Here is a 138,460-nt window from a genome sequence, read left to right as displayed (position 1 = left end):
CCACCCCACCCCACTCCCCCTCGGGCTACTAACCCTCACACAGGACAATCTCTCTCTCTCTCTGAATAACAAAGACAGCTAGGGAGAGAGGAGAGCTGCGTCGCTCGGTGGGAGCTGCGTCGATCACACCTGATCTCTGTTATCACCCTGCCTGCTCCCCTTCATGATGTCTGGAGGCTGGTAACTCATCCCTGTCATGGCAGACTAGAGCGGGGGGGGGGGGGTTTACAGACTGTTTGGGTCTGCAACTTCATCAGGGGACCCCTCCCCCCCTCCCCCCTCAAAATCACAACGCAATTTGGACTTTAGACTGCGATTGTCACATTCTGACCAGTATGAGGGTTATTTTGTTAGTGTAGGCTGGTCAGGACGTGGCAGAGGGTATTTGGTTTATGTGGTTCGGGGTGTGTGTATTATGTAGAGGGTAGTTGATTTATGTAGTCCGGGGTTTTTGGTCACTGCTCTGTTAGTCTACGTTCTTTCTAGTTGGTTTGTTTCTATGTTTAGTTAATTGGGGTGTGGACTCTCAATTGAAGGCAGGTGTTGCCTTTGATTGAGAGTCCTATATATTAGGGTGTTTTTGTGTTTGTAATTTGTGGGAGGTTGTCACTTGAATTGCTGTCTTTTGCCGTCAAGTCTGTATTCGTCATCCATCGTTTTGTTTTGTTTGGAGAAGTGTTTTCATTAAAAAGGTAATTATGAGCACTCAACCCGCTGCGCCTTGGTCCATTCCTGACGACCGTCGTTACAGCGATTAAATATTGCATACAAGGAGTTTTACTATGACTACTGCAGTGCATGTACCTCTGTAATTGTCACGCCCTGATCTGAGAGAGCCGTTTTTCTCTGTTTAGTTAGGTCAGGGTGTGATAGGTGGGTGGGCATTCTATGGTTTCTATTTCTATGTTTTGGCCAGGTATGGTTTCCAATCAGAGGCAGCTGTCCATCGTTGTCTCTGATTGGGAACCATACTTAGGCAGCCCTTTTCACTCCTCCTCCTAGAGTTGTGGATCTTGTTTTTGTGTAGCTGCCTTTGACCAGCCCCCAGAACGTCACGTTTCTTTCTGTTTATCCTGTTTATTGTTTTTGTTCGGTTTCACTTCCAAATAGAGGATGTGGAATTACCGGCACGCTGCGCCTTGTCTTATTTATGACAGGGAAGTTCGAGGACAGTGATCGTGACAGTAACTCTATGTTGCCTGTTATAAACCTTAAATTATAGTACGTCTATGTTCAAATCAAAATTTTTAGGGAATACAAGAAGTAACGAGTTGAAAACTGGATAATTTATGGAGTGTTGTGGATCCCTGTGAGCCTCTCAGGCCCTGTCGTACATCTGAGGATAGACATTATTGGAGATGAATTATATCTCACTGTATCGTATTGCACCATCTGAACTTCTTCCACAGACCCCAAATTTATTCAATCTGTCGTTGCTAACAACATTTTGTATATTAAAAAAATATATATATAATAACAAATAAAAAATGTTTCTCGCCGCGGAACCCCAGGGACACCCAGAGACCCCCAGGATCCAGGGACAACCAGGGACACCCAGGATCCAGGGACACCCAGGGACCCCCAGGATCCAGGGACAACCAGGGACACCCAGGGACACCCAGGATCCAGGGACAACCAGGGACACCCAGGATCCAGGGACAACCAGGGACACCCAGGGACACCCAGGATCCAGGGACAACCAGGGACCCCCAGGATCCAGGGACAAACCAGGACACCCAGGGACCCCCAGGATCCAGGGACAACCAGGGACCCCCAGGGACACCCAGGATCCAGGGACAACCAGGGACCCCCAGGATCCAGGGACAACCAGGGACACCCAGGGACCCCCAGGGATCCAGGGACAACCAGGGACACACCAGGATCCAGGGACAACCAGGGACACCCAGGGACAACCAGGGACACCCAGGATCCAGGGACACCCAGGGACCCCCAGGATCCAGGGACAACCAGGGACACCCAGGATCCAGGGACACCCAGGGACCCCCAGGGACACCCAGGATCCAGGGACAACCAGGGACACCCAGGATCCAGGGACAACCAGGGACACCCAGGGGCTGCCAGGGACCCCCAGGGACACCCAGGGAATCGTAGCAGGAAGTCAGCTGACTACGACTATGTTGTTGGTGGGGTTCAAGTTGTGTGTCTGTGGGTGTCTCACTCGTTAGCCTACAGAAGAGCAAGCAGCTAAGGATAGTCTTCCTCTCCCTCCCCTCCATGGGGCCTGACGATCAAACGGCAGACTGCAGGACTGGCACAGAGGCATCTTCATGTCCCTTCAATTATTTAGAGACGAAGGACTGAGGAAGAAGAGGAAGTGTTGCTGTTGGAAGATCTTAGAGAAGCTCACCATCTGTCACTCTGACGCCGCATGACTGCCAGGCATCTCCTGAAACAGAGACTGAAGGAAGGAGAGCATTAGTTTCCTCAGCCTGCGATGGTTCCAGATGTGGGGGGGGGGACTAAACAGGAAGGAGAGCATTAGTTTCCTCAGCCTGCGATGGTTCCAGATGTGGGGGGGGAGACTAAACAGGAAGGAGAGCATTAGCTTCCTCAGCCTGCGATGGTTCCAGATGTGGGGGGGGGAACTAAACAGGAAGGAGAGCATTAGTTTCCTCAGCCTGCGATGGTTCCAGATGTGGGGGGGGGGGGAGACTAAACAGGAAGGAGAGCATTAGTTTCCTCAGCCTGCGATGGTTCCAGATGTGGGGGGGGGTGGGAGACTAAACAGGAAGGAGAGCATTAGTTTCCTCAGCCTGCGATGGTTCCAGATGTGGGGGGGGAGACGAAACAGGAAGGAGAGCATTAGTTTCCTCAGCCTGCGATGGTTCCAGATGTGGGGGGGGGGGGGACTAAACAGGAAGGAGAGCATTAGTTTCCTCAGCCTGCGATGGTTCCAGATGTGGGGGGGGGGGGACTAAACAGGAAGGAGAGCATTAGTTTCCTCAGCCTGCGATGGTTCCAGATGTGGGGGGGGGGGGGGGGACTAAACAGGAAGGAGAGCATTAGTTTCCTCAGCCTGCGATGGTTCCAGATGTGGGGGGGGGAGACTAAACAGGAAGGAGAGCATTAGTTTCCTCAGCCTGCGATGGTTCCAGATGTGGGGGGGGGGGACTAAACAGGAAGGAGAGCATTAGTTTCCTCAGCCTGCGATGGTTCCAGATGTGGGGGGGGGGGGGGGGGGAGACTAAACAGGAAGGAGAGCATTAGTTTCCTCAGCCTGCGATGGTTCCAGATGTGGGGGGGGGGGGGGAGACTAAACAGGAAGGAGAGCATTAGTTTCCTCAGCCTGCGATGGTTCCAGATGTGGGGGGGGGGGGGACTAAACAGGAAGGAGAGCATTAGTTTCCTCAGCCTGCGATGGTTCCAGATGTGGGGGGGGGGGGGGGGGACTAAACAGGAAGGAGAGCATTAGTTTCCTCAGCCTGCGATGGTTCCAGATGTGGGGGGGAGACACTAAACAGGAAGGAGAGCATTAGTTTCCTCAGCCTGCGATGGTTCCAGATGTGGGGGGGGAGACTAAACAGGAAGGAGAGCATTAGTTTCCTCAGCCTGCGATGGTTCCAGATGTGGGGGGGGGGGACTAAACAGGAAGGAGAGCATTAGTTTCCTCAGCCTGCGATGGTTCCAGATGTGGGGGGGGGGGGACTAAACAGGAAGGAGAGCATTAGTTTCCTCAGCCTGCGATGGTTCCAGATGTGGGGGGGGGACACTAAACAGGAAGGAGAGCATTAGTTTCCTCAGCCTGCGATGGTTCCAGATGTGGGGGGGGAGACTAAACAGGAAGGAGAGCATTAGTTTCCTCAGCCTGCGATGGTTCCAGATGTGGGGGGGGAGACTAAACAGGAAGGAGAGCATTAGTTTCCTCAGCCTGCGATGGTTCCAGATGTGGGGGGGGGGGGGACTAAACAGGAAGGAGAGCATTAGTTTCCTCAGCCTGCGATGGTTCCAGATGTGGGGGGGGAGACTAAACAGGAAGGAGAGCATTAGTTTCCTCAGCCTGCGATGGTTCCAGATGTGGGGGGGGGGGACTAAACAGGAAGGAGAGCATTAGTTTCCTCAGCCTGCGATGGTTCCAGATGTGGGGGGGAGACTAAACAGGAAGGAGAGCATTAGTTTCCTCAGCCTGCGATGGTTCCAGATGTGTGGGGGGGGGGGGGACTAAACAGGAAGGAGAGCATTAGTTTCCTCAGCCTGCGATGGTTCCAGATGTGGGGGGGGGGGGACTAAACAGGAAGGAGAGCATTAGTTTCCTCAGCATGCGATGGTTCCAGATGTGGGGGGGGGAACTAAACAGGAAGGAGAGCATTAGTTTCCTCAGCCTGCGATGGTTCCAGATGTGGGGGGGGGGAGACTAAACAGGAAGGAGAGCATTAGTTTCCTCAGCCTGCGATGGTTCCAGATGTGGGGGGGGGGGGGACTAAACAGGAAGGAGAGCATTAGTTTCCTCAGCCTGCGATGGTTCCAGATGTGGGGGGGGAGACTAAACAGGAAGGAGAGCATTAGTTTCCTCAGCCTGCGATGGTTCCAGATGTGTGGGGGGGGGACTAAACAGGAAGGAGAGCATTAGTTTCCTCAGCCTGCGATGGTTCCAGATGTGGGGGGGGGGGGGGGACTAAACAGGAAGGAGAGCATTAGTTTCCTCAGCCTGCGATGGTTCCAGATGTGGGGGGGGGGGGGGACTAAACAGGAAGGAGGGCATTAGTTTCCTCAGCCTGCGATGGTTCCAGATGTGGGGGGGGGAGACTAAACAGGAAGGAGGGCATTAGTTTCCTCAGCCTGCGATGGTTCCAGATGTGGGGGGGGGGACTAAACAGGAAGGAGAGCATTAGTTTCCTCAGCCTGCGATGGTTCCAGATGTGGGGGGGGGGGGGACTAAACAGGAAGGAGAGCATTAGTTTCCTCAGCCTGCGATGGTTCCAGATGTGGGGGGGAGACTAAACAGGAAGGAGAGCATTAGTTTCCTCAGCCTGCGATGGTTCCAGATGTGGGGGGGGGGGACTAAACAGGAAGGAGAGCATTAGTTTCCTCAGCCTGCGATGGTTCCAGATGTGGGGGGGAGACTAAACAGGAAGGAGAGCATTAGTTTCCTCAGCCTGCGATGGTTCCAGATGTGGGGGGGGGGGACTAAACAGGAAGGAGAGCATTAGTTTCCTCAGCCTGCGATGGTTCCAGATGTGGGGGGGGGGGGGGGGGGAGACTAAACAGGAAGGAGAGCATTAGTTTCCTCAGCCTGCGATGGTTCCAGATGTGGGGGGGGGGGGGGAGACTAAACAGGAAGGAGAGCATTAGTTTCCTCAGCCTGCGATGGTTCCAGATGTGGGGGGGGGGAGACTAAACAGGAAGGAGAGCATTAGTTTCCTCAGCCTGCGATGGTTCCAGATGTGGGGGGGGGGGGGGGGACTAAACAGGAAGGAGAGCATTAGTTTCCTCAGCCTGCGATGGTTCCAGATGTGGGGGGGGGGGGGGACTAAACAGGAAGGAGAGCATTAGTTTCCTCAGCCTGCGATGGTTCCAGATGTGGGGGGGGGACTAAACAGGAAGGAGAGCATTAGTTTCCTCAGCCTGCGATGGTTCCAGATGTGGGGGGGGGGGGGGGGAGACTAAACAGGAAGGAGAGCATTAGTTTCCTCAGCCTGCGATGGTTCCAGATGTGGGGGGGGGGGGACTAAACAGGAAGGAGGGCATTAGTTTCCTCAGCCTGCGATGGTTCCAGATGTGGGGGGGGGGGACTAAACAGGAAGGAGAGCATTAGTTTCCTCAGCCTGCGATGGTTCCAGATGTGGGGGGGGGGGGGAGACTAAACAGGAAGGAGAGCATTAGTTTCCTCAGCCTGCGATGGTTCCAGATGTGGGGGGGAGACTAAACAGGAAGGAGAGCATTAGTTTCCTCAGCCTGCGATGGTTCCAGATGTGGGGGGGGGGGGGGGAGACTAAACAGGAAGGAGAGCATTAGTTTCCTCAGCCTGCGATGGTTCCAGATGTGGGGGGGGGGGGACTAAACAGGAAGGAGAGCATTAGTTTCCTCAGCCTGCGATGGTTCCAGATGTGGGGGGGGGGGGACTAAACAGGAAGGAGAGCATTAGTTTCCTCAGCCTGCGATGGTTCCAGATGTGGGGGGGGGGACTAAACAGGAAGGAGAGCATTAGTTTCCTCAGCCTGCGATGGTTCCAGATGTGGGGGGGGGGACTAAACAGGAAGGAGAGCATTAGTTTCCTCAGCCTGCGATGGTTCCAGATGTGGGGGGGGGGGAGACTAAACAGGAAGGAGAGCATTAGTTTCCTCAGCCTGCGATGGTTCCAGATGTGGGGGGGGGGGAGGGGACTAAACAGGAAGGAGAGCATTAGTTTCCTCAGCCTGCGATGGTTCCAGATGTGGGGGGGGGGGGGGGACTAAACAGGAAGGAGAGCATTAGTTTCCTCAGCCTGCGATGGTTCCAGATGTGTGGGGGGGGGGGGGAGGGGGGGGGACTAAACAGGAAGGAGAGCATTAGTTTCCTCAGCCTGCGATGGTTCCAGATGTGGGGGGGGGGGGGGGGGAGACTAAACAGGAAGGAGAGCATTAGTTTCCTCAGCCTGCGATGGTTCCAGATGTGGGGGGGGGGGGACTAAACAGGAAGGAGAGCATTAGTTTCCTCAGCCTGCGATGGTTCCAGATGTGGGGGGGGGGGGAGGGGACTAAACAGGAAGGAGAGCATTAGTTTCCTCAGCCTGCGATGGTTCCAGATGTGGGGGGGGGGGGGAGGGGACTAAACAGGAAGGAGAGCATTAGTTTCCTCAGCCTGCGATGGTTCCAGATGTGGGGGGGGGGGGAGGGGACTAAACAGGAAGGAGAGCATTAGTTTCCTCAGCCTGCGATGGTTCCAGATGTGGGGGGGGGAGACTAAACAGGAAGGAGAGCATTAGTTTCCTCAGCCTGCGATGGTTCCAGATGTGGGGGGGGGGGAGGGGACTAAACAGGAAGGAGAGCATTAGTTTCCTCAGCCTGCGATGGTTCCAGATGTGGGGGGGGGGGGGAGGGGACTAAACAGGAAGGAGAGCATTAGTTTCCTCAGCCTGCGATGGTTCCAGATGTGGGAGGGGACTAAACAGGAAGGAGAGCATTAGTTTCCTCAGCCTGCGATGGTTCCAGATGTGGGGGGGGGGGGAGGGGACTAAACAGGAAGGAGAGCATTAGTTTCCTCAGCCTGCGATGGTTCCAGATGTGGGGGGAGACTAAACAGGAAGGAGAGCATTAGTTTCCTCAGCCTGCGATGGTTCCAGATGTGGGGGGGGGGGGGGGGGACTAAACAGGAAGGAGAGCATTAGTTTCCTCAGCCTGCGATGGTTCCAGATGTGGGGGGGAGACACTAAACAGGAAGGAGAGCATTAGTTTCCTCAGCCTGCGATGGTTCCAGATGTGGGGGGGAGACTAAACAGGAAGGAGAGCATTAGTTTCCTCAGCCTGCGATGGTTCCAGATGTGGGGGGAGACTAAACAGGAAGGAGAGCATTAGTTTCCTCAGCCTGACAGCCCATGGAGATATGGTAATTAGATGCTGACACACACGCAAAAAGAAAGAGAGAGAGAGGACAGAGAGAGAGAGGACAGAGAGAGGAGAGCGAGAGAGAGAGAGAGAGGACAGAGAGAGAGAGGAGAGAGAGAGAGAGAGGACAGAGAGAGAGGACAGAGAGAGGAGAGCGAGAGGAGAGCGAGAGAGAGAGAGAGAGGACAGAGAGAGAGGACAGAGAGAGAGAGGACAGAGAGAGAGGACACAGAGAGAGAGGACAGAGAGAGAGGACAGAGAGAGGAGAGCGAGAGGAGAGCGAGAGAGAGAGAGAGAGAGAGAGAGCCATTTGGGGTGCAACTCCTCTCTCAGCTGACTGATGGGGTATTATTGACTGATGGGGTATTATTGACTGACGGGGTATTGACTGATGGGGTATTATTGACTGACGGGGTATTATTGACTGACGGGGTATTATTGACTGACGGGGTATTATTGACTGATGGGGTATTATTGACTGATGGGGTATTATTGACTGATGGGGTATTATTGACTGACGGGGTATTATTGACTGACGGGGTATTATTGACTGATGGGGTATTATTGACTGACGGGGTATTGACTGACGGGGTATTATTGACTGATGGGGTATTATTGACTGACGGGGTATTGACTGACGGGGTATTATTGACTGATGGGGTATTATTGACTGACAGGGTATTGACTGATGGGGTATTTTTGACTGATGGGGTATTATTGACTGATGGGGTATTATTGACTGATGGGGTATTATTGACTGATGGGGTATTATTGACTGATGGGGTATTATTGACTGACGGGGTATTATTGACTGACGGGGTATTGACTGACGGGGTATTATTGACTGACGGGGTATTATTGACTGATGGGGTATTGACTGACGGGGTATTGACTGATGGGGTATTATTGACTGATGGGGTATTATTGACTGACGGGGTATTATTGACTGACGGGGTATTATTGACTGACGGGGTATTATTGACTGACAGGGTATTGACTGACGGGGTATTGACTGACGGGGTATTATTGACTGATGGGGTATTATTGACTGACGGGGTATTATTGACTGACGGGGTATTGACTGACGGGGTATTGACTGACGGGGTATTATTGACTGACGGGGTATTATTGACTGACGGGGTATTATTGACTGACGGGGTATTATTGACTGACGGGGTATTTTTGACTGACGGGGTATTTTTGACTGACGGGGTATTATTGACTGACGGGGTATTATTGACTGACGGGGTATTATTGACTGACGGGGTATTATTGACTGACGGGGTATTATTGACTGACGGGGTATTATTGACTGACGGGGTATTATTGACTGACGGGGTATTATTGACTGACGGGGTATTATTGACTGACGGGGTATTATTGACTGACGGGGTATTATTGACTGACGGGGTATTGACTGACGGGGTATTATTGACTGACGGGGTATTATTGACTGACGGGGTATTATTGACTGACAGGGTATTGACTGACGGGGTATTATTGACTGATGGGGTATTATTGACTGATGGGGTATTATTGACTGACGGGGTATTATTGACTGACAGGGTATTGACTGACGGGGTATTATTGACTGATGGGGTATTATTGACTGATGGGGTATTATTGACTGACGGGGTATTATTGACTGACGGGGTATTATTGACTGACGGGGTATTATTGACTGACGGGGTATTATTGACTGACGGGGTATTGACTGACGGGGTATTATTGACTGACGGGGTATTATTGACTGACGGGGTATTGACTGACGGGGTATTATTGACTGACGGGGTATTATTGACTGACGGGGTATTATTGACTGACGGGGTATTGACTGACGGGGTATTATTGACTGACGGGGTATTATTGACTGAGGGGGTATTATTGACTGACGGGGTATTATTGACTGACGGGGTATTATTGACTGACGGGGTATTATTGACTGACGGGGTATTATTGACTGACGGGGTATTATTGACTGACGGGGTATTATTGACTGATGGGGTATTATTGACTGACGGGGTATTATTGACTGACGGGGTATTATTGACTGATGGGGTATTATTGACTGACGGGGTATTGACTGACGGGGTATTATTGACTGACGGGGTATTATTGACTGACGGGGTATTATTGACTGACGGGGTATTGACTGACGGGGTATTATTGACTGACAGGGTATTGACTGACGGGGTATTATTGACTGATGGGGTATTATTGACTGATGGGGTATTATTGACTGATGGGGTATTATTGACTGACGGGGTATTATTGACTGACGGGGTATTGACTGACGGGGTATTGACTGACGGGGTATTGACTGATGGGGTATTATTGACTGACGGGGTATTATTGACTGACAGGGTATTGACTGATGGGGTATTATTGACTGATGGGGTATTATTGACTGATGGGGTATTATTGACTGACGGGGTATTATTGACTGACGGGGTATTATTGACTGACGGGGTATTATTGACTGACAGGGTATTGACTGACGGGGTATTGACTGACGGGGTATTGACTGATGGGGTATTATTGACTGATGGGGTATTATTGACTGACGGGGTATTATTGACTGATGGGGTATTATTGACTGATGGGGTATTATTGACTGACGGGGTATTATTGACTGACGGGGTATTGACTGACGGGGTATTGACTGATGGGGTATTATTGACTGACGGGGTATTATTGACTGACAGGGTATTGACTGATGGGGTATTATTGACTGATGGGGTATTATTGACTGATGGGGTATTATTGACTGACGGGGTATTATTGACTGACGGGGTATTATTGACTGACGGGGTATTATTGACTGACAGGGTATTGACTGACGGGGTATTGACTGACGGGGTATTGACTGATGGGGTATTATTGACTGATGGGGTATTATTGACTGACGGGGTATTATTGACTGAGAGGGTATTGACTGACGGGGTATTGACTGATGGGGTATTATTGACTGACGGGGTATTATTGACTGACAGGGTATTGACTGATGGGGTATTATTGACTGATGGGGTATTATTGACTGATGGGGTATTATTGACTGACGGGGTATTATTGACTGACGGGGTATTATTGACTGACGGGGTATTATTGACTGACAGGGTATTGACTGACGGGGTATTGACTGACGGGGTATTGACTGATGGGGTATTATTGACTGATGGGGTATTATTGACTGACGGGGTATTATTGACTGACAGGGTATTGACTGACGGGGTATTGACTGATGGGGTATTATTGACTGATGGGGTATTATTGACTGATGGGGTATTATTGACTGATGGGGTATTATTGACTGATGGCGTATTATTGACTGACGGGGTATTATTGACTGATGGGGTATTATTGACTGACGGGGTATTATTGACTGACAGGGTATTGACTGACGGGGTATTGACTGACGGGGTATTGACTGACGGGGTATTATTGACTGATGGGGTATTATTGACTGATGGGGTATTATTGACTGATGGGGTATTGACTGATGGGGTATTATTGACTGACAGGGTATTGACTGACGGGTTATTGACTGACGGGGTATTGACTGATGGGGTATTATTGACTGACAGGGTATTGACTGACGGGGTATTGACTGATGGGGTATTGACTGACTGAGGTCGATGAGATTTTTGGGGATGTCACCGATCTACTCTGGATAACTGAGGGGAGATGGATGAGGGGGGGGTAGGTTCTGGAGAGGCAAATGGATGGGGGGGGTAGCAAGAGGATTGACTGATGGGGTAGAGTACTGACTGGAGACAGGTACTGGAGAGGGGGGCTGGAAACGTGGGGGGGAGGGTTGGGATTGGAGAGAGCCTGAGGACTATTCCCCCTCCTTCTCTATCACAAGACAAATAACCTGTGAAATAATATGGCTTGAGAGACAACTGTGTCCGGCGGAGAGGAAATCCCATGACGGATTTCATTCAGAGGGAGGAAGAGATTTAGAATGGAAGCCAGAGGAGCACAATACTGTTGGGGGGTGTCCTCAATGACGCCCTACACCCTTGATGTGTGTCCTATATACAGCCCTACACTCTTGATGTGTCCTATATACAGCCCTACACCCTTGATGTGTCCTATATACAGCCCTACACCCTTGAAGTGTGTCCTATATACAGCCCTACACCCTTGAAGTGTGTCCTATATACAGCCCTACACCCTTGAAGTGTGTCCTATATACAGCCCTACACCCTTGATGTATGAGAAGAAACACCAAAGATAACCCAGATAGCACATTTGGTTCCTTGGACGTTGTGCAAATGTGTGTTTTTAACGCTTCACATTGGTTGTGGGAACAAAGCCGTATGTTTCCTGACCGGTGAAACTGAACATTTCTCCTGTTCTGGGAACGTACATTTATTTTGGTTCCAGGGAGGTTCTGAGAAGGTTTTAATCTGGTTGAATGTTTTCCAGGGAGGTTCTGAGAAGGTTTTAATCTGGTTGAATGTTTTCCAGGGAGGTTCTGAGAAGGTTTTAATCTGGTTGAAGGTTTTCCAGGGAGGTTCTGAGAAGGTTTTAATCTGGTTGAATGTTTTCCAGGGAGGTTCTGAGAAGGTTTTAATCTGGTTGAATGTTTTCCAGGGAGGTTCTGAGAAGGTTTTAATCTGGTTGAATGTTTTCCAGGGAGGTTCTGAGAAGGTTTTAATCTGGTTGAATGTTTTCCAGGGAGGTTCTGAGAAGGTTTTAATCTGGTTGAATGTTTTCCAGGGAGGTTCTGAGAAGGTTTTAATCTGGTTGAATGTTTTCCAGGGAGGTTCTGAGAAGGTTTTAATCTGGTTGAATGTTTTCCAGGGAGGTTCTGAGAAGGTTTTAATCTGGTTTAATGTTTTCCAGGGAGGTTCTGAGAAGGTTTTAATCTGGTTGAATGTTTTCCAGGGAGGTTCTGAGAAGGTTTTAATCTGGTTGAATGTTTTCCAGGGAGGTTCTGAGAAGGTTTTAATCTGGTTGAAGGTTTTCCAGGGAGGTTCTGAGAAGGTTTTAATCTGGTTGAATGTTTTCCAGGGAGGTTCTGAGAAGGTTTTAATCTGGTTAAATGTTTTCCAGGGAGGTTCTGAGAAGGTTTCAATAAGGCATTTAACAACCCTGCTATCTTATTTTGAGTCAACTGTTTTTTAACTCCAATCACAGATAGGAAATTAATTTCCATGTGTCCTTCGGCATTAAATCATTCAAACACATTTTTATTTTATTTATTTAACCAGGCAAGTCAGTTAAGAATACATTCTTATTTACAATGACGGCCTAGGAACAGTGGGTTAACTGCCTTGTTGAGGGGCAGAACGACAGATTTTTACCTTGTCAGCTCAGGGGATTCGATCCAGCAACCTTTCGGTTACTGACCCAACGCTCTAACCACTAGAATTCCCACCTATGATATTCTGTTCTCTATCTATTGAATGAGCCCACCGCGCCTCGGGTTTGGAGCAAGCATGCCCTGTTCTTTCACACATACAACGCTGTTCATGCGAGTCTGTTCAATCAGAAGCCCATTTCAAAGGAAACAAAAACACTCATTAAGATCAGGTGTGGCCAATTAGTGGGCGTGGGCAACACACCTGAACACGCTTAACCAGGTAGAGGATAGAGAGAGTTTTGTTGTTGACACTGAGAATGTGTATGTTTTTAAATAACTCTTTTAGAACGTTGTCTGAACATCACTCAAGTTTTCTTGTGTTTTTTTTATTTTTATGGAACGTTTTTTTTAACGTTCTCGGAACAATTTGAGAACATGATTTAAATAGAACCACGTAGGAAACGTTACGCTGAAGGACTGAAATTCTCACAGAAGAACGTTGTTTCTTAACGTTCTCGGAACAATTTGAGAACATGACTTAAATAGAACCACGTAGGAAACGTTACGCTGAAGGACTGAAATTCTCACAGAAGAACGTTGTTTTTTAACGTTCTCTGAACTATTTGAAAAACATTCCCAAAAAATGTGCTGAGGCATGTTCCAAACCCAAGTAACTATCCTGGGCCATTCCTAGAAAGTTGTAGAAAGGTTGTATACAACAACAACAACAACAACAAAAACTAAGGACAACCACGCTCTCACCAACATATGGTTCTCAGAACGTTACGTGCTAGCTGGGAATACAGTGAGACAGCCCTGGTTGGTGGCGGGGGAGAATACAGCGAGAGAGAGAGAGAGAGAGAGAGAGAGAGAGAGAGTGCATTCTGTGGACAACAAGCAATTGGTAACTAAAGGAAAATACCTTGACAGAGGCTTCAAACCTCCACAACTGTCAAACGCCAAGCGTCTGTGACACCACTTTCAATTACCCATGATCCACCACCAGAGAGGCGGCCGTCTCCTCCTAAGTCCCTCACTCTCACCCTGGAGACTGACGAAGAGAAACGAACAGAGAAATAGAGAATAGGATGAGTGAAAATCTGTCTCTGTCCCAAATGGAACCCCTTCTATGTAGTGCACTGCCTTTGACCAGAGCCCTTATGGTCTCAGCTCTAAAGTAGTGCACTATATAGGGTGCCATTTGGAATGAATGCTTCGTTTCTGCCTGCTCTCTTTTGAGTATTCAAAGCTGTATGGGCATAGAGGGCCCAATTCAGACTAAGGAAAAGTATACCTTTCCTACGTATTTTTTTTTATTTAAGCACTTCTCAGTATTTGGTATTCAGACTTACCTTGCGCAGGTGCTCAACGAGCTCTGAATACAGCACTGAATACATTTCATTCAACCGCTGAAAACCCTCCCACTTGCTAGCCAACACATTTCCTCTTGGAGTTTTTTTCTCATTCAAAATGGGGTTTTAAAGTACATTTATCTAAAGCCATCCCTTTAAATATGAGATACCTTTAATTATTATTTACTCCAGACTCAATAGGATACACTTGAGTATTTAAACATTAAGGACATCAGCTCTTTCCATGACATAGACTGACCAGGTGAATCATTACATCAGCTCTTTCCAATGACATAGACCGACCAGGTGAATCATTACATCAGGTCTTTCCTTGACATAGACTGATCAGGTGAATCATTTCATCAGCTCTTTCCAATGACATAGACTGACCAGGTGAATCATTACATCAGCTCTTTCCATGACATAGACTGACCAGGTGAATCATTACATCAGGTCTTTCCTTGACATAGACTGATCAGGTGAATCATTTCATCAGCTCTTTCCTTGACATAGACTGATCAGGTGAATCATTTCATCAGCTCTTTCCTTGACATAGACTGACCAGGTGATTCATTACATCAGGTCTTTCCTTGACATAGACCGACCAGGTGAATCATTACATCAGGTCTTTCCTTGACATAGACTGACCAGGTGACATAGACCAGACCGAAACGGAGTAAAATCCAATGTGTCCCTTTGCCCGAAGGCAGCTGTCTGTGCTGAGACATTCAGACGACGCTGTCTGAGGTCTGGTGTCCTTCAGGGACGAGAGACACGCTGAGAGCAAACTGACGGATATGAACATAGACAGGGTCGCTGTCCCAAATGGCATCCTATTCCCTGTTTAGGGCACTACTTTCAACCAGAGTACTAGGGAATAGAGGGCCATTCACTTCAGCCATTAGGACATTCCGCCCGCCCGCCCGCCCGCCCGTCCGCCCGTCCGTCCGCCCGTCTGTCTGTCTGCTTGTCTGTCTGCCAAGGACTCCTCCCAATTCCTCAGATGGGCTGGATCTGGCCTCTCTTACTGCTGATCCAACCCTACTGCTGATCCAATCCTACAGCTGATCCAATCCTACTGCTGATCCAACCCTACTGCTGATCCAACCCTACTGCTGATCCAACCTTACTGCTGATCCAATCCTACAGCTGATCCGCTCCAACTGCTAATCCAACCCTACTGCTGATCCAACCCTACTGCTGATCCAACCCTACTGCTGATCCAACCCTACTGCTGATCCAACCTTACTGCTAATCCAATCCTACAGCTGATCCGCTCCAACTGCTAATCCAACCCTACTGCTGATCCAACCCTACTGCTGATCCAACCTTACTGCTGATCCAATCCTACAGCTGATCCGCTCCAACTGCTAATCCAACCCTACTGCTGATCCAACCTTACTGCTGATCCAATCCTACAGCTGATCCGCTCCAACTGCTAATCCAACCCTACTGCTGATCCAACCCTACTGCTGATCCAACCCTACTGCTGATCCAACCCTACTGCTGATCCAACCTTACTGCTGATCCAATCCTACAGCTGATCCGCTCCAACTACTAATCCGCTCCAACTGCTAATCCAACCCTACTGCTGATCCAACCCTACTGCTGATCCAACCCTACTGCTGATCCAACCTTACTGCTGATCCAATCCTACTGCTGATCCAACCCTACTGCTGATCCAGCTCTACTGCTGGTCCAATCCTTTATTAAATGAGTTTTGACAGGTGAGTTTAAGGATGGACTCTCTCTCTCTTCCTGTTTAAACATTGTAACCATCCTGTCACCTCTCTGTAAGGATGGACTCTCTCTCACTTCCTGTTTAAACATTGTAACCATCCTGCCACCTCTCTGCCCGACTCCCTCATGTTTCTCCGTTAATCTTCAGCATCACCTTCAAGACGCTGTTAACGATGCAGCACCATTGTGGCGGACATTGCAACAGGCCGGGGTTTTGCAATCAATATTCGCTTGACTCCGTGCTGATCACATTGGGATACAGAACATGGAATTTTATGAAAAACGCTGAAAATGATGTGGCTAAAATGTGAAACATGGTTTCTACTCCCCTCGGAAACGTAAAGAGGTAAATATCTAAACATACATCCCGAGGCCGAGGAGAGACTACATGATGTCACTAATTATGATGTCAGTAATCATGATGTCACTAATTATGATGTCAGTAATCATGATGTCACTAATTATGATGATGTCACTAATTATGATGTCACTAATTATGTCAGTAATTATGTCACTAATTATGATGTCGATAATATTGATGTCAGTAATTATGTCAGTAATTATATTAGTAATATCGCTGTCACTAATTATGATGTCCGTAATTATGATGTCAGTAATCATGTCAGTAATTATGTCAGTAATATTGATGTCACTAATTATGTCAGTAATTATGTCGATAATATTGATGTCAGTAATTATATCAGTAATATTGATGTCAGTAATTATGTTGATAATAATGTAATTACGTCAGTAATTATGATGTCAGTAATCATTGTCAGTAATTATGATGTTGATAATTATGTCAGTAATTACGTCAGTAATTATGTCGGTAATTATGTCAGTAATTATGATGTCAGTAATCATGATGTTGATAATTATGTCAGTAATTACGTCAGTAATTATGTCGGTAATTATGTCAGTAATTATGATGTCAGTAATCATGATGTTGATAATTATGTCAGTAATTACGTCAGTAATTATGTCGGTAATTACGTCGGTAATGATGTCGGTAATTACGTCGGTAATGATGTCGGTAATTACGTCGGTAATTACGTCGGTAATTATGTCGGTAACTGTGTGATTACTGTGCCAAGGTGATGCAGCTACTGCCAGATGATTCTGTCAGGAAGTCGTCCGTGTGTCAGAGCGGTGCGAGCTAGATCTCTCTGGGTCTAGTGAAGGTCATTAGCGAAACAGCCCTGGACGATCCTCTGAGTTGTGTTCAGGAGAGAAACTCATTTCTCTCTCCACTAAAGGTTAGGTCACAGACCAGATACCGTTATAAAAATAACTTTAAGGAAGCTGCTCATTAATCAGGTAGGATACGTGCCAAATGGCATCCTATTCCCTATATAGTGCACTACTTTAGACCAAATGGAACACTATTCCCTATATAGTGCACTACTTTAGACCAAATGGAACCCTATTCCCTACATAGAGCACTACTTTAGACCAAATGGAACCCTATTCCCTACATAGAGCACTACTTTAGACCAAATGGAACCCTATTCCCTACATAGAGCACTACTTTAGACCAAATGGAACACTATTCCCTATATAGTGCACTACTTTAGACCAAATGGAACCCTATTCCCTACATAGTGCACTACTTTAGACCAAATGGAACCCTATTCCCTATATCGTGCACTACTTTAGACCAAATGGAACACTATTCCCTACATAGAGCACTACTTTAGACCAAATGGAACACTATTCCCTATATAGTGCACTACTTTAGACCAAATGGAACCGTATTCCCTATATAGTGCACTACTTTAGACCAAATGGAACCCTATTCCCTATATAGTGCACTACTTTAGACCAGGGCCCTATAGAACCCTATTCCCTATATAGTGCACTACTTTAGACCAAATGGAACCCTATTCCCTATATAGTGCTGTTAATAAGGCCACCCTGTCCTGGTTTAAATTAATACAGGAAGTATCCTCCTGACATTCCCTCAATGATTGGATGATCTCTGGTCTCCAAAGAGCAGATCCCCATTCGTTCTCTAAGTTAACCGACCTCACAAACACCTTGACCCAGTTACCTCTATACTCCATTTATCTAAGTTAACCAACCTCACAAACAGCTAGCTAGCCCCAGTTAGATAATGCTCTGTGACATTACGTTAGCTAGCTATCCCCAGTTAGATAATGCTCTGTGACATTACGTTAGCTAGCTATCCCCAGTTAGATAATGCTCTGTGACATTACGTTAGCTAGCTAGCCCCAGTTAGATAATGCTCTGTGACATTACGTTAGCTAGCTATCCCCAGTTAGATAATGCTCTGTGACATTACGTTAGCTAGCTATCCCCAGTTAGATAATGCTCTGTGACATTACGTTAGCTAGCTATCCCCAGTTAGATAATGCTTTGTGACATTACGTTAGCTAGCTATCCCCAGTTAGATAATGCTCTGTGACATTACGTTAGCTAGCTATCCCCAGTTAGATAATGCTCTGTGACATTACGTTAGCTAGCTATCCCCAGTTAGATAATGCTCTGTGACATTACGTTAGCTAGCTATCCCCAGTTAGATAATGCTCTGTGACATTACGTTAGCTAGCTATCCCCAGTTAGATAATGCTCTGTGACATTACGTTAGCTAGCTATCCCCAGTTAGATAATGCTCTGTGACATTACGTTAGCTAGCTGTCCCCAGTTAGATAATGTGTTTTCAGTTTATTGTATCTACATGCTTGTTGCTCAAGACAGCGGCAGCGTGTGCAGCTGTGGTCATTCGGTTTTTGACGTGCAAAAGTGAAATAGGATCGTGCAAAGATCGCTTTATATATATATATATTGTAATGAAACAGGGAGCAGGTCTCGAACCCTCGACCTTCAAGCCCGAAGTCCGGCGCGCTATCGACTGTGCCGCAAAAGCATGATCGTCCGGCAGAGTCGATTTACGCGCTTATAAATATATATATATATTTTAACGACCCTGGGTTTATAAGCGCGTAAATATATATATATATATATTCTCAAAAGAAACTACAGGTAGTGGAAACTTGGCATTATATTTCTGTTGTGCTGCTTTGTTGACAACTCAAACCACCACAAGTCTTGTTGTGGGTATGCAGCCAATCAGCAGCCGCCACGGCTTCTTCCTATCATAACTGCTATGGGTATTCAGCCAATCAGCACCCGCCACGGCTTCTTCCAATCATAACTGCTGTGGGTATTCAGCCAATCAGCAGCCGCCACTCCTTCTTCCTATCATAACTGCTGTGGGTATTCAGCCAATCAGCAGCCGCCACTCCTTCTTCCTATCATAACTGCTGTGGGTATTCAGCCAATCAGCAGCCGCCACTCCTTCTTCCTATCATAACTGCTGTGGGTATTCAGCCAATCAGCAGCCGCCACTCCTTCTTCCCATCATAACTGCTGTGGGTATTCAGCCAATCAGCAGCTGCCCCTCCTTCTTCCTATCATAACTGCTGTGGGTATTCAGAGATCATTGTGATTATTTGTTATTTTATTTCACCTTTATTTAAGAGTTCAGTGAGTCTTATTGATGCCAGATAGGAACATGGGATAAGAGCATGTGAAACAAAGTGTGCATCCTAAATAGCACCCTATTCCCTATATATAGTGCACTACTTTAGACCAGGGCCCTATAGAACCCTATTCCCTATATATAGTGCACTACTTTAGACCAGGGCCCTATAGAACCCTATTCCCTATATAGTGCACTACTTGTGTGTGCTATATAGAGTGCCATTTGGAACACAGCCCTAGAGAGTTAGCTCGTTAGCAGTAGCCGTCATATGAAAACATGTTGCATTGTGGAATCCTTGAAGACCAGCCTCTGTGTCTGACATGCTCAGTCAGTGAGTCCTCTTGACGCATGACAGGAAGTCAGCGAGTCAATCAACCAGTCAGTGAGTCCTCTTGACGCATGACAGGAAGTCAGCGAGTCAATCAACCAGTCAGTGAGTCCTCTTGACGCATGACAGGAAGTCAGCGAGTCAATCAACCAGTCAGTGAGTCCTCTTGACGCATGACAGGAAGTCAGCGAGTCAATCAACCAGTCAGTGAGTCCTCTTGACGCATGACAGGAAGTCAGCGAGTCAATCAACCAGTCAGTGAGTCCTCTTGACGCATGACAGGAAGTCAGCGAGTCAATCAACCAGTCAGTGAGTCCTCCTGACGCATGACAGGAAGTCAGCGAGTCAATCAACCAGTCAGTGAGTCCTCTTGACGCATGACAGGAAGTCAGCGAGTCAATCAACCAGTCAGTGAATCCTCTTGATGCGCGACAGGAAGTCAGCGAGTCAATCAACCAGTCAGTGAATCCTCTTGATGCGCGACAGGAAGTCAGCGAGTCAATCAACCAACCAACCAATCAGTGAATCCTCTTGATGCGCGACAGGAACATGGGTCCCCAGGTCCGACCCTGCTGTGGAACCACAAGGAGGCCTAACGAGGGGGTGTGGCCTAACGGGGTGAAGGTAAAGTGTTCCTGAAGTGGGAGGGCTAGCTCCTCCTCCAGGTCTTGAAGCTCCACCCCTGGACAGGTGTTTAGGACCGCCTCCACCACTTCCTGGTTCTCAGAGCGGGACAGCGTGCAGGTGGAGTAGACGACCACGCCCCCTGGACGCACCGCAGCCAGCGCAGACCTGGGGAACAGACAGGATGTGATGAGACAGGATGTGATGAGACAGGATGTGATGAGACAGATCAGTAGCAGCTGGAGGAGAGGGCTGTGGATTGATTTTTCAGGTGAAAGGTCAACATAAGCCTGGCCCAGGACTTATTTACACCTCCGGCCTCAGAAGTAGGAACACAAAACTCTGGTGTAAAACCCCACAGTGGAAAAGGGACAATGTAGGCCAGGTGTGTCTGTACGTTAGGCCAGGTGTGTCTGTGCGTTAGGCCAGGTGTGTCTGTACGTTAGGCCAGGTGTGTCTGTGCGTTAGGCCAGGTGTGTCTGTGCGTGGGCCAGGTGTGTCTGTACGTTAGGCCAGGTGTATCTGTACGTTAGGCCAGGTGTGTCTGTACGTTAGGCCAGGTGTGTCTGTACGTTAGGCCAGGTGTGTCTGTACGTTAGGCCAGGTGTATCTGTACGTTAGGCCAGGTGTGTCTGTGCGTTAGGCCAGGTGTGTCTGTACGTTAGGCCAGGTGTGTCTGTACGTTAGGCCAGGTGTGTCTGTGCGTTAGGCCAGGTGTGTCTGTGCGTTAGGCCAGGTGTGTCTGTGCATTAGGCCAGGTGTGTCTGTGCGTTAGGCCAGGTGTGTCTGTGCGTTAGGCCAGGTGTGTCTGTGCGTTAGGCCAGGTGTGTCTGTACGTTAGGCCAGGTGTGTCTGTGCGTGGGCCAGGTGTATCTGTACGTGGGCCAGGTGTCTCTGTGCGTTAGGCCAGGTGTGTCTGTGCGTTAGGCCAGGTGTGTCTGTGCGTTAGGCCAGGTGTGTCTGTGCGTTAGGCCAGGTATGTCTGTGAGTTAGGCCAGGTGTGTCTGTGAGTTAGGCCAGGTGTGTCTGTGCGTTAGGCCAGGTGTGTCTGTGCGTTAGGCCAGGTGTGTCTGTGCGTTAGGCCAGGTATGTCTGTGCGTTAGGCCAGGTATGTCTGTGCGTTAGGCCAGGTATGTCTGTGCGTTAGGCCAGGTATGTCTGTACGTTAGGCCAGGTGTGTCTGTGCGTTAGGCCAGGTGTGTCTGTGCGTTAGGCCAGGTGTGTCTGTGCGTTAGGCCAGGTGTGTCTGTGCGTTAGGCCAGGTATGTCTGTGCGTTAGGCCAGGTATGTCTGTGCGTTAGGCCAGGTGTGTCTGTGCGTTAGGCCAGGTGTGTCTGTACGTTAGGCCAGGTGTGTCTGTGCGTTAGGCCAGGTGTGTCTGTGCGTTAGGCCAGGTGTGTCTGTGCGTTAGGCCAGGTGTGTCTGTGCGTTAGGCCAGGTGTGTCTGTGCGTTAGGCCAGGTATGTCTGTGCGTTAGGCCAGGTATGTCTGTACGTTAGGCCAGGTGTGTCTGTACGTTAGGCCAGGTGTGTCTGTACGTTAGGCCAGGTGTGTCTGTGCGTTAGGCCAGGTGTGTCTGTGCGTTAGGCCAGGTATGTCTGTGCGTTAGGCCAGGTATGTCTGTACGTTAGGCCAGGTGTGTCTGTGCGTTAGGCCAGGTATGTCTGTACGTTAGGCCAGGTGTGTCTGTGCGTTAGGCCAGGTATGTCTGTACGTTAGGCCAGGTGTGTCTGTGCGTTAGGCCAGGTATGTCTGTACGTTAGGCCAGGTGTGTCTGTGCGTTAGGCCAGGTGTGTCTGTGCGTTAGGCCAGGTGTGTCTGTGCGTTAGGCCAGGTGTGTCTGTGCGTTAGGCCAGGTGTGTCTGTGCGTTAGGCCAGGTGTGTCTGTGCGTTAGGCCAGGTGTGTCTGTACGTTAGGCCAGGTGTGTCTGTGCGTTAGGCCAGGTGTGTCTGTACGTTAGGCCAGGTGTGTCTGTGCGTTAGGCCAGGTGTGTCTGTGCGTTAGGCCAGGTGTGTCTGTGCGTTAGGCCAGGTGTCTCTGTGCGTTAGGCCAGGTGTATCTGTACGTGGGCCAGGTGTGTCTGTACGTGGGCCAGGTGTGTCTGTGCGTTAGGCCAGGTGTGTCTGTGCGTTAGGCCAGGTGTGTCTGTGCGTTAGGCCAGGTGTCTCTGTGCGTTAGGCCAGGTGTCTCTGTGCGTTAGGCCAGGTGTATCTGTACGTGGGCCAGGTGTGTCTGTACGTGGGCCAGGTGTGTCTGTACGTGGGCCAGGTGTATCTGTGCGTTAGGCCAGGTGTGTCTGTGCGTTAGGCCAGGTGTCTCTGTGCGTTAGGCCAGGTGTATCTGTACGTGGGCCAGGTGTGTCTGTACGTGGGCCAGGTGTATCTGTACGTGGGCCAGGTGTGTCTGTACGTGGGCCAGGTGTGTCTGTACGTGGGCCAGGTGTGTCTGTATATTGCCGAGCTGGTTTGGTAATGGAATATTACAGCATGAATTCATACCTGAGCAGCTGTGTCTGTAGTGTGGGCAGCCTGGCCCTGTCCCTCAGCCTCACAGCTCCTTCCTGATCCCCTCCTGTTCCACAGGAGAACAGCCAGCTGCGATCATTAGAACAAGGAGCATCCAGCAGCACCTGGGAGGGAGGGAGGAGGAGAGAGAGGAGAGGGAGAGAGGGGGAGAGGGAGGAGGAGAGAGAGAGAGACAGAGAGAAGATGGAGGAGGAGAGAGAGAGAGAGAAGAGGGACAGAGATAAATGGTGAGAGAACTATTCAAATGACTAGTATTCTAATTCAATGAAGAACACTAATGACACAACACAGGAAAGATCCCCAGTCTCATGGTCTCTAGTCCCTCCATCCATCCAGCCCTTTCCTGTTTCAAGAGCAGAGAGGAGAGGAGAGGACAGAGAGGAGAGGACAGAGAGGAGAGGACAGAGAGGAGAGGACAGAGAGGAGAGGACAGAGAGGAGAGGACAGAGAGGAGAGGAGAGGACAGAGAGGAGACGACAGAGAGGAGACGACAGAGAGGAGACGACAGAGAGGAGACGACAAAGAGGAGACGACAAAGAGGAGACGACAGAGAGGAGACGACAGAGAGGAGAGAACAGAGGAGAGGAGAGAACAGAGGAGAGGAGAGAACAGAGGAGAGGACAGAGAGGAGAGGACAGAGAGGAGAGAACAGAGAGGAGAGGACAGAGAGGAGAATAGAGAGGAGAGGACAGAGAGGAGAGGACAGAGAGGAGAGGACAGAGAGGAGAGGACAAGAGGAGAGGACAGAGAGGAGAATAGAGAGGAGAAGACAGAGAGGAGAATAGAGAGGAGAGAGGAGAACAGAGAGGAGAGAGGAGAACAGAGAGGAGACAACAGAGAAGAGACAACAGAGAGGAGACAACAGAGAAGAGGAGAGAACAGAGGAGAGGAGAGAACAGAGGAGAGGAGAGAACAGAGGAGAGGAGAGAGGAGAACAGAGGAGAGGAGAGAGGAGAACAGAGGAGAGAACAGAGGAGAGAACAGAGAGGAGAGGAGAGAACAGAGGAGAGGAGAGAACAGAGAGGAGAGGAGAGAACAGAGAGGAGAGGAGAGAACAGAGAGGAGAGGAGAGAACAGAGAGGAGAGGAGAGAACAGAGCAGAGAGGAGAGAACAGAGAGGAGAGAACAGAGCAGAGAGGAGAGAACAGAGAGGAGAGGAGAGAACAGAGAGGAGAGGAGAGAACAGAGGAGAGGAGAGAACAGAGAGGAGAATAGAGAGGAGACAACAGAGAGGAGAGGAGAGAGGAGAACAGAGGAGAGAACAGAGAGAACAGAGGAGAGAACAGAGCAGAGAGGAGAGGAGAGAGGACAGAGAGGAGAATAGAGAGGAGACAACAGAGAGGAGAGGAGAGAGGAGAACAGAGGAGAGAGAGGATGAGTGTAATTTAGAGTCTCTGTGTGATGCTAAGTGACGTGTGAAGCTAGCTGCTGAGGGGGGATGAGATAGGATGGGTTTTCCTCCGGCGGGTAGAGACGTGGGCTCCTCTCCTTCACGGGGCCTCTCCAGTCAGGGAGACGGCGCTAATGAGTGCCACAGAGGAGAACAAGAGCTAATCCTATAGCCCTCTGTGGGAGAGGAGATTAGAGAGAGAGGCAGGGCGGGGCGAGAGGAAGAGGCAGGGGGAGAGAGGAAGAGAGGCAGGGGGAGAGAGGAAGAGAAGCAGGAGAGAGAGGAAGAGAAGCAGGGGGAGAGAGGAAGAGAAGCAGGGGGAGAGAGGAAGAGAAGCAGGGGGAGAGAGGAAGAGAAGCAGGGGGAGAGAGGAAGAGAAGCAGGGGGAGAGAGGAAGAGAAGCAGGGGGAGAGAGGAAGAGAAGCAGGGGGTGAGAGGAAGAGAGGCGGGGAGAGAGGAAGAGAAGCAGGGGGAGAGGAAGAGGCAGGGGGAGAGAGGAAGAGAAGCAGGGGGAGAGGAAGAGAAGCAGGGGGAGAGAGGAAGAGAGGCGGGGAGAGAGGAAGAGAAGCAGGGGGAGAGAGGAAGAGAAGCAGGGGGAGAGAGGAAGAGAAGCAGGACGAGAGAGGAAGAGAGGCAGGGGGAGAGAGGAAGAGAAGCAGGGGGAGAGGAAGAGAAGCAGGGGAGAGAGGAAGAGAAGCAGGGGGAGAGAGGAGGAGAAGCAGGGGGAGAGAGGAAGAGAGGCAGGGGGAGAGAGGAGGAGAAGCAGGGGGAGAGGAAGAGAAGCAGGGGAGAGAGGAAGAGGCAGGGGGAGAGAGGAAGAGAAGCAGGGGGAGAGAGGAAGAGAAGCAGGGGGAGAGAGGAAGAGAAGCAGGGGGAGAGAGGAAGAGAAGCAGGGGGAGGGAGGAAGAGAGGCAGGGGGAGAGGAAGAGAAGCAGGGGGAGAGAGGAAGAGAAGCAGGGGGAGAGGAAGAGAAGCAGGAGAGAGAGGAAGAGAAGCAGGGGGAGAGAGGAAGAGAAGCAGGGTGAGAGGAAGAGAGGCGGGGGGAGAGAGGAAGAGAAGCAGGGGGAGAGAGGAAGAGAAGCAGGGGGAGAGGAAGAGAAGCAGGGGGAGAGAGGAAGAGAAGCAGGGGAGAGAGGAAGAGAAGCAGGAGAGAGAGGAAGAGAAGCAGGGGGAGAGAGGAAGAGAAGCAGGGTGAGAGGAAGAGAAGCAGGGGGAGAGAGGAAGAGAAGCAGGGGGAGAGAGAGGAAGAGAAGCAGGGGGAGAGAGGAAGAGAAGCAGGGGGAGAGAGGAAGAGAAGCAGGGGGAGAGAGGAAGAGAAGCAGGGGGAGAGAGGAAGAGAAGCAGGGGGAGAGAGGAAGAGAAGCAGGGGGAGAGAGGAAGAGAAGCAGGGGGAGAGAGGAAGAGAAGCAGGGGGAGAGAGGAAGAGAAGCAGGGGGAGAGGAAGAGCACACAAAGAATTATACCTCGACATAAACATCAACCAGGAAGCTTCCACAAGGGGGAGGCAGGTAGCCTAGTGGTTAGAGTGTAGAGGGGGTAGGTAGCCTAGTGGTTAGAGTGTAGAGGAGGCAGGTAGCCTAGTGGTTAGAGTGTAGAGGCGGTAGGTAGCCTAGTGGTTAGAGTGTAGAGGCGGCAGGTAGCCTAGTGGTTAGAGTGTAGAGGCAGGTAGCCTAGTGGTTAGAGTGTAGAGGGGGTAGGTAGCCTAGTGGTTAGAGTGTAGAGGGGGTAGGTAGCCTAGTGGTTAGAGTGTAGAGGCAGGTAGCCTAGTGGTTAGAGTGTAGAGGCAGGTAGCCTAGTGGTTAGAGTGGAGAGGAGGCAGGTAGCCTAGTGGTTAGAGTGTAGAGGAGGCAGGTAGCCTAGTGGTTAGAGTGTAGAGGAGGCAGGTAGCCTAGTGGTTAGAGGGTAGAGGAGGCAGGTAGCCTAGTGGTTAGAGTGTAGAGGAGGCAGGTAGCCTAGTGGTTAGAGTGTAGAGGAGGCAGGTAGCCTAGTGGTTAGAGTGTAGAGGAGGCAGGTAGTCTAGTGGTTAGAGTGTAGAGGGGGTAGGTAGCCTAGTGGTTAGAGTGTAGAGGAGGCAGGTAGCCTAGTGGTTAGAGTGTAGAGGCGGTAGGTAGCCTAGTGGTTAGAGTGTAGAGGCGGCAGGTAGCCTAGTGGTTAGAGTGTAGAGGAGGCAGGTAGCCTAGTGGTTAGAGTGTAGAGGAGGCAGGTAGCCTAGTGGTTAGAGTGTAGAGGCAGGTAGCCTAGTGGTTAGAGTGTAGAGGAGGCAGGTATCCTAGTGGTTAGAGTGTAGAGGAGGCAGGTAGCCTAGTGGTTAGAGTGTAGAGGAGGCAGGTAGCCTAGTGGTTAGAGTGTAGAGGCGGCAGGTAGCCTAGTGGTTAGAGTGTAGAGGAGGCAGGTAGCCTAGTGGTTAGAGTGTAGAGGAGGCAGGTAGCCTAGTGGTTAGAGTGTAGAGGCAGGTAGCCTAGTGGTTAGAGTGTAGAGGAGGCAGGTAGCCTAGTGGTTAGAGTGTAGAGGAGGCAGGTAGCCTAGTGGTTAGAGTGTAGAGGAGGCAGGTAGCCTAGTGGTTAGAGTGTAGAGGCAGGTAGCCTAGTGGTTAGAGTGTAGAGGCAGGTAGCCTAGTGGTTAGAGTGTAGAGGAGGCAGGTAGCCTAGTGGTTAGAGTGTAGAGGCAGGTAGCCTAGTGGTTAGAGTGTAGAGGAGGCAGGTAGCCTAGTGGTTAGAGTGTAGAGGAGGCAGGTAGCCTAGTGGTTAGAGTGTAGAGGAGGCAGGTAGCCTAGTGGTTAGAGTGTAGAGGAGGCAGGTAGCCTAGTGGTTAGAGTGTAGAGGAGGCAGGTAGCCTAGTGGTTAGAGTGTAGAGGAGGCAGGTAGCCTAGTGGTTAGAGTGTAGAGGTGGCAGGTAGCCTAGTGGTTAGAGTGTAGAGGAGGCAGGTAGCCTAGTGGTTAGAGTGTTGAGGAGGCAGGTAGCCTAGTGGTTAGAGTGTAGAGGAGGCAGGTAGCCTAGTGGTTAGAGTGTAGAGGAGGCAGGTAGCCTAGTGGTTAGAGTGTAGAGGCGGCAGGTAGCCTAGTGGTTAGAGTGTAGAGGAGGCAGGTAGCCTAGTGGTTAGAGTGTAGAGGAGGCAGGTAGCCTAGTGGTTAGAGTGTAGCGGCAGGTAGCCTAGTGGTTAGAGTGTAGAGGAGGCAGGTAGCCTAGTGGTTAGAGTGTAGAGGAGGCAGGTAGCCTAGTGGTTAGAGTGTAGAGGAGGCAGGTAGCCTAGTGGTTAGAGTGTAGAGGAGGCAGGTAGCCTAGTGGTTAGAGTGTAGAGGAGGCAGGTAGCCTAGTGGTTAGAGTGTAGAGGAGGCAGGTAGCCTAGTGGTTAGAGTGTAGAGGAGGCAGGTAGCCTAGTGGTTAGAGTGTAGCGGCAGGTAGCCTAGTGGTTAGAGTGTAGAGGAGGCAGGTAGCCTAGTGGTTAGAGTGTAGAGGCAGGTAGCCTAGTGGTTAGAGTGTAGAGGGGGTAGGTAGCCTAGTGGTTAGAGTGTAGAGGAGGCAGGTAGACTAGTGGTTAGAGTGTAGAGGAGGCAGGTAGCCTAGTGGTTAGAGTGTAGAGGGGGTAGGTAGCCTAGTGGTTAGAGTGTAGAGGAGGCAGGTAGACTAGTGGTTAGAGTGTAGAGGAGGCAGGTAGCCTAGTGGTTAGAGTGTAGAGGGGGTAGGTAGCCTAGTGGTTAGAGTGTAGAGGAGGCAGGTAGCCTAGTGGTTAGAGTGTAGAGGAGGCAGGTAGCCTAGTGGTTAGAGTGTGGAGGGGGTAGGTAGCCTAGTGGTTAGAGTGTAGAGGTGGCAGGTAGCCTAGTGGTTAGAGTGTAGAGGAGGCAGGTAGCCTAGTGGTTAGAGTGTAGAGGCAGGTAGCCTAGTGGTTAGAGTGTAGAGGAGGCAGGTAGCCTAGTGGTTAGAGTGTAGAGGAGGCAGGTAGCCTAGTGGTTAGAGAGTAGAGGAGGCAGGTAGCCTAGTGGTTAGAGTGTAGAGGCAGGTAGCCTAGTGGTTAGAGTGTAGAGGAGGCAGGTAGCCTAGTGGTTAGAGTGTAGAGGAGGCAGGTAGCCTAGTGGTTAGAGTGTAGAGGAGGCAGGTAGCCTAGTGGTTAGAGTGTAGAGGAGGCAGGTAGCCTAGTGGTTAGAGTGTAGAGGGGGTAGGTAGCATAGTGGTTAGAGTGTAGAGGTGGCAGGTACCCTAGTGGTTAGAGTGTAGAGGAGGCAGGTAGCCTAGTGGTTAGAGTGTAGAGGAGGCAGGTAGCCTAGTGGTTAGAGTGTAGAGGTGGCAGGTAGCCTAGTGGTTAGAGTGTAGAGGAGGCAGGTAGCCTAGTGGTTAGAGTGGAGGGGAGGCAGGTAGCCTAGTGGTTAGAGTGTAGAGGAGGCAGGTAGCCTAGTGGTTAGAGTGTAGAGGAGGCAGGTAGCCTAGTGGTTAGAGTGTAGAGGAGGCAGGTAGCCTAGTGGTTAGAGTGTAGAGGCGGCAGGTAGCCTAGTGGTTAGAGTGTGGAGGGGGTAGGTAGCCTAGTGGTTAGAGTGTAGAGGAGGCAGGTAGCCTAGTGGTTAGAGTGTAGAGGAGGCAGGTAGCCTAGTGGTTAGAGTGTAGAGGAGGCAGGTAGCCTAGTGGTTAGAGTGTAGAGGAGGCAGGTAGCCTAGTGGTTAGAGTGTAGAGGAGGCAGGTAGCCTAGTGGTTAGAGTGTAGAGGAGGCAGGTAGCCTAGTGGTTAGTGTGTAGAGGCAGGTAGCCTAGTGGTTAGAGTGTAGAGGAGGCAGGTAGCCTAGTGGTTAGAGTGTAGAGGAGGCAGGTAGCCTAGTGGTTAGAGTGTAGCGGCAGGTAGCCTAGTGGTTAGAGTGTAGAGGGGGCAGGTAGCCTAGTGGTTAGAGTGTAGAGGCAGCAGGTAGCCTAGTGGTTAGAGTGTAGCGGCAGGTAGCCTAGTGGTTAGAGTGCAGAGGAGGCAGGTAGCCTAGTGGTTAGAGTGGAGAGGCAGGTAGCCTAGTGGTTAGAGTGGAGGGGAGGCAGGTAGCCTAGTGGTTAGAGTGGAGAGGAGGCAGGTAGCCTAGTGGTTAGAGTGTAGAGGAGGCAGGTAGCCTAGTGGTTAGAGTGTAGAGGAGGCAGGTAGCCTAGTGGTTAGAGAGTAGAGGAGGCAGGTAGCCTAGTGGTTAGAGTGTAGAGGCAGGTAGCCTAGTGGTTAGAGTGTAGAGGAGGCAGGTAGCCTAGTGGTTAGAGTGTAGAGGAGGCAGGTAGCCTAGTGGTTAGAGTGTAGAGGAGGCAGGTAGCCTAGTGGTTAGAGTGTAGAGGAGGCAGGTAGCCTAGTGGTTAGAGTGTAGAGGGGGTAGGTAGCATAGTGGTTAGAGTGTAGAGGTGGCAGGTACCCTAGTGGTTAGAGTGTAGAGGAGGCAGGTAGCCTAGTGGTTAGAGTGTAGAGGAGGCAGGTAGCCTAGTGGTTAGAGTGTAGAGGTGGCAGGTAGCCTAGTGGTTAGAGTGTAGAGGAGGCAGGTAGCCTAGTGGTTAGAGTGGAGGGGAGGCAGGTAGCCTAGTGGTTAGAGTGTAGAGGAGGCAGGTAGCCTAGTGGTTAGAGTGTAGAGGCGGCAGGTAGCCTAGTGGTTAGAGTGGAGAGGAGGCAGGTAGCCTAGTGGTTAGAGTGTAGAGGAGGCAGGTAGCCTAGTGGTTAGAGTGTAGAGGTGGCAGGTAGCCTAGTGGTTAGAGTGTAGAGGAGGCAGGTAGCCTAGTGGTTAGAGTGTAGAGGAGGCAGGTAGCCTAGTGGTTAGAGTGTAGAGGAGGCAGGTAGCCTAGTGGTTAGAGTGTAGAGGAGGCAGGTAGCCTAGTGGTTAGAGTGTAGAGGAGGCAGGTAGCCTAGTGGTTAGAGTGTAGAGGAGGCAGGTAGCCTAGTGGTTAGAGTGTAGAGGAGGCAGGTAGCCTAGTGGTTAGAGTGTAGAGGAGGCAGGTAGCCTAGTGGTTAGAGTGTAGGGGCGGCAGGTAGCCTAGTGGTTAGAGTGTAGAGGAGGCAGGTAGCCTAGTGGTTAGAGTGGAGAGGAGGCAGGTAGCCTAGTGGTTAGAGTGGAGAGGAGGCAGGTAGCCTAGTGGTTAGAGTGTAGAGGAGGCAGGTAGCCTAGTGGTTAGAGTGTAGAGGAGGCAGGTAGCCTAGTGGTTAGAGAGTAGAGGAGGCAGGTAGCCTAGTGGTTAGAGTGTAGAGGAGGCAGGTAGCCTAGTGGTTAGAGTGTAGAGGAGGCAGGTAGCCTAGTGGTTAGAGTGTAGAGGAGGCAGGTAGCCTAGTGGTTAGAGTGTAGAGGGGGTAGGTAGCCTAGTGGTTAGAGTGTAGAGGAGGCAGGTAGCCTAGTGGTTAGAGTGTAGGGGCGGCAGGTAGCCTAGTGGTTAGAGTGTAGAGGTGGCAGGCAGCCTAGTGGTTAGAGTGTAAAGGTGGCTGGTAGCCTAGTGGTTAGAGTGGAGAGGAGGCAGGTAGCCTAGTGGTTAGAGTGTAGAGGCAGGTAGCCTAGTGGTTAGAGTGTAGAGGAGGCAGGTAGCCTAGTGGTTAGAGTGTAGAGGTGGCAGGTAGCCTAGTGGTTAGAGTGTAGAGGAGGCAGGTAGCCTAGTGGTTAGAGTGTAGAGGTGGCAGGCAGCCTAGTGGTTAGAGTGTAAAGGTGGCTGGTAGCCTAGTGGTTAGAGTGGAGAGGAGGCAGGTAGCCTAGTGGTTAGAGTGTAGAGGCAGGTAGCCTAGTGGTTAGAGTGTAGAGGAGGCAGGTAGCCTAGTGGTTAGAGTGTAGAGGGGGTAGGTAGCCTAGTGGTTAGAGTGTAGAGGCGGCAGGTAGCCTAGTGGTTAGAGTGTAGAGGAGGCAGGTAGCCTAGTGGTTAGAGTGTAGAGGAGGCAGGTAGCCTAGTGGTTAGAGTGTAGAGGAGGCAGGTAGCCTAGTGGTTAGAGTGTAGAGGCAGGTAGCCTAGTGGTTAGAGCGTTGGACTAGTTAACCGAAAGGTTGCTAGATCGAATCCCTGAGCTGACAAGGTACAAAATCTGTTATTCTGCCCCTGAACAAGGCAGTTAACCCCACTGTTCCTAGGCCGTCATTGTAAATAAGAATTTGTTCATAACTGACTAGTTAAATAAAGGGTAAATAAAAAAGCCTGTGAACCATCTTCTATGTCATCGAAAGGAACATAAAACTCGACCTCCCAATTAGGATCTGGTAAATATGCTTTGCCCTCTATGGTTGTGAAATCTGTACTCCACAAAAATTGACAAAATGGGACAAAAACCCCCAGTCAATTGAGACTCTGCATGCAGAATGAGGACTGCAATACAGAGCAGAATGAGGACTGTAATACAGAGCAGAATGAGGACTGCAATACAGAGCAGAATGAGGACTGTAATACAGAGCAGAATGAGGACTGTAATACAGAGCAGAATGAGGACTGTAATACAGAGCAGAATGAGGACTGCAGTACAGAGCAGAATGAGGACTGCAGTACAGAGCAGAATGAGGACTGCAATACAGAGCAGAATGAGGACTGTAATACAGAGCAGAATGAGGACTGTAATACAGAGCAGAATGAGGACTGCAATACAGAGCAGAATGAGGACTGCAATACAGAGCAGAATGAGGACTGCAATACAGAGCAGAATGAGGACTGTAATACAGAGCAGAATGAGGACTGCAATACAGAGCAGAATGAGGACTGCAATACAGAGCAGAATGAGGACTGTAATACAGAGCAGAATGAGGACTGCAATACAGAGCAGAATGAGGACTGCAGTACAGAGCAGAATGAGGACTGTAATACAGAGCAGAATGAGGACTGTAATACAGAGCAGAATGAGGACTGCAATACAGAGCAGAATGAGGACTGCAATACAGAGCAGAATGAGGACTGCAATACAGAGCAGAATGAGGACTGCAATACAGAGCAGAATGAGGACTGCAATACAGAGCAGAATGAGGACTGTAATACAGAGCAGAATGAGGACTGCAATACAGAGCAGAATGAGGACTGCAGTACAGAGCAGAATGAGGACTGCAATACAGAGCAGAATGAGGACTGTAATACAGAGCAGAATGAGGACTGTAATACAGAGCAGAATGAGGACTGCAATACAGAGCAGAATGAGGACTGCAATACAGAGCAGAATGAGGACTGTAATACAGAGCAGAATGAGGACTGCAGTACAGAGCAGAATGAGGACTGCAGTACAGAGCAGAATGAGGACTGCAATACAGAGCAGAATGAGGACTGTAATACAGAGCAGAATGAGGACTGTAATACAGAGCAGAATGAGGACTGCAATACAGAGCAGAATGAGGACTGCAATACAGAGCAGAATGAGGACTGCAATACAGAGCAGAATGAGGACTGTAATACAGAGCAGAATGAGGACTGTAATACAGAATGAGGACTGTATACAGAGCAGAATGAGGACTGTAATACAGAGCAGAATGAGGACTGCAATACAGAGCAGAATGAGGACTGTAATACAGAATGAGGACTGAATACAGAATGAGGACTGCATAACAGAATGAGGACTGTATACAGAGCAGAATGAGGACTGTATACAGAGCAGAATGAGGACTGTAATACAGAGCAGAATGAGGACTGTAATACAGAGCAGAATGAGGACTGTAATACAGAGCAGAATGAGGACTGTAATACAGAGCAGAATGAGGACTGTAATACAGAATGAGGACTGTATACAGAGCAGAATGAGGACTGTAATACAGAGCAGAATGAGGACTGCAATACAGAATGAGGGCTGTATACAGAGCAGAATGAGGACTGTAATACAGAGCAGAATGAGGACTGCAATACAGAGCAGAATGAGGACTGCAATACAGAGCAGAATGAGGACTGAATACAGAGCAGAATGAGGACTGCAATACAGAGCAGAATGAGGACTGTAATACAGAGCAGAATGAGGACTGTAATACAGAGCAGAATGAGGACTGTAATACAGAGCAGAATGAGGACTGTAATACAGAGCAGAATGAGGACTGCAATACAGAGCAGAATGAGGACTGCAATACAGAGCAGAATGAGGACTGTAATACAGAGCAGAATGAGGACTGTAATACAGAGCAGAATGAGGACTGCAATACAGAGCAGAATGAGGACTGCAATACAGAGCAGAATGAGGACTGTATACAGAGCAGAATGAGGACTGATACAGAGCAGAATGAGGACTGCAATACAGAGCAGAATGAGGACTGCAATACAGAGCAGAATGAGGACTGCAATACAGAGCAGAATGAGGACTGCAATACAGAGCAGAATGAGGACTGCAATACAGAGCAGAATGAGGACTGCAATACAGAGCAGAATGAGGACTGAATACAGAGCAGAATGAGGACTGTAAGACAGAATGAGGACTGCATACAGAGCAGAATGAGGGACTGCTAATACAGAGCAGAATGAGGACTGCAATACAGAGCAGAATGAGGACTGCATATACAGAGCAGAATGAGGACTGCAAGTACAGAGCAGAATGAGGACTAAGACAGAATGAGGACTGTATACAGAGCAGAATGAGGACTGCAATACAGAGCAGAATGAGGACTGTAATACAGAGCAGAATGAGGACTGCTAATACAGAGCAGAATGAGGACTGTAATACAGAGCAGAATGAGGACTGAATACAGAGCAGAATGAGGACTGAATACAGAGCAGAATGAGGACTGCTAATACAGAGCAGAATGAGGACTGCAAGTACAGAGCAGAATGAGGACTGCAATACAGAAGAGGGCTGTATACAGAGCAGAATGAGGACTGCAATACAGAGCAGAATGAGGACTGCTAATACAGAGCAGAATGAGGACTGCAATACAGAGCAGAATGAGGACTGTAATACAGAGCAGAATGAGGACTGCAATACAGAGCAGAATGAGGACTGCAATACAGAGCAGAATGAGGACTGCAGTACAGAGCAGAATGAGGACTGCAATACAGAGCAGAATGAGGACTGTAATACAGAGCAGAATGAGGACTGTAATACAGAGCAGAATGAGGACTGCAATACAGAGCAGAATGAGGACTGCAATACAGAGCAGAATGAGGACTGTAGTACAGAGCAGAATGAGGACTGCAGTACAGAGCAGAATGAGGACTGCAGTACAGAGCAGAATGAGGACTGCAATACAGAGCAGAATGAGGACTGTAATACAGAGCAGAATGAGGACTGTAATACAGAGCAGAATGAGGACTGCAATACAGAGCAGAATGAGGACTGCAATACAGAGCAGAATGAGGACTGCAATACAGAGCAGAATGAGGACTGTAATACAGAGCAGAATGAGGACTGTAATACAGAATGAGGACTGTATACAGAGCAGAATGAGGACTGTAATACAGAGCAGAATGAGGACTGCAATACAGAGCAGAATGAGGACTGCAATACAGAGCAGAATGAGGACTGTAATACAGAATGAGGACTGTAATACAGAATGAGGACTGTATACAGAGCAGAATGAGGACTGTAATACAGAGCAGAATGAGGACTGTAATACAGAGCAGAATGAGGACTGTAATACAGAGCAGAATGAGGACTGTAATACAGAGCAGAATGAGGACTGTAATACAGAATGAGGACTGTAATACAGAGCAGAATGAGGACTGCAATACAGAATGAGGGCTGTATACAGAGCAGAATGAGGACTGTATACAGAGCAGAATGAGGACTGTAATACAGAGCAGAATGAGGACTGCAATACAGAGCAGAATGAGGACTGCAATACAGAGCAGAATGAGGACTGTAATACAGAGCAGAATGAGGACTGCAATACAGAGCAGAATGAGGACTGCAATACAGAGCAGAATGAGGACTGCAATACAGAGCAGAATGAGGACTGCAATACAGAGCAGAATGAGGACTGCAATACAGAGCAGAATGAGGATCCCTAATCAGCTGGTTAATGATCCCTAATCAGCTGGTTAATGATCCTGTCACTAAGGTGGATATCTCTCCTAATCAGCTGGTTAATGATCCCTAATCAGCTGGTTAATGTTCCCTAATCAGCTGGTTAATGATCCCTAATCAGCTGGTTAATGTTCCCTAATCAGCTGGTTAATGTTCCCTAATCAGCTGGTTAATGATCCCTAATCAGCTGGTTAATGATCCTGTCACTAAGGTGGATATCTCTCCTAATCAGCTGGTTAATGATCCCTATTAGCTGGTTAATGATCCCTAATCAGCTGGTTAATGATCCCTAATCAGCTGGTTATCCTGCCTGTTTGGCCCTGTCCGGGGGTATCATCGGATGGGGCCACAGTGTCTTCCTGATCCCTCCTGTCTCAGCCTCCAGTATTTATGCTGCAGTAGTTTATGTGTCGGGGGGCTAGGGTCAGTCTGTTACATCTGGAGTATTTCTATTGTCTTATCCGGTGTCCTGTGTGAATTTAAATATGCTCTCTCTAATTCTCTCTTTCTGTCTTTCTCTCGGAGGACCTGAGCCCTAGGACCATGCCTCAGGACTACCTGGTATGATGACTCCTTGCTGTCCCCAGTCCACCTGGCCGTGCTGCTGCTCCAGTTTCAACTGTTCTGCCTGCGGCTATGGAACCCTGACGTGCTTGTTGCACCCTCGACAACTACTATGATTATTATTATTTGACCATGCTGGTCATTTATGAACATTTTAACATCTTGACCATGTTCTGTTATAATATCCACCCTGCACAGCCAGAAGAGGACTGGCCACCCCTCATAGCCTGGTTCCTCTCTACCCGGCACAGCCAGAAGAGGACTGGCCACCCCTCATAGCCTGGTTCCTCTCTAGGTTTCTTCCTAGGTTCTGGCCTTTCTAGGGAGTTTTTCCTAGCCACCGTGCTTCTACACCTGCATTGCTTGCTGTTTGGGGTTTTAGGCTGGGTTTCTGTACAGCACTTTGAGATATCAGCTGATGTACGAAGGGCTATATAAATACATTTGATTTGATTTGATTTAATGATCCCTAATCAGCTGGTTAATGATCCTGTCACTAAGGTGGATATCTCTCCTAATCAGCTGGTTAATGATCCCTAATCAGCTGGTTAATGATCCCTAATCAGCTGGTTAATGTTCCCTAATCAGCTGGTTAATGATGCCTAATCAGCTGGTTAATGATCCCTAATCAGCTGGTTAATGATCCTGTCACTAAGGTGGATATCTCTCCTAATCAGCTGGTTAATGATCCCTAATCAGCTGGTTAATGATCCTGTCACTAAGGTGGATATCTCTCCTAATCAGCTGGTTAATGATCCCTAATCAGCTGGTTAATGATCCCTAATCAGCTGGTTAATGATCCCTAATCAGCTGGTTAATGATCCTGTCTCTAAGGTGTGATATCTCTCCTAATCAGCTGGTTAATGATCCCTAATCAGCTGGTTAATGATCACTAATCAGCTGGTTAATGATCCCTAATCAGCTGGTTAATGATCCTGTCACTAAGGTGGATATCTCTCCTAATCAGCTGGTTAATGATCCCTAATCAGCTGGTTAATGATCCCTAATCAGCTGGTTAATGATCCCTAATCAGCTGGTTAATGATCCTGTCTCTAAGGTGGATATCTCTCCTAATCAGCTGGTTAATGATCCTGTCTCTAAGGTGTGATATCTCTCCTATTGTCTACTGTATTGTCCCTGCTCTCTTTCTTAACCGCCATTTTAAACATGTACATGATACTGCAACACAAAGTCCCCAGGGGCATTGTAAAGTCAGTAAAGTTCCTCTCTCCTCCTCCTCCTCACCTCTCCTCCCGTATCCTTCGCACTCTCTCCTGTCTCTCTCTCTTCTCCTGTTCCTCCTGAGCTCTCTGTTCGGCCGTGTCCTGGTGGACGCGTTCAGAGATGGCTTCGTAGTCATTAGCTATGTTGTTGAGCAGCCAGTTGAGTCCGTTCTTGATGGACTTGTCTCCCTTCTTACCATAGGCCAGAACGGCAGAACACGGCTCCTGAAAAACACACAGGAAGTCAGACGGCTAGAGAGACGGAGAGGATTTCATGTCACACAACATTTGATTTATTAACTCGTATTTTATTAGACAGCTATTCTCACAAGATGGAGAACAACACGGGTGTTATTGTTGAAACCTGGAGGAACTCTTTGCTAATATAAATGTATTAAGAACACACAATCCTGACCAGCTGCAACAACGTACGGCCTCATAGCAACAGTACTACAGGTGAAGTATTACAAGGTACAGCCTCATAGCCACAGTACTGCAGTTACTACAGGTGAAGTATTACAAGGTACTGCCTCATAGCCACAGTACTGCAGGTGAAGTATTACAAGGTACAGCCTCATAGCCACAGTACTGCAGGTGAAGTATTACAAGGTACAGCCTCATAGCCACAGTACTACAGGTGAAGTATTACAAGGTACAGCCTCATAGCCACAGTACTGCAGTTACTACAGGTGAAGTATTACAAGGTACAGCCTCATAGCCACAGTACTGCAGGTGAAGTATTACAAGGTACGGCCTCATAGCCACAGTACTGCAGGTGAAGTATTACAAGGTACAGCCTCATAGCCACAGTACTGCAGGTGAAGTATTACAAGGTACAGCTTCATAGCCACAGTACTGCAGTTACTACAGGTGAAGTATTACAAGGTACAGCCTCATAGCCACAGTACTGCAGGTGAAGTATTACAAGGTACAGCTTCATAGCCACAGTACTGCAGTTACTACAGGTGAAGTATTACAAGGTACAGCCTCATAGCCACAGTACTGCAGGTGAAGTATTACAAGGTACAGCCTCATAGCCACAGTACTGCAGTTACTACAGGTGAAGTATTACAAGGTACGGCCTCATAGCCACAGTACTGCAGGTGAAGTATTACAAGGTACAGCCTCATAGCCACAGTACTGCAGGTGAAGTATTACAAGGTACAGCCTCATAGCCACAGTACTGCAGTTACTACAGGTGAAGTATTACAAGGTACAGCTTCATAGCCACAGTACTGCAGTTACTACAGGTGAAGTATTACAAGGTACAGCCTCATAGCCACAGTACTGCAGTTACTACAGGTGAAGTATTACAAGGTACAGCCTCATAGCCACAGTACTGCAGTTACTACAGGTGAAGTATCGAGAGACAAACCACAGCATCACTCACGATCTGACAGAGACACTTGTTCTCGTTCACGAGCTTCTCCAACGACAGGTTCTCGATGATGTCTGCCTCAGCCAATGCCCCGTCCCGATCCTGCTTGTTAGCCAATCTGTGGAGCCGACAGGGATATGTCAGAAACGGGTGTCAGAATGCAGGTGGTGTGTGTGTGTGTGTGTGTGTGTGTGTGTGTGTGTGTGTGTGTGTGTGTGTGTGTGTGTGTGTGTGTGTGTGTGTGTGTTGGTTCTTCTATCCTTGTGGGGACCTACAATCTCAGAAAGCTCTGACAAGGATAGTAAAACAAGGAAAAAAATTCTCCCTCGTCCCAATTTGAAGCTTAGAAGGTTTAGGGTTACAATAAGGATTAGAATTAGGGTAGGAGGTTACGGGTTAAGGTTGGGGAAAATAGATTATTTTGAATAGAAATTAATTTTAGGTGCCCAGGAGGGTGTGTGTGTGTGTGTGTGTGTGTGTGTGTGTGTGACAGAAACATATGGTGTGGAAGGACGACACTTCATGATCAAACGCTGCCAGTCAGGGAAATGGAAGTAGTTGGATTCCTGCTAACATGAATTCGCTTTCCCAATATGTTGTATAGAATATAATACCCTACTTTAAAAAGAAACAGACAGACAGACAGACAGTCAGTCAGTCAGTCAGTCAGTCAGTCAGTCAGTCAGTCAGACAGTCAGACAGTCAGTCAGTCAGTCAGTCAGTCAGTCAGTCAGTCAGTCTGTCAGACAGTAACTCACACTAGGCCAGGTTTAGAGCTCAGACAGTAACTCGCCCTAGGCCAGGTTTAGAGCTCAGACAGTAACTCGCCCTAGGCCAGGTTTAGAGCTCAGACAGTAACTCGCCCTAGGCCAGGTTTAGAGCTCAGACAGACAGTAACTCACATTAGGCCAGGTTTAGAGTTCAGACAGTAACTCACACTAGGCCAGGTTTAGAGCTCTCAGACAGAGAGTAACTCACACTAGGCCAGGTTTAGAGCTCAGACAGTAACTCACGCTAGGACAGGTTTAGAGCTCAGACAGACAGAGTGACTCACACTAGGACAGGTTTAGAGCTCAGACAGTAACTCACGCTAGGCCAGGTTTAGAGCTCTCAGACAGAGAGTAACTCACACTAGGCCAGGTTTAGAGCTCAGACAGTAACTCACACTAGGACAGGTTTAGAGCTCAGACAGACAGAGTGACTCACACTAGGCCAGGTTTAGAGCTCAGACAGTAACTCACGCTAGGACAGGTTTAGAGCTCAGACAGACAGAGTGACTCACACTAGGACAGGTTTCCCAGCGATGCGAGGGTGTCGCAGGACCTCAGCCATGGTGTCCCTGGTCTCCTGGATCCTCTGGACATCACTGGAGTCCATCACGAACACCACCCCGTACGACTCGCTGTAGTAGTTCTTCCAGATGCCCCTGAGCACATTTACATTGGAGTCGTTTAGCAGACTCTTATCCAGACACTGCAAGTAGACACCTTTGTTTATCAGCAGAATCAGGGCCGGAAAGTGCAGGTGTTGAGTGTGAGAAAGACAACGGGTGTAAAGACCTGATCCTCTTTCCTCCGCCCAGGTCAAAGATGGTAACCTCAAACTTCCCCTGCTTCAGATCCACCTTGGAGAACCCTACTGTAGGGGCAACATCCTCTGGGCTCTCTGTGATGGAACACAACACACACACACACACACACACACACACACACGTTCAGCGACGAAGAGAATGAGCCCCCTAAAAAAAAAAACACATCTTACATTTCTAATAGAGTAGAATAGGAAGTGAGTGATTCAGAGTCAAGATGTCTTCCCTGTGACTCAGTTGGTAGAGCATGGTGTGTGCAACGCCAGGGTTGTGGGTTCGATTCCCACGGGGGGACCAGTACAAAACAAAAAAAACAAAAAATCTGGATTAGAGCGTCTGCTAAATGACTCAAATGCAAGATGACACACTGACCTCCCTGGATGCCGCGTACTGTAGCAGTCTTCCCAGCGTTGTCAAGTCCAACCATCACCAGTGTTATTTTCCTAAAAACACCACAGAGAAGATGGATTACGACAGAGATGACTCAGGGACTCAAATGGAGGTGTGGTAGGAGAAAGACATGCAGGAAAATGATAGGACAATATTCACAAGGGAGGGGGGGTAACTCTACAATATGTCATGTGACTCATGACGTGTCCCTTCTATAAAGGATACAGAACAACATTAGTAAGCAAGACATATTTGGGGCGGCAGGGTAGCCTAGTGGTTAGAGCGTTGGACTAGTAACCGAAAGGTTGCTGGATCGAATCCCCGAGCTGACAAGGTACAAATCTGTCGTTCTGCCCCTGTTCCTAGGCCGTCATTGAAAATAAGAATTTATTGTTAACTGACTTGCCTAGTGAAATAAATATATATTGATTTTATAGCTTGAGCCACTTCCAAAAGAAAGCATTGAATATTCAACGCCAGTCTCCAAACAGAAAGGATGAATTATCTGATATTAGCCTAATGCATCGGTCAGGCAGGCAGACAGGTACTGCCCTCACCCCCACCTGTCCTTCAGATGTTACTGGTTAAGGTGTAAGAGGGGCTTAGCCAGCAGCCCAGGCCACTAATACAGCTCCTTCCCCCCTCTACCTTAGGGCTGCCCAGGGCTAACACCACAGGGATATTACCACAGAGAGGGTGAGTCAGCACTCTGTCCATAATCACGTTGAACAGTCTATGGACGTACACAGACAGTGAGGCAGAGTAAACAGACTTATCCAACACCTTGAGTCATTCCTTAACTTCTTAAGGTATAGGGGGCAGTATTTTCACGGCCGGATGAAAACCGTACCCACATTAATCTGGTTACTACTCCTGCCCAGAAACTAGAATATGCATATTATTAGGAGATTTGAATAGAAAACACTGAAGTTTCTAAAACTGTTTGAATGGTGTCTGTGAGTAGAACAGAACTCATATGGCAGGCCAAAACCTGAGAAAAATTCAACCAGGAAGTGGATGATCTGAGAATTGTAGTTCTTCTTTCTAGTCCCTTTCGAAACTACAGTGTATGTGGGGTCACGTTGCACTTCCTAAGGCTTCCATTGGCTGTCAAAAGCCTTCAGAAAGTTGTTTCATCTGTCTCCTGTATCCGGGCAAAGTATAGGAGCTCAGTCACTGAGTGGACTGCCTGGGGACAAAGGGATTGGATATGCGCGGTCCCGCGAGCGCGCTGTTCCTTCTTTTTCTCCTTGAATGAATACGCTATTGTCCGGTTGGAATATTATCACATTTTTACATTAAAAATACCATAAAGATTGATTTTAAACAGCGTTTGACATGTTTCTAAGAACGGTAATGGAACTTTTTGACTTTTCGTCTCTGGTACCACGCTCGCGCGTTATGCCTTTGGATAGTGCTCTGTACGCACGAACAAAACGGAGGTATTTGGACATAAATATGGATTATTTCGAACAAAAACAACATTTCTTGTGGAAGTTGCAGTCCTGGGAGTGCATTCTGGCGAAGATCAGCAAAGGTAAGAGAATATTTCTAATACTAATTCTGAGGTTAGGTGACCCCGAACTTAGCGGGTGTCTGTATAGCTCGCTGTGATGGCGAGCTATGTACTCAGAATATTGAAAAATGTGCTTTCTCCGTAAAGCTATTTTAAAATCTGACACAGCGGTTGCATCCAGGAGTAGTATATCTATAATTCTTTAAATAATTGTTATGTATTTTGTCAACGTTTATGATGAGTATTTCTATAAATTCACCGGAAGTTTTTGGTGGGAATACATTTTCTGAACATCACGCGCCAATGTAAAATGCTGTTTTTGGATATAAATATGAACTTTATCGAACAAAACATACATGTATTGTGTAACATGAAGTCCTAGGAGTGTCATCTGATGAAGATCGTCAAAGGTTAGTGCTTCATTTAGCTGTGTTTTGGGTTTATGTGACATATATCCTTGCTTGGAAAATGGCTGTGTGATTATTTGTGTCTATGTACTCTCCTGACATAATCTAATGTTTTGCTTTCGCTGTAACGCCTTTTTGAAATCGGACAATGTGGTTCGATTATCGAGAGTCTTATCTTTAAAATAGTGTAAAATAGTTGATTGTTGAGCAAATGAAATGAGATTTTTGATGTTTTGTATTTCGCGCCATGCTATTTCACTGGCTGTTGAATAGTGTGTCCCACAGGTCCTTCCTTCCTTCCTTCCTTCCTTCCTTCCTTCCTTCCTTCCTTCCTTCCTTCCTTCCTTCCTTCCTTCCTTCCTTCCTTCCTTCCTTCCTTCCTTCCTTCCTTCCTTCCTTCCTTCCAATGAATAGGCCTAGATCCTAAATCTACCCTTTCTACTCAGGAAAAAGCTTCTCTGTGTCACCTAATCAAAGTAGCCAAATTGCATAAAACGTCACCCAGTCATCATTCTTGTTAGAAAAAACACACACACAGACACACACACACACACACACACACACACACACACACACCTAGCCTCCATCAAAAAGTGCCTCTTCTATGGAACACACACACACACACACACACACACACACACACACACACACGCTGACCAAATAAACATACGTCTTACCCTCCACATGGAAACGACCAATAACAACAAGCTTACAGAACCAAAAAACACGCAGTCACATTCTGACAACACACACACACACATCCCACATCAACGTGTAGAAATCCTTGCCTGCGGCTCTTCCGCCGTACGGACATCAAGCAGACTATCCAGCGGACAGTCCTCTGGAGCCAGGACGACTTCATGTGGAAGCTTCAACCAGTCCAGACCCAGAGACCAACTGACCCGACGGACGTTCAGGGACAATAACTAGTAACCCACACCATGTCCCCTCAAATGTACAGTATGCCACCATGACGGATAACGTGTCACACACACTGTACAGGCCAGGCCCAGAGAGCAGCAGGATTAGCTAGGGATTTCCTTAAGTCTCTCTACAGTAGGACACGTGTTCTTAAGATACTCTGCCTGTTTAGCGTCAGAGGGGTCGCTGTCTCACCTCCTTCACGCTCTTTCTTAAAACTGTTTTTTTTTTGTAATTTTTTTTTTACAATTAATATTTCCTTGATTCCTCACCTCCTCTCTCCTCACCTCCTTCTCAAAACTCGTTGAAAGAAAGAAAAAGGTCAGAGTGGAGAGGACCAGGATATTGGATATTTATTCCCCAATGCATTTTGTGGAGGGGCGAAGAGTCCGGACATGCATCCAGGAGGAAACAACATGGCTGCCGTGCCCGTGGAGCCTACCACACAGGTGTGAGTCACTCAGTCACATACTCAAATCAAATGTTATTGGTCCATATTTAACAGATGTTATTGGTCCACACACATATTTAACAGATGTTATTGGTCCATATTTAACAGATGTTATTGGTCCACACACATATTTAACAGATGTTATTGGTCCACACACATATTTAACAGATGTTATTGGTCCATATTAAACAGATGTTATTGGTCACATATTAAACAGATGTTATTGGTCACATATTAAACAGATGTTATTGGTCCATATTTAACAGATGTTATTGGTCCAAATTTAACAGATGTTATTGGTCCATATTTAACAGATGTTATTGGTCCATATTTAACAGATGTTATTGGTCCATATTTAACAGATGTTATTGGTCCATATTTAACAGATGTTACACATATTTAGAAATGTTAATGCGAGTGTAGCGAAATGCTTGTGTTTCTAGCTCCAACAGTAATATCTAACTAAATGCTTGTGTTTCTAGCTCCAACAGTGCAGTAATATCTAACTAAATGCTTGTGTTCCCAGCTCCAACAGTGCAGTAATATCTGACTAAATGCTTGTGTTTCTAGCTCCAACAGTAATATCTAACTAAATGCTTGTGTTCCTAGCTCCAACAGTGGAGTAATATCTAACTAAATGCTTGTGTTCCCAGCTCCAACAGTAATATCTAACTAAATGCTTGTGTTCCCAGCTCCAACAGTAATATCTAACTAAATGCTTGTGTTCCCAGCTCCAACAGTGCAGTAATATCTAACTAAATGCTTGTGTTTCTAGCTCCAACAGTAATATCTAACTAAATGCTTGTGTTTCTAGCTCCAACAGTAATATCTAACTAAATGCTTGTGTTTCTAGCTCCAACAGTAATATCTAACTAAATGCTTGTGTTCCTAGCTCCAACAGTAATATCTAACTAAATGCTTGTGTTCCTAGCTCCAACAGTGCTGTAGTATCTAACTAAATGCTTGTGTTTCTAGCTCCAACAGTAATATCTAACTAAATGCTTGTGTTCCTAGCTCCAACAGTGCAGTAGTATCTAACTAAATGCTTGTGTTCCCAGCTCCAACAGTGCAGTAATATCTAACTAAATGCTTGTGTTTCTAGCTCCAACAGTGCAGTAATATCTAACTAAATGCTTGTGTTCCCAGCTCCAACAGTGCAGTAATATCTGACTAAATGCTTGTGTTTCTAGCTCCAACAGTAATATCTAACTAAATGCTTGTGTTTCTAGCTCCAACAGTAATATCTAACTAAATGCTTGTGTTTCTAGCTCCAACAGTGCAGTAATATCTAACTAAATGCTTGTGTTCCTAGCTCCAACAGTGCAGTAATATCTAACTAAATGCTTGTGTTCCCAGCTCCAACAGTGCATGTAAGTATCTAACTAAATGCTTGTGTTTCTAGCTCCAACAGTGCTAGTAAGTATCTAACTAAATGCTTGTGTTCCCAGCTCCAACAGTGCAGTAATATCTAACTAAATGCTTGTGTTTCTAGCTCCAACAGTGCAGTAATATCTAACTAAATGCTTGTGTTTCTAGCTCCAACAGTAATATCTAACTAAATGCTTGTGTTTCTAGCTCCAACAGTAATATCTAACTAAATGCTTGTGTTTCTAGCTCCAACAGTGCAGTAATATCTAACTAAATGCTTGTGTTCCCAGCTCCAACAGTGCAGTAGTATCTAACTAAATGCTTGTGTTCCCAGCTCCAACAGTGCAGTAATATCTAACTAAATGCTTGTGTTTCTAGCTCCAACAGTAATATCTAACTAAATGCTTGTGTTTCTAGCTCCAACAGTAATATCTAACTAAATGCTTGTGTTCTCTCAGCTCCAACAGTGCAGTAATATCTAACTAAATGCTTGTGTTCCTAGCTCCAACAGTGCAGTAGTATCTAACTAAATGCTTGTGTTCCCAGCTCCAACAGTGCAGTAATATCTAACTAAATGCTTGTGTTTCTAGCTCCAACAGTGCAGTAATATCTAACTAAATGCTTGTGTTCCTAGCTCCAACAGTGCAGTAATATCTAACTAAATGCTTGTGTTCTCTCAGCTCCAACAGTGCAGTAATATCTAACTAAATGCTTGTGTTTCTAGCTCCAACAGTGCAGTAATATCTAACTAAATGCTTGTGTTCCCAGCTCCAACAGTGCAGTAATATCTACTAAATGCTTGTGTTTCTAGCTCCAACAGTAATATCTAACTAAATGCTTGTGTTTCTAGCTCCAACAGTAATATCTAACTAAATGCTTGTGTTTCTAGCTCCAACAGTGCAGTATATCTAACTAAATGCTTGTGTTCCTAGCTCCAACAGTGCAGATATCTAACTAAATGCTTGTGTTCCTAGCTCCAACAGTGCTGTAGTATCTAACTAAATGCTTGTGTTTCTAGCTCCAACAGTAATATCTAACTAAATGCTTGTGTTCCTAGCTCCAACAGTGCAGTAATATCTAACTAAATGCTTGTGTTCCCAGCTCCAACAGTGCAGTAATATCTAACTAAATGCTTGTGTTTCTAGCTCCAACAGTGCAGTAATATCTAACTAAATGCTTGTGTTCCTAGCTCCAACGTGCAGTAATATCTAACTAAATGCTTGTGTTTCCTAGCTCCAACAGTGCAGTAATATCTAACTAAATGCTTGTGTTCCTAGCTCCAACAGTGCAGTAATATCTAACTAAATGCTTGTGTTCCTAGCTCCAACAGTGCAGTAATATCTAACTAAATGCTTGTGTTTCTAGCTCCAACAGTAATATCTAACTAAATGCTTGTGTTTCTAGCTCCAACAGTAATATCTAACTAAATGCTTGTGTTTCTAGCTCCAACAGTGCAGTAATATCTAACTAAATGCTTGTGTTCCCAGCTCCAACAGTGCAGTAATATCTAACTAAATGCTTGTGTTCTCTCAGCTCCAACAGTGCAGTAATATCTAACTAAATGCTTGTGTTTCTAGCTCCAACAGTAATATCTAACTAAATGCTTGTGTTTCTAGCTCCAACAGTGCAGTAATATCTAACTAAATGCTTGTGTTCCCAGCTCCAACAGTGCTGTAGTATCTAACTAAATGCTTGTGTTCCCAGCTCCAACAGTGCTGTAGTATCTAACTAAATGCTTGTGTTCCCAGCTCCAACAGTGCAGTAATATCTAACTAAATGCTTGTGTTCCCAGCTCCAACAGTAATATCTAACTAAATGCTTGTGTTCCTAGCTCCAACAGTGCAGTAATATCTAACTAAATGCTTCTGTTCCTAGCTCCAACAGTAATATCTAACTAAATGCTTCTGTTCCTAGCTCCAACAGTAATATCTAACTAAATGCTTCTGTTCCCAGCTCCAACAGTGCAGTAATATCTAACTAAATGCTTGTGTTTCTAGCTCCAACAGTAATATCTAACTAAATGCTTGTGTTCCTAGCTCCAACAGTGCAGTAGTATCTAACTAAATGCTTGTGTTCCCAGCTCCAACAGTGCAGTAATATCTAACTAAATGCTTGTGTTTCTAGCTCCAACAGTGCAGTAATATCTAACTAAATGCTTGTGTTCCCAGCTCCAACAGTGCAGTAATATCTGACTAAATGCTTGTGTTCCTAGCTCCAACAGTAATATCTAACTAAATGCTTGTGTTTCTAGCTCCAACAGTAATATCTAACTAAATGCTTGTGTTTCTAGCTCCAACAGTGCAGTAATATCTAACTAAATGCTTGTGTTCCCAGCTCCAACAGTGCAGTAATATCTAACTAAATGCTTGTGTTCCCAGCTCCAACAGTGCAGTAATATCTAACTAAATGCTTGTGTTTCTAGCTCCAACAGTAATATCTAACTAAATGCTTGTGTTCCTAGCTCCAACAGTAATATCTAACTAAATGCTTGTGTTCCTAGCTCCAACAGTGCTGTAATATCTAACTAAATGCTTGTGTTCCCAGCTCCAACAGTGCAGTATATCTAACTAAATGCTTGTGTTTCTAGCTCCAACAGTGCAGTAATATCTAACTAAATGCTTGTGTTCCCAGCTCCAACAGTAATATCTAACTAAATGCTTGTGTTCCTAGCTCCAACAGTGCAGTAATATCTAACTAAATGCTTGTGTTCCTAGCTCCAACAGTGCAGTAATATCTAACTAAATGCTTGTGTTCCCAGCTCCAACAGTAATATCTAACTAAATGCTTGTGTTCCCAGCTCCAACAGTGCAGTAATATCTAACTAAATGCTTGTGTTTCTAGCTCCAACAGTGCAGTAATATCTAACTAAATGCTTGTGTTTCTAGCTCCAACAGTGCAGTAATATCTAACTAAATGCTTGTGTTCCCAGCTCCAACAGTGCAGTAATATCTAACTAAATGCTTGTGTTTCTAGCTCCAACAGTGCAGTAATATCTAACTAAATGCTTGTGTTCCTAGCTCCAACAGTGCAGTAATATCTAACTAAATGCTTGTGTTTCTAGCTCCAACAGTGCAGTAATATCTAACTAAATGCTTGTGTTCCTAGCTCCAACAGTGCAGTAATATCTAACTAAATGCTTGTGTTCCTAGCTCCAACAGTGCAGTAATATCTAACTAAATGCTTGTGTTTCTAGCTCCAACAGTGCAGTAATATCTAACTAAATGCTTGTGTTTCTAGCTCCAACAGTAATATCTAACTAAATGCTTGTGTTTCTAGCTCCAACAGTGCAGTAATATCTAACTAAATGCTTGTGTTCCTAGCTCCAACAGTGCAGTAATATCTAACTAAATGCTTGTGTTCCCAGCTCCAACAGTGCAGTAATATCTAACTAAATGCTTGTGTTCCTAGCTCCAACAGTGCAGTAATATCTAACTAAATGCTTGTGTTTCTAGCTCCAACAGTAATATCTAACTAAATGCTTGTGTTCCTAGCTCCAACAGTGCAGTAATATCTAACTAAATGCTTGTGTTCCTAGCTCCAACAGTGCAGTAATATCTAACTAAATGCTTGTGTTCCTAGCTCCAACAGTGCAGTATATCTAACTAAATGCTTGTGTTCCCAGCTCCAACAGTGCAGTAATATCTAACTAAATGCTTGTGTTTCTAGCTCCAACAGTAATATCTAACTAAATGCTTGTGTTCCTAGCTCCAACAGTGCAGTAATATCTAACTAAATGCTTGTGTTCCCAGCTCCAACAGTAATATCTAACTAAATGCTTGTGTTCCTAGCTCCAACAGTGCAGTAATATCTAACTAAATGCTTGTGTTCCCAGCTCCAACAGTGCAGTAATATCTAACTAAATGCTTGTGTTCCTAGCTCCAACAGTAATATCTAACTAAATGCTTGTGTTCCTAGCTCCAACAGTGCAGTAGTATCTAACTAAATGCTTGTGTTCCTAGCTCCAACAGTGCAGTAATATCTAACTAAATGCTTGTGTTCCTAGCTCCAACAGTGCAGTAATATCTAACTAAATGCTTGTGTTCCCAGCTCCAACAGTGCAGTAATATCTAACTAAATGCTTGTGTTTCTAGCTCCAACAGTAATATCTAACTAAATGCTTGTGTTCCTAGCTCCAACAGTAATATCTAACTAAATGCTTGTGTTTCTAGCTCCAACAGTGCAGTAATATCTAACTAAATGCTTGTGTTCCCAGCTCCAACAGTGCAGATATCTAACTAAATGCTTGTGTTCCTAGCTCCAACAGTGCAGTATATCTAACTAAATGCTTGTGTTCCTAGCTCCAACAGTAATATCTAACTAAATGCTTGTGTTTCTAGCTCCAACAGTGCAGTAATATCTAACTAAATGCTTGTGTTTCTAGCTCCAACAGTGCAGTAATATCTAACTAAATGCTTGTGTTCCCAGCTCCAACAGTGCAGTAATATCTAACTAAATGCTTGTGTTCCCAGCTCCAACAGTGCAGTAATATCTAACTAAATGCTTGTGTTCCTAGCTCCAACAGTGCAGTAATATCTAACTAAATGCTTGTGTTCCCAGCTCCAACAGTAATATCTAACTAAATGCTTGTGTTCCTAGCTCCAACAGTGCAGTAATATCTAACTAAATGCTTGTGTTCCTAGCTCCAACAGTAATATCTAACTAAATGCTTGTGTTCCTAGCTCCAACAGTAATATCTAACTAAATGCTTGTGTTTCTAGCTCCAACAGTGCAGTAATATCTAACTAAATGCTTGTGTTTCTAGCTCCAACAGTAATATCTAACTAAATGCTTGTGTTCCTAGCTCCAACAGTGCAGTAGTATCTAACTAAATGCTTGTGTTCCCAGCTCCAACAGTGCAGTAATATCTAACTAAATGCTTGTGTTTCTAGCTCCAACAGTGCAGTAATATCTAACTAAATGCTTGTGTTCCCAGCTCCAACAGTGCAGTAATATCTAACTAAATGCTTGTGTTTCTAGCTCCAACAGTAATATCTAACTAAATGCTTGTGTTCCTAGCTCCAACAGTAATATCTAACTAAATGCTTGTGTTCCCAGCTCCAACAGTGCAGTAATATCTAACTAAATGCTTGTGTTTCTAGCTCCAACAGTGCAGTAATATCTAACTAAATGCTTGTGTTCCCAGCTCCAACAGTGCAGTATATCTAACTAAATGCTTGTGTTTCTAGCTCCAACAGTGCAGTAATATCTAACTAAATGCTTGTGTTCCTAGCTCCAACAGTGCAGTAATATCTAACTAAATGCTTGTGTTCCTAGCTCCAACAGTGCAGTAATATCTAACTAAATGCTTGTGTTCCTAGCTCCAACAGTGCAGTAATATCTAACTAAATGCTTGTGTTTCTAGCTCCAACAGTAATATCTAACTAAATGCTTGTGTTCTCAGCTCCAACAGTGCAGTAATATCTAACTAAATGCTTGTGTTCCTAGCTCCAACAGTGAGATATCTAACTAAATGCTTGTGTTCCTAGCTCCAACAGTGCAGTAATATCTAACTAAATGCTTGTGTTCCTAGCTCCAACAGTGCAGTAATATCTAACTAAATGCTTGTGTTTCTAGCTCCAACAGTGCAGTAGTATCTAACTAAATGCTTGTGTTCCCAGCTCCAACAGTGCAGTAATATCTAACTAAATGCTTGTGTTCCCAGCTCCAACAGTAATATCTAACTAAATGCTTGTGTTCCCAGCACCAACAGTGCAGTAATATCTAACTAAATGCTTGTGTTCCCAGCTCCAACAGTGCAGTAATATCTAACTAAATGCTTGTGTTCCCAGCTCCAACAGTGCAGTAATATCTAACTAAATGCTTGTGTTCCTAGCTCCAACAGTGCAGTAATATCTAACTAAATGCTTGTGTTCCTAGCTCCAACAGTGCAGTAATATCTAACTAAATGCTTGTGTTCCCAGCTCCAACAGTGCAGTAATATCTAACTAAATGCTTGTGTTCCCAGCTCCAACAGTGCAGTAATATCTTACTAAATGCTTGTGTTCCCAGCTCCAACAGTAATATCTAACTAAATGCTTGTGTTTCTAGCTCCAACAGTAATATCTAACTAAATGCTTGTGTTCCTAGCTCCAACAGTAATATCTAACTAAATGCTTGTGTTCCTAGCTCCAACAGTGCAGTAGTATCTAACTAAATGCTTGTGTTCCCAGCTCCAACAGTGCAGTAATATCTAACTAAATGCTTGTGTTTCTAGCTCCAACAGTGCAGTAATATCTAACTAAATGCTTGTGTTCCTAGCTCCAACAGTGCAGTAATATCTAACTAAATGCTTGTGTTCCTAGCTCCAACAGTAATATCTAACTAAATGCTTCTGTTCCTAGCTCCAACAGTAATATCTAACTAAATGCTTGTGTTTCTAGCTCCAACAGTAATATCTAACTAAATGCTTGTGTTCCCAGCTCCAACAGTGCAGTAATATCTAACTAAATGCTTGTGTTTCTAGCTCCAACAGTGCAGTAATATCTAACTAAATGCTTGGGTTCCCAGCTCCAACAGTGCAGTAATATCTAACTAAATGCTTGTGTTCCCAGCTCCAACAGTAATATCTAACTAAATGCTTGTGTTCCCAGCTCCAACAGTGCAGTAGTATCTAACTAAATGCATGTGTTCCCAGCTCCAACAGTAATATCTAACTAAATGCTTGTGTTCCTAGCTCCAACAGTGCAGTAATATCTAACTAAATGCTTGTGTTCCTAGCTCCAACAGTGCAGTAATATCTAAATGCTTGTGTTTCTAGCTCCAACAGTAATATCTAACTAAATGCTTGTGTTCTCAGCTACAACAGTGCAGTAATATCTAACTAAATGCTTGTGTTCCCAGCTCCAACAGTAATATCTAACTAAATGCTTGTGTTCCCAGCTCCAACAGTGCAGTAATATCTAACTAAATGCTTGTGTTCCTAGCTCCAACAGTGCAGTAATATCTAACTAAATGCTTGTGTTCCCAGCTCCAACAGTAATATCTAACTAAATGCTTGTGCTCCCAGCTCCAACAGTGAAGTAATATCTAACTAAATGCTTGTGTTTCTAGCTCCAACAGTGCAGTAATATCTAACTAAATTCTTGTGTTTCTAGCTCCAACAGTGCAGTAGTATCTAACTAAATGCTTGTGTTCCTAGCTCCAACAGTGCAGTAATATCTAACTAAATGCTTGTGTTCCTAGCTCCAACAGTGCAGTAATATCTAACTAAATGCTTGTGTTCCCAGCTCCAACAGTAATATCTAACTAAATGCTTGTGCTCCCAGCTCCAACAGTGCAGTAATATCTAACTAAATGCTTGTGTTTCTAGCTCCAACAGTGCAGTAATATCTAACTAAATGCTTGTGTTTCTAGCTCCAACAGTGCAGTAGTATCTAACTAAATGCTTGTGTTCCCAGCTCCAACAGTGCAGTAATATCTAACTAAATGCTTGTGTTCCCAGCTCCAACAGTAATATCTAACTAAATGCTTGTGTTCCCAGCACCAACAGTGCAGTAATATCTAACTAAATGCTTGTGTTCCTAGCTCCAACAGTGCAGTAATATCTAACTAAATGCTTGTGTTTCTAGCTCCAACAGTGCAGTAATATCTAACTAAATGCTTGTGTTCCTAGCTCCAACAGTGCAGTAATATCTAACTAAATGCTTGTGTTCCTAGCTCCAACAGTGCAGTAATATCTAACTAAATGCTTGTGTTCCCAGCTCCAACAGTGCAGTAATATCTAACTAAATGCTTGTGTTTCTAGCTCCAACAGTGCAGTAATATCTTACTAAATGCTTGTGTTCCCAGCTCCAACAGTAATATCTAACTAAATGCTTGTGTTTCTAGCTCCAACAGTAATATCTAACTAAATGCTTGTGTTCCTAGCTCCAACAGTAATATCTAACTAAATGCTTGTGTTCCTAGCTCCAACAGTGCAGTAGTATCTAACTAAATGCTTGTGTTCCCAGCTCCAACAGTGCAGTAATATCTAACTAAATGCTTGTGTTTCTAGCTCCAACAGTAATATCTAACTAAATGCTTCTGTTCCTAGCTCCAACAGTAATATCTAACTAAATGCTTGTGTTTCTAGCTCCAACAGTAATATCTAACTAAATGCTTGTGTTCCCAGCTCCAACAGTGCAGTAATATCTAACTAAATGCTTGTGTTTCTAGCTCCAACAGTGCAGTAGTAGTGCTGCAGGTAAGACAAGGTGATTTAGGCCTTTCTGAGGATTAGAAGAGCTACTGTCTGTCTGCGTGTGTGTGTGTGTGTGTGTGTGTGTGTGTGTGTGTGTGTGTGTGCGATGTATATATAGTGTAATATATCTATCTACACAAAAGTATGTGGACACCCCTTCCATTCATAAAGTATTCAGATCCCTTGACTTTTTTCCACATTTTGTTACATTACAGCCTTATTCTAAAATGGATTAAATAAACATCTACACACAATACCCCATAATGACATCACCACAATACCCCGTAATGACATCACCACAATACCCCGTGATGACATCACCACAATACCCCGTAATGACATCACCACAATACCCCGTAATGACATCACCACAATACCCCGTAATGACATCACCACAATACCCCATGATGACATCACCACAATACCCCGTAATGACATCACCACAATAGCCCGTAATGACATCACAATACCCCATGATGACATCACCACAATACCCCGTAATGACATCACAATACCCCATGATGACAAAGCAAACAGGTTTTTAGAAATGTTGCAAATGCATTAAAAATAAAAACACCTTATTTACATAAGTATTCAGATCCTTTACTATGAGACTTGAAATTGAGCTCAGGTGCATCCTGTTTCCATTGATCATCCTTGAGATGTTTATACAACTTGATTGGAGTCCACCTGGGGTAAATTCAGTTGATTGGACATGATTTGGAAAGGCACACACCTGTCTATATAAGGTCCCACAGTTGACAGTGCATGTCAGAGCAAAAACCAAGCCATGAGGTCGAAGGAATTGTCTGTAGAGCTCCGAGACAGGATTATGTCAAGGCACAGATCTGGGGAAGGGAACCAAAACATTTCTGCTGCATTGAAGATCCCCAAGAACACAGTGGCCTCCATCATTCTGAAATGGAAGAAGTTTGGAACCACTCTTTGGAAAGACTCTTCCTAGAGCTGGCCGCCCGGCCAAACTGAGCAATCGGGGATGAAGGGCCTTGGTCAGGCGGACTTGAACCCGATCGAACATCTCTGGAGAGACCTGAAAATAGCTGTGCAGCGACGCTCCCCATCCAACCTGACAGAGCTTGAGAGGATCTGCAGAGAAGAATGGGAGAAACTCCCCAAATACAGATGTGCCAAGCTTGTAGCGTCATACCCAAGAAGACTTGAGGCTGTAATCGCTGCCGAAGGTCTGAAAACATCTTACAAACTAACATAAACTGTGTTTCAGGGACATTACACTTAAATGTAAAGATTAATTGTGATTAATACAAAATGGTGAAACATTGGTGGTTTAGTCAATACATTACTGGGAGCTTCATATAGAGTCTCTATTGGTATAGCCTACAGTTTACTGGCTGTCAGGTCGGCCCCTCCTCCAACTGTCCCGGCCGTCGGGTCGGCCCCTCCTCCAACTGTCCCGGCCGTCGGGTCGGCCCCTCCAACTGTCCCGGCCGTCGGGTCGGCCCCTCCAACTGTCCCGGCCGTCGGGTCGGCCCCTCCTCCTCCTCCAACTGTCCCGGCCGTCGGGTCGGCCCCTCCTCCTCCTCCAACTGTCCCGGCCGTCGGGTCGGCCCCTCCTCCTCCTCCAACTGTCCCGGCCGTCGGGTCGGCCCCTCCTCCTCCTCCAACTGTCCCGGCCGTCGGGTCGGCCCCTCCTCCTCCTCCAACTGTCCCGGCCGTCGGGTCGGCCCCTCCTCCTCCTCCAACTGTCCCGGCCGTCGGGTCGGCCCCTCCTCCTCCTCCAACTGTCCCGGCCGTCGGGTCGGCCCCTCCTCCTCCTCCAACTGTCCCGGCCGTCGGGTCGGCCCCTCCTCCTCCTCCAACTGTCCCGGCCGTCGGGTCGGCCCCTCCTCCTCCTCCAACTGTCCCGGCCGTCGGGTCGGCCCCTCCTCCTCCAACTGTCCCGGAAGTCGGGTCGGCCCCTCCTCCTCCAACTGTCCCGGCCGTCGGGTCGGCCCCTCCTCCAACTGTCCCGGCCGTCGGGTCGGCCCCTCCTCCTCCAACTGTCCCGGCCGTCGGGTCGGCCCCTCCTCCAACTGTCCCGGCCGTCGGGTCGGCCCCTCCTCCTCCAACTGTCCCGGCCGTCGGGTCGGCCCCTCCTCCTCCAACTGTCCCGGCCGTCGGGTCGGCCCCTCCTCCTCCAACTGTCCCGGCCGTCGGGTCGGCCCCTCTACCAACTGTTTCGGGGGCACCAGCTCATGCTTTTCACCAGATAAACCCACCCATCCCATTGGTTGTGTAGAGCCAGCTGTTCACCAGATAAATTGACTTACATTGGTTTTGTGCTGTAAATGCTAAACAGAGATATTGGTTTTGTGCTGTAAATGCTAAACATCAGAGATATTGGTTTTGTGCTGTAAATGCTAAACATCAGAAATATTGACTTACATTGGTTTTGTGCTGTAAATGCTAAACATCAGAGATATTGGTTTTGTGCTGTAAATGCTAAACAAATCCAAAACTTGGATTGCTGTCTTATCCATCGACTGATTACAGGGTAAGGAAAACAACGTAGCAAATGTCATTTTGTAATTTGGGTCAACTATCCATCATAAGACTACATTTGAGGTTTGAATTACATGAAATGTGTTTATAAAAAGCAAAGAAATAAATAAATAATCCCCCTGCAAAGGAAGAAGAGAAACAGCCTATAGCAAGGATCATCAACGAGATTCAGCTGAGGGACGATTTCTTTCCCTGGTAGCGGATGGCCTGAACATAATTACAAATCATTTGTAGACTGAAAATTGACCGCAAGAAGCCCAAACAGATATAATGTTTGACTAAAATAATCATTTCAAACCTGGTTTACATTTGTACATGATCATGTGCGTCTCTATTATGGTAGGAATAATATTGGTAACATATTCCTTAAATAAAAATTACTTGGGAGCTGATTTCCTGGTGTTTTTCACAGTCTTATGTCCAACAACAGAGAAGAAGGAAAAATAAATACAAATGATCTGAGAATTTGGGGGATCAAATAAAACCCACCTGCAGGAACCCTGGCCTATAACTGAGGCCTACTCCACACTGTCAGCCATGCATTGAACGGTTTTTTTTGGTTAGTTTTTTTTGCCAACAGTGATTAGGTTATATTATTAGCCTAAATTATGACTATCCAATCTAATAGTCAACATTATCTTACATCAGTATGCAAATGTTATGATGCACGATATGCTTTATAATAAAAGGTGTGTTTTTATAGTGAAAATAAGCTTCCCCAAACTTCAAACTCACACATATGATCCTGTGCCTTTATCACAGTCAACAACACACATATGATCCTGTGCCTTTATCACAGTCAACAACACACATATGATCCTGTGCCTTTATCACAGTCAACAACACACATATGATCCTGTGCCTTTATCACAGTCAACAACACACATATGATCCTGTGCCTTTATCACAGTCAACAACACACATATGATCCTGTGCCTTTATCACAGTCAACAACACACATATGATCCTGTGCCTTTATCACAGTCAACAACACACATATGATCCTGTGCCTTTATCACAGTCAACAACACACATATGATCCTGTGCCTTTATCACAGTCAACAACACACATATGATCCTGTGCCTTTATCACAGTCAACAACACACATATGATCCTGTGCCTTTATCACAGTCAACAACACACATATATTTTATAATGAGAATAGGTATATCATGAAAGCAAACAGAATGAAATAGAACATGTAAAATAACAGCCCTGGGGTTTATGACTTTTTAATCGAGATCTGGAGAGAGGGGGTACTTCTGCAGTTTTAAGGAGTGACAGCTGCTAAAAGTGGCTGTAGTTTAGCACCTTAGTCACATGACTACCTGGTAACCCAGCAGCAGCATGCTATATACCACACACACACACACACACCTGTTGGGTGATATATATAGCGAACAAGACATTCTATGAAACCACAGATTCTGACATGGGGTGAACTGGGTAGCTGGCAGTACTGGTACCCCATTCACAAATCAAATGGCCAATAAATCAAAAATAGTGTGAATATTTAAATACATAACCAGCCATTTTAACTTCCGTTAGCTAACTAGTAGTCCTTCATCCACTCACCTTGCGGGCTGCCGCCAGCGTTTCAACCAGTTGCAACAATTCGCCATCAGACTAAACATTGCTGTCCAAACTCAGATAATCGGCGGAAAATAGTCATGTAGCAACGACTCTGAATGGATCAAATGCCTCTGGTCGGCATTTCAGCTCATTATCATCATACAGCTGCATGAGTTAGGCCTAGGGGCCAATACAAGTGCCCTTCTTAGACATCGTTGGACTGTCGAAGTAAAAATACTAGCTACTGCCAGTACTAGTGAGTGTACTTGTTGCTTCTCTCAAATAATCCTTGGCCCGCTTGTAACGTTAGCTAGAACTAGCTAATAACATTAGCAGGTAAGTTTCCTAGCTGAACTACACTAGAAAACTATTATTATGTTTAGTACTTTTCACAAACTGCAAAAGATAGCGGCTAAACACCGTTAACTAGCCCAACGTTAGTTAGCTAACCTAGCATCCAACACAGCTAGCTAACGTCAGCGTTTAAGCGCTGCTTAGCGACCGTAGCTCGTTTTACGTACTAGCTGGCTTTTTAGGGATAAGTGTCAGGTAAAACAAAAACCCTATTTCAAAAAGAAAAGGTAATATTCCTTCATAAAGAGAGCTCTTCAGTGAGAATCCGTTGTTTGTTTACGCCGTCGTGTTCGGCTGCTATGGCTGCAGAGCCGTGTGTGCGTCATCATCAGTGGCCGAGAAATCAGGCGTCCTCTTTGTGTGGTTGTTACTACTTACCACAGCCGCAAAGTCATAATTATGGCTAAACCCTGACTATTCCTAAAAAAAAAAACTTTGTGGCTGTGGTAACTAGTGACAACTGTCAACGTCTGCAACAGCACGTTCTGTGGACAAAGTGTGGAACTACATGGGTCTAATAAATATGACAAGTGTTCTGGATTTTGTAAAATATATTTTTAAAATAATGGCTTTAATAGAAATCCTTAAATCTATTGACGTACCCGTGTGTCAATCTAAATAACATCCCCATCAAAATCTGTCAGATTAAGTTAGAGAAATGTTTTTGCCAGGGCTGCGTCTCAATCTGCCTGGGCTGCGTCTCAATCTGCCTGGGCTGCGTCTTCCACATCTGTGTTGGAAGGTGACCGAGCTACAGCGGTGTTTGTTAGACCATGACACATCACAAAAATGTTTTACGTCTGAACGGTTTGGCCTAAAAAAAAAAAAACTAGTTAACTCTTGATAAATAAATAAATAAAATAAAAAGACTTGGTCGACTTATACCAGTTTAACAACATGTGTTTTATTATTTTACATCAAGAAGTTGATATATAAACCCGTTTCAAAACACCCAGTTATAATAAGCCATTCAAACTCTTCACATATTTACAGGAGCCAAATAGAAGAAAAAAAACCCATATGAATAATACATTACACCTACAGCCACTGTTCTGTTGGGTTCAGTAGAACAGTCAGTAACCACACGGTGTGCTGCCGCCTCCCAAAACATCACAACAATATAGTTATTTCTCTTCCCCCCCCCCCCAAAAAAAGGGAAGTGATGTCAGAAGCTAATAGAAGTGTTTAGTCTCGTCCATGTGTTGAGCAATAGACTGTAATCAATAGATTGGTTTCTGAACAAGCAGGCGCAGGATTGTTGGTTGGGGACAGACGGGTCAATTCATATTAATACATGTAATAAGTTCCTAACCTCTTTATAAAATATGAGTCCCAAGTGGCACCCTGGCCTATTCCTTATAGTGAACCCAAAATAGGGCCCTGGTCTCAAGTAGTACACAAGGGACCGTTTGGGACAAGGACTCGTCAACTCATCCCAGACAGATATACAAAGAGTGAACCTTAAAATGTGCATTAAACTATAATGTTGATTAAAGTCAAATACATTAGAAAACATTTTTTTTTTTAAAGAGATGAATAGTCATTTTTAAATATGGAACATTATTTAGGCCTTATGGCTCAAACAGGTTGTTGTTGTTTAGACCTTATGGCTAATATGTTCAAACAGGTTGTTGATGTTTGTATTATAGTAAATTTAAAGCAGTAATATGGAAATTAAAAAGACACTTTGCACATTGCAGACACAATTGTCTCAAATGGCAACCTAATCCCTACATACAGGGCCAGATTAATGCAGGGGCTTACCGGGGCTGAAGCCCCTGGGCCCAGGCCCGTGTGGGGCCCCCCCCAAGACACTTATATACAGTATATATATATATTAGATAGAGATATTTTTTACTGCAACCGCCAACGACAGGAGGATTCAGGAGCCTGCTGTCAATGAGTTTTAGACAGCCTGCTGCCGCTCTGCTAATTATCAGACGAGGGAGAGAAGAAGAAGAGGCAGGGGCGTCCACGTGGGTAACTGGGGGGGGGGGGGCCCTGCCTTGATTGTGTAACTGATTAATAAAATAAACTGCATAATAAATAATTGTGTGAGTCAGGGGGCTGGGCCCAAGAGGCAAAAAATAAAAAATATTGAGTTATTAAAAAAATAAAAAAATAAAATCTATCCAATCACAGGAGCGTGCTCTCAATGTTCAAAATACACCAGAGAACATAATTTAGTCGCAGAGGATCAATAGTTAAAAAAAAAAAAATAACTGGTTAAAATTTGATCAAATACAGGTAATTGTCAAAATAAAGGAAACGCCTACATAAACGTCTTAAATAGGTGTTGTGTCACCACGAGCTGCCAGAACAGCTTCAATGCACCGTGGCATAGATTCTACAAGTGGACCTGGACCATGCCAGGAAAATGCACCCCCCCCACACATAAACTTTTGTATCCCCCTCATTTACTCAAGGGGTTTCCTTTATTTGGGCAGTTACCGGTTGCCTACAACACGCTCTCTAAATATACATGTTGTTGCGTTGTGGCCGTAGATATATAATCCATAGAAGAGGTTTTGGAAACTCTTAACCCCTGGCAGTTTGACTGTTAAACTCACTAGGGGTTTTGGGTTTTAAGTGACAAGTGCAAAAAGCAAAAAAGACGAGCAATAGTTTTTATTTTTTTTAGTGTGTGTTAAATATCTGAACATTTTTGTATAGTTAATATCCCTGCATAACATCAGTTCTCACAGCTTCAAGAGTCATTCCTTGACCCCAGCAATAAGTCTCTGTGGCCCAAATTACACCCTATTCCCTTTATAGTGCACTACTTTTGACCAGAGCCCCACATAGGGTAGGTAGTGCACTACTTTTGACCAGGGTTCACATAGAGTTGTGCACTATAGAGGGAATAAGATGCCATTTGGGACGCAAAACCCCTAGACCATTGACCAATAGAAGAGAAGCAGGAAGTAGCAGGTTGGTTCCAGGCACTTCTTCAGTCCAAAGTAAATACAAAGAAAAACAAAGAATATATATTAACTATCCGACCATCCTGCCAGGTCTCATATAGTGTCCGCCTTCATAAGTCCTTAGGGCTTTAGTTTAGAGACACTTCCTGGTCAATCAATCAAATCGGTCAATCCAAAAGACCCCTGAACTTTTGTATTTGAGGGTCAGGGTTCAAAGGTCGTAGGTTACTCCTATGGACCATGGGAGACTGAACATGGAAGAACGGTCAAAACCCTTTAATAATGTTCTCCGTCTTCTGTTGTAACCACCGGTCAACTTCAGTCACATCCCAGGCTAGTCAGCAAGTCATGTAAGAGTTAACGCTTGAAGAACCCTCTTCAATAAGGTAGCAGGGGTTGAGAGGTGTCTTCCGTTTGTAGGCCGCCTCAGATTGCCAGCCTCAGTCACAAGGGGAGTACTGGCACGGCTGTCCCAGACTAGCCAGCAAGTCATGTTAGAGTCCTGTAAACCCTGGTCGTCCCTCAGTAAGGTAGCAGGGTCGAAAGGGGTTCAACACTCCTAGCAGGTTTTGGAGGGGGTTAAACACCCCCCACCCTTTTTCCCTAGCAGCACATCCAAACATGTCCTCTTGTCTATAAGCTTCACCAGCTACCTGGAACAATAGTAAATCACAAACCACAATCGGCATACAATATCTGGAGCTTTCAACGTAAACAATATGGAGGAAAATCACATTTAAAAATCACTTCTATAATCTACTACACTTTGGGGTGATTTACCAGACACAGATTAAACCTAGTCCTGGAATAAGAATACTTTTTGATGGATTACCCATTGAGATTGTTTTTAAATCCATGACTTCTAGGCTTAAATCTGTGTCCGGAAACAGCTCCTAAATTACCTTGTATTAACTATCATTCAAATAAATGTTTTAATATTAAAATCAGACAACGAGAAATCAAATCCCTTAAAAGTAAACACAAATATGTTAACAACAAGTCACAATCTTATACTTACTTACTTACTGTCCTCATCTGAGTCGAAGCCAAAAAGTTTTGTACACTTCTTCAACGAGAGGTGCGTCTGCAACTCTTCTCCACTGTTGAAGGACAAGAAACACTTGGCACAGCGTCGTCTATGGACTAATAACGGTGTAGCCGTGGTCCCCGATGCCTCCACCACCAGGTCCGGGAGCACTGGAGAGAAATGAGGAGTCCAGGACATCTCTTTCCTGCGTTTCGGCATGGTGGTGTACCTCTCGTCTAGGTAGGCGGTGGGCGGAGGCCGGATGTATGGCCTGTTTTTAATCTTCCCAAAGAAAGTAGAGTTTTTCGCTTCCTCCTTGATAGGGGTTTGGGGAGTATTTGTAGGGGTTTTGGGAGTATTTGTAAGGGTTTTGGGAGTATTTGTAAGGGTTTGGGGAGTATTTGTAAGGGTTTGGGGAGTATTTGTAGGGGTTTTGGGAGTATTTGTAAGGGTTTGGGGAGTATTTGTAGGGGTTTTGGGAGTATTTGTAAGGGTTTTGGGAGTATTTGTAGGGGTTTTGGGAGTATTTGTAGGGGTTTTGGGAGTATTTGTAGGGGTTTGGGGAGTATTTGTAAGGGTTTGGGGAGTATTTGTAAGGGTTTTGGGAGTATTTGTAGGGGTTTGGGGAGTATTTGTAGGGGTTTGGGGAGTATTTGTAGGGGTTTGGGGAGTATTTGTAAGGGTTTGGGGAGTATTTGTAAGGGTTTGGGGAGTATTTGTAAGGGTTTGGGGAGTATTTGTAGGGGTTTGGGGAGTATTTGTAGGGGTTTGGGGAGTATTTGTAGGGGTTTGGGGAGTATTTGTAGGGGTTTGGGGAGTATTTGTAGGGGTTTGGGGAGTATTTGTAAGGGTTTTGGGAGTATTTGTAGGGGTTTGGGGAGTATTTGTAGGGGTTTGGGGAGTATTTGTAGGGGTTTGGGGAGTATTTGTAGGGGTTTTGGGAGTAGCAGGTTTATGGTTTCGTGGTTCGCATTTCTTGGATTTGGAAACTGTGCTTGTTTTAAGACTTGTTTTTTTAAGACTTGTCTGGTATTTTGGTGATTCCTTAGTAATCTCCTTTAAGTGTCCGTTAACCATCTTCTGGTCACAGACACTGCTAGCTGTTGAGTGTGATGTTTCTACCAATGGTTTATCATCTTCCTCCTTTGATTTACTTTCTACCACTTCTTTGTCTTTACTTCCTAGCACTTCTGTGACTTTATTAACATGTTTCTCTGGACCAGAGGTCTTTGACTTCACAGGTTTTTTGGAGGTCTTCCTAGGTTCTTTGCTAACAGGCCTCTTGGGTTCCTTGATAACACTTTGTTTCTTTAGAACTTGTGTTTTCTTTACCTCATCTGTCACCATTGGTAACTTCTCTGTGACTTTCGGAGTGACTGTGGGAGGAACAGGTTGGGTATCCTCATCTGTGCTAACGATGGAGATCTTCCTGATGTCTTTTACAACACTCTGTTTCTTTACAAGTTGCGTTTTCTTTAACTTATGCGTCACCTTAGGTTTTTTTGTCACTTTTGTGTCGGTGGTTGGGCCAGGTTGGGTATCCTTTTCTTTGCTAACGTTCGGTTTCTTAATAACCAGCATTTTCTTCAAGTTATTTATAATTTGTAGCTTTTTGGTAACTTTTTCAGTGGCGATAATTGTGGTAGAGGTGGTTGGACCAGTTGGGGTATAACTGTCTTTGCTAACGTTCTGTTGCTTTACAGCCAACGCTTTCTTTACCTTACGAATCATCTTTAACTTCTTGCTCACTTTTTCAGCTTTTTCATTGGCCGTGGTGACGGGAGTGGTTGAGGCGTTCATTTTCCTAACAACACACGGTTTCCTCTTAACCTGCAATTTCTTCAACTTATTTGTTACTTTTACAGAGACGTTAGAGCGGTCAGTAGTACAGGGATCCTTGTCCCTGGGAACATGCCGTTTCTTTACGACCTGCGTTTTCTTTAACGTCTTGGTCAAGTCATACTTCCTAGTTACCTTTACAGTAGTAGTAGTAGTGAGGTCAGTTGCCGATCCCTCCTTTTCTCTAAGAGGCCATAGTCTCTTTACACCCTGCATCTTCTGTAGCTTATTCCTCCTCACCTTACACCGTTTAATCACTTTTACAGAGGTGTTATTGGTGAGAAGGGTAGAGAAAACGGATTCATCCTTCCCTTCCTTTGGAAGACGATAGTGTTCTTGTTCGTGACGGTTAAGCTCCGGAAGACAAGCCAAGCGCTCCTGACAACCTGGGAAGCAGCACACTGCCAGGAGCGGCTGGTGAGTCTTGGTGTGGTTCCTCATTTCTGTCGCTGCACTGAACCGGGCTTTACACCCATCATGTAGACAGGGATGCCTGGGAATTCCTTTGTGCCATACAATGTGGTGCTGGTAATGCTGCAAAGTCAAAACGGGCTTCTTGCAAATATTGCATTTGCCATTGCCTTGACGGAACGTCGTTTCCAAGGGTTTGGCGTCGCCGCGGTGATCGTCCAGAATATGTCCGAGGAGAGAACGCCGTTTTCCAGTGAATATCTCTGTGCATCCCTCCACAGGGCATCCGCCGGGAGTCTCTTTACCCTGAACTGAGATCTCTAGAGGTCTCTCTACTGAAAGCCTGTCCTGTGTTACCGATACAGCCTGAGATTCTGTGTTGTCCTCCATGGTCTTTGCCGAGGTGCAGGGTTTCTCCTCTTCTTCCAAAGTCTTTGTCAGAGGAGAGGAGTAGGTTCCTCCTTGTTCACCTGTCGATGTCTTCACCGGAGAAGTAGCGATCTCCACGGGTTCCTCCCTCTGTTCCGGAGCCGAGTGCTCTTCCTCTTGCCTCCTACCGATCTTCTCTTGTTCCTCTGCCTGAGTATCACCATCACCCTCAGTTCCTTCAACCTTAAACCGTCTTCTGCCCCTCTGTGTCGACTGCTTGCCTTCAGACTCTTCTGTTGTGAGTTTAGTCTCCGGTGAAGGTTGAGAGTCAGTCGAGAGCCTATTGGTCGACCGTAGCTTCCGGCGATCCGGTGGAGTTGACTCCGAGGAGTTTATAGAGGAGGTCCTATTGGTCGACCGTAGCTTCCTGTTATCCGGAGTTGACGACTCTGCGGACTCTGTGGAATTTACAGGGATCCTCTTGCGTCCCCGTCTACCCCTCTGCGTTGAGCGTCCAGGCGTGTCTGACATCCCAGCTTTACAGTTCTCGCGGACCTCCTCAATATCAGACGCTAGGTTTCCTTTTTTCAACTTGTCGATGTGTTGGGACAGGTGCATCATGGCGAGCAGGTCGTTTTTGAACAGCATCCTACAGAACATACATTGGTCTCTGCGGAAGTGGTACATGGCGTGGGCTATAACACGTTTGCCTTTAAAAACCTTGTTGCAGAGACTACAGCGATATGCCAGTGGGTTTTTCTCATTCTCCTGTGGGGTGCCACCTCTAGGATGTTGTCCGATATCCCCAGAGACAGTTGGGGTGTCCTGTGTTTCCTGTGGAGAGTTTTCAATGACTTTTGAGGCATCTTTGGGGTCCTGTGACGTTTCTTCAGGGACTCTTGGGGTGACCTTTGGAGTGTGAGCACTTTCAGTGACTTTCGGGGTGACCAGTGAATTGTACTGTGTGTCCTGTGGGGTGTCTTCACTGTGTTGTAGGGTGTCTTCAGTAATCATCGGGGTATCTCCGCTGACCTTTGAGGTGTCTTTGGGTTCCTGTGACGTCTCTTCAGGGACTCTTGGGGTGTCCTCAGTGACCGGTGTGTCCTGTAGGGTGTCCTCATGGAGGTGTGGCGTGTCCCCATTGTTCTGTGTGGCATCACGTGTGTCCTTGGTGAGCTCTTCAGCGACCATTGAGGCGTCCACTGTGAGCTGTAGGGTGTCTGCAGTGTTTTGTATTTGTAGGGCGTCCTCAATGTGCTCGGAGGTATCTACAGTGACTTCCTGGCTGTCTACAGTGACTTCCTGGCTGTCTACAGTGACTTCCTGGGCATCCTCAATTACCTCCGAGCTGTCCTCCTCTGTGTTCTGTGGTAGTGTGTCCACATCCTCTGGAGTATCCACAGTGGATTTTGTCTGGTCCTCAGTAGCCTGTGGGGTGACTTCAGTGAAAGTGACTTTCAGGGTGTCCTCTGTGAGTTGTCCTATGTCCTGCCTATTCTGTGGGGGGTATTCGGTGATCTGAGGGGTGTCATTGTCCTGTGTCGAGTCCACAGGCACCTCTGGAGTACCCACAGTGCCTTTCAGGGGGTGCTCAAGCTGCCGGGTCTCATCAGTGAGCTGTGGGACGCTCTCAGCGGCCATTGGGCTATCCTCCGGCTCAGTGTTTTGTGAGGTACCCTTAATGTCCAGTTGGGTGTCCTGTTGAGTGTGTGGAGTGTCCATGTTTTCCAGGATGTCTGTAGTGTCCTGTGGGGCGACTTTGGTTACTTCTGAAGTGTCCTCAAGGACCACCGGGTCTGCGACGGCCTTAGGGATGACTTTTGGAGACGTTGACGGTGTCGTCTCCAACGTTTTGTGCGAGACATTATCTGTGGTCTGGTGCGTCACCGACTCCTTTTTTACGACAACATCAGAATCCGGACCCTTGGCAAACTTTTCAAACTCTCTGGCAAACGCTTCCATTGAGGTATTAGCCAACCAGCAGAAAGGAGTAAGAACAACAAGCTCCCGAGTTTCCTTTCCAGGGACGCAGCCAGTGTCACCGTCACCCATCATTGCTTCATCCACACCAATGTTTGCTATATCCATAGCCTCTTTCAGAATATCAGTAACTTCTGACTTCCTGGACGATTCTAAAATATCCCCGACTTCAGAAACGGTTTGCTTTTTCGGAATATTCGTAACTTCCGTTGGTTCTCTTGGGACATTAGTTACATTTGTATCTGTTCTTCTTCCTGTGTTATTAGGAACAATGACATTCACTGAGGGAACAGATGGAGTACATGTTTCCTGAGCATCAGTAGAGAATCCTTCCTCATTCTTGGGACTTTCGATGTGTTCAACAGCTCCACCTCGTGGTGTGAAAGTCATATCAGTGGCAGTTGCCGTGACAGTTTGTGAGGAGACCTCAACTTCCATTTCCACTGCAGACGTCTGGTAAAATACCCCCGAAGCATCACACGACACCGGCAGACAACTTTGGTTTAAGGAGGGACGGACGTCTGTCGCTTTCAACAAACAGGTTTCGGTATTCAACGTGACACCTTCCGCCTTAGGCGTCTGGGCGTAGTTGTGCAACTGCTGTATGAAGAGACTGGCGTTCTGAGCGGAAAGGATAAACGCCTCTCCGAGTCTATCCTTCACCCGATACTGTGCCTGGATTGGTGCCTTCGATTTATCACAGTTTAGAGTCACCAGTCCTTGCCTACTACTGAGATAATCCTCATGGAAGAACCCAAACACTTCGTTGTCAGGTAAGGAAACCTCCAGCTTTGAGTCATGAGCAGGAGATACTGCTGGTAGGTGGTTAGTAGCAGGAATCTCCTTCTGACGTTTACCTTCCTGTTCCCTCGGAGCTGTTAGACGAGCGGACGCCATTTTATTTTGTGAGGTAACGGCATTCTTTTGTTTGGTTGTGCTTTCCTTGACAGCGGCACCAGACTTAAAGGTCTTATTGGTCTTATCCACTGGTGTCTGCTGGGTCTTCTGCTGTGGAGGTTTCCTCCCTGGTTGGCGACCCTTCCGGGGAGCACTGTTCTCAGCCTGGAACGTACCCTCCAGTAGCCAACGGGGTTTCCTACCCCTCCGTTTGGGAGGTTTCTTCTCCGAGAGTCTGGTCATGTGCCTATGTGGTCTGTGACTGACTTGCCTGGCCAGGTTCTCCTGCGCCATGTCCAGTTGTCTGAAGGACCGTCTGACAGAGGAGGTCTCAGCTGAGGACTCTGTTGTTTTGACAGATGAACGCGGTGCCGGCTTCGGCCCAGGCTTCCTCCCTCTTCTTTTTATTACAGGTTGTTCCTCAACAACAGGGGGTTCAGTCGGCTTCTCCATCTTCGCTTTCGCCATCACATGATTAACAGGCAGCTGCTGCGGCTCGACAATAGAGGTCTTTTCGAACCTTTGACCTTTGACACGTTTGGCTGCCATCGGCGCCGTCGAAACGTGATTCTTCTGTTCTTTTTGGAACCGCCTTTTGGGCGCCGTTACCCGGTGAAAGGGTTTCATCTGAACGTGTTTCTGTGCTGGTTCAGGCTGCACACACTCTGACAGGTCAGCGCTCCAGCTGCAACAGGGCTCTTTGGTGTCGGTGCTGCAGTAGTTGGACACCCACCCATCATCCTCCTCCTCCTCCATCATCATCATCTTTGCCAACGCCGCCTTCTTCTCGCTCATCAACTTCAGGCAGTTGGTCCGGAGATTCAAAAGGTTCCAGAACTCTGGGTCGAAGTAGAGACCTCTCTTCAGGGTCTGGAGGATCTCAAAGCGGATGTGGTTCCCGATGGGACCGGCTTCGACGTGGTACTCCTGGTCGGGGTGCGTGTAGAGGAGGAACACCGTTTTGTAGGCTTCCACGGTACGCTCCAGGAAGAAGACGAGGAGGGCGCAGGCCCGGCAGACCTCCAGGTCGTTGGGGAGGAGGTAGGCTACCGTCTTGTAGATGAGGGACTTGGTGGAGGCGTCGCAGGGGTTTGTCTGGAGGGCGTGGGTGCAGAGCTCCACACAGAACTGAAGACCATCTTTTCCCAGCTGGGAGAGGAAAACAGAAATAGAACAGAAGGGGGTCAGCGAATTACCAAAAACAATGTATTTTTATATAGACAAACAGTCAGGTCCAAAATGATTGGCACCCTTGATAAAGATGAGCTATACTGAGCTATATTGTACTCAAAACAAAACGTAACTAGATTATTTGATACTAATACCATTTCTCAGAGAAAGAGATTGTTTAATTAACAATTTTTTTTTTTTTTTTGTCGTCTCAAGAGAGACAAGGTGAAAATGATTTGCACACCTGGGTTTTCAATCCCTCACTCTGCGAGGATAACGGCGCTGAGCCTTTCACCAGATTGGAGAACACACTGGGATCATAGACCATTCCTTCATACAGAATCTGTCCAGATCCTTGATATCCTTAATCTGCGCTTATGGACTGTTTCAATTCAAAAACCCCTAATCTGCGGTTTTCAATGAGGTTCAAGTCCGGAGACTGATGGACAACATGACTAAAATGTAGTTTTTGGGGTCAATGAACACATTTCTTTGTGAATTTTTAATGTGTTATTGGGGTTATTGTCTTGCGGCGACGTTTTATCCTCCTGGCAACCAGATTTAACCTGGCTAAAAACGTCCTGGTACTGGTTAAAAAGTCGAAGACGCCGTTGACCTTAACAAGAACAGACCTGCCAACCCTGTCCAACTATTTAAGAGTACCAGACGCGCACGTGTCCCGAATTGGGGTCGTCTTTCCTCCCCGCACGCTCGTGCGTGTGCCATTTGTGAATCTGATCTCAATTATAATTAAAATGTATCACACTCGCACAAATGCAACCTGTTATTTTTTTTCCATATTTGCATTTAAATTTCTTTCACTAGGAAATGCGAGTGAACTGCTGGAACTTCAGAGCCCACCGAATGTCCATCTTCTGTTCGCTAACGTTAGCTTGAAACTATTAGTGTTTACCTTCCCACAACACACGGAGTCCAAAAGGGATTTGTCCATGCATTCACGTACAATCTGACTGTCGGCAAACTCAGCATCACAACAAACAGGAGGGGCAGACACGAGGCAGCTACGTCCAATAATGATGTATTCATCTCCATGCCCGTTGACACAAACTCCGTACATGTCTGTGTGTCGCAGCTCGAGAAACAGGATGTTAGATTTACTTTGTGGATGTATTTTATTTATTAAAAAAAAAGTAAAAATAAAATAGGCCCTATTCATTTCTGCCTACTTTTAACGCATCTGCGTACATGGAGAGAGAATTGAATAGTTGGTACGCAAAATGCGTCCATTTTGAAAGGTTTGCAAGAGCCCCAGGGCCGGCGGAAGCACCCAGAGCCCCACAACATCAAAGATCCACCACCATATTTTACAGTAGGTAAATGGGGTTATTCTCTGCTCATGCATCCTGATTTGGACACCAAACCCACCGCTGGTCTGCGTGGACGAAGAGCTCTATTTACAGGCGATCTAACCAAAGCACCCGGTTTCAATCCAAGTGCCGATGTCATTTAAAAAACTCCAGCCGTTTACATTAGTTGGATGACATGAATATAGAGCTCTTTGGCAACACACACAGCAGCGGTGGGTTTGGTGTCGAAATCAGAACGTATAAGCAGAGAAGAAAAAAATAAACAACACATTGCTAGTTAGAACAAGTCTCAATGCCGTTATATTTTGCAAGGCGAGGTTTTGAAAAACAGGGGTGCCAATAATTATGACAGGGGTGCCAATAATTATGACGGGGGTGCCAATAATTAGGACGGGGGTGCCAATAATTATGACCAACCCTTCTATGAGAGAGAAGAAGAAAAAAAAAAATGTACTTGTGAAACTAAAATCTTTCCTTAAACGATTGTATAGGAGTATAAAATTATATCAAAATGTTTTGGAGAATACAATTATAGCTCAGTATTTGTATCATGTATTTATCCAGTCTTTGTTGCTCATCTTCATCAAAGATGTCAATTTTTTTTACTGAAAAACAAACAAACAATTCTACTAAAGACTCGGCCTAATCACGATCAGGGCCGTGTCCCAAAAGATAAACTATTCCCTATATACTATAGTGTGCTATTTTTAACCAGGGACCATAAATAAAGGGGCCACATGAGTCGTACCCCAGCATCATGCTAAGCTGATGGTATTTTTATTTAAAACTAGGCAAGTCAGTTAAGAACAAATTCTTATTTTCAATGACGGCCTAGGAACAGTGGGGTTTAACTGCCTTGTTCAAGGGGGCAGAACGACAGATTTTGTACCTTGTCACCTCGGGGGAGGGGGGGGGGGGGGATCCGATCTTGCGACCTTTCGGTTACTAGTCCAACGCTCATGTTGTTTGTCAGTTCAACACAATTCTCAGTCAAACCAACAACAACAGAAAAAGCCATGGCTTCTATTCATATCTCTAGTATGCACAGTAATCAGATAAAACAGTGGGGGGGGGGGGGGGGGGAACAAAAAGGCTCTGACATGTAAAATCAGAAAACCAAAAAAAAAAAAAATGTTTAAAAATAAAACAATAATAAAAAAAATGAAATCATCAACAAGCATCTAAAGAACGCTGACCGTAAGCCACTTTAGCTAGGTACAACCCAAAATCAAAACAGATTTTTTAAATCCTTCCTCTACCTCAACAACTCCATTACATCTGAACACCCCCCCCCCCCCCCCCCCCAAAAAAAAAAAAAATGTCAGCTGGAATCTTACCAATAAAATTACAATAAAAATTATTATTTTTTTTTAATTAAAAAGTCCAAATCAACAGTCACAGGAGGTCCTGGCTCACCTCTGCAAGGATCACTCTAATGAAAGAGAATATTGATCTGATGTTGGTGGCGGACAGCATCAATCGATGACTCTCTTCCAGGAAGGCCTGTTTGGACGGGTTGATCCGCAGACGGAGTCGACTCCATATAAACACCAAGTCCCTGTGAGAGGAAGAGTGATTCAATAACAAATTATAAAAACACTTCATTAATAATAAAAAAAAAAAAAAAAAAAAGTGAATTATTTACTGGGTTCAAAAAAAATTATAATATGTAATTACAGTTTATTCATTAGCTGACTCAATAAAAAAAAAACTGGTTTGTAAATCAGATCCCAACGGGGGAGCAGGAAGTGGTCCAAGATCAAATCAATCAATCAATGTTGTCTATAAAGCCCTTTTAATGTTAACAGTTATCACAAGGTGCTGAACGGTAACCAGGCCTAGAAAACCCCCAAACATCAAAGAACAAGCAGGATAAATAGATATCAGCACTTCAATAATAAACCCTGTGTATTTATAATTATTATTTTTTTTAAATATGTATTTATTTAACCTTTATTTTAACTAGACAAGTCATTTCATTACAAATTCTTATTTACAATGGACGGTCTAACCCCCGGCCAAACTCTTAACACGAACGACGCTGGACCAATTACGCGCCGCCCTATGGAACTCCCAATCACGGCTCGGTTGTGATACAGCCTGGATTCGAAAACCAGGGTCTGTAGTGACGCCTCTAGCGCTGAGATGCAGTGCCTTAGACCACTGAACCAGGGTCTGTAGTGACGCCGTTAGCACTGAGATGCAGTGCCTTAGACCGCTGAACCAGGGTCTGTAGTGACGCCTCTAGCGCTGAGATGCAGTGTCTCAGACCACTGCGCCACTCAGGAGACCCACAAAGCCATTTGGACACAGTGTCTATCCAGATGCAGGTAACCATCTCAAACAGCGTTGCTGATACACAAAGTAATTCAATTGTAATGCAACATCCAATCCGGTCATACATCAGATCAATGAGCTAAGCTAGTTAGCATCGGTCATGTTGAAACTGGACAAGAGAACGGTCTTCCCTTCTACCACGACAGACTGGCCAGACCATAAATGAGCTAAGCTAGTTAGCATCGGTCATGTTGAAACTGGACAAGAGAACGGTCTTCCCTTCTACCACGACAGACTGGCCAGACCACGTAGCCCACGACGAGCCATGCCGTCTCTACAATGCTTTGTACATTTCCCATTTGGTAATGCCTCATCCGTCACAGTTTGCAGCAGCACTGACAGCTATGAAAACTGGGGTCAGAGTTCCACACGGAACGATACGACGAGTCAGCTTGTTTCTGCTCACTGATTGGATATTGCATTAAGTCAGTTGTGTGATATAGGATCGATTTTCTATCTCTTGCGATGCAACTCAGTCCCAGGACAATGTGTTCGGGCTGACACAGAACAAACCCAGTCCCAGGACAATGTGTTCGGGCTGACACAGAACAAACCCAGTCCCAGGACAATGTGTTTGGGCTGACAACAGAACAACCCAGTCCCAGGACAATGTGTTTGGGCTGACACAGAACAACCCAGTCCCAGGACAATGTGTTTGGGCTGACACAGAACAACCCAGTCCCAGGACAATGTGTTTGGGCTGACACAGAACAACCCAGTCCCGGGACAATGTGTTCGGGCTAACACAGAACAACCCAGATATAACTCAGTCCCAGGACAATATGTTCGGGCTGACACAGAACAACCCAGTCCCAGGACAATGTGTTTTGGGCTGACACAGAACAACCCAGATAGAGAGTATCTGTTATCTCTACCTAGTACCATCTGCAGAGAGAGAGAATGTGTTATCCCCCCCGACGTAGAACACAGACGTCCCCCCCGACGTAGAACACAGACGTCCCCCCCCCGACGTAGAACACAGACGTCCCCCCCCCCGACGTAGAACACAGACGTCCCCCCCCCCGACGTAGAACACAGGACGTCCCCCCCCCCCCGGACGTAGAACACAGACGTCCCCCCCCCCGACGTAGAACACAGACGTCCCCCCCCCCGACGTAGAACACAGACGTCCCCCCCCGACGTAGAACACAGGACGTCCCCCCCCCCCGACGTAGAACACAGACGTCCCCCCCCCCGACGTAGAACACAGACGTCCCCCCCGACGTAGAACACAGACGTCCCCCCCCGACATAGAACACAGACGTCCCCCCCCCCCGACGTAGAACACAGACGTCCCCCCCCCCGACGTAGAACACAGACGTCCCCCCCCCCCGACGTAGAACACAGACGTCCCCCCCCGACGTAGAACACAGACGTCCCCTCCCCGACGTAGAACACAGACGTCCCCCCCCGACGTAGAACACAGACGTCCCCCCCCCCGACGTAGAACACAGACGTCCCCCCCCGACGTAGAACACAGACGTCCCCCCCCCGACGTAGAACACAGACGTCCCCCCCGACGTAGAACACAGACGTCCCCCCCCGACGTAGAACACAGACGTCCCCCCCGACGTAGAACACAGACGTCCCCCCCCGACGTAGAACACAGACGCCCCCCCCCCGACGTAGAACACAGACCGGTACGATGTGAGTATTGACCGTGACGAGCCTCACCACGTGAAGAACATATCTCCTCTGTGTAGTTTGCTGAGAGAGGAAGGCTGTGCAGAGGGACAGAAGAGTCTCGTCGCTCTCCTCACTCTCCGTGTTACACACGATATCCACAGCATCCTTACCGTCGATGTCAGACATCTACAGGTAGAGAGAAGGAGAAATGGTGACATCGTTCAGGCATTTATACGGGAGATTCCAGTGGCGTAGTGGAGGGTAAAACGCAGCTCAACGACATCAGGGGACCGTTTACTTCACTCGAAGCGAAACGGTGATCAGAGTCGAGCCATTTCTCCCCACTACGTCACTGCTAGATCCCTAACGACGTCGCCCAAGACGAAGACGTAAACAGATGATAAAAAGAAAGAAAAAAATTACTTCTACCTGTAGTTAGCAATACCACCCACCCACATACGTGACCTACTAAACCTTTCCAAACACGGGGGAGAAGGAAGCAACTCCAAATATGGACTGCAACCACCACATTTATCAATTAGTTGGTGCTCTTATACAAAACACATCATCTTTGTCAAAACCTCATCCTCTCATCTCTACCGTAGATCCCAGCTAGCATATCAGTTCATCTCTACCGTAGATCCCAGCTAGCATATCAGTTCATCTCTACCGTAGATCCCAGCTAGCATATCAGTTCATCTCTACTGTAGATCCCCAGCTAGCATATCAGTTCATCTCTACCGTAGATCCCAGCTAGCATATCAGTTCATCTCTACTGTAGATCCCAGCTAGCATATCAGTTCATCTCTACCGTAGATCCCAGCTAGCATATCAGTTCATCTCTACCGTAGATCCCAGCTAGCATATCAGTTCATCTCTACTGTACATCCCAGCTAGCATATCAGTTCATCTCTACTGTACATCCCAGCTAGTATATCAGTTCATCTCTACCGTAGATCCCAGCTAGCATATCAGTTCATCTCTACCGTACATCCCAGCTAGCATATCAGTTCATCTCTACTGTAGATCCCAGCTAGCATATCAGTTCATCTCTACCGTAGATCCCAGCTAGCATATCAGTTCATCTCTACTGTAGATCCCAGCTAGCATATCAGTTCATCTCTACTGTAGATCCCAGCTAGCATATCAGTTCATCTCTACTGTACATCCCAGCTAGCATATCAGTTCATCTCTACCGTACATCCCAGTTAGCATATCAGTTCATCTCTACCGTAGATCCCAGCTAGCATATCAGTTCATCTCTACCGTACATCCCAGTTAGCATATCAGTTCATCTCTACCGTAGATCCCAGCTAGCATATCAGTTCATCTCTACCGTAGATCCCAGCTAGCATATCAGTTCATCTCTACCGTACATCCCAGCTAGCATATCAGTTCATCTCTACTGTACATCCCAGCTAGCATATCAGTTCATCTCTACTGTACATCCCAGCTAGCATATCAGTTCATCTCTACTGTACATCCCAGCTAGCATATCAGTTCATCTCTACCGTAGATCCCAGCTAGCATATCAGTTCATCTCTACCGTACATCCCAGCTAGCATAATCAGTTCATCTCTACCGTACATCCCAGCTAGCATATCAGTTTCATCTCTACCGTACATCCCAGCTAGCATATCAGTTCATCTCTACCGTACATCCCAGCTAGCATATCAGTTCATCTCTACCGTAGATCCCAGCTAGCATGTCAGTTCATCTCTACCGTACATCCCAGCTAGCATATCAGTTCATCTCTACCGTACATCCCAGCTAGCATGTCAGTTCATCTCTACCGTACATCCCAGCTAGCATGTCAGTTCATCTCTACTGTAGATCCCAGCTAGCATGTCAGTTCATCTCTACTGTAGATCCCAGCTAGCATGTCAGTTCATCTCTACTGTAGATCCCAGCTAGCATATCAGTTCATCTCTACCGTACATCCCAGCTAGCATATCAGTTCATCTCTACTGTAGATCCCAGCTAGCATATCAGTTCATCTCTACCGTACATCCCAGCTAGCATATCAGTTCATCTCTACCGTACATCCCAGCTAGCATATCAGTTCATCTCTACCGTACATCCCAGCTAGCATATCAGTTCATCTCTACTGTAGATCCCAGCTAGCATATCAGTTCATCTCTACTGTAGATCCCAGCTAGCATATCAGTTCATCTCTACTGTAGATCCCAGCTAGCATATCAGTTCATCTCTACTGTAGATCCCAGCTAGCATATCAGTTCATCTCTACTGTACATCCCAGCTAGCATATCAGTTCATCTCTAACGTACATCCCAGCTAGCATATCAGTTCATCTCTACTGTACATCCCAGCTAGCATATCAGTTCATCTCTACTGTACATCCCAGCTAGCATATCAGTTCATCTCTACTGTACATCCCAGCTAGCATATCAGTTCATCTCTACCGTACATCCCAGCTAGCATCAGTTCATCTCTACCGTAGATCCCAGCTAGCATATCAGTTCATCTCTAACGTACATCCCAGCTAGCATATCAGTTCATCTCTACTGTACATCCCAGCTAGCATATCAGTTCATCTCTACTGTAGATCCCAGCTAGCATATCAGTTCATCTCTAACGTACATCCCAGCTAGCATATCAGTTCATCTCTACTGTACATCCCAGCTAGCATATCAGTTCATCTCTACCGTACATCCCAGCTAGCATATCAGTTCATCTCTACCGTACATCCCAGCTAGCATATCAGTTCATCTCTACTGTAGATCCCAGCTAGCATATCAGTTCATCTCTAACGTACATCCCAGCTAGCATATCAGTTCATCTCTACCGTACATCCCAGCTAGCATATCAGTTCATCTCTACCGTAGATCCCAGCTAGCATATCAGTTCATCTCTACCGTACATCCCAGCTAGCATATCAGTTCATCTCTACCGTAGATCCCAGCTAGCATATCAGTTCATCTCTACTGTAGATCCCAGCTAGCATATCAGTTCATCTCTACTGTACATCCCAGCTAGCATATCAGTTCATCTCTACCGTAGATCCCAGCTAGCATATCAGTTCATCTCTACCGTACATCCCAGCTAGCATATCAGTTCATCTCTACTGTACATCCCAGCTAGTATATCAGTTCATCTCTACTGTAGATCCCAGCTAGCATATCAGTTCATCTCTACTGTACATCCCAGCTAGCATATCAGTTCATCTCTACCGTACATCCCAGCTAGCATATCAGTTCATCTCTACCGTACATCCCAGCTAGCATATCAGTTCATCTCTACCGTACATCCCAGCTAGCATATCAGTTCATCTCTACCGTACATCCCAGCTAGCATATCAGTTCATCTCTACCGTAGATCCCAGCTAGCATATCAGTTCATCTCTACTGTAGATCCCAGCTAGCATATCAGTTCATCTCTACTGTAGATCCCAGCTAGCATATCAGTTCATCTCTACTGTACATCCCAGCTAGCATATCAGTTCATCTCTAACGTACATCCCAGCTAGCATATCAGTTCATCTCTACTGTACATCCCAGCTAGCATATCAGTTAATCTCTGCTGTACATCCCAGCTAGCATATCAGTTCATCTCTACTGTACATCCCAGCTAGCATATCAGTTCATCTCTACCGTACATCCCAGCTAGCATCAGTTCATCTCTACCGTAGATCCCAGCTAGCATATCAGTTCATCTCTAACGTACATCCCAGCTAGCATATCAGTTCATCTCTACTGTACATCCCAGCTAGCATATCAGTTCATCTCTACTGTAGATCCCAGCTAGCATATCAGTTCATCTCTAACGTACATCCCAGCTAGCATATCAGTTCATCTCTACTGTACATCCCAGCTAGCATATCAGTTCATCTCTACCGTACATCCCAGCTAGCATATCAGTTCATCTCTACCGTACATCCCAGCTAGCATATCAGTTCATCTCTACTGTAGATCCCAGCTAGCATATCAGTTCATCTCTAACGTACATCCCAGCTAGCATATCAGTTCATCTCTACCGTACATCCCAGCTAGCATATCAGTTCATCTCTACCGTAGATCCCAGCTAGCATATCAGTTCATCTCTACCGTACATCCCAGCTAGCATATCAGTTCATCTCTACCGTAGATCCCAGCTAGCATATCAGTTCATCTCTACTGTAGATCCCAGCTAGCATATCAGTTCATCTCTACTGTACATCCCAGCTAGCATATCAGTTCATCTCTACCGTAGATCCCAGCTAGCATATCAGTTCATCTCTACTGTACATCCCAGCTAGCATATCAGTTCATCTCTACTGTACATCCCAGCTAGTATATCAGTTCATCTCTACTGTAGATCCCAGCTAGCATATCAGTTCATCTCTACCGTACATCCCAGCTAGCATATCAGTTCATCTCTACCGTAGATCCCAGCTAGCATATCAGTTCATCTCTAACGTACATCCCAGCTAGCATATCAGTTACAGTAAATAGCCCCAGCAGTCATTAGCCCCCCAATCCCAACATTTTATATTTAAGTCATTTAGCAGATGTTTTTATCGAGAACCCAGGAATCCTAATAACCAAAGTTTGTTCCCTCACCTCTTCGTGCATATGGTGAGGGAGCGATGCCTTCAAGAGACAGGTGAGGTAGGCCTGTCGGAAGAACAGGTGTCGTCCGGCAACAGGGTGCTGAGAGCAGGTCTTAGCCAAGACCACAGCCTCGGTGAACATCTCACTGGACAGCAGGTAACGAACACGAAGCTCAAAGAACACTGGCACCTCTGAGCCTAGGTACCGGTCCACTGTGGAGAGAGAGAGGTCAAAGGTCAATGTTGCATCTCTGAGCCTAGGTACCGGTCCACTGTGGAGAGAGAGAGAGAGGTCAAGGGTCAATGTTGCATCTCTGAGCCTAGGTACCGGTCCACTGTGGAGAGAGAGAGGTCAAAGGTCAATGTTGCATCTCTGAGCCTAGGTACCGGTCCACTGTGGAGAGAGAGGTCAAAGGTCAATGTTGCATCTCTGAGCCTAGGTACCGGTCCACTGTGGAGAGAGAGGTCAAAGGTCAATGTTGCATCTCTGAGCCTAGGTACCGGTCCACTGTGGAGAGAGAGAGGTCAAGGGTCAATGTTGCATCTCTGAGCCTAGGTACCGATCCACTGTGGAGAGAGAGAGAGGTCAAGGGTCAATGTTGCATCTCTGAGCCTAGGTACCGGTCCACTGTGGAGAGAGAGAGGTCAAAGGTCAATGTTGCATCTCTGAGCCTAGGTACCGGTCCACTGTGGAGAGAGAGAGGTCAAGGGTCAATGTTGCATCTCTGAGCCTAGGTACCGGTCCACTGTGGAGAGAGAGAGAGGTCAAGGGTCAATGTTGCATCTCTGAGCCTAGGTACCGGTCCACTGTGGAGAGAGAGAGAGGTCAAGGGTCAATGTTGCATCTCTGAGCCTAGGTACCGGTCCACTGTGGAGAGAGAGAGGTCAAGGGTCAATGTTGCATCTCTGAGCCTAGGTACCGGTCCACTGTGGAGAGAGAGAGAGGTCAAGGGTCAATGTTGCATCTCTGAGCCTAGGTACCGGTCCACTGTGGAGAGAGAGGTCAAAGGTCAATGTTGCATCTCTGAGCCTAGGTACCGGTCCACTGTGGAGAGAGAGGTCAAAGGTCAATGTTGCATCTCTGAGCCTAGGTACCGGTCCACTGTGGAGAGAGAGAGGTCAAGGGTCAATGTTGCACCTCTGAGCCTAGGTACCGGTCCACTGTGGAGAGAGAGAGGTCAAGGGTCAATGTTGCACCTCTGAGCCTAGGTACCGGTCCACTGTGGAGAGAGAGAGAGGTCAAGGGTCAATGTTGCATCTCTGAGCCTAGGTACCGGTCCACTGTGGAGAGAGAGGTCAAAGGTCAATGTTGCATCTCTGAGCCTAGGTACCGGTCCACTGTGGAGAGAGAGGTAAAGGTCAATGTTGCATCTCTGAGCCTAGGTACCGGTCCACTGTGGAGAGAGAGAGAGGTCAAGGGTCAATGTTGCATCTCTGAGCCTAGGTACCGATCCACTGTGGAGAGAGAGAGAGGTCAAGGGTCAATGTTGCATCTCTGAGCCTAGGTACCGGTCCACTGTGGAGAGAGAGAGGTCAAAGGTCAATGTTGCATCTCTGAGCCTAGGTACCGGTCCACTGTGGAGAGAGAGAGGTCAAGGGTCAATGTTGCATCTCTGAGCCTAGGTACCGGTCCACTGTGGAGAGAGAGAGAGGTCAAGGGTCAATGTTGCATCTCTGAGCCTAGGTACCGGTCCACTGTGGAGAGAGAGAGGTCAAGGGTCAATGTTGCATCTCTGAGCCTAGGTACCGGTCCACTGTGGAGAGAGAGAGGTCAAGGGTCAATGTTGCATCTCTGAGCCTAGGTACCGGTCCACTGTGGAGAGAGAGAGGTCAAGGGTCAATGTTGCATCTCTGAGCCTAGGTACTGGTCCACTGTGGAGAGAGAGAGAGGTCAAGGGTCATTGTTGCATCTCTGAGCCTAGGTACCGGTCCACTGTGGAGAGAGAGAGGTCAAGGGTCATTGTTGCATCCCAAATAGTGCTCTATATTTGGGATGTTACAGTAGTAAATATTAAATCCACAGAGAGAGAGAGAAACCTGTAGTTAACTGTCATTATAGACGGACGACTCCAGAGCAGATATTTACACAACAGATTTATAGTCAGTAAATACAACATGGTATGGATGAGTATGTTGAAGTGGTCCATGGCTCTCCCTCTCATCCTCCCTTTCTCTCCCAGTCTCTCACCTTCATCCCGGGGCAGTTGTGAGTGCTTCAGGATGGCCTGTAGTATGGGGTTGGTCCACGGTCCCTTCTCTCTGATGATCTGTCCCACCTGCAGCAGGTGGATGTTCTGGTGCCTCTCCAGCTGGGAAAAACATTCCTGAAAGAGGAGGAAGAGGTTAGCCTGGTCCAAGATCTATGTGCCATCTTGTCAAACTCAAGAGTGACGTTTTACAGCATTACATAAAGCAGTGAGAAATGGATATGATCCGATTGGTCAGCTGATTCAAATGGATATGATCCGATTGGTCTGCCGATTACAACACAGCCTCTTTGTGTCGTCTTGTTGACATGACAACAACCACAGGAGCTGGCAAGAACAGCACAAACAGATCTGGAACCAGGCTAGGAAGGAAGGGGAGTCAACTCATCACCGCCATATATCTATGATTCCCGATATTTGTAAGACAACTCACCTGGAACGAATCCAGGATATTTTTCAAGGGATCCTGCAGGATCTTATTCCTGTTCAAAAACAGCAACAGCTCAAAAGCACTCCTGTGGGGAGAAAAAGGGGGAGGGGGGGGGAGAGAAAAGGGAGGGGGGGGAGAAAGGGGAGGGGGGGAGAAAGGGGAGGGGGGGGAGGGGAGAAAGGGGAGGGGGGGAGAGAAAGGGGAGGGGGGGGAGAGAAAGGGGAGGGGGGGGAGAGAAAGGGGAGGGGGGGGGAGGAGAAAGGGGAGGGGGGGGGGAGAGAAAGGGGAGGGGGGGAGAGAAAGGGGAGGGGGGGAGAGAAAGGGGAGGGGGGGGAAAGGGGAGGGGGGGGGAGAAAGGGGAGGGGGGGAGAAAGGGGAGGGGGGAGAAAGGGGGGGGGAAAGGGGAGGGGGGGGAGAAAGGGGAGGGGGGGGAGAAAGGGGAGGGGGGAGAGAAAGGGGAGGGGGGGAGAGAAAGGGGAGGGGGGGGAGAGAAAAGGGGAGGGGGGGGAGAGAAAAGGGGAGGGGGGGGAGAAAGGGGAGGGGGGGGAGAGAAAGGGGAGGGGGGGGAGAGAAAGGGGAGGGGGGGAGAGAAAGGGGAGGGGGGGGGAGAAAGGGGAGGGGGGGGGAAAGGGGGGGGGAGAAAGGGGAGGGGGGGGGAGAAAGGGGGGGGGGGGAAAGGGGGGGGGGAGAGAAAGGGGAGGGGGGGGGACTGTTTGAGCCTCTTACCTCCTTTAATAAATGTTACAACAGGGACGGAATAAATAACAAGGCTGAAAAGAGCAGAGTCAGCCTAGAAAACAACACTCAGACTGGGGGTGACAGGACACTATGTACCCCAAGGAGCAGGTAAACAACAACACTCAGACTGGGGGTGACAGGACACTATGTACCCCAAGGAGCAGGTAAACAACAACACTCAGACTGGGGGTGACAGGACACTATGTACCCCAAGGAGCAGGTAAACAACAACACTCAGACTGGGGGTGACAGGACACTATGTACCCCAAGGAGCAGGTAAACAACAACACTCAGACTGGGGGTGACAGGACACTATGTACCCCAAGGAGCAGGTAAACAACAACACTCAGACTGGGGGTGACAGGACACTATGTACCCCAAGGAGCAGGTAAACAACAACACTCAGACTGGGGGTGACAGGACACTATGTACCCCAAGGAGCAGGTAAACAACAACACTCAGACTGGGGGTGACAGGACACTATGTACCCCAAGGAGCAGGTAAACAACAACACTCAGACTGGGGGTGACAGGACACTATGTACCCCAAGGAGCAGGTAAACAAGTCAACACTCAGACTGGGGGTGACAGGACACTATGTACCCCAAGGAGCAGGTAAACAAGTCAACACTCAGACTGGGGGTGACAGGACACTATGTACCCCAAGGAGCAGGTAAACAACAACACTCAGACTGGGGGTGACAGGACACTATGTACCCCAAGGAGCAGGTAAACAACAACACTCAGACTGGGGGTGACAGGACACTATGTACCCCAAGGAGCAGGTAAACAAGTCAACACTCAGACTGGGGGTGACAGGACACTATGTACCCCAAGGAGCAGGTAAACAAGTCAACACTCAGACTGGGGGTGACAGGACACTATGTACCCCAAGGAGCAGGTAAACAAGTCAACACTCAGACTGGGGGTGACAGGACACTATGTACCCCAAGGAGCAGGTAAACAACAACACTCAGACTGGGGGTGACAGGACACTATGTACCCCAAGGAGCAGGTAAACAAGTCAACACTCATACTGGGGGTGACAGGACACTATGTACCCCAAGGAGCAGGTAAACAAGTCAACACTCAGACTGGGGGTGACAGGACACTATGTACCCCAAGGAGCAGGTAAACAACAACACTCAGACTGGGGGTGACAGGACACTATGTACCCCAAGGAGCAGGTAAACAAGTCAACACTCAGACTGGGGGTGACAGGACACTATGTACCCCAAGGAGCAGGTAAACAAGTCAACACTCAGACTGGGGGTGACAGGACACTATGTACCCCAAGGAGCAGGTAAACAACAACACTCAGACTGGGGGTGACAGGACACTATGTACCCCAAGGAGCAGGTAAACAAGTCAACACTCAGACTGGGGGTGACAGGACACTATGTACCCCAAGGAGCAGGTAAACAAGTCAACACTCAGACTGGGGGTGACAGGACACTATGTACCCCAAGGAGCAGGTAAACAACAACACTCAGACTGGGGGTGACAGGACACTATGTACCCCAAGGAGCAGGTAAACAAGTCAACACTCAGACTGGGGGTGACAGGACACTATGTACCCCAAGGAGCAGGTAAACAACAACACTCAGACTGGGGGTGACAGGACACTATGTACCCCAAGGAGCAGGTAAACAACAACACTCAGACTGGGGGTGACAGGACACTATGTACCCCAAGGAGCAGGTAAACAAGTCAACACTCAGACTGGGGGTGACAGGACACTATGTACCCCAAGGAGCAGGTAAACAACAACACTCATACTGGGGGTGACAGGACACTATGTACCCCAAGGAGCAGGTAAACAAGTCAACACTCAGACTGGGGGTGACAGGACACTATGTACCCCAAGGAGCAGGTAAACAAGTCAACACTCATACTGGGGGTGACAGGACACTATGTACCCCAAGGAGCAGGTAAACAAGTCAACACTCAGACTGGGGGTGACAGGACACTATGTACCCCAAGGAGCAGGTAAACAACAACACTCAGACTGGGGGTGACAGGACACTATGTACCCCAAGGAGCAGGTAAACAAGTCAACACTCAGACTGGGGGTGACAGGACACTATGTACCCCAAGGAGCAGGTAAACAACAACACTCAGACTGGGGGTGACAGGACACTATGTACCCCAAGGAGCAGGTAAACAAGTCAACACTCATACTGGGGGTGACAGGACACTATGTACCCCAAGGAGCAGGTAAACAAGTCAACACTCAGACTGGGGGTGACAGGACACTATGTACCCCAAGGAGCAGGTAAACAAGTCAACACTCAGACTGGGGGTGACAGGACACTATGTACCCCAAGGAGCAGGTAAACAAGTCAACACTCAGACTGGGGGTGACAGGACACTATGTACCCCAAGGAGCAGGTAAACAACAACACTCAGACTGGGGGTGACAGGACACTATGTACCCCAAGGAGCAGGTAAACAAGTCAACACTCAGACTGGGGGTGACAGGACACTATGTACCCCAAGGAGCAGGTAAACAACAACACTCATACTGGAGATAGTGTCCTGTCACCCCCAGTCTCTATGTACCCCAAGGAGCAGGTAAACAAGTCAACACTCAGACTGGGGGTGACAGGACACTATGTACCCCAAGGAGCAGGTAAACAACAACACTCAGACTGGGGGTGACAGGACACTATGTACCCCAAGGAGCAGGTAAACAAGTCAACACTCAGACTGGGGGTGACAGGACACTATGTACCCCAAGGAGCAGGTAAACAAGTCAACACTCAGACTGGGGGTGACAGGACACTATGTACCCCAAGGAGCAGGTAAACAACAACACTCAGACTGGGGGTGACAGGACACTATGTACCCCAAGGAGCAGGTAAACAAGTCAACACTCAGACTGGGGGTGACAGGACACTATGTACCCCAAGGAGCAGGTAAACAACAACACTCAGACTGGGGGTGACAGGACACTATGTACCCCAAGGAGCAGGTAAACAACAACACTCAGACTGGGGGTGACAGGACACTATGTACCCCAAGGAGCAGGTAAACAAGTCAACACTCAGACTGGGGGTGACAGGACACTATGTACCCCAAGGAGCAGGTAAACAACAACACTCATACTGGGGGTGACAGGACACTATGTACCCCAAGGAGCAGGTAAACAAGTCAACACTCAGACTGGGGGTGACAGGACACTATGTACCCCAAGGAGCAGGTAAACAAGTCAACACTCATACTGGGGGTGACAGGACACTATGTACCCCAAGGAGCAGGTAAACAAGTCAACACTCAGACTGGGGGTGACAGGACACTATGTACCCCAAGGAGCAGGTAAACAACAACACTCAGACTGGGGGTGACAGGACACTATGTACCCCAAGGAGCAGGTAAACAAGTCAACACTCAGACTGGGGGTGACAGGACACTATGTACCCCAAGGAGCAGGTAAACAACAACACTCAGACTGGGGGTGACAGGACACTATGTACCCCAAGGAGCAGGTAAACAAGTCAACACTCATACTGGGGGTGACAGGACACTATGTACCCCAAGGAGCAGGTAAACAAGTCAACACTCAGACTGGGGATGACAGGACACTATGTACCCCAAGGAGCAGGTAAACAAGTCAACACTCAGACTGGGGGTGACAGGACACTATGTACCCCAAGGAGCAGGTAAACAAGTCAACACTCAGACTGGGGGTGACAGGACACTATGTACCCCAAGGAGCAGGTAAACAACAACACTCAGACTGGGGGTGACAGGACACTATGTACCCCAAGGAGCAGGTAAACAAGTCAACACTCAGACTGGGGGTGACAGGACACTATGTACCCCAAGGAGCAGGTAAACAACAACACTCATACTGGAGATAGTGTCCTGTCACCCCCAGTCTCTATGTACCCCAAGGAGCAGGTAAACAAGTCAACACTCATACTTACAGGGCAAGGCTACTCAGTGTGTAGCATACATGTTCACAGTCAGACGGGAAGCAGGCCGAGGCTTGGACAAAGGAACATAGAGCTGTCTGGAGCACCTGGAGCTGTGGCAAGGGTACCTGCCATCGTCCTGAATACACCTCCACCAACTACAGGGGGGAGGGGAGGGAGAGAGGGAGGAGAGAGAGAGAGGGAAGGGGGTGGGGAGAAACAGGGAAGGGGGTGGGAGGAGATACAGGTAGGAAAGGGGTGGAGAGAGATACAGGTAGGAAAGTGGGGGGGAGAGATACAGGTAGGAAAGTGGGGGGGAGAGATACAGGTAGGAAAGTGGGGGGGAGATATACAGGTAGGAAAGTGGGGGGAGAGATACAGGTAGGAAAGTGGGGGGGGGGGGGGTACAGGTAGGAAAGGGGGGGAGAGAGATACAGGTAGGAAAGGGGTGGGGAGAGATACAGGTAGGAAAGTGGGGGGGAGAGTAACAGGTAGTAAAGGGGGGGAGAGAGATACAGGTAGGAAAGTGGGGGGGAAAGAGATACAGGTAGGAAAGTGGGGGGGAGGAGATACAGGTAGGAAAGTGGGGGGGAGAGATACAGGTAGGAAAGGGGGGGGGGAGATACAGGTAGGAAAGTGGGGGGGAAAGAGATACAGGTAGGAAAGTAGGGGGGAAGGAGATACAGGTAGGAAAGTGGGGGGGAGATATACAGGTAGGAAAGTGGGGGGGGGAAAGAGATACAGGTAGGAAAGTGGGGGGGAAGGAGATACAGGTAGGAAAGTGGGGGGGAGAGATACAGGTAGGAAAGGGGGGGAGAGATACAGGTAGGAAAGGGGGGGAGAGATACAGGTAGGAAAGGGGGGAAGGAAAATAAACACAGTGGATAGGGAAACCATACCAAGAAGTTGGATGGGCCCAATTAAAAACAATTGTTGTCCCTTTCACTGTATCATCAGCTCAACTTATTTAGTAGGAACTGAATACTTCGCTAACTACATTATTACCTAACTAGGCCATAGTCAGACTAACTAGACACTGTAGCGTTAACGCTTCAATCCTAATAGATGTTACAACACAGCGTTAGCCATCTTTGGTTACAATCTAGCTGGCTAAAACATGACTTACTCAATATGACAAATAGGAAAAATAAACTTCAAATGAAAGTACAGACATTGAATTCCACGAGACGTCTTAGCAAGTTAACGAATCTACTGTTGGTAAACTAGCAGCTAACTAACTAGCTAAACTGGGAACTGCAGATAACTTGGCTAACAAACAAGCTACCGAAAACGACTTGACTGACAATGCTTTTCCATGTCGCTAAGCTACTATCATGCATTTTGAAAAAAGGGTGAATTAGCATATACATATAACATATGTAACATAACACAAACAGGTTGGTTTATTGGTTGCTAGCTAGCCATTTACGGGTTGTTAGTTGTCTGTTCCTGGGGGAGGGGAATAGGTTGGCTAGTTAGCCCTAGCATAGATTAGAGAAAGGAGCTCTGGCCCTAACTAGCTAGCTAACGTTAGCTAGTTCGAGCCTGTACTGGGGGGAAAAAACAACTCTTTCGCTTTTCCAGATGTGATTTCAATACATTTCGTACCTTACAGAACCGTACACAATATAACTTGCTTTGAAGTCCGTATTCTTCACTTGAGTTAGTGACAAATAAACTCTCCAATTCTTTTTTAAAACCTTTTAACTCAAATTCAATCTCTTCTTCCGCCATACTGCTCGTCTTGCCTAGCGCGTAGCTACAGCGACGACGCCACCGTCCAACCTAACGTATCGCGTCGACACATTTCATTGGATGATATTCACGTCTGTATCGTTTACGGCAGAAAAATACGTATTGTGATTGGAGGATACTAAAAAACAAAATCCCGCCCTACATTGAAGGTATGTTGTGTTGATATTATGGGTTACATTGGAACATTGTTGCAACGTGTTTGATAACGTTTCTAATTGAACGTTGTCACCGGCTAATATTGAATGAAGTCAATTAGTGATTTTATCTGTCTGTGTCTCTCATTTCAGAACGGCGACATGATCAAAACATGTTATACTTTTACATTCCGTCGATTTGTTGTCATGAGATGCTATTGGATTTGTGCTCGTTTATTAATTAACCGGTGACACCAGCGTGCTACCTGTATAAATCAATCCCCCCCTACTGTCTTGTTAAAGGAATCAGTTCTGGCTGTTGATTCCCAAGGACTAGGTCACAGTTGAGCAGCAGGTGACCAATGCTTACGGTTGCTTTATTTATGGGATGCTTTGACAAAAACCAACCTCATCCTTTGAGTTTGTCAAACAATTTGGTTTATGCAAGTACATTTTTTTTATCTACCTTTACCCCTTATTTCTATGCCATTTAAAAACATACTCTGTAAAGGCAGTATATGTAACCTGGAATTGGGACATCCTTAATTTTATTTATTTCACCTTTATTTAACCAGGTAGGCTAGTTGAGAACAAGTTCTCATTTACAACTGCGACCTGGCCAAGATAAAGCAAAGCAGTTCGACAACATACAACAACACAGAGTTACACGTGGAGTAAAACAACACATACAGTCAATAATACAGTAGAAAAATAAGTCTATATACAATGTGAGCAAATGAGGTGAGATAAGGGAGTTAAGGCAATAAATAGGCCATGGTGGTAAGTAAATACAATTTAACATTTTAGTCATTTAGCAGACGCTCTTATCCAGAGCGACTTACAGTAGTGAATGCATACATTTAATTTTTTTTTTTTTTCTCCCGGTACTGGTCCCCCGTGGGAATCGAACCCACAACCCTGGTGTTGCAAACACCATGCTCTACCAACTGATCCACAGGGGACCTATATAACAAGTAAAACAATGGAATGGTAGATTTGCAGTGGAAGAAAGTGCAAAGTAGAAATAATGGGGTGCAAAGGAGCTAAATAAATAAATAAATACAGTAGAGGATATATGAAGCCTATGTGAATATAACGCCCGAGGAGCCGACTCCGGACCATGTGAGATGTAACCCCGGGTGGTTCATACTAGACCTACACCTTTTGAGGAAGAGTGCAGTTTTTTTCTCTTCTTCAGACCCATTTCTCAAAGGTAAATTTATCGCTGTCTCATTGCATCATGTCCTTATTGATCCGATCGGTTTTGGCTCCAGTAAAACCCTGTAGGTAGCAGTAGTTCAGGAGTCTTGTTGACCACCATGTCTGTCAGGCTGCAGGTAGTCAGTCCAACACCACATGACATCAGTGGTGGTTCTAGACTATTTCAACTGGGCGGGGCCAAGCTGGGGCCAGTTGTACTGTTAGAGGGGCCAGTTATACTGTTAGAGGGGGCCAGTTATACTGTTAGAGGGGGCCAGTTGTACTGTTAGAGGGGCCAGTTATACTGTTAGAGGGGGCCAGTTGTACTGTTAGAGGGGGCCAGTTATACTGTTAGAGGGGCCAGTTATACTGTTAGAGGGGGCCAGTTGTACTGTTAGAGGGGGCCAGTTGTACTGTTAGAGGGGCCAGTTATACTGTTAGAGGGGGCCAGTTGTACTGTTAGACGTTATTGTTGCCATATCGTTTTCTTCACTGCATTAGCAGGCAAAAGACCATGTTCATAATCATTAGTGTTCCGCGTTGCCACTGTCTAATAACGGATGTAAAAAAAATAAAGAAAGATAGCAAAAAGGAGTTATGTAAAAATTATTTCATACTCCACATTTAGGGGGGCCAAAATTGTTGTCACAGGGGCGCTGCCCGCCCCCCCCCCCCCCCTCCCCCCAGAACCGCTAGTGCATGACATCACCCTGCACTTTAATGGCCACTGTGCAGACTATACTGCACGTTTTACCTGACCAATCATATATGATCATATGATTTTATATATATATATATTTAACTGTTGTGAATATACTATGGCTGTAAGGATGACCAACTAATTTCCCCGGGGGGGGGGGGGGGATATATATATATATATATATTTAACTGTTGTGAATATACTATGGCTGTAAGGATGACCAACAAATTTCCCCGGGGGGGGGGGGGGATATATATATATATATTTAACTGTTGTGAATATACTATGGCTGTAAGGATGACCAACTAATTTCCCCGGGGGGGGGGGGGGGGGGATATATATATATATATTTAACTGTTGTGAATATACTATGGCTGTAAGGATGACCAACTAATTTCCCCGGGGGGGGGGGGGGGGGATATATATATATATTTATGTTAACTGTTGTGAATATACTATGGCTGTAAGGATGACCAACTAATTTCCCCGGGGGGGGGGGGGGGGATATATATATATATTTATGTTAACTGTTGTGAATATACTATGGCTGTAAGGATGACCAACTAATTTCCCCGGGGGGGGGATATATATATATATATATATATTTAACTGTTGTGAATATACTATGGCTGTAAGGATGACCAACTAATTTCCCCGGGGGGGGGGGGATTAATGAAAGTTCATCTCAGGGGTGGTGGGCTGGTCAGTAATCATCTCGTCCTGTTGCCGTGGAGAGTCCCAGTCTTTATCAGCTACAGCATAGTGACCGCTCAGACCTTCTGGGAGACGATGTGGATGAACTGTGAGGATAGATACGAGGTCAGAGGCTAAAAGATCTCTCCTTCTTCCCTATTCCCTATATAGTGCACTATTTTTAGTGGAGAATACGCTCTGGAGAATACAAGTGACAAGGTTCCTACCTGGCATCCAAATATCTGGAGACACCACTAGTTTATGCAAAGCTGTTTTTATTTTCAGTAACAAGCATATTTTCAAAAGACTAGCCTTCCCTGTAGCTCAGTTGGTAGAGCATGGTGTTTGCAACACCAGGGTTGTGGGTTCGATTCCCACGGGGGGCCAGCACAGGAAAAAAAAAAAAAAAAAATGTATGAAATTGTATGAAATGTATGCATTCACTACTGTAAGTCGCTCTGGATAAGAGCGTCTGCTAAATGACTAAAATGTAAATGTAAAATGTCTCTGACTGGTGTTTTATTAACTTTTAAAGATGGTGAGTAGACATTTTAACCTACATACACAAGGTGATGATGGTTCTGTATTAAAACTAAAAGTGCATGTTAACAGTTGAGGTATCAGCATGACTTCCTCTTCTCTTCCTGGTCAAGGTGTATGACTCCATGCTGGCTCTCCCCGGAGACCTGCAGCAACACCATTTCCCTTCTTGGTTTCCATGGTCGACCAGCATCGCGGGGCAGGAAGTGCACCAACTTCCCGGCCCTAGGGTTCCGGAACCAAGCCCCAGGTTGCCACGGCAGCTGGAATTCTGTTCCTGATTGCAGGAGGTGCTGGGTCTGGTGTCTCTCAGCTGGACAACTCAGTGTCATCACTGACTTCTATAATCCTCTGGTACACCAGGGCTTAAAGAAAGAGCTGGGTGCTGCCATCTTTATCTGCTGGTCAGGCAGCTCTCATGGCCAGGTACGGACCACAATGGCAATAAGTCAGACTTTGTGTTTTTAATCGTCCATTTTGATGACTGTATTGTTCTAAAACTGCTGAAGCAACTATGTATTTTAAAATGTCCTTTCATTCATTCAGGGGGTCTCCTGGTGTTCTCGTGCCCACAGAGGGATGGCCCTGGGCGGGATAGAAAGGTCTGTATATGAAGGCAAACAACACTACCACTAACCCTGCCTGCAGCCAGGGCACGACTCACGTCTGATCTGCCCGACCAGAGGAGGACCCTATTCCCTATGTAGTGCACTACATGTTCCCTATGTAGAGACCAGGGCCCTATTCCCGATGTAGTGCACTACATCCCTAGAGAATAGGATGGTATTTGGAAACATTTTCCATATGTAGAGACCAGGGCCCTATTCCCTATATAGTGCACTACTATAGACCAGAGCCCTATTCCCTATATAGTGCACTACTTTAGACCAGGACCCTATTCCCTACATAGTGCACTACTTTAGACCAGGACCCTATTCCCTATATAGTGCACTACTTTAGACCAGGGTCTACTGACATTTCTGTTTCAGACTGAAGATCTGATGAAGTGCCTTGTATATCTGAGAAATAATTGTATTTATTTATTTACACTTTCTCAAAACGAGAGGATAGCAGAAAAACATAAATATAAAGTCTGTGACTGTTGGGCCGGAACAAAACCCTGCAGGAGCATAGCTCCCCCAGGACAAGAGTTGGCCACCGTATAGCAGCTCTGAGATATCAGGGCCGTGTTCACAAAGCGCCTCACAACGGGAGTGCTGATCTAGAATCATGTTTGGCTTTAGATCCTAATGGATAAGAGGGGACCTGATCCTAGATCATAATGGATAAGAGGGGGACCTGATCCTAGATCATAATGAATAAGAGGGGGACCTGATCCTAGATCATAATGAATAAGAGGGGGACCTGATCCTAGATCATAATGAATAAGAGGGGACCTGATCCTAAATCATAATGAATAAGAGGGGACCTGATCCTAGATCATAATGAATAAGAGGGGACCTGATCCTAGATCATAATGAATAAGAGGGGATCTGATCCTAGATCATAATGAATAAGAGGGGACCTGATCCTAAATCATAATGAATAAGAGGGGGACCTGATCCTAGATCATAATGAATAAGAGGGGGACCTGATCCTAGATCATAATGAATAAGAGGGGGACCTGATCCTAGATCATAATGAATAAGAGGGGACCTGATCCTAGATCATAATGAATAAGAGGGGGACCTGATCCTAGATCATAATGAATAAGAGGGGACCTGATCCTAGATCATAATGAATAAGAGGGGAACCTGATCCTAGATCATAATGAATAAGAGGGGACCTGATCCTAGATCATAATGAATAAGAGGGGACCTGATCCTAGATCATAATGAATAAGAGGGGACCTGATCCTAGATCATAATGAATAAGAGGGGACCTGATCCTAGATCATAATGAATAAGAGGGGACCTGATCCTAGATCATAATGAATAAGAGGGGACCTGATCCTAGATCATAATGGATAAGAGGGGGACCTGATCCTAGATCATAATGAATAAGAGGGGACCTGATCCTAAATCATAATGAATAAGAGGGGGACCTGATCCTAGATCATAATGAATAAGAGGGGGACCTGATCCTAGATCATAATGAATAAGAGGGGACCTGATCCTAGATCATAATGAATAAGAGGGGACCTGATCCTAGATCATAATGAATAAGAGGGGACCTGATCCTAAATCATAATGAATAAGAGGGGATCTGATCCTAGATCATAATGAATAAGAGGGGACCTGATCCTAGATCCTAATGGATAAGAGGGGGACCTGATCCTAGATCATAATGAATAAGAGGGGGACCTGATCCTAGATCATAATGAATAAGAGGGGGACCTGATCCTAGATCATAATGAATAAGAGGGGACCTGATCCTAAATCATAATGAATAAGAGGGGACCTGATCCTAGATCATAATGAATAAGAGGGGACCTGATCCTAGATCATAATGAATAAGAGGGGATCTGATCCTAGATCATAATGAATAAGAGGGGACCTGATCCTAAATCATAATGAATAAGAGGGGGACCTGATCCTAGATCATAATGAATAAGAGGGGGACCTGATCCTAGATCATAATGAATAAGAGGGGGACCTGATCCTAGATCATAATGAATAAGAGGGGGACCTGATCCTAGATCATAATGAATAAGAGGGGACCTGATCCTAGATCATAATGAATAAGAGGGGACCTGATCCTAGATCATAATGAATAAGAGGGGAACCTGATCCTAGATCATAATGAATAAGAGGGGAACCTGATCCTAGATCATAATGAATAAGAGGGGACCTGATCCTAGATCATAATGAATAAGAGGGGACCTGATCCTAGATCATAATGAATAAGAGGGGACCTGATCCTAGATCATAATGAATAAGAGGGGACCTGATCCTAGATCATAATGAATAAGAGGGGACCTGATCCTAGATCATAATGAATAAGAGGGGACCTGATCCTAGATCATAATGGATAAGAGGGGGACCTGATCCTAGATCATAATGAATAAGAGGGGACCTGATCCTAAATCATAATGAATAAGAGGGGGACCTGATCCTAGATCATAATGAATAAGAGGGGGACCTGATCCTAGATCATAATGAATAAGAGGGGACCTGATCCTAGATCATAATGAATAAGAGGGGACCTGATCCTAGATCATAATGAATAAGAGGGGACCTGATCCTAAATCATAATGAATAAGAGGGGATCTGATCCTAGATCATAATGAATAAGAGGGGACCTGATCCTAGATCCTAATGAATAAGAGGGGACCTGATCCTAGATCATAATGAATAAGAGGGGACCTGATCCTAGATCATAATGAATAAGAGGGGACCTGATCCTAGATCATAATGAATAAGAGGGGATCTGATCCTAAATCATAATGAATAAGAGGGGATCTGATCCTAGATCATAATGAATAAGAGGGGATCTGATCCTAGATCATAATGAATAAGAGGGGGACCTGATCCTAGATCATAATGAATAAGAGGGGATCTGATCCTAAATCATAATGAATAAGAGGGGGACCTGATCCTAGATCCTAATGGATAAGAGGGGGACCTGATCCTAGATCATAATGAATACAAGGGACCTGATCCTAGATCATAATAAATAAGAGGGGGACCTAAGTGGGGGGGGGGGACAGGGAGAGGTGGGGCTAAGTGGGGGGGGGGGGGGGGAGAGGTGGGGCTAAGTGGGGGGGGGGGGGGGAGAGAGGTGGGGCTAAGTGGGGGGGACAGGGAGAGGTGGGGCTAAGTGGGGGGGGGGGGTGGGGAGAGGTGGGGCTAAGTGGGGGGGGGGAGAGGTGGGGCTAAGTGGGGGGGGCGGGGAGAGGTGGGGCTAAGTGGGGGGGACGGGGAGAGGTGGGGCTAAGTGGGGGGGACAGGGAGAGGTGGGGCTAAGTGGGGGGGACAGGGAGAGGTGGGGCTAAGTGGGGGGGACAGGGAGAGGTGGGGCTAAGTGGGGGGGGGGGGGGCGGGGAGAGGTGGGGCTAAGTGGGGGGGGGGGAGAGGTGGGGCTAAGTGGGGGGGGCGGGGAGAGGTGGGGCTAAGTGGGGGGGACGGGGAGAGGTGGGGCTAAGTGGGGGGGACAGGGAGAGGTGGGGCTAAGTGGGGGGGACAGGGAGAGGTGGGGCTAAGTGGGGGGGGGGAGAGGTGGGGCTAAGTGGGGGGGACGGGGAGAGGTGGGGCTAAGTGGGGGGGACGGGGGAGAGGTGGGGCTAAGTGGGGGGGACGGGGGAGAGGTGGGGCTAAGTGGGGGGGACGGGGGAGAGGTGGGGCTAAGTGGGGGGGACAGGGAGAGGTGGGGCTAAGTGGGGGGGACAGGGAGAGGTGGGGCTAAGTGGGGGGGGGACAGGGAGAGGTGGGGCTAAGTGGGGGGGGGGACAGGGAGAGGTGGGGCTAAGTGGGGGGGACAGGGAGAGGTGGGGCTAAGTGGGGGGGACAGGGAGAGGTGGGGCTAAGTGGGGGGGACAGGGAGAGGTGGGGCTAAGTGGGGGGGGGACAGGGAGAGGTGGGGCTAAGTGGGGGGGACAGGGAGAGGTGGGGCTAAGTGGGGGGGACAGGGAGAGGTGGGGCTAAGTGGGGGGGACAGGGAGAGGTGGGGCTAAGTGGGGGGGACAGGGAGAGGTGGGGCTAAGTGGGGGGGGGGAGCGGGGAGAGGTGGGGCTAAGTGGGGGGGACGGGGAGAGGTGGGGCTAAGTGGGGGGGACGGGGGAGAGGTGGGGCTAAGTGGGGGGGGGGGGGAGAGGTGGGGCTAAGTGGGGGGGACGGGGAGAGGTGGGGCTAAGTGGGGGGGACAGGGAGAGGTGGGGCTAAGTGGGGGGGGGAGAGGTGGGGCTAAGTGGGGGGGGGGGGGGAGAGGTGGGGCTAAGTGGGGGGATGAAAAATGGACTAATCCTAAAGTTGGTTTCCAGGGTGGTAAAAGGCAGTTTCAGATTCTACTGTTCATGTATTCAAAATGAAAAGAAATGACTGTCAACAAGTATAAAATCAGCAGTTATACATGCAATTCAACTTCCTGTTTCTTAATAAAAAGAATTTTAAAAGTTACATTTTTTTTTCTCCATTGATAGGCTGTTATTAACTTTAATCTTGATAAATCCCGTGACCTTTTGGAGCGCTGACCTGGAACAATAGCAGCATTCTCCTGTACTTCCTGTTACACAGGTGGAAAACCATCAGTAGGACGAAAACGTTTCGCAACGTTCAGGTAGGAATATGCTCTACAGAACAAACAAAAAAACACATGCCTCTCTGACATGTAGAATGAGGCTCTATTCGTGACATTTCATTTTATCTGCAACGCTACGCTAACGCTAACGCTACGCTACGCTAACGCTACGCTAACGCTACGCTACGCTAATGAACGTAGTAGGTGTTGTTATTCAACCTCTCTCTCCTTGTGTGGCCACTGCATAGACCCCAATACACAGCAGGACATCTACAACTACATGCAGTGGCATCTATAGTCATACAGACGAGATAGAGATATATATATATATATATATATATATATAAATATAATAGTGTCACTATATCCCAGAAAAGACATGTCAGAAACAGAGCATGGGGAGTCGTGTGTGTGTGTGTGTGTGTCCAGGCACAGGGTGTGTGTGTGTGTGTGTGTGTGTGTGTCCAGGCACAGGGTGTGTGTGTGTGTGTGTGTGTGTGTGTGTGTGTGTGTGTGTGTGTGTGTGTGTGTGTGTGTGTGTGTGTGTGTGTGTGTGTTAGTCCACTCCCAAGGCTTTGAGCTGTCGTTCGATGTCTTCGTCGGAGATGCCGTCTGACTTCGAGGTAGAAGAGGTGGGGTTATTTCTGCTGGTTGAAGGAGCGTTCACCATCTACGATCAATAAGAACAATGAATCAACTCAACCTTGATTCTCTCAAGCATTCACCATCTACGATCAATAAGAACAATGAATCAACTCAACCTTGATTCTCCCAAGCGTTCACCATCTACGATCAATAAGAACAATGAATCAACTCAACCTTGATTCTCCCAAGCATTCACCATCTACGATCAATAAGAACAATGAATCAACTCAACCTTGATTCTCCCAAGCATTCACCATCTACGATCAATAAGAACAATGAATCAACTCAACCTTGATTCTCCCAAGCGTTCACCATCTACGATCAATAAGAACAATGAATCAACTCAACCTTGATTCTCCCAAGCATTCACCATCTACGATCAATAAGAACAATGAATCAACTCAACCTTGATTCTCCCAAGCGTTCACCATTCATAGTATTTCCACAGTACTAGTGTCCTGTCCAGGGGGTGTCCTGGTACATCAAGCTGTCTCACTACAGAAACAGGAGATAGACTAGTGTCCTGTCCAGGGGGTGTCCTGGTACATCAACCTGTCTCACTACAGAAACAGGAGATAGACTAGTGTCCTGTCCAGGGGGTGTACTGGTACATCCAGCTGTCTCACTACAGTAACAGGAGATAGACTAGTGTCCTGTCCAGTAGGAGCCTAACCCAGTTGAACCCTAAACCTAACCCAGTAGGACCCTAACCCATTAGGACCCAAACCCATTAGGACCCTAACCCAGTTGGACCCTAACCCAGTTGGACCCTAACCCAGTTGGACCCTAACCCTAACCCAGTAGGACCCTAACCCAGTAGGACCGTAACCCTAACCCAGTAGGACCCTAACCCTAACCCAGTAGGACCCTAACCCAGTTGGACCCTAACCCTAACCCAGTAAGACCCTAACCCAGTAGGACCCTAACCCAGTAGGACCCTAACCCTAACCCAGGTGGACCCTAACCCAGGTGGACCCTAACCCAGTTGGACCCTAACCCAGGTGGACCCTAACCCAGTAGGACCCTTGTCAGCCAATCAGCGTTCAGGGCTGGAACCAGCCAGTTTATAATGCTACATACAAGTCCAGGTTCCCGGACACAGACTAACCCTGGTCCTATTACAAATATCCAAATGAAAGTTATTTTAAATCCAGGACTGGTCTTAATCTATATCTGGGAAACCAGCCCCAAGGATCTCTCTTACAGTTCCCAATATCAGGGTTTAGTCTCCAGATTTATTCTGCCTTTATTAAATAAATAAATCAGGTACATCATTGATAACACATTATATTTCCCAATAAATACTAATAATGTCTCACCTTTCCTGATATCTCGATGCCGATCTCGTCCAGAACCTGGTTAACGATGCTGTCAGACTCCTCCTCATCTCCAGATGCCTCAAAGATCTCATCCAGCGTATCGTTAACTGAGAGGAGGGGACAGAGAGAGAAGAGTCCTATAAAACATCCCTTGTCATACACACACACACACACACACACACACACACACACACACACACTCACTCTACCGGTCAGAAGTTTGGACACACCTACTCATTCAAGGGTTTTTCTTTATTTTTACAATTTTCTACATTGTAGAATAATAGTTAAGACATCAAAACTATGAAATAATCATGTAGTAACCAAAAAAAAAAGTGTTAAACAAATCAAAATATATTTTATATTTGAGATTTTCAAAAATAGCCACCCTTTGTCTTGATGACAGCTTTGCCACACTCTTGGCATTTTCTCAACAAGCTTCAAATGGAATGTTTTTCCAACAGTCTTGAAGGAGTTCCCACATATGCTGAGCACTTGTCGACTGCTTTTCTTTTCACTCTGCTGTCCATCTCATCCCAAACCATCTCAATTGGGTTGAGGTCAGGTGATTGTGGAGGCCATGTTGGTTAAGTGTGCTTTAAATTCTAAATAAATCACAGACACCAGCAAAGCACCCCCACACCTCCTCCTCCATGCTTCAATTTGGGAACCACAAATAGATCATCCGTTCACCTACTCTGCGTCTCAAAGACACAGTGGTTGGAACCAAACATTTCCTCCGGTCTAATGTCCATTGCTCGTGTTTCTTGGCCCAAGCAAGTCTCTTCTTCTTATTGGTGTCCTTTAGTAGTGGTTTCTTTGTAGCAGTTCAACCATGAAGGCCTGATTCACACAGTCTCCTCTGAACAGTTGATGTTGAGATGTCTGTTACTTGAACTCTGTGAAGCATTTATTTGGGCTGCAATTTCTGAGGCTGGTAACTAATGAATTTATCCTCTGCAGCAGAGGTAACTCTGGGTCTTCCTTTCCTGTGGCGGTCCTCATGAGAGCCAGTTTCATCATAGCGCTTGATGGTTTTTGTGACTGCACTTGAAGAAACTTTCAAAGTACTTGAAATATTCCAGATTGACTGACCTTCTCGTCTTAAAGTAATGATGGACTGTTGTTTCTCTTTGCTTATTTGAGCTGTTCTTGCCATAATATGGTCTTGGTCTTTTACCAAATAGGGCTATCGTCTGTATACCACCCCTACCTTGTCACAACACAACTGATTGGCTGAAATGCATTAAGAAGGAAAGAAATTCCACAAATTAACTTTTAACAAGGCACAACTGTTAATTGAAATGCATTCCAGGTGACTACCTCATGAAGCTGGTTGAGAGAATGTCAAGAGTGTGCAACGCTGTCAAGGCAAAGGGTGGCTACTTTGAAGAATCTCAAATGTATTTTGTTTAACACTTTTTTTGGTTACTACATGATTCCATATGTGTTATTTCATAGTTTTGATGTCTTCACTATTATTCTACAATGTAGAAAATAGTCAAAATAAAGAAAAACCCATGAATGAGTAGGTGTGTCCAAACTGTTGACTGGTGCCATATATGGACACATGAGTGACATGGGGGAGGGGCTTCTTGATAATGACAATGGTGTTGTCCAAAATGGCACACGACTACATATATCCCCTATATAGTCCACTACTGTCTACCAGGGCCCTATATAGTCCCCTACCGTCTACCAGGGCCCTATATAGGGGACAGGGTGTCATTTCAGATGAAACCATTGGTCACAGAGCAATAGGGCTCTGGTCAAATGTAGTACACTATATAGGTAATAATAGCATATAGTACACTATATAGGTAATAATAGTACACTATATAGGTAATAATAGTACACTATATAGGTAATAACAGTACACTATATAGGTAATAACAGTACACTATATAGGTAATAACAGTACACTATATAGGTAATAACAGTACACTATATAGGTAATAATAGTACACTATATAGGTAATAATAGTACACTATATAGGTAATAACAGTACACTATATAGGTAATAACAGTACACTATATAGGTAATAATAGTACACTATATAGGTAATAACAGTACACTATATAGGTAATAACAGTACACTATATAGGTAATAATAGTACACTATATAGGTAATAATAGTACACTATATAGGTAATAATAGTACACTATATAGGTAATAATAGTACACTATATAGGTAATAACAGTACACTATATAGGTAATAACAGTACACTATATAGGTAATAATAGTACACTATATAGGTAATAATAGTACACTATATAGGTAATAATAGTACACTATATAGGTAATAATAGTACACTATATAGGTAATAATAGTACACTATATAGGTAATAATAGTACACTATATAGGTAATAATAGTACACTATATAGGTAATAATAGTACACTATATAGGTAATAATAGTACACTATATAGGTAATAATAGTACACTATATAGGTAATAATAGTACACTATATAGGTAATAATAGTACACTATATAGGTAATAATAGTACACTATATAGGTAATAACAGTACACTATATAGGTAATAACAGTACACTATATAGGTAATAATAGTACACTATATAGGTAATAATAGTACACTATATAGGTAATAATAGTACACTATATAGGTAATAATATTATGTCTTATCATCATGAGGACAATAACATAGAATGTGTAACATAGATCCAGTCTTATCATCATGAGGACAACATAGAATGTGTAACATAGATCCAGTCTTATCATCATGAGGACAACAACATAGAATGTGTAACATAGATCCAGTCTTATCATCATGAGGACAACATAGAATGTGTAACATAGATCCAGTCTTATCATCATGAGGACAACAGCATAGAATGTGTAATATAGATCCAGTCTTATCATCATGAGGACAACAACATAGAATGTGTAACATAGATCCAGTCTTATCATCATGAGGACAACAACATAGAATGTGTAACATAGATCCAGTCTTATCATCATGAGGACAACAACATAGAATGTGTAACATAGATCCAGTCTTATCATCATGAGGACAACAACATAGAATGTGTAACATAGATCCAGTCTTATCATCATGAGGACAACAACATAGAATGTGTAACATAGATCCAGTCTTATCATCATGAGGACAACAACATAGAATGTGTAACATAGATCCAGTCTTATCATCATGAGGACAACAACATAGAATGTGTAACATAGATCCAGTCTTATCATCATGAGGACAACAACATAGAATGTGTAACATAGATCCAGTCTTACTCAGCTCCTCTGACATCTCCATCTTCATGTTCTCCTTCTGGAAGTTCTGCATGGTCTGTTGCATCTTCTGAGGGTCCATCTTCTTATTGACAGCCTGCATAGTCTGAGACGGGAGAGGGAGAGGGAGGGGAGGGGAGGGGAGGGGAGGGGAGAGGAGAGGGAGAGGGAGAGGGAGGGGAGGGGAGGGGAGGGGAGAGGAGAGGAGAGGAGAGTCACATGGTCTGGTAACACTTTGCAAAAGGAAGACAGACACAGACAGACAGGCGAGACATAGAGAAGCAGCCCACTGATCCACACTTACTTTGGTCGTGGTAGCCATGGCCCCTGCCATCTTCATCTGAGAGTTCATGAGTTTGGTCTGAGAGGACATGGAGGTGACCTTTGAACCCACGGCGTAGCTTCTGTTCTTCTGTCTCCTCAGCTGAATCAGCTGCTTGGCCAGGATGGTACACGCCTCCTTGTTCCCAGTCTTCGCCATCTTCTTAATCTCCATCTCCTGGGAGACAGCGTGCATCCGGAAAGTATTCAGACCCCGTGGACCTTTCCCCACATTTTGTTACAGCCTTATTCTAAAATGTATTAAATCGTTCCCCCCCTCATCGATCTACACACAGTACCCCATAATGACATCACAACACCCCATAATGACATCACAACACCCCATAATGACATCACAAGACCCCATAATGACATCACAAGAACGACAGATTTTTACCTTGTCAGCTCGGGGATTCGATCTTGCAACCTTTCGGGTTACAAGTCCAACGCTCTAACCACTAGGCTACCTGCCGACCCAATATACAATGCCCAGCGTGGTGGTGGGTACTGTATACAAAAGACAAAGCTGGAAACCAAGACAACAACCTGGAGCTGACTAGCCTGGGTCCCAGCCTGTTTGTGCCATTATACCAACTTCTTGTCACTCCATTGTTATGTTTGGCATGAATGTAATGATATCAAACATGCTCAAGGTAGGTGTTTTCCACATAGACCTACAGCGCATCCGGAAAGAATTCACACCCCTTGACTTTTTACACATTTTCTTACGTTACAGCCTTATTCTAAAATGGACTAACTAATGTTTTTTTCCTCATCAATCTACACACAATACCCCATAATGACGAAGCGAAAACAGGTTTAGACATTTTTACAAATGTATTACAAATTTAAAAAAACAGAAACATTATTTACATAAGTATTCAGACCCTTTGCTATGAGACTCTAAATTGAGCTCAGGTGCATCCTGTTTCCATTGATCATCCTTGAGATGTTTCTACAACTTGATTGGAGTCCACCTGTGGTAAATTCTATTGATTGGACATGATTTGGAAAGGCACACACCTGTCTATATAAGGTCCCACAGTTGACAGTGCATGTCAGAGCAAAAACCAAGCCATGAGGTCGAAGGAATTGTCTGTAGAGCTCCGAGACTGGATTGTGTCGAGGCACAGATCTGGGGAAGGGTACCAAAAAATGTCTGCAGCATTGAAGGTCCCCAAGAACACAGTGGCCTCCATCATTCTCAAATGGAAGAAGTTTGTAACCACCAAGACTCTTCCTAGAGCTGGCCGCCCGGCCAAACTGAGCAATCAGGGGAAGAAGGGCCTTGGTCAGGGAGGTGACCAAGAACCCGATGGTCACTCTGACAGAGCTCTAGAGTTCCTCTGTGGAGATGGGAGAACCTTCCAGAAGGACAACCATCTCTGCAGCACTCCACCAATCAGGCCTTTATGGTAGAGTGGCCAGACAGAAGCCACTCCTCAGTAAAAGGTACATGACAGCCCGCTTGGAGTTTACCAAAAGGCACCTAACGGACCCATATTTAACTCTTTGGCCTGAATGCCAAGCGTCACGTCTGGAGGAAACCAGGCACCACTCATCACTGGCCAATACCATCCCTACGGTGAAGCATGGTGGTGGCAGCATCATGCTGTGGGGATGTTTTTCAGTGGCAGGGACTGGGAGACTTGTCAGGATCGAGGGAAAGGGTACTGAGTAAAGGGTCTGAATACTGATGTAAAATGTGATATTTCAGTTATTTTTATAACTAGGTAAAAATGTCGAAATCTGTTTTTTTGCTTTGTCATTATGCAGTATTGTGTGTGTGTGTGTGTGTGTGTGTGTGTGTGTGTGTGTGTGTAGATTGAGGCGGTCTGAATACTGTACATTATCCATGACTCAGATACTCTCTGTATTCACTACTGGACTTTGCAGGGCTTGTGAGAACAGACTACTACTACACACCCACCAGTTGTTTTTCCTGTTTCTCCAGGGAAGTTCTGTCTCTGGGTTCCTCTCAGCTCTTTGGTCTGCTCCTTTATCACATCTAGACACAGCGGTGGGAGAGAAGACTACAAGATGAGTACTAGGCCTTGGTAGCGGGGGGAGAGAAGACTACAAGATAAGTACTTGGCCTTGGTAGCGATGGGAGAGAAGACTACAAGATAAGTACTTGTCCTTGGTAGCGATGGGAGAGAAGACTACAAGATAAGTACTAGGCCTTGGTAGCGATGGGAGAGAAGACTACAAGATAAGTACTTGGCCTTGGTAGCGGTGGGAGAGAAGACTACAAGATAAGTACTAGGCCTTGGTAGCGATGGGAGAGAAGACTACAAGATAAGTACTTGGCCTTGGTAGCGGTGGGAGAGAAGACTACAAGATAAGTACTTGGCAAACACAGAGAGGAGAAGAGAGCGAGAGAAACAATTGTTATTGTTTATATCAGTTGTTTTGGTCATAGCCAAAACATCCGTTTCCCATGACAATGTAGCCCTTTGAATTGAGAGAGAGAGGAGACAGACGAGAGATCCGCTGAGGGGATTTTACAGCAGCAGCACCATCATCATCATCATCATGTGGGTCTCTATGCATGAAGAGACTGAAAATCCAAGTGACAGAACCTACCTGGACCGCAAAACGTCGGGCAGAGCAAACGTTTCCTGTGGATACCGTATCGCCACCTACTCCGGCCAGAAGGACCAACATACTGCTACGTTATTGGTGTTATGACTCTGTGGTTCTCTATACAGACCAGAGTATTGAAAGGCTGGCTAATAACACTTCCCTGTGTTTTTCCCCCTCCTCTCAGATTACCTCCTATTTAAACGACAAAAACTAGTTAAAAAAATAAGGAAAAACATTAAGTTTATTCAACATTTTGACTTGTAATAGGAATGTTCAGTAATGCTGAGCCTACCTGTTAGAGACTAGTGTGTAACGTTAAGTTTTACACTCTCGGATTATAAGCGACTGAAGCTAACTTTGCTAATGTCGGCTAGCTGAAATACCGAGTCGGTGTACACTTACTATCTACTGTCTTTTTCTTGAAGAAGCCGGCCATGGTGACAGGCGATAACTTGTCCAAATAGCTATAATTCGGTGGCTATTTTCTTTTATAAAAGGGCTCTGTAGCCTTACACCGCCTGTTAAATTAAACCCGACCACCGACTTGTTTATTTCCTGGTTCGGAGAGAAGCAGGAAGTGCAGCACTTTAATGGGGGCGTTCCAGACAAGCTAGAATAAAAGCGCTGCGCTCACACTGAGCCATGTCGCCTGGGGAGAAAGCCAACCGCTAGGTGGCACACACTGAGCCATGTCGCCTGGGGAGAAAGCCAACCGCTAGGTGGCACACACTGAGCCATGTCGCCTGGGGAGAAAGCCAACCGCTAGGTGGCACACACTGAGCCATGTCGCCTGGGGAGAAAGCCAAACTCTAGGAGGCTCAAACTGAGCCGTGTCGCCTGGGGAGAAAGCCAACCTCTAGGAGGCTCAAACTGAGCCGTGTCGCCTGGGGAGAAAGCCAACCTCTAGGAGGCTCAAACTGAGCCATGTCTCCTGGGGAGAAAGCCAACCTCTAGGAGGCTCACACTGAGCCGTGTCGCCTGGGGAGAAAGCCAACCTCTAGGAGGCTCAAACTGAGCCGTGTCGCCTGGGGAGAAAGCCAACCTCTAGGAGACTCAAACTGAGCCGTGTCGCCTGGGGAGAAAGCCAACCTCTAGGAGGCTCAAACTGAGCCGTGTCGCCTGGGGAGAAAGCCAACCTCTAGGAGGCTCAAACTGAGCCGTGTCGCCTGGGGAGAAAGCCAACCTCTAGGAGGCTCAAACTGAGCCGTGTCGCCTGGGGAGAAAGCCAACCTCTAGGAGGCTCAAACTGAGCCGTGTCGCCTGGGGAGAAAGCCAACCTCTAGGAGGCTCAAACTGAGCCGTGTCGCCTGGGGAGAAAGCCAACCTCTAGGAGGCTCAAACTGAGCCGTGTCGCCTGGGGAGAAAGCCAACCTCTAGGAGGCTCAAACTGAGCCGTGTCGCCTGGGGAGAAAGCCAACCGCTAGGTGGCAGTAGATACCTAGTTCCATAGTCAACACCACACCACACCACAGCTTGCATGGGGATAGCCAGCCAACCACAGAGATATTTACAGACTGGAAATAGCTTCCAGCTGGCTAGATCTGTCTGTTCATGATTTGCGAAAGCGTCTTGAATTTTAATAAGTACGAGTTTTTCTTGCCAAGTGGGTGTTTCCTCCTGATAGTGGGAACCTGGTGGGTTTGGGGGGGAATATTGCTTGCAAACTGGGTCAACGATTTGTGTGCGTTCAAGTGCTTTGAACTTGTTGAGAACTAATGGCAAACAAGCAGCAGCGTCAACCATTAAACTACAGCTTTCATGCTCCCAAACAAATTATAGCGTTAAAAAAAAGAACTGATTCTTTGTTAGATGAAATCCTTACTTTTTTTTTTGTTGTTGTTCAATAAACATTAATTAGATACAGCCACGGACTTGTTTCCTTGTTGAGATTCATCATCGGATCATCGGTATTTTCTGTGACTTTCCATTTTAGATCCACGTCATTGAGCAAATAGTCTATGGTTGTTTTTGATTAACGTTTATTGAGAGAATTTTTTTTTAAATGGATTTCATCAAACAAAGGCACGCAACTAACAAAGGGGACAAACATAGGTTCAAGATAAGCGTTTTCATCATTTAAATTGTTTTTGAAGTATTGATGTTGGGGCGAATTTGATGTCATCTGAGATGAATTCCACAAAGCCTGGTCTCTGCTCCACTCCGTCTGCCGAGTCAGAAAACTTCCTTCACCAAGAGAGTGGAGTTTAGTCAGATAAGCATGTGGGAGAAGTCAGAGGCGACGGACGTGGTTTTCACGCTAGCCAGAGGCGACGGACGCGTTTGTCACGCTAGCCAGAGGCGACGGACGCGTTTGTCACGCTAGCCAGAGGCGACGGGCGCGTTTGTCACGCTACCCAGAGGCGACGGGCGCGTTTGTCACGCTAGCCAGAGGCGACGGGCGCGTTTGTCACGCTAGCCAGAGGCGACGGGCGCGTTTGTCACGCTAGCCAGAGGCGACGGGCTTGTTTCACGCTAGCCAGAGGCGACGGACGCGTTTGACATTAGTAATGACCAGTTGGAGGGGCATTGAAGTGGCTTTTATCCAGTGATATGCTAGCAGTATATACACATTTAGGAGATGTTAGAAACTCAGCGGTAGTTCCAGACTAAACACGTCTTCTCTGTGCCTCTTACACTATACAGGGACATGATGTTGGTTGATAGCAAACCAAATCTACTCTTCCAGTTGGAAATCACACACACACACACACACACACACACACACACACACACACACACACACACACACACACACACACACACACACACACATCATTAATGTAGATTAGATTAGGGAGTGGAAGGACACTGTACCTTGATCAGTCTGTGTTTTGATTTTCAGTATTTTACAGCAGTACTTTATTTTCCAGATCATGAGTCCTTCCTCGATCGATCCTTATTCTTTCCAGGAACGGATCAACAAACTGTACTATTCCTCCTGACCCCGATACATCTGAATATCACACCTGCGGGACAGGTACAGGATGGCAACAACAACTGCCTGAGTTACACCAGGGAACGCACAATCCCTCCATCAGTGCTCAGACTGTCCGCAATAGGCTGAGAGAGGCTGGACTGAGGCCTGTTGTAAGGCAGGTCCTCACCAGACATCACCGGCAACAACGTCGCCTATGGGCACAAACCCACCGTCGCTGGACCAGACAGGACTGGCAAAAAGTACTCTTCACTGATGAGTCGTGGTTTTGTCTCACCAGGGGTGATGGTCGGATTCGCGTTTATTGTCGAAGGAATGAGCGTTACACCGAGGCCTGTACTCTGGAGCGGGATCGATTTGGAGGTGGAGGGTCAGTCATGGTCTGGGGCGATGTGTCACAGCATCATCGGACTGAGCTTGTTGTCATTGCAGGCAATCTCAACGCTGTGCGTTACAGGGAAGACATCCTCCTCCCTCATGTGGTACCCTTCCTGCAGGCTCATCCTGACATGACCCTCCAGCATGACAATGCCACCAGCCATACTACTCGTTCTGTGCGTGATTTCCTGCAAGACAGGAATGTCAGTGTTCTGCCATGGCCAGCGAAGAGCCCGGATCTCAATCCCATTGAGCACGTCTGGGACCTGTTGGATCGGAGGGTGAGGGCTAGGGCCAGAAATGTCCGGGAACTTGCATGTGCCTTGGTGGAAGAGTGGGGTAACATCTCACAGCAAGAACTGGCAAATCTGGTGCAGTCCATGAGGAGATGCACTGCATTACTTAATGCAGCTGGTGGCCACACCAGATACTGACTGTTACTTTTGATTTTGACCCCCCCCCCCCCCCCCCTTTGTTCAGGGACACATTATTCCATTTCTGTTAGTCACATGTCTGTGGAACTTGTTCAGTTTATGTCTCAGTTGTTGAATCTTGTTATGTTCATACAAATATTTACACACGTTAAGTTTGCTGAAAATAAACGCAGTTGACAGTGAGAGGACGTTTCTTTTTCTGTTGCTGAGTTTACATCTGTTTTACTGTTTAGAAATAAAAGCACTTTATGTATCAAGCCGCCACCACCCCCCCCCCCCCCCCCCCCACGTGAAGAAGTCTAATATTTTGACAAATTCACTTATAATGTATTAAAGTAGTCAGAAGTTGAGTATTTGGTCCAATATTCCAAGCCTGTGACTCTACACTCTGGTTGGATACATTTGCAGTTTGTTTTGTTTTCGGGAAGTTTTGCCCAACTATGCTTCATATGACATTTATTTATGTCCATGTGGCTCATACCCCACTCTGTTGCTCATTGCTCATCATTGATCCAGTGTCTCATACCCCACTCTGCTCATCATTGGTCCAGAGTCTCATACCCCACTCTGTTGCTCATTGCTCATCGTTGATCCAGTGTCTCATACCTCACTCTGTTGCTCATTGCTCATCATTGATCCAGTGTCTCATACCCCACTCTGTTGCTCATTGCTCATCGTTGATCCAGAGTCTCATACCCCACTCTGTTGCTCATTGCTCATCGTTGATCCAGAGTCTCATACCCCACTCTGTTGCTCATTGCTCATCGTTGATCCAGAGTCTCATACCCCACTCTGTTGCTCATTGCTCATCGTTGATCCAGTGTCTCATACCCCACTCTGTTGCTCATTGCTCATCGTTGATCCAGTGTCTCATACCCCACTCTGTTGCTCATTGCTCATCGTTGATCCAGTGTCTCATACCCCACTCTGTTGCTCATTGCTCATCATTGATCCAGTGTCTCATACCCCACTCTGTTGCTCATTGCTCATCGTTGATCCAGAGTCTCATACCCCACTCTGTTGCTCATTGCTCATCGTTGATCCAGTGTCTCATACCCCACTCTGTTGCTCATTGCTCATCGTTGATCCAGTGTCTCATACCCCACTCTGTTGCTCATTGCTCATCGTTGATCCAGAGTCTCATACCCCACTCTGTTGCTCATTGCTCATCGTTGATCCAGTGTCTCATACCCCACTCTGTTGCTCATTGCTCATCATTGATCCAGTGACTCATACCCCACTCTGTTGCTCATTGCTCATCATTGATCCAGTGTCTCATACCCCACTCTGTTGCTCATTGCTCATCGTTGATCCAGTGTCTCATACCCCACTCTGTTGCTCATTGCTCATCATTGATCCAGTGTCTCATACCCCACTCTGTTGCTCATCATTGATCCAGTGGCTCATACCCCACTCTGTTGCTCATTAGTCCAGTGTCTCATACCCCACTCTGCTCATCATTGGTCCAGAGTCTCATACCCCACTCTGCTCATCATTGGTCCAGAGTCTCATACCCCACTCTGTTGCTCATTGCTCATCATTGATCCAGAGTCTCATACCCCACTCTGTTGCTCATTGCTCATCATTGATCCAGAGTCTCATACCCCACTCTGTTTCTCATTGCTCATCATTGATCCAGAGTCTCATACCCCACTCTGTTGCTCGGCAATAACTTAATAAATCAGCAATTAAATCAATTATGATTCTCTCTCTCACACTTTATACACTCACACACCCACATTTCCTAGACCTTAAAAGTAATTACAAATCCTTATCATTCTTTCCAGGAACTTATCAGCCGTTAAATATTCATCTCTCAGGATGTGTTGGACTGATGACATGATCCGATTTGTCCAGGAGGACAGTGTTATGCTGCACGTCGACCTGAGACCGACCCCACACCAGGGGTGTCACCAAGGTTGTAGGTTAACGTTGGCTCTAGTGTCATGGGGTTTCCATCAGGGGTGAAACACTAAACACCTGTGACGACCACAAACAACCACCTCGGTTGCTTTGCAAGAAGGTGTTAAAGTCCACAGTAAGCCATTGCTATGTAGAGACAGGTCCGTAATTATTGGCACCATTGATAAAGTTGAGCAACAAAGACTGTATAATATATATATATATATAATACCAAATACTGAGCTATATTATAGGCTTACACTCGTAAATTATATTATTTTATACTAATATAATTGCTCAGAGGGAGAGATTTTGTTCAGCAAGTAATACTTTTTGTTCTCAAAAAGATACGTGCCCAAAATTATTGGCACCCCCTGTTTTCAAAAACTCACCTTGCGAGGATAATCTACCAGTCTGTTATAATCACGGTTTCCTTGTTTATCTCCCAGTGTATTATAATGCCTTGTTTATCTCCCAGTGTATTATAGAGATGTTTATCTCCCAGTGTATTATAATGCCTTGTTTATCTCCCAGTGTATTATAATGCCTTGTTTATCTCCCAGTGTATTATAATGAGATGTTTATCTCCCAGTGTATTATAATGCCTTGTTTATCTCCCAGTGTATTATAATGAGATGTTTATCTCCCAGTGTATTATAATGCCTTGTTTATCTCCCAGTGTATTATAATGCCTTGTTTATCTCCCAGTGTATTATAATGCCATGTTTATCTCCCAGTGTATTGTAATGCCATGTTTATCTCCCAGTGTATTAAAATGCCTTGTTTATCTCCCAGTGTATTATAATGCTTTGTTTATCTCCCAGTGTATTATAATGCCTTGTTTATCTCACAGTGTATTATAATGCCTTGTTAATCTCCCAGTGTATTGTAATGCCTTGTTTATCTCCCAGTGTATTATAATGCCTTGTTTATCTCCCAGTGTATTATAATGCCTTGTTTATCTCCCAGTGTATTATAATACCTTGTTTATCTCCCAGTGTATTGTAATGCCTTGTTCATCTCCCAGTGTATTATAATGCCTTGTTTATCACCCAGTGTATTATAATGAGATGTTTATCTCACAGTGTATTATAATGCCTTGTTTATCTCCCAGTGTATTAGAATGCCTTGTTTATCTCCCAGTGTATTATAATGCCATGTTTATCTCCCAGTGTATTATAATGCCTTGTTTATCTCCCAGTGTATTAGAATGCCTTGTTTATCTCCCAGTGTATTATAATGCCATGTTTATCTCCCAGTGTATTATAATGCTGTGTTTATCTCCCAGTGTATTGTATTGCCGTGTTTATCTCCCAGTGTATTATAATGCCATGTTTATCTCCCAGTGTATTGTAATGCCATGTTTGTCTCCCAGTGTATTATAATGCCATGTTTATCTCCCAGTGTATTATAATGCCATGTTTATCTCCCAGTGTATTATAATTCCATGTTTATCTCCCAGTGTATTATAATGCCATGTTTATCTCCCAGTGTATTATAATGCCATGTTTATCTCCCAGTGTATTATAATGCCTTGTTTATCTCCCAGTGTATTATAATGACTTGTTTATCTCCCAGTGTATTATAATGCCATGTTTATCTCCCAGTGTATTATAATGCCTTGTTTATCTCGCAGTGTATTATAATGCCATGTTTATCTCCCAGTGTATTATGCCTTGTTTATCTCCCAGTTTATTATGCCATGTTTATCTCCCGGTGTATTATAATGCCTTGTTTATCTCCCAGTGTATTATAATGACATGACATGTTTATCTCCCAGTGTATTATAATGCCTTGTTTATCTCCCAGTGTATTATAATGCCTTGTTTATCTCCCAGTGTATTATAATGCCTTGTTTATCTCCAGGTGTATAATAATGCCTCGTTTATCTCCCAGTGTATTGTAATGAGATGTTTATCTCCCAGTGTATTGTAATTCCATGTTTATCTCCCAGTGTATTGTAATGCCATGTTTATCTCCCAGTGTATTGTAATGCCATGTTGATCTCCCAGTGTATTATGCCTTGTTTATCTCCCAGTGTATTATAATGAGGTGTTTATCTCCCAGTGTATTATACTGCCTTGTTTATCTCCCAGTGTATTATAATGAGATGTTTATCTCCCAGTGTATTATAATGCCTTGTTTATATCCCAGTGTATTCTAATGCCTTGTTTATCTCCCAGTGTATTGTAATGCCATGTTTATCTCCCAGTGTATTATGCCTTGTTTATCTCCCAGTTTATTATGCCATGTTTATCTCCCGGTGTATTATAATGCCTTGTTTATCTCCCAGTGTATTATAATGAGATGTTTATCTCCCAGTGTATTATAATGCCTTGTTTATCTCCCAGTGTATTGTAATGCCATGTTTATCTCCCAGTGTATTATGCCTTGTTTATCTCCCAGTTTATTATGCCATGTTTATCTCCCGGTGTATTATAATGCCTTGTTTATCTCCCAGTGTATTATAATGACATGACATGTTTATCTCCCAGTGTATTATACTGCCTTGTTTATCTCCCAGTGTATTATAATGAGATGTTTATCTCCCAGTGTATTATAATGCCATGTTTATCTCCCAGTGTATTATAATGCCTTGTTTATCTCGCAGTGTATTATAATGCCATGTTTATCTCCCAGTGTATTATGCCTTGTTTATCTCCCAGTTTATTATGCCATGTTTATCTCCCGGTGTATTATAATGCCTTGTTTATCTCCCAGTGTATTATAATGACATGACATGTTTATCTCCCAGTGTATTATAATGCCTTGTTTATCTCCCAGTGTATTATAATGCCTTGTTTATCTCCCAGTGTATTATAATGCCTTGTTTATCTCCAGGTGTATAATAATGCCTCGTTTATCTCCCAGTGTATTGTAATGAGATGTTTATCTCCCAGTGTATTGTAATTCCATGTTTATCTCCCAGTGTATTGTAATGAGATGTTTATCTCCCAGTGTATTGTAATTCCATGTTTATCTCCCAGTGTATTGTAATGCCATGTTTATCTCCCAGTGTATTGTAATGCCATGTTGATCTCCCAGTGTATTATGCCTTGTTTATCTCCCAGTGTATTATAATGAGGTGTTTATCTCCCAGTGTATTATACTGCCTTGTTTATCTCCCAGTGTATTATAATGAGATGTTTATCTCCCAGTGTATTATAATGCCTTGTTTATATCCCAGTGTATTCTAATGCCTTGTTTATCTCCCAGTGTATTGTAATGCCATGTTTATCTCCCAGTGTATTATAATGCCTTGTTTATCTCCCAGTGTATTATAATGCCTTGTTTATCTCCCAGTGTATTATAATGCCTTGTTTATCTCCCAGTGTATTATAATGAGATGTTTATCTCCCAGTGTATTATAATGCCTTGTTTATCTCCCAGTGTATTATAATGAGATGTTTATCTCCCAGTGTATTATAATGCCTTGTTTATCTCCCAGTGTATTATAATGCCTTGTTTATCTCCCAGTGTATTATAATGCCATGTTTATCTCCCAGTGTATTGTAATGCCATGTTTATCTCCCAGTGTATTATAATGCCTTGTTTATCTCCCAGTGTATTATAATGCTTTGTTTATCTCCCAGTGTATTATAATGCCTTGTTTATCTCACAGTGTATTATAATGCCTTGTTTATCTCCCAGTGTATTGTAATGCCTTGTTTATCTCCCAGTGTATTATAATGCCTTGTTTATCTCCCAGTGTATTATAATGCCTTGTTTATCTCCCAGTGTATTATAATACCTTGTTTATCTCCCAGTGTATTGTAATGCCTTGTTCATCTCCCAGTGTATTATAATGCCTTGTTTATCACCCAGTGTATTATAATGAGATGTTTATCTCACAGTGTATTATAATGCCTTGTTTATCTCCCAGTGTATTAGAATGCCTTGTTTATCTCCCAGTGTATTATAATGCCATGTTTATCTCCCAGTGTATTATAATGCCTTGTTTATCTCCCAGTGTATTAGAATGCCTTGTTTATCTCCCAGTGTATTATAATGCCATGTTTATCTCCCAGTGTATTATAATGCTGTGTTTATCTCCCAGTGTATTGTATTGCCGTGTTTATCTCCCAGTGTATTATAATGCCATGTTTATCTCCCAGTGTATTGTAATGCCATGTTTGTCTCCCAGTGTATTATAATGCCTTGTTTATATCCCAGTGTATTCTAATGCCTTGTTTATCTCCCAGTGTATTGTAATGCCATGTTTATCTCCCAGTGTATTATAATGCCTTGTTTATCTCCCAGTGTATTATAATGCCTTGTTTATCTCCCAGTGTATTATAATGCCTTGTTTATCTCCCAGTGTATTATAATGAGATGTTTATCTCCCAGTGTATTATAATGCCGTGTTTATCTCCCAGTGTATTATAATGAGATGTTTATCTCCCAGTGTATTATAATGCCTTGTTTATCTCCCAGTGTATTATAATGCCTTGTTTATCTCCCAGTGTATTATAATGCCATGTTTATCTCCCAGTGTATTGTAATGCCATGTTTATCTCCCAGTGTATTATAATGCCTTGTTTATCTCCCAGTGTATTATAATGCTTTGTTTATCTCCCAGTGTATTATAATTCCTTGTTTATCTCACAGTGTATTATAATGCCTTGTTTATCTCCCAGTGTATTGTAATGCCTTGTTTATCTCCCAGTGTATTATAATGCCTTGTTTATCTCCCAGTGTATTATAATGCCTTGTTTATCTCCGGCACCGTCCCCGTGATGGCCGCATCCCCAGGATAGCCTTGTTTATCCCCGTGGGGCCCAGTGTATTGATGCCGACCCCAGTGGCCTTGTTTATCTCCCAGTGTATTAGAATGCCTTGTTTATCTCCCAGTGTATTATAATGCCATGTTTATCTCCCAGTGTATTATAATGCCTGTCCCCGTGTTAGTGCCTGCCCCAGTGTATTGCCTGCCCCGGATGCTGGCCCCGTGTTTGATGCCGTGCCCCAGTGTATTATAATGCCATGTTTATCTCCCAGTGTATTGTAATGCCATGTTTATCTCCCAGTGTATTATAATGAGATGTTTATCTCCCAGTGTATTATAATGCCATGTTTATCTCCCAGTGTATTATAATGCCATGTTTATCTCCCAGTGTATTATAATTCCATGTTTATCTCCCAGTGTATTATAATGCCATGTTTATCTCCCAGTGTATTATAATGCCATGTTTATCTCCCAGTGTATTATAATGCCATGTTTATCTCCCAGTGTATTATAATGCCTTGTTTATCTCCCAGTGTATTATAATGACTTGTTTATCTCCCAGTGTATTATAATGACTTGTTTATCTCCCAGTGTATTATAATGACTTGTTTATCTCCCAGTGTATTATAATGTCATGTTTATCTCCCAGTGTATTACAATGCCATGTTTATCTCCCAGTGTATTATAATGCCATGTTTATCTCCCAGTGTATTATAATGCCATGTTTATCTCCCAGTGTATTATAATGCCTTGTTTATCTCCCAGTGTATTATAATGCCATGTTTATCTCCCAGTGTATTATGCCTTGTTTATCTCCCAGTTTATTATGCCATGTTTATCTCCCAGTGTATTATAATGCCTTGTTTATCTCCCAGTGTATTATAATGACATGACATGTTTATCTCCCAGTGTATTATAATGCCTTGTTTATCTCCCAGTGTATTATAATGCCTTGTTTATCTCCCAGTGTATTATAATGCCTTGTTTAACTCCAAGTGTATAATAATGCCTCGTTTATCTCCCAGTGTATTGTAATGAGATGTTTATCTCCCAGTGTATTGTAATTCCATGTTTATCTCCCAGTGTATTGTAATGCAATGTAATCTCCCAGTGTATTGTAATGCCATGTTGATCTCCCAGTGTATTATGCCTTGTTTATCTCCCAGTGTATTATAATGAGGTGTTTATCTCCCAGTGTATTATACTGCCTTGTTTATCTCCCAGTGTATTATAATGAGATGTTTATCTCCCAGTGTATTATAATGCCTTGTTTATATCCCAGTGTATTCTAATGCCTTGTTTTTCTCCCAGTGTATTATAATGACATGTAGATCTCCCAGTGTATTGTAATGCCATGTTTATCTCCCAGTGTATTATAATGCCTTGTTTATCTCCCAGTGTATTATAATGCCTTGTTTATCTCCCAGTGTATTATAATGCCTTGTTTATCTCCCAGTGTATTATAATGAGATGTTTATCTCCCAGTGTATTATAATGCCTTGTTTATCTCCCAGTGTATTATAATGAGATGTTTATCTCCCAGTGTATTATAATGCCTTGTTTATCTCCCAGTGTATTATAATGCCTTGTTTATCTCCCAGTGTATTATAATGCCATGTTTATCTCCCAGTGTATTGTAATGCCATGTTTATCTCCCAGTGTATTATAATGCCTTGTTTATCTCCCAGTGTATTATAATGCTTTGTTTATCTCCCAGTGTATTATAATGCCTTGTTTATCTCACAGTGTATTATAATGCCTTGTTTATCTCCCAGTGTATTGTAATGCCTTGTTTATCTCCCAGTGTATTATAATGCCTTGTTTATCTCCCAGTGTATTATAATGCCTTGTTTATCTCCCAGTGTATTATAATACCTTGTTTATCTCCCAGTGTATTGTAATGCCTTGTTTATCTCCCAGTGTATTGTAATGCCTTGTTTATCTCCCAGTGTATTATAATGAGATGTTTATCTCACAGTGTATTATAATGCCTTGTTTATCTCCCAGTGTATTAGAATGCCTTGTTTATCTCCCAGTGTATTATAATGCCATGTTTATCTCCCAGTGTATTATAATGCCTTGTTTATCTCCCAATGTATTAGAATGCCTTGTTTATCTCCCAGTGTATTATAATGCCATGTTTATCTCCCAGTGTATTATAATGCTGTGTTTATCTCCCAGTGTATTGTATTGCCGTGTTTATCTCCCAGTGTATTATAATGCCATGTTTATCTCCCAGTGTATTGTAATGCCATGTTTGTCTCCCAGTGTATTATAATGCCATGTTTATCTCCCAGTGTATTATAATGCCATGTTTATCTCCCAGTGTATTATAATGCCTTGTTTATCTCCCAGTGCATTATAAAGCCTTGTTTATCTCCCAGTGTATTATAATGCCTTGTTTATCTCCCAGTGTATTGTAATGCCATGTTTATCTCCCAGTGTATTATAATGAGATGTTTATCTCCCAGTGTATTATAATGCCATGTTTATCTCCCAGTGTATTATAATGCCATGTTTATCTCCCAGTGTATTATAATTCCATGTTTATCTCCCAGTGTATTATAATGCCATGTTTATCTCCCAGTGTATTATAATGCCATGTTTATCTCCCAGTGTATTATAATGCCATGTTTATCTCCCAGTGTATTATAATGCCTTGTTTATCTCCCAGTGTATTATAATGACTTGTTTATCTCCCAGTGTATTATAATGACTTGTTTATCTCCCAGTGTATTATAATGACTTGTTTATCTCCCAGTGTATTATAATGCCATGTTTATCTCCCAGTGTATTATAATTCCATGTTTATCTCCCAGTGTATTGTAATTCCATGTTTATCTCCCAGTGTATTGTAATGCAATGTAATCTCCCAGTGTATTGTAATGCCATGTTGATCTCCCAGTGTATTATGCCTTGTTTATCTCCCAGTGTATTATAATGAGGTGTTTATCTCCCAGTGTATTATACTGCCTTGTTTATCTCCCAGTGTATTATAATGAGATGTTTATCTCCCAGTGTATTATAATGCCTTGTTTATATCCCAGTGTATTCTAATGCCTTGTTTTTCTCCCAGTGTATTATAATGACATGTAAATCTCCCAGTGTATTGTAATGCCATGTTTATCTCCCAGTGTATTATAATGCCTTGTTTATCTCCCAGTGTATTATAATGCCTTGTTTATCTCCCAGTGTATTATAATGCCTTGTTTATCTCCCAGTGTATTATAATGAGATGTTTATCTCCCAGTGTATTATAATGCCTTGTTTATCTCCCAGTGTATTATAATGAGATGTTTATCTCCCAGTGTATTATAATGCCTTGTTTATCTCCCAGTGTATTATAATGCCTTGTTTATCTCCCAGTGTATTATAATGCCATGTTTATCTCCCAGTGTATTGTAATGCCATGTTTATCTCCCAGTGTATTATAATGCCTTGTTTATCTCCCAGTGTATTATAATGCCATGTTTATCTCCCAGTGTATTGTAATGCCATGTTTATCTCCCAGTGTATTATAATGCCTTGTTTATCTCCCAGTGTATTGTAATGCCTTGTTTATCTCACAGTGTATTATAATGCCTTGTTTATCTCCCAGTGTATTGTAATGCCTTGTTTATCTCCCAGTGTATTATAATGCCATGTTTATCTCCCAGTGTATTATAATGCCTTGTTTATCTCCCAGTGTATTATAATGCTTTGTTTATCTCCCAGTGTATTATAATGCCTTGTTTATCTCACAGTGTAATATAATGCCTTGTTTATCTCCCAGTGTATTGTAATGCCTTGTTTATCTCCCAGTGTATTATAATGCCTTGTTTATCTCCCAGTGTATTATAATGCCTTGTTTATCTCCCAGTGTATTATAATACCTTGTTTATCTCCCAGTGTATTGTAATGCCTTGTTTATCTCCCAGTGTATTATAATGCCTTGTTTATCACCCAGTGTATTATAATGAGATGTTTATCTCACAGTGTATTATAATGCCTTGTTTATCTCCCAGTGTATTAGAATGCCTTGTTTATCTCCCAGTGTATTATAATGCCATGTTTATCTCCCAGTGTATTATAATGCCTTGTTTATCTCCCAGTGTATTAGAATGCCTTGTTTATCTCCCAGTGTATTATAATGCCATGTTTATCTCCCAGTGTATTATAATGCTGTGTTTATCTCCCAGTGTATTGTATTGCCGTGTTTATCTCCCAGTGTATTATAATGCCTTGTTTATCTCCCAGTGTATTATAATGCCATGTTTATCTCCCAGTGTATTATAATGCCTTGTTTATCTCCCAGTGCATTATAAAGCCTTGTTTATCTCCCAGTGTATTATAATGCCTTGTTTATCTCCCAGTGTATTGTAATGCCATGTTTATCTCCCAGTGTATTATAATGAGATGTTTATCTCCCAGTGTATTATAATGCCATGTTTATCTCCCAGTGTATTATAATGCCATGTTTATCTCCCAGTGTATTATAATTCCATGTTTATCTCCCAGTGTATTATAATGCCATGTTTATCTCCCAGTGTATTATAATGCCATGTTTATCTCCCAGTGTATTATAATGCCATGTTTATCTCCCAGTGTATTATAATGCCTTGTTTATCTCCCAGTGTATTATAATGACTTGTTTATCTCCCAGTGTATTATAATGACTTGTTTATCTCCCAGTGTATTATAATGTCATGTTTATCTCCCAGTGTATTACAATGCCATGTTTATCTCCCAGTGTATTTTAATGCCATGTTTATCTCCCAGTGTATTATAATGCCATGTTTATCTCCCAGTGTATTATAATGCCTTGTTTATCTCCCAGTGTATTATAATGCCATGTTTATCTCCCAGTGTATTATGCCTTGTTTATCTCCCAGTTTATTATGCCATGTTTATCTCCCAGTGTATTATAATGCCTTGTTTATCTCCCAGTGTATTATAATGACATGACATGTTTATCTCCCAGTGTATTATAATGCCTTGTTTATCTCCCAGTGTATTATAATGCCTTGTTTATCTCCCAGTGTATTATAATGCCTTGTTTAACTCCAAGTGTATAATAATGCCTCGTTTATCTCCCAGTGTATTGTAATGAGATGTTTATCTCCCAGTGTATTGTAATTCCATGTTTATCTCCCAGTGTATTGTAATGCAATGTAATCTCCCAGTGTATTGTAATGCCATGTTGATCTCCCAGTGTATTATGCCTTGTTTATCTCCCAGTGTATTATAATGAGGTGTTTATCTCCCAGTGTATTGTATTGCCGTGTTTATCTCCCAGTGTATTATAATGCCATGTTTATCTCCCAGTGTATTGTAATGCCATGTTTGTCTCCCAGTGTATTATAATGCCATGTTTATCTCCCAGTGTATTATAATGCCATGTTTATCTCCCAGTGTATTATAATGCCTTGTTTATCTCCCAGTGCATTATAAAGCCTTGTTTATCTCCCAGTGTATTATAATGCCTTGTTTATCTCCCAGTGTATTGTAATGCCATGTTTATCTCCCAGTGTATTATAATGAGATGTTTATCTCCCAGTGTATTATAATGCCATGTTTATCTCCCAGTGTATTATAATGCCATGTTTATCTCCCAGTGTATTATAATTCCATGTTTATCTCCCAGTGTATTATAATGCCATGTTTATCTCCCAGTGTATTATAATGCCATGTTTATCTCCCAGTGTATTATAATGCCATGTTTATCTCCCAGTGTATTATAATGCCTTGTTTATCTCCCAGTGTATTATAATGACTTGTTTATCTCCCAGTGTATTATAATGACTTGTTTATCTCCCAGTGTATTATAATGTCATGTTTATCTCCCAGTGTATTACAATGCCATGTTTATCTCCCAGTGTATTATAATGCCATGTTTATCTCCCAGTGTATTATAATGCCATGTTTACCTCCCAGTGTATTATAATGCCTTGTTTATCTCGCAGTGTATTATAATGCCATGTTTATCTCCCAGTGTATTATGCCTTGTTTATCTCCCAGTTTATTATGCCATGTTTATCTCCCGGTGTATTATAATGCCTTGTTTATCTCCCAGTGTATTATAATGACATGACATGTTTATCTCCCAGTGTATTATAATGCCTTGTTTATCTCCCAGTGTATTATAATGCCTTGTTTATCTCCCAGTGTATTATAATGCCTTGTTTATCTCCAAGTGTATAATAATGCCTCGTTTATCTCCCAGTGTATTGTAATGAGATGTTTATCTCCCAGTGTATTCTAATTCCATGTTTATCTCCCAGTGTATTGTAATGCCATGTTTATCTCCCAGTGTATTGTAATGCCATGTTGATCTCCCAGTGTATTATGCCTTGTTTATCTCCCAGTGTATTATAATGAGGTGTTTATCTCCCAGTGTATTATACTGCCTTGTTTATCTCCCAGTGTATTATAATGAGATGTTTATCTCCCAGTGTATTATAATGCCTTGTTTATATCCCAGTGTATTCTAATGCCTTGTTTATCTCCCAGTGTATTGTAATGCCATGTTTATCTCCCAGTGTATTATAATGCCTTGTTTATCTCCCAGTGTATTATAATGCCTTGTTTATCTCCCAGTGTATTATAATGCCTTGTTTATCTCCCAGTGTATTATAATGAGATGTTTATCTCCCAGTGTATTATAATGCCTTGTTTATCTCCCAGTGTATTATAATGAGATGTTTATCTCCCAGTGTATTATAATGCCTTGTTTATCTCCCAGTGTATTATAATGCCTTGTTTATCTCCCAGTGTATTATAATGCCATGTTTATCTCCCAGTGTATTGTAATGCCATGTTTATCTCCCAGTGTATTATAATGCCTTGTTTATCTCCCAGTGTATTATAATGCCATGTTTATCTCCCAGTGTATTATAATGCCTTGTTTATCTCCCAGTGTATTAGAATGCCTTGTTTATCTCCCAGTGTATTATAATGCCATGTTTATCTCCCAGTGTATTATAGTGCTGTGTTTATCTCCCAGTGTATTGTATTGCCGTGTTTATCTCCCAGTGTATTATAATGCCATGTTTATCTCCAAGTGTATTGTAATGCCATGTTTGTCTCCCAGTGTATTATAATGCCATGTTTATCTCCCAGTGTATTATAATGCCATGTTTATCTCCCAGTGTATTATAATGCCTTGTTTATCTCCCAGTGTATTATAATGCCTTGTTTATCTCCCAGTGTATTGTAATGCCATGTTTATCTCCCAGTGTATTATAATGAGATGTTTATCTCCCAGTGTATTATAATGCCATGTTTATCTCCCAGTGTATTATAATGCCATGTTTATCTCCCAGTGTATTATAATTCCATGTTTAACTCCCAGTGTATTATAATGCCATGTTTATCTCCCAGTGTATTATAATGCCATGTTTATCTCCCAGTGTATTATAATGCCATGTTTATCTCCCAGTGTATTATAATGCCTTGTTTATCTCCCAGTGTATTATAATGACTTGTTTATCTCCCAGTGTATTATAATGACATGTTTATCTCCCAGTGTATTACAATGCCATGTTTATCTCCCAGTGTATTATAATGCCATGTTTATCTCCCAGTGTATTATAATGCCATGTTTATCTCCCAGTGTATTATAACTCCTTGTTTATCTCCCAGTGTATTATAATGCCATGTTTATCTCCCAGTGTATTATGCCTTGTTTATCTCCCAGTTTATTATGCCATGTTTATCTCCCAGTGTATTATAATGCCTTGTTTATCTCCCAGTGTATTATAATGACATGACATGTTTATCTCCCAGTGTATTATAATGCCTTGTTTATCTCCCAGTTTATTATAATGCCTTGTTTATCTCCCAGTGTATTATAATGAGATGTTTATCTCCCAGTGTATTATAATGCCTTGTTTATCTCCCAGTGTATTATAATGCCTTGTTTATCTCCCAGTGTATTATAATGCCATGTTTATCTCCCAGTGTATTGTAATGCCATGTTTGTCTCCCAGTGTATTATAATGCCATGACATGTTTATCTCCCAGTGTATTATAATGCCTTGTTTATCTCCCAGTGTATTATAATGCCTTGTTTATCTCCCAGTGTATTATAATGCCTTGTTTAACTCCAAGTGTATAATAATGCCTCGTTTATCTCCCAGTGTATTGTAATGAGATGTTTATCTCCCAGTGTATTGTAATTCCATGTTTATCTCACAGTGTATTGTAATGCAATGTAATCTCCCAGTGTATTGTAATGCCATGTTGATCTCCCAGTGTATTATGCCTTGTTTATCTCCCAGTGTATTATAATGAGGTGTTTATCTCCCAGTGTATTATACTGCCTTGTTTATCTCCCAGTGTATTATAATGAGATGTTTATCTCCCAGTGTATTATAATGCCTTGTTTATATCTCAGTGTATTCTAATGCCTTGTTTTTCTCCCAGTGTATTATAATGACATGTTTATCTCCCAGTGTATTGTAATGCCATGTTTATCTCCCAGTGTATTATAATGCCTTGTTTATCTCCCAGTGTATTATAATGCCTTGTTTATCTCCCAGTGTATTATAATGCCTTGTTTATCTCCCAGTGTATTATAATGAGATGTTTATCTCCCAGTGTATTATAATGCCTTGTTTATCTCCCAGTGTATTATAATGAGATGTTTATCTCCCAGTGTATTATAATGCCTTGTTTATCTCAAAGTGTATTATAATGCCTTGTTTATCTCCCAGTGTATTATAATGCCATGTTTATCTCCCAGTGTATTGTAATGCCATGTTTATCTCCCAGTGTATTATAATGCCATGTTTATCTCCCAGTGTATTGTAATGCCATGTTTATCTCCCAGTGTATTATAATGCCTTGTTTATCTCCCAGTGTATTATAATGCCATGTTTATCTCCCAGTGTATTATAATGCCTTGTTTATCTCCCAGTGTATTAGAATGCCTTGTTTATCTCCCAGTGTATTATAATGCCTTGTTTATCTCCCAGTGTATTATAATGCTGTGTTTATCTCCCAGTGTATTATAATGCCTTGTTTATCTCCCAGTGTATTAGAATGCCTTGTTTATCTCCCAGTGTATTATAATGCCATGTTTATCTCCCAGTGTATTATAATGCCATGTTTATCTCCCAGTGTATTGTAATGCCATGTTTATCTCCCAGTGTATTATAATGCCTTGTTTATCTCCCAGTGTATTATAATGCCATGTTTATCTCCCAGTGTATTATAATGCCTTGTTTATCTCCCAGTGTATTAGAATGCCTTGTTTATCTCCCAGTGTATTATAATGCCATGTTTATCTCCCAGTGTATTATAATGCTGTGTTTATCTCCCAGTGTATTGTATTGCCGTGTTTATCTTCCAGTGTATTATAATGCCATGTTTATCTCCCAGTGTATTGTAATGCCATGTTTGTCTCCCAGTGTATTATAATGCCATGTTTATCTCCCAGTGTATTATAATGCCATGTTTATCTCCCAGTGTATTATAATGAGATGTTTATCTCCCAGTGTATTATAATGCCTTGTTTATCTCCCAGTGTATTATAATGCCTTGTTTATCTCCCAGTGTATTGTAATGCCATGTTTATCTCCCAGTGTATTATAATGAGATGTTTATCTCCCAGTGTATTATAATGCCATGTTTATCTCCCAGTGTATTATAATGCCATGTTTATCTCCCAGTGTATTATAATTCCATGTTTATCTCCCAGTGTATTATAATGCCATGTTTATCTCCCAGTGTATTATAATGCCATGTTTATCTCCCAGTGTATTATAATGCCATGTTTATCTCCCAGTGTATTATAATGCCTTGTTTATCTCCCAGTGTATTATAATGACTTGTTTATCTCCCAGTGTATTATAATGACATGTTTATCTCCCAGTGTATTACAATGCCATGTTTATCTCCCAGTGTATTATAATGCCATGTTTATCTCCCAGTGTATTATAATGCCATGTTTATCTCCCAGTGTATTATAATGCCTTGTTTATCTCCCAGTGTATTATAATGCCATGTTTATCTCCCAGTGTATTATGCCTTGTTTATCTCCCAGTTTATTATGCTATGTTTATCTCCCAGTGTATTATAATGCCTTGTTTATCTCCCAGTGCATTATAATGACATGACATGTTTATCTCCCAGTGTATTATAATGCCTTGTTTATCTCCCAGTGTATTATAATGTCATGTTTATCTCCCAGTGTATTACAATGCCATGTTTATCTCCCAGTGTATTATAATGCCATGTTTATCTCCCAGTGTATTATAATGCCATGTTTATCTCCCAGTGTATTATAATGCCTTGTTTATCTCCCAGTGTATTATAATGCCATGTTTATCTCCCAGTGTATTATGCCTTGTTTATCTCCCAGTTTATTATGCCATGTTTATCTCCCAGTGTATTATAATGCCTTGTTTATCTCCCAGTGTATTATAATGACATGACATGTTTATCTCCCAGTGTATTATAATGCCTTGTTTATCTCCCAGTGTATTATAATGCCTTGTTTATCTCCCAGTGTATTATAATGCCTTGTTTAACTCCAAGTGTATAATAATGCCTCGTTTATCTCCCAGTGTATTGTAATGAGATGTTTATCTCCCAGTGTATTGTAATTCCATGTTTATCTCCCAGTGTATTGTAATGCAATGTAATCTCCCAGTGTATTGTAATGCCATGTTGATCTCCCAGTGTATTATGCCTTGTTTATCTCCCAGTGTATTATAATGAGGTGTTTATCTCCCAGTGTATTATACTGCCTTGTTTATCTCCCAGTGTATTATAATGAGATGTTTATCTCCCAGTGTATTATAATGCCTTGTTTATATCCCAGTGTATTCTAATGCCTTGTTTTTCTCCCAGTGTATTATAATGACATGTAGATCTCCCAGTGTATTGTAATGCCATGTTTATCTCCCAGTGTATTATAATGCCTTGTTTATCTCCCAGTGTATTATAATGCCTTGTTTATCTCCCAGTGTATTATAATGCCTTGTTTATCTCCCAGTGTATTATAATGAGATGTTTATCTCCCAGTGTATTATAATGCCTTGTTTATCTCCCAGTGTATTATAATGAGATGTTTATCTCCCAGTGTATTATAATGCCTTGTTTATCTCCCAGTGTATTATAATGCCTTGTTTATCTCCCAGTGTATTATAATGCCATGTTTATCTCCCAGTGTATTGTAATGCCATGTTTATCTCCCAGTGTATTATAATGCCTTGTTTATCTCCCAGTGTATTATAATGCTTTGTTTATCTCCCAGTGTATTATAATGCCTTGTTTATCTCACAGTGTATTATAATGCCTTGTTTATCTCCCAGTGTATTGTAATGCCTTGTTTATCTCCCAGTGTATTATAATGCCTTGTTTATCTCCCAGTGTATTATAATGCCTTGTTTATCTCCCAGTGTATTATAATACCTTGTTTATCTCCCAGTGTATTGTAATGCCTTGTTTATCTCCCAGTGTATTATAATGCCTTGTTTATCACCCAGTGTATTATAATGAGATGTTTATCTCACAGTGTATTATAATGCCTTGTTTATCTCCCAGTGTATTAGAATGCCTTGTTTATCTCCCAGTGTATTATAATGCCATGTTTATCTCCCAGTGTATTATAATGCCTTGTTTATCTCCCAATGTATTAGAATGCCTTGTTTATCTCCCAGTGTATTATAATGCCATGTTTATCTCCCAGTGTATTATAATGCTGTGTTTATCTCCCAGTGTATTGTATTGCCGTGTTTATCTCCCAGTGTATTATAATGCCATGTTTATCTCCCAGTGTATTGTAATGCCATGTTTGTCTCCCAGTGTATTATAATGCCATGTTTATCTCCCAGTGTATTATAATGCCATGTTTATCTCCCAGTGTATTATAATGCCTTGTTTATCTCCCAGTGCATTATAAAGCCTTGTTTATCTCCCAGTGTATTATAATGCCTTGTTTATCTCCCAGTGTATTGTAATGCCATGTTTATCTCCCAGTGTATTATAATGAGATGTTTATCTCCCAGTGTATTATAATGCCATGTTTATCTCCCAGTGTATTATAATGCCATGTTTATCTCCCAGTGTATTATAATTCCATGTTTATCTCCCAGTGTATTATAATGCCATGTTTATCTCCCAGTGTATTATAATGCCATGTTTATCTCCCAGTGTATTATAATGCCATGTTTATCTCCCAGTGTATTATAATGCCTTGTTTATCTCCCAGTGTATTATAATGACTTGTTTATCTCCCAGTGTATTATAATGACTTGTTTATCTCCCAGTGTATTATAATGACTTGTTTATCTCCCAGTGTATTATAATGCCATGTTTATCTCCCAGTGTATTATAATTCCATGTTTATCTCCCAGTGTATTGTAATTCCATGTTTATCTCCCAGTGTATTGTAATGCAATGTAATCTCCCAGTGTATTGTAATGCCATGTTGATCTCCCAGTGTATTATGCCTTGTTTATCTCCCAGTGTATTATAATGAGGTGTTTATCTCCCAGTGTATTATACTGCCTTGTTTATCTCCCAGTGTATTATAATGAGATGTTTATCTCCCAGTGTATTATAATGCCTTGTTTATATCCCAGTGTATTCTAATGCCTTGTTTTTCTCCCAGTGTATTATAATGACATGTAAATCTCCCAGTGTATTGTAATGCCATGTTTATCTCCCAGTGTATTATAATGCCTTGTTTATCTCCCAGTGTATTATAATGCCTTGTTTATCTCCCAGTGTATTATAATGCCTTGTTTATCTCCCAGTGTATTATAATGAGATGTTTATCTCCCAGTGTATTATAATGCCTTGTTTATCTCCCAGTGTATTATAATGAGATGTTTATCTCCCAGTGTATTATAATGCCTTGTTTATCTACCAGTGTATTATAATGCCTTGTTTATCTCCCAGTGTATTATAATGCCATGTTTATCTCCCAGTGTATTGTAATGCCATGTTTATCTCCCAGTGTATTATAATGCCTTGTTTATCTCCCAGTGTATTATAATGCCATGTTTATCTCCCAGTGTATTGTAATGCCATGTTTATCTCCCAGTGTATTATAATGCCTTGTTTATCTCCCAGTGTATTGTAATGCCTTGTTTATCTCACAGTGTATTATAATGCCTTGTTTATCTCCCAGTGTATTGTAATGCCTTGTTTATCTCCCAGTGTATTATAATGCCATGTTTATCTCCCAGTGTATTATAATGCCTTGTTTATCTCCCAGTGTATTATAATGCTTTGTTTATCTCCCAGTGTATTATAATGCCTTGTTTATCTCACAGTGTATTATAATGCCTTGTTTATCTCCCAGTGTATTGTAATGCCTTGTTTATCTCCCAGTGTATTATAATGCCTTGTTTATCTCCCAGTGTATTATAATGCCTTGTTTATCTCCCAGTGTATTATAATACCTTGTTTATCTCCCAGTGTATTGTAATGCCTTGTTTATCTCCCAGTGTATTATAATGCCTTGTTTATCACCCAGTGTATTATAATGAGATGTTTATCTCACAGTGTATTATAATGCCTTGTTTATCTCCCAGTGTATTAGAATGCCTTGTTTATCTCCCAGTGTATTATAATGCCATGTTTATCTCCCAGTGTATTATAATGCCTTGTTTATCTCCCAGTGTATTAGAATGCCTTGTTTATCTCCCAGTGTATTATAATGCCATGTTTATCTCCCAGTGTATTATAATGCTGTGTTTATCTCCCAGTGTATTGTATTGCCGTGTTTATCTCCCAGTGTATTATAATGCCTTGTTTATCTCCCAGTGTATTATAATGCCATGTTTATCTCCCAGTGTATTATAATGCCTTGTTTATCTCCCAGTGCATTATAAAGCCTTGTTTATCTCCCAGTGTATTATAATGCCTTGTTTATCTCCCAGTGTATTGTAATGCCATGTTTATCTCCCAGTGTATTATAATGAGATGTTTATCTCCCAGTGTATTATAATGCCATGTTTATCTCCCAGTGTATTATAATGCCATGTTTATCTCCCAGTGTATTGTAATGCCATGTTTATCTCCCAGTGTATTATAATGCCATGTTTATCTCCCAGTGTATTATAATGCCATGTTTATCTCCCAGTGTATTATAATGCCATGTTTATCTCCCAGTGTATTATAATGCCTTGTTTATCTCCCAGTGTATTATAATGACTTGTTTATCTCCCAGTGTATTATAATGACTTGTTTATCTCCCAGTGTATTATAATGTCATGTTTATCTCCCAGTGTATTACAATGCCATGTTTATCTCCCAGTGTATTTTAATGCCATGTTTATCTCCCAGTGTATTATAATGCCATGTTTATCTCCCAGTGTATTATAATGCCTTGTTTATCTCCCAGTGTATTATAATGCCATGTTTATCTCCCAGTGTATTATGCCTTGTTTATCTCCCAGTTTATTATGCCATGTTTATCTCCCAGTGTATTATAATGCCTTGTTTATCTCCCACTGTATTATAATGACATGACATGTTTATCTCCCAGTGTATTATAATGCCTTGTTTATCTCCCAGTGTATTATAATGCCTTGTTTATCTCCCAGTGTATTATAATGCCTTGTTTAACTCCAAGTGTATAATAATGCCTCGTTTATCTCCCAGTGTATTGTAATGAGATGTTTATCTCCCAGTGTATTGTAATTCCATGTTTATCTCCCAGTGTATTGTAATGCAATGTAATCTCCCAGTGTATTGTAATGCCATGTTGATCTCCCAGTGTATTATGCCTTGTTTATCTCCCAGTGTATTATAATGAGGTGTTTATCTCCCAGTGTATTGTATTGCCGTGTTTATCTCCCAGTGTATTATAATGCCATGTTTATCTCCCAGTGTATTGTAATGCCATGTTTGTCTCCCAGTGTATTATAATGCCATGTTTATCTCCCAGTGTATTATAATGCCATGTTTATCTCCCAGTGTATTATAATGCCTTGTTTATCTCCCAGTGCATTATAAAGCCTTGTTTATCTCCCAGTGTATTATAATGCCTTGTTTATCTCCCAGTGTATTGTAATGCCATGTTTATCTCCCAGTGTATTATAATGAGATGTTTATCTCCCAGTGTATTATAATGCCATGTTTATCTCCCAGTGTATTATAATGCCATGTTTATCTCCCAGTGTATTATAATTCCATGTTTATCTCCCAGTGTATTATAATGCCATGTTTATCTCCCAGTGTATTATAATGCCATGTTTATCTCCCAGTGTATTATAATGCCATGTTTATCTCCCAGTGTATTATAATGCCTTGTTTATCTCCCAGTGTATTATAATGACTTGTTTATCTCCCAGTGTATTATAATGACTTGTTTATCTCCCAGTGTATTATAATGTCATGTTTATCTCCCAGTGTATTACAATGCCATGTTTATCTCCCAGTGTATTATAATGCCATGTTTATCTCCCAGTGTATTATAATGCCATGTTTACCTCCCAGTGTATTATAATGCCTTGTTTATCTCGCAGTGTATTATAATGCCATGTTTATCTCCCAGTGTATTATGCCTTGTTTATCTCCCAGTTTATTATGCCATGTTTATCTCCCGGTGTATTATAATGCCTTGTTTATCTCCCAGTGTATTATAATGACATGACATGTTTATCTCCCAGTGTATTATAATGCCTTGTTTATCTCCCAGTGTATTATAATGCCTTGTTTATCTCCCAGTGTATTATAATGCCTTGTTTATCTCCAAGTGTATAATAATGCCTCGTTTATCTCCCAGTGTATTGTAATGAGATGTTTATCTCCCAGTGTATTCTAATTCCATGTTTATCTCCCAGTGTATTGTAATGCCATGTTTATCTCCCAGTGTATTGTAATGCCATGTTGATCTCCCAGTGTATTATGCCTTGTTTATCTCCCAGTGTATTATAATGAGGTGTTTATCTCCCAGTGTATTATACTGCCTTGTTTATCTCCCAGTGTATTATAATGAGATGTTTATCTCCCAGTGTATTATAATGCCTTGTTTATATCCCAGTGTATTCTAATGCCTTGTTTATCTCCCAGTGTATTGTAATGCCATGTTTATCTCCCAGTGTATTATAATGCCTTGTTTATCTCCCAGTGTATTATAATGCCTTGTTTATCTCCCAGTGTATTATAATGCCTTGTTTATCTCCCAGTGTATTATAATGAGATGTTTATCTCCCAGTGTATTATAATGCCTTGTTTATCTCCCAGTGTATTATAATGAGATGTTTATCTCCCAGTGTATTATAATGCCTTGTTTATCTCCCAGTGTATTATAATGCCTTGTTTATCTCCCAGTGTATTATAATGCCATGTTTATCTCCCAGTGTATTGTAATGCCATGTTTATCTCCCAGTGTATTATAATGCCTTGTTTATCTCCCAGTGTATTATAATGCCATGTTTATCTCCCAGTGTATTATAATGCCTTGTTTATCTCCCAGTGTATTAGAATGCCTTGTTTATCTCCCAGTGTATTATAATGCCATGTTTATCTCCCAGTGTATTATAGTGCTGTGTTTATCTCCCAGTGTATTGTATTGCCGTGTTTATCTCCCAGTGTATTATAATGCCATGTTTATCTCCAAGTGTATTGTAATGCCATGTTTGTCTCCCAGTGTATTATAATGCCATGTTTATCTCCCAGTGTATTATAATGCCATGTTTATCTCCCAGTGTATTATAATGCCTTGTTTATCTCCCAGTGTATTATAATGCCTTGTTTATCTCCCAGTGTATTGTAATGCCATGTTTATCTCCCAGTGTATTATAATGAGATGTTTATCTCCCAGTGTATTATAATGCCATGTTTATCTCCCAGTGTATTATAATGCCATGTTTATCTCCCAGTGTATTATAATTCCATGTTTATCTCCCAGTGTATTATAATGCCATGTTTATCTCCCAGTGTATTATAATGCCATGTTTATCTCCCAGTGTATTATAATGCCATGTTTATCTCCCAGTGTATTATAATGCCTTGTTTATCTCCCAGTGTATTATAATGACTTGTTTATCTCCCAGTGTATTATAATGACATGTTTATCTCCCAGTGTATTACAATGCCATGTTTATCTCCCAGTGTATTATAATGCCATGTTTATCTCCCAGTGTATTATAATGCCATGTTTATCTCCCAGTGTATTATAACTCCTTGTTTATCTCCCAGTGTATTATAATGCCATGTTTATCTCCCAGTGTATTATGCCTTGTTTATCTCCCAGTTTATTATGCCATGTTTATCTCCCAGTGTATTATAATGCCTTGTTTATCTCCCAGTGTATTATAATGACATGACATGTTTATCTCCCAGTGTATTATAATGCCTTGTTTATCTCCCAGTTTATTATAATGCCTTGTTTATCTCCCAGTGTATTATAATGAGATGTTTATCTCCCAGTGTATTATAATGCCTTGTTTATCTCCCAGTGTATTATAATGCCTTGTTTATCTCCCAGTGTATTATAATGCCATGTTTATCTCCCAGTGTATTGTAATGCCATGTTTGTCTCCCAGTGTATTATAATGCCATGACATGTTTATCTCCCAGTGTATTATAATGCCTTGTTTATCTCCCAGTGTATTATAATGCCTTGTTTATCTCCCAGTGTATTATAATGCCTTGTTTAACTCCAAGTGTATAATAATGCCTCGTTTATCTCCCAGTGTATTGTAATGAGATGTTTATCTCCCAGTGTATTGTAATTCCATGTTTATCTCACAGTGTATTGTAATGCAATGTAATCTCCCAGTGTATTGTAATGCCATGTTGATCTCCCAGTGTATTATGCCTTGTTTATCTCCCAGTGTATTATAATGAGGTGTTTATCTCCCAGTGTATTATACTGCCTTGTTTATCTCCCAGTGTATTATAATGAGATGTTTATCTCCCAGTGTATTATAATGCCTTGTTTATATCTCAGTGTATTCTAATGCCTTGTTTTTCTCCCAGTGTATTATAATGACATGTTTATCTCCCAGTGTATTGTAATGCCATGTTTATCTCCCAGTGTATTATAATGCCTTGTTTATCTCCCAGTGTATTATAATGCCTTGTTTATCTCCCAGTGTATTATAATGCCTTGTTTATCTCCCAGTGTATTATAATGAGATGTTTATCTCCCAGTGTATTATAATGCCTTGTTTATCTCCCAGTGTATTATAATGAGATGTTTATCTCCCAGTGTATTATAATGCCTTGTTTATCTCAAAGTGTATTATAATGCCTTGTTTATCTCCCAGTGTATTATAATGCCATGTTTATCTCCCAGTGTATTGTAATGCCATGTTTATCTCCCAGTGTATTATAATGCCATGTTTATCTCCCAGTGTATTGTAATGCCATGTTTATCTCCCAGTGTATTATAATGCCTTGTTTATCTCCCAGTGTATTATAATGCCATGTTTATCTCCCAGTGTATTATAATGCCTTGTTTATCTCCCAGTGTATTAGAATGCCTTGTTTATCTCCCAGTGTATTATAATGCCTTGTTTATCTCCCAGTGTATTATAATGCTGTGTTTATCTCCCAGTGTATTATAATGCCTTGTTTATCTCCCAGTGTATTAGAATGCCTTGTTTATCTCCCAGTGTATTATAATGCCATGTTTATCTCCCAGTGTATTATAATGCCATGTTTATCTCCCAGTGTATTGTAATGCCATGTTTATCTCCCAGTGTATTATAATGCCTTGTTTATCTCCCAGTGTATTATAATGCCATGTTTATCTCCCAGTGTATTATAATGCCTTGTTTATCTCCCAGTGTATTAGAATGCCTTGTTTATCTCCCAGTGTATTATAATGCCATGTTTATCTCCCAGTGTATTATAATGCTGTGTTTATCTCCCAGTGTATTGTATTGCCGTGTTTATCTTCCAGTGTATTATAATGCCATGTTTATCTCCCAGTGTATTGTAATGCCATGTTTGTCTCCCAGTGTATTATAATGCCGTGTTTATCTCCCAGTGTATTATAATGCCATGTTTATCTCCCAGTGTATTATAATGAGATGTTTATCTCCCAGTGTATTATAATGCCTTGTTTATCTCCCAGTGTATTATAATGCCTTGTTTATCTCCCAGTGTATTGTAATGCCATGTTTATCTCCCAGTGTATTATAATGAGATGTTTATCTCCCAGTGTATTATAATGCCATGTTTATCTCCCAGTGTATTATAATGCCATGTTTATCTCCCAGTGTATTATAATTCCATGTTTATCTCCCAGTGTATTATAATGCCATGTTTATCTCCCAGTGTATTATAATGCCATGTTTATCTCCCAGTGTATTATAATGCCATGTTTATCTCCCAGTGTATTATAATGCCTTGTTTATCTCCCAGTGTATTATAATGACTTGTTTATCTCCCAGTGTATTATAATGACATGTTTATCTCCCAGTGTATTACAATGCCATGTTTATCTCCCAGTGTATTATAATGCCATGTTTATCTCCCAGTGTATTATAATGCCATGTTTATCTCCCAGTGTATTATAATGCCTTGTTTATCTCCCAGTGTATTATAATGCCATGTTTATCTCCCAGTGTATTATGCCTTGTTTATCTCCCAGTTTATTATGCTATGTTTATCTCCCAGTGTATTATAATGCCTTGTTTATCTCCCAGTGCATTATAATGACATGACATGTTTATCTCCCAGTGTATTATAATGCCTTGTTTATCTCCCAGTGTATTATAATGCCTTGTTTATCTCCCAGTGTATTATAATGCCTTGTTTAACTCCAAGTGTATAATAATGCCTCGTTTATCTCCCAGTGTATTGTAATGCAATGTAATCTCCCAGTGTATTGTAATGCCATGTTGATCTCCCAGTGTATTATGCCTTGTTTATCTCCCAGTGTATTATAATGAGGTGTTTATCTCCCAGTGTATTATACTGCCTTGTTTATCTCCCAGTGTATTATAATGAGATGTTTATCTCCCAGTGTATTATAATGCCTTGTTTATATCCCAGTGTATTCTAATGCCTTGTTTTTCTCCCAGTGTATTATAATGACATGTTTATCTCCCAGTGTATTGTAATGCCATGTTTATCTCCCAGTGTATTATAATGCCTTGTTTATCTCCCAGTGTATTATAATGCCTTGTTTATCTCCCAGTGTATTATAATGCCTTGTTTATCTCCCAGTGTATTATAATGAGATGTTTATCTCCCAGTGTATTATAATGCCTTGTTTATCTCCCAGTGTATTATAATGAGATGTTTATCTCCCAGTGTATTATAATGCCTTGTTTATCTCAAAGTGTATTATAATGCCTTGTTTATCTCCCAGTGTATTATAATGCCATGTTTATCTCCCAGTGTATTGTAATGCCATGTTTATCTCCCAGTGTATTATAATGCCTTGTTTATCTCCCAGTGTATTATAATGCTTTGTTTATCTCCCAGTGTATTATAATGCCTTGTTTATCTCACAGTGTATTATAATGCCTTGTTTATCTCCCAGTGTATTGTAATGCCTTGTTTATCTCCCAGTGTATTATAATGCCTTGTTTATCTCCCAGTGTATTATAATGCCTTGTTTATCTCCCAGTGTATTATAATACCTTGTTTATCTCCCAGTGTATTGTAATGCCTTGTTTATCTCCCAGTGTATTATAATGCCTTGTTTATCACCCAGTGTATTATAATGAGATGTTTATCTCCCAGTGTATTATAATGCCTTGTTTATCTCAAAGTGTATTATAATGCCTTGTTTATCTCCCAGTGTATTATAATGCCATGTTTATCTCCCAGTGTATTGTAATGCCATGTTTATCTCCCAGTGTATTATAATGCCTTGTTTATCTCCCAGTGTATTATAATGCTTTGTTTATCTCCCAGTGTATTATAATGCCTTGTTTATCTCACAGTGTATTATAATGCCTTGTTTATCTCCCAGTGTATTGTAATGCCTTGTTTATCTCCCAGTGTATTATAATGCCTTGTTTATCTCCCAGTGTATTATAATGCCTTGTTTATCTCCCAGTGTATTATAATACCTTGTTTATCTCCCAGTGTATTGTAATGCCTTGTTTATCTCCCAGTGTATTATAATGCCTTGTTTATCACCCAGTGTATTATAATGAGATGTTTATCTCACAGTGTATTATAATGCCTTGTTTATCTCCCAGTGTATTAGAATGCCTTGTTTATCTCCCAGTGTATTATAATGCCATGTTTATCTCCCAGTGTATTATAATGCCTTGTTTATCTCCCAGTGTATTAGAATGCCTTGTTTATCTCCCAGTGTATTATAATGCCATGTTTATCTCCCAGTGTATTATAATGCTGTGTTTATCTCCCAGTGTATTGTATTGCCGTGTTTATATCCCAGTGTATTATAATGCCATGTTTATCTCCCAGTGTATTGTAATGCCATGTTTGTCTCCCAGTGTATTATAATGCCATGTTTATCTCCCAGTGTATTATAATGCCATGTTTATCTCCCAGTGTATTATAATGCCTTGTTTATCTCCCAGTGCATTATAAAGCCTTGTTTATCTCCCAGTGTATTATAATGCCTTGTTTATCTCCCAGTGTATTGTAATGCCATGTTTATCTCCCAGTGTATTATAATGAGATGTTTATCTCCCAGTGTATTATAATGCCATGTTTATCTCCCAGTGTATTATAATGCCATGTTTATCTCCCAGTGTATTATAATTCCATGTTTATCTCCCAGTGTATTATAATGCCATGTTTATCTCCCAGTGTATTATAATGCCATGTTTATCTCCCAGTGTATTATAATGCCTTGTTTATCTCCCAGTGTATTATAATGACTTGTTTATCTCCCAGTGTATTATAATGACTTGTTTATCTCCCAGTGTATTATAATGTCATGTTTATCTCCCAGTGTATTACAATGCCATGTTTATCTCCCAGTGTATTATAATGCCATGTTTATCTCCCAGTGTATTATAATGCCATGTTTATCTCCCAGTGTATTATAATGCCTTGTTTATCTCCCAGTGTATTATAATGCCATGTTTATCTCCCAGTGTATTATGCCTTGTTTATCTCCCAGTTTATTATGCCATGTTTATCTCCCAGTGTATTATAATGCCTTGTTTATCTCCCAGTGTATTATAATGACATGACATGTTTATCTCCCAGTGTATTATAATGCCTTGTTTATCTCCCAGTGTATTATAATGCCTTGTTTATCTCCCAGTGTATTATAATGCCTTGTTTAACTCCAATTGTATAATAATGCCTCCTTTATCTCCCAGTGTATTGTAATGAGATGTTTATCTCCCAGTGTATTGTAATTCCATGTTTATCTCCCAGTGTATTGTAATGCAATGTAATCTCCCAGTGTATTGTAATGCCATGTTGATCTCCCAGTGTATTATGCCTTGTTTATCTCCCAGTGTATTATAATGCCATGTTTATCTCCCAGTGTATTATGCCTTGTTTATCTCCCAGTTTATTATGCCATGTTTATCTCCCAGTGTATTATAATGCCTTGTTTATCTCCCAGTGTATTATAATGCCTTGTTTATCTCCCAGTTTATTATAATGCCTTGTTTATCTCCCAGTGTATTATAATGAGATGTTTACCTCCCAGTGTATTATAATGCCTTGTTTATCTCCCAGTGTATTATAATGCCTTGTTTATCTCCCAGTGTATTATAATGCCATGTTTATCTCCCAGTGTATTGTAATGCCATGTTTATCTCCCAGTGTATTATAATGCCTTGTTTATCTCCCAGTGTATTATAATGCCATGTTTATCTCCCAGTGTATTATAATGCCTTGTTTATCTCCCAGTGTATTAGAATGCCTTGTTTATCTCCCAGTGTATTATAATGCCATGTTTATCTCCCAGTGTATTATAATGCTGTGTTTATCTCCCAGTGTATTGTATTGCCGTGTTTATCTCCCAGTGTATTATAATGCCATGTTTATCTCCCAGTGTATTGTAATGCCATGTTTGTCTCCCAGTGTATTATAATGCCATGACATGTTTATCTCCCAGTGTATTATAATGCCTTGTTTATCTCCCAGTGTATTATAATGCCTTGTTTATCTCCCAGTGTATTATAATGCCTTGTTTAACTCCAAGTTATAATAATGCCTCGTTTATCTCCCAGTGTATTGTAATGAGATGTTTATCTCCCAGTGTATTGTAATTCCATGTTTATCTCACAGTGTATTGTAATGCAATGTAATCTCCCAGTGTATTGTAATGCCATGTTGATCTCCCAGTGTATTATGCCTTGTTTATCTCCCAGTGTATTATAATGAGGTGTTTATCTCCCAGTGTATTATACTGCCTTGTTTATCTCCCAGTGTATTATAATGAGATGTTTATCTCCCAGTGTATTATAATGCCTTGTTTATATCTCAGTGTATTCTAATGCCTTGTTTTTCTCCCAGTGTATTATAATGACATGTTTATCTCCCAGTGTATTGTAATGCCATGTTTATCTCCCAGTGTATTATAATGCCTTGTTTATCTCCCAGTGTATTATAATGCCTTGTTTATCTCCCAGTGTATTATAATGCCTTGTTTATCTCCCAGTGTATTATAATGAGATGTTTATCTCCCAGTGTATTATAATGCCTTGTTTATCTCCCAGTGTATTATAATGAGATGTTTATCTCCCAGTGTATTATAATGCCTTGTTTATCTCAAAGTGTATTATAATGCCTTGTTTATCTCCCAGTGTATTATAATGCCATGTTTATCTCCCAGTGTATTGTAATGCAATGTTTATCTCCCAGTGTATTATAATGCCATGTTTATCTCCCAGTGTATTGTAATGCCATGTTTATCTCCCAGTGTATTATAATGCCTTGTTTATCTCCCAGTGTATTATAATGCCTTGTTTATCTCCCAGTGTATTATAATGCCTTGTTTATCTCCCAGTGTATTATAATGAGATGTTTATCTCCCAGTGTATTATAATGCCTTGTTTATCTCCCAGTGTATTATAATGAGATGTTTATCTCCCAGTGTATTATAATGCCTTGTTTATCTCAAAGTGTATTATAATGCCTTGTTTATCTCCCAGTGTATTATAATGCCATGTTTATCTCCAAGTGTATTGTAATGCAATGTTTATCTCCCAGTGTATTATAATGCCATGTTTATCTCCCAGTGTATTGTAATGCCATGTTTATCTCCCAGTGTATTATAATGCCTTGTTTATCTCCCAGTGTATTATAATGCCATGTTTATCTCCCAGTGTATTATAATGCCTTGTTTATCTCCCAGTGTATTAGAATGCCTTGTTTATCTCCCAGTGTATTATAATGCCTTGTTTATCTCCCAGTGTATTATAATGCTGTGTTTATCTCCCAGTGTATTATAATGCCTTGTTTATCTCCCAGTGTATTAGAATGCCTTGTTTATCTCCCAGTGTATTATAATGCCATGTTT

General features: G+C 44.2%; 3 protein-coding genes and 1 pseudogene across 4 annotated transcripts; all 4 read right to left on the bottom strand.

Annotated features, from left to right (window-relative positions):
* Positions 1-19,404: 19,404 nt before the first annotated feature.
* Positions 19,405-36,925, bottom strand: LOC123727736 (tRNA (cytosine(34)-C(5))-methyltransferase, mitochondrial-like). Its single transcript, XM_082963317.1, has 3 exons — positions 36,893-36,925; positions 22,901-23,031; positions 19,405-20,569 (listed from the first exon to the last, which is right to left on the bottom strand). The coding sequence occupies exons 1-3, from the start codon at positions 36,923-36,925 to the stop codon at positions 20,296-20,298; spliced, it is 438 nt and encodes a 145-aa protein (XP_082819443.1). The 3' UTR covers positions 19,405-20,295.
* An 81-nt stretch (positions 36,926-37,006) lies between these two features.
* On the bottom strand, positions 37,007-57,982 carry LOC106575013 (ADP-ribosylation factor-like protein 13B). Its single transcript, XM_082963316.1, has 6 exons — positions 57,283-57,982; positions 40,327-40,397; positions 39,926-40,031; positions 39,649-39,792; positions 38,379-38,484; positions 37,007-37,213 (listed from the first exon to the last, which is right to left on the bottom strand). Exons 1-6 carry the CDS (start codon positions 57,339-57,341, stop codon positions 37,007-37,009), a joined length of 693 nt encoding a protein of 230 aa, XP_082819442.1. The 5' UTR covers positions 57,342-57,982.
* A 530-nt stretch (positions 57,983-58,512) lies between these two features.
* On the bottom strand, positions 58,513-89,288 carry LOC106575011 (uncharacterized). The gene is given in 10 exon segments (XM_082963756.1): positions 58,513-61,210; positions 61,580-68,229; positions 70,995-71,136; positions 73,590-73,627; positions 73,629-73,727; positions 78,101-78,303; positions 80,279-80,414; positions 80,731-80,812; positions 85,394-85,539; positions 86,990-89,288. Coding segments are annotated over 10 exon segments (7,626 nt in total). The 5' UTR covers positions 87,116-89,288; the 3' UTR covers positions 58,513-61,206.
* Positions 89,289-95,973: 6,685 nt separating this feature from the next.
* Positions 95,974-104,272, bottom strand: LOC106575010 (charged multivesicular body protein 2b-like; annotated as a pseudogene). Its single transcript, XR_014381153.1, has 6 exons — positions 104,121-104,272; positions 103,063-103,140; positions 101,116-101,310; positions 100,815-100,917; positions 97,543-97,649; positions 95,974-96,248 (listed from the first exon to the last, which is right to left on the bottom strand). The product of XR_014381153.1 is annotated as a charged multivesicular body protein 2b-like (transcript).
* Positions 104,273-138,460: the final 34,188 nt, after the last annotated feature.

The sequence above is a fragment of the Salmo salar genome, chromosome 17 (genome assembly GCF_965601325.2).
Source record: "Salmo salar chromosome 17, fSalSal1, whole genome shotgun sequence".
Taxonomy (NCBI): Eukaryota; Metazoa; Chordata; class Actinopteri; order Salmoniformes; family Salmonidae; genus Salmo; species Salmo salar.
The sequence above is the reverse complement of the archived record's forward strand: the minus strand, read 5'-3'. Positions and strand labels throughout refer to the sequence as shown.

Excerpts from the sequence above, each read along its gene's own strand:
- LOC123727736 (XM_082963317.1), bottom strand. The coding sequence starts at position 36,925 with ATGGCGGTTAAGAAAGAGAGCAGGGACAATACA. Across the intron at positions 23,032-36,892 it reads AAGAGAGCAGGGACAATACA|GTGCTGCTGGATGCTCCTTG; the intron begins GTAGACAATAGG and ends CCTCCCTCCCAG. Across the intron at positions 20,570-22,900 it reads CTACAGACACAGCTGCTCAG|GTCTGCGCTGGCTGCGGTGC; the intron begins GTATGAATTCAT and ends TCTGTTCCCCAG.
- LOC106575013 (XM_082963316.1), bottom strand. The coding sequence starts at position 57,341 with ATGTTTAGTCTGATGGCGAATTGTTGCAACTGGTTGAAACGCTGGCGG. Across the intron at positions 40,398-57,282 it reads CGCTGGCGGCAGCCCGCAAG|GAAAATAACACTGGTGATGG; the intron begins GTGAGTGGATGA and ends TGGTGTTTTTAG. Across the intron at positions 38,485-39,648 it reads GCTGGGAAACCTGTCCTAGT|ATTGGCTAACAAGCAGGATC; the intron begins GTGAGTCACTCT and ends TCGGCTCCACAG.